We start from the raw sequence: 139,930 nt of genomic DNA, 5'->3' as shown, positions 1-139,930 counted from the left end.
ATGTGCTATCGGGAGCCGCCATGGCTCTTGTGATTAAAAGAAGAAGAAAGAAAACAAAGCTAATCAAGGAAATCTGGAATTCGAGCCCACAGTGTACAAACACCTGCCCACGCCTCTGGGCTCCGCAGGGGAACGAGACAGGAGGCCAAGGTGTGGTTCTGTGAGTCCGCCCAACTCCTTTTTCCTAAACCAATGAAACCACGGGAGCCAGTTAACACTGAGCAAACGGAGGTTGGCCTTCAGATCCGTGCAGAGAGGGAGAGCTAAAACCAGAGGTGAATGTTTAACATGCCACAGGCGGAGACTCGGCTGTTTGTGTGACCTTCAAGCAGCCGGACGTCCTGCGAGGCACTGATGTCGTAAACTGAGAGGGGCAAGGAGTCGTAATTACAGGAGCTACCATTCTCACATGCTCCCTCTATGCACGGTGACTTTCTGTCGGTTATCTTAGTCATTAAACAGCTGGGCAGGCGATGCTGTCCCTGTCCTGCCACCGGGGCGTCCCCAGCTGCCGTGGGCTTCAGCAGTGTCCTCGGGGTCCCAGGCTCCGTCACAGACCTGCTCTGCTCTTTAGTGATGGGGACTCTCCTCCGGTCTGCATCTGAGTTCAAGCAGGAAGAAGCAAGCTTCCCCTCACCTTGTCTCGGCTGGGACGAGTCACCCACACGTCATTGAGGGTTCTTGGGGGTTGCAGACCAGGGAGTCCACTCCACCTGGTTCAACAGCAAGGAGTTGTTAGGAGGTGCAGAGGGTTCATGGGTCATCGGGAGGGCCAGGCAGACTCTCGTGGTCTCAGAAAGTCACCTGAGACTTGGGCCTTCAAGGGAGCTGCCGCCTCTTCCACAATCAGGAAGTTGCTGTGTAAGAGGTCACCTCCCCCAACCATAACCTGGGGTGCCACCGTCATTAGCTGCACATCCTGGCACAGCTGCCACCACCAGGGAGCAAGCCAGTCGGAAAGCCATCCCCACCGTGGTAGCTCCCAGACCAGGCCGATTCTGCAGCGACCCAGGCTTGCGGTGGGGAGGCCTGGGCTCTCCTCTGCTCTCCACTGGATGCGGCTCCCAAACAAAGCCCGTGGTCCTCTCTGCAGGTGACCCAGGTCCGAATCACAGGGACCTGATCAGTAAGATGTAAATCATGCCCAGAGCCCCGGCTGTAGTGGCAGCTGAGGACTCTACAAGTCGAGAACTTCAGCTTCCTGAGCTCCATCGCAGAGGCAGGTGGGAGCGAAAGGTGCTGGAACACAGGTGGAGCGAGCCACACCACTGATGAGCGTTGCGGTGCTGTCAGGGAAGCTGCTTGGCTCCGCCCTCAGGCCTCCTGTGCATACACATCATAGCACTGATCCCCCATCCGCCTTTCAGTTAAGTGTTGTGCTCTCTCCACCTCACAATAAGGAAACTGCAGCTCAGAAAATCTGACTAATGTTCAGGAAGGGGGCTGTGCAAATAATCAAGATTTCAGCTGAAGTCCTGTCCCACGGTTCTCGTCTGGTAGGGTTTCTGTCTGCTTTGCCGAGGCCAGGCAACAGAGTCTCCTGGTGGCCAGTCCCCTTGCCCTGACTGTGATTCGCTGGCTTCCAAAGAGCAGCATAGGCCTGTCCCCTCACCAGACCTCTGCTCCAGCAATTGTCTTAATTCACAAGGCCCTCAGGCTGAATCCGGCCCTCCACCTTGTTTTATCTGGCCTGGCACCTTGTTTCTACCAGGTAGCAGCTCCTTAAGGTGTTGCCTTAAGGAGTAGTTACATTTATGCCGTCCTAAAGTTACATTCGGCCCTTTGAAGGCAACCTCAAGGCTGATGTAGCCCCCAGTGAAAATGCGTTTGACACCCCTGCCTTAATTGCTTGAGGTGTTTGACCCCGAGAACCACCTGGGAAGCCAGGTGACTGTCTGGGCATGCTCCTTAGCCAGTGTCACTCAGCGAGGCAGTTTTCCCTGGAGGCAACAGCTCCAGTCTGGGCCGTCATCCTCTGAGGCCCAAATCAAACTGCCTCTCTCTGAAGACCCCTCCAGTCTCCCAGCCACCTGTGGCCCTACCTTCTGGGCAACTCCCACACACACTCACCCCTTTCAAACGTACCCCCCAACCGCCCTTCGGTGCTGTGACAGCCTGAAGACACAGCAGTGGCAGAGATGTACTGTCCCTGAAAGCTCCTGGCACAGTTGGGGGGGGGGTTCACTGGACGAAGAGTAAAGAGTGATTTCCCAGCCAGGTGCTCTCCTCGTTCAAATACTGGAAACCCTGCCTCGGCTCACCGCAAACCAGTGGCTCTAGTGTCTGATTGCTTTTAGCCAGCGAGACCTCCCCCACCGCCACCACCCACCTGGCTTCTCCCGCTGTCGTGGGCCCTCATTCCTTCATGTGCATTCAGCATGTTTTACCTACGTGCTTGCTTTGTGACTTTTAGCATTGAAACAAGTGAATTAAAACAAAGAGAGCGAGTGAGAGACCAGGACAACAGCTTTGGAGCGACGGCGAGTTCGTTTTCTCTTTGCAACAACCACGGCAGGACGACGTTCACACTGTTCAGGCACGTGCGGTCAGCAATGATTCGCCAGGCCAGAGCCAGCGGAAGGGATCCGGAAAGCAAAGGCGTGCGGAAGCCCCCACCCCCACCCCCGACCCACGCTCCCACCCAAACCGCTCCGTGTGCGGCTGCAGGCGGCCGCAGCCCTCCTGGTCAGCGCGCAGCCGCGGCCTCCTGGGTCCCTGCGGACACTCCCCACCTTAGCACCCGAGCAGGGCGGCCGGGCAGGGTCTCCCCGCCCAGGGGCTGATAAGGCAGGTAGGGCGGGCGGGCGGGCGAGCGGCAGCCTCCCGGTCGCCACGCAAACAGCCACCGCAAAGCCCAGCAATTGCGCGGCGGGGCCCTACAGCGCTGCGCCGCCCGCCGCGGGGAGGACGCGCCGGCCGGCAGCAGGGGGAGCAGCGCGCCCCCGGGTCAGCTGGGGCACGTTAGTGCCGCCGCCGTTCCCGTCCGAACAGCGCGCCGGGCCGGACGGACGGGGCTGGGCGGCGCCAGGGTTCCTGCTGCGCGGCAGGAAGGGGCGGGACGGCCCGGGAGCCCCGGGCTGCGCCACGTCGCGGGGTATGGCGCGTCTTGGACGCGGTGCACGCGCCCGGGTGGCCTTGCCCACGGACCCCTCGGAGGCTTCCGGGCCTCTGAGTGGCTCTCGACTGAGCTGCTCCGTTTTCCGTGCGTGAAGCCGAGAACGAAGGGACCCAGCCGCTCGCCCCTGCAAGGAGAGGCGCCTGTAGGCTGACGTTACGTAACCCGCACCTCCGCGGCCGCTGCTCTTGTGCCAGAAATCCGGCCGCGTGGCCCCGTCGGTTCCCCGCCCGCCGCATGCTAATAACGGCTCCATTAAAGGCGCGCGCGTCGTCTCTCTCTCCCTCGCCGTGATCGCGAACAAGGCCAGGGACTCGCAGGACAGCCGCTGACTCTGTGTCTTCGCTCTGTTTTTATCTACTGGTTTTATTGTCCTGCTTATTTATACACAGCTCGTTAGAAGGCAGGCGGGTAAGAAGAAGCTAAGCTTGGATCATCATCATTTGAATTGGCTAGTTAACTTTTTAAAAAATGGGTCCTTCTATTCAAAAGTGAAAAAAAACCCACACATGATAAATACTTTAGTAAAAGGCAAGAGGATGTTTCAGTAAAAATCAATAGTCCTTGCAAAGTCCTGCGTGTGTTTTCTTGCTTAATAGCTACGGCTTTGAACAGTGGATTGGCAGTGAGTGTGTGTGTGTGTGTGTGTGCACCGAGAAAGGGAGCGTTTCAAAAGGATTGTGCATCGTGATATCTGTACGAACTTGTCTTTAAAAACCACCCAAAATATCAGACCTCATTTGTTTACATTCTTTTAATGAAAAGAGTGGTCTTTGGAAAGTTTTTCACTTTTATTTTTAGACCAAATAATTCAATATATTTGGAAAATTTTAAATTTATTTAACAGAAATTAGGCATTTTCTGAAAAAAAGTTTCAGTAATTCATGGAAGAGTGCTTTCAACAGCTGGCTTGGATTTCCCAAATTTCTTTCCCACATCAATATTTTTACTGCTTAAAACTGGTCAACCATTGGCTTTTAAAACTCAGGGCCAGTAGAGAGAGCAGACGGACCCTGGCTGTGTGGCCAAGGGGACAGCTAAGCCGGGCTGGGGTTTGAGCCCCAGGGGAGAGGGGATGTGGCACTGGTGGGCACCGGGAGCCTCCGACGCACTGAGGCTGAGAGACACCAGGAGCAGCTGTGTGCAACCAGGCCAAGCTCAGGCGGTCTCGGTCCACTGAGCAGTTTCAGGCACGACACTGGAAACTGTGTACGATTCTGAAATCTCTGAGCCTCTAGATCCCCAAATGTGTTGCAAAACCAGAGCTGCTATGGAGAATCAGTCCTGGAATTATTTCAGTGCTGCAGCTGAGGAAATCTCCATAGTAACGAACACCAGCAACTAGCAGCATGGACACGAAGACAGCCTTGACTCCCAAACAAATCCACACAGATTCCCGCTCAGTCTAGAGGTTCACCCAACATTCGGGTGATGCTCCTGCTTGGCCCCAAAGGGGGTGCTTCAGGCCAAAGGAGCTCGGTTTGTAAGAGGGTGTGACTGGGAGGGTGGCGTGTGGCCCATTGGCCCCAAACAGACTTGAAACATCAGGAATAGTGATGTTTTGCTCAGCGTGCAAAAGAGAAACCTGAAGCTGCTGGAGACCCTTCGGTCTCTAGGAGGGGGGACCTCGTCTGAGAATGAGGCCGCCATGGAGGAAAGAGGGGCCAGGAGGTGGGCAGACATTCCTAGCAACCTGGGTCAGGTCACACCTGATATCCTTTCTCAATTGTTTTTTAAAGATTTTATTTATTTTAAGAGAGAGAGGAAGGGAGTGAGACAGAGAGGGTGAAAGAATAATATGTGGTTGCCTCTTACACACCACACCCCCTACTGGGCACCTGGCCCGCAACCCAGGCATGTGCCCTAACTGGGAATCGAACCAGCGACCCTTTGGTTCACAGGGTGTTGCTCAATCCACTGAGCCACACCAGCCAGGGCCTTTCTTGATTTTTTAAAATATGTGAACCAAGTGTTGTTTGTTTTACTCAAGAGAGCCTGAATTAGATTTCTGTAACAAGCAGTTGAAAGAGCATCACTATACTGATATTTGATCAAGTACGGGTTTTTCCATTCATTCAGTAAACACCTGTGGAACCCCTGCTGCGTGCCAGGCGCCATGCTGGAAGCTGAGGACGTCAGGCCAGTTACAGACCCCTCCAGGGGTTACACCCCGGGGAACAGTACCACGTGACGGCCACTATGACGACGGTTCGTGGAGATGCTAAGGCTGCCCCTCACGCTGCCTGACAGTGGAGGGTGTGTGATAAACTTCATGGGGGAGGTAGTAGCTGAGCAGCGGAGTATTTCCTGAGTGGGAAAAAGAGAAGGAAAATTACCTACGTAGTTAGCCGAGGGTGGCCAGAGTTTGGAAAATCCGAACGTGGATGGAGGTTGGCGGACTGTGGCTCTGGAGGGAGGAGTCAGGCCCCCCGGGAGCCGGCACCCGCTCACCTGCCCGGACGTGCCTTTTCCTCAGTAGGCCAGCTGTTGTGTGCTTTGAGACCTGCCTCCCCGGTCCCCTCCCCACACCCAGGCAGGGACACAGTAAAGGGCAGGGGTGAAAGTGGGGTGTCCACAGTCCATGCTCAACAAACCCACTGGCAGAAATTCATGGTGACACTGAAGGAGAGAAACGTCCAGCAGAGTGGTCACCAGCGCTGTCTGCCCCGGCTGGACCCTCCCTGAGGCTTCCTGCCTCTGGCCTCCAGTTCTGGCCTTGGGATCCCTGATGTCCAGGATACGGGGTGACCTTGTGGTCCAGCCAGGGACATTGACTATTGGGAATTTGCTCACAGATCCCTTTAGAGACTTCCAGCCCCACTCCCACCGGTAAATCAATGTCATTGGCCCCTTCCTACCCCCTTGCTTTGTCCATGCGTGCCCCTGGATGGTGTCAGCACCTGCAAGAATGGGGGTCTGGGATCGCAGACCAAGTCTCGTCCCTCCCTTCCCTTCAAGGCCAAAGGCACTGACAGCAGCACTCCCAGTTCTGGATGGCAGGGTCACTGGGACGTGCAGTCCTAGAAACCTCCAGTGGAATTGGGGACAGCTGATCATCTAAAATTGTCTTGTAATTAATCCACTGTCCACTGTGCCTTACTAAGTGGGGCAGCCGCCACCACGTTCCGAAATTGTGTAACACTGTGAAGCCTCTCGTTGGGGAGCATTCTGGTCCACGCATTTCTCAAAGCCTTTCCCTTATCACAAAGCGAACCATGAAGAAATCCTGTAAAAAATCTTGTGCCAACTTCGAAATACGCACAGAACACAAGGAAGCACCTTATTCCGTCTTCCAGACGGACTTCATCCCTCCCCTATGTTGCTATAGCCATAGGTATGTCCAGCAGGGCCTCTCTCAGTCCGTCTTCCTCGTTTGCCCCGGAGCCGTTGGGGGGCAGGGTTCAGGTCGTGTTCACCTTTGCTCCTTCTGCTCAGCCTTGGCCCGTGGCCCGTGCTGAGCCCCGCTGCCTGCTGCCTTTGCCTCCCTCTGCTGCAGTCCCCAGTCCTCAGCTGCGGGCCAGCCCGCCCTTGGTTCTGGAAGCAGAATCGGGTCTTTCAGAAGGCCCGCCCTGTAGGCTCATTGTCAGGCTGCATGCCCAGGGCCAGCAAGGTGCCGGCCAGCCAGTAAACGCCCAGCGAGCGTTTGTTGAGTGACTGAATGAACGATGTTATGATCGCTGTGAGAATCAGTGTCTCGCCTTCTGTTCTGATTTTCTTGGCTGAGCATATTTTTAATCCCCTGCACTGCGGCCTGTCTGTCTGCTGGACGGGCATTCTTAGCTTTGACCCCTGGGCTTCTCGTTGCCTTGCCACCTCCTGGGCTCACCTTGCACCCTCAGTGCTGCCTGTCTGCCTGGTCTCTTTCCTCCCGTCACTGTCCTCGTGCACCTGTGCTTAACTCCCCAGACTGACCCTCCCACGCCCCTCCCCCACCCTCCCTGCCGGGCCCAGTCCCTAGTTCTGGACTCTCCCGGTCAGAGGTTTCAGCCCAAGTTCCCTGCCACACCCGCTGGGCTCTGTAAACGCAGACGAACTGAATTGTGGTGAATTGTTGGGTCTCTCATCAGCCATTGGCTGACTCGGGGGAAATGTAATAATTTTTGCAAAATGGCTATCGGGTACCCTGTTTCATAACGTGGATCTTGTTACAATCACGCCGTGAAAGGAGACTGCTCACCTAGGACATGCCAGGCGCTGTGGGCGTTTGCTCCAAGGTGGATGCCGGCCTTGCCCTTTCACCCACGGTGCCTTCTTCCCACCTCATCTCGGTCGCTCAGCCGTGCTGAGAGAGCCCTACAGTACATTAGGTGACAATGTCAGTTCGTGACATTTGCTCCAGGAGAGGAGCCGAGAATCGAGATCATGGCAATGAAGTGCTGTGTGACTGTCTTTTTGTGGTCTGCCGACCCAGTGAAAATAGCCTCTGACCCTTGCCTTCCCCAGAGGCCAGGAAAATGTGAATGGACCAATAAACAGGTTAATGAGATGGGGGGCATGTTTGTCTGGTTAGAAATTAAGGTTTGCCATTAACTAACAGTCCTGCTGGCCTTCACGCTATGTTAACAGGTCGCCCTCGGCTAGGTCCCTAGAGTTCCAGGAAGTCAGATGCGGAGGCGGGGGAGGGATTGTGTGGGTTTGGGGGGCTGACGGGCTCAGCATCAGTGACTGGGTGTTTGGGGACGAGCACAGGGAAATCACCCACACCCTCCCCCAGACCGGAGGCTCCAGGTCTCCTCCCCACAGCCCCCTCCCCCTCTTGCTGGCGGACCAGCCTTGCTGCTGGCAGTCATCAAGAGGAGTTTCGTGTGTCAGGTGAGGTTGGGGGGTTCGGGGGGTTGGCTGCTGCCCATTGGGGGGCACCCCGAAAAGAGCGTGACTGCTCCCGGGCGCCCACCTTGGCGAGAGCTGCAGCAGTGACACGTGACAGTGGCTGTCCGGGGCCCTTTCCTGCGAGTGGCACCTTTCTAACAGAGGTGACAGTGCTGCACGCTCTCTTCCAGGTACGTCCCCATGAACTGGCTGACACGGGAACTGCGAGCACGCTGGCCCTGCCGGGACAGGAATGGCTCCAGCCTCCAGGTGCAGGCTCCACCTGCTGCTCAGCACCCTGGGCATCCTTGCACTTGACCGCTGGGCACGGGGCCCTCGGAGCAGCACGCTGATCTTCACCACGGAGAACGGTGTTCGGAAGTGCAGCTGCCCCACAGGCATCCGGGGCTGTGACTGCAGCCTGGCCAGCAACAGCAGCCGTGTGACCGTCTGATTCACCAACTCCTCCGCCCTGGGCCTGCTGCTGAACTTCACACTGGTCCGGGACCTGAAGCTGTCTCTATGCAGCACAAACACGCTCCCCACGGGCTGCCTGGCCATCTGTGGTCTGAAGAGGCTTCAGGTCAATACGGGGCCCAAGCACCCCGCGCCGGAGCAGAGCTTGCTCACCACGGCGAGCCCCGGGGGAAGCCCACGGCCCACCGGGGCACGTACATCGCAGTCTTGGACATGGCCCTTTTCAACAGGGTGTCATCCCTGTGGTCGTACAGCACCGAGAGCGTGGCCAGCATCCCTGATGATGTCCCTACTTTTCTGACTTTCAAACCTTCCCCATTCTAAGTGACGAAAGCTACGTTGTCACGTTCATTTTGTCACTGTGGCCGACCACCAGGAGCTGTGGCCCATGGGGGATGATTTGAAGACAGGACCTGGGAATAAGGTCACAGGTGCCCCTGCCCATAGCGTCCTCTCCCTAAAGCCCATCCTAGCAGAGCCACACAGGCAAGTGACCAACCAGCCTGCCCTGCCCCTTCCCTGCCCAACTGTGGCAGTTGTTTTGAAAAACAAAATAAAAGGAAACCAAAACCCAGCTTGGCTCTGTCCAGATACACGTCCCGAGGGCCAGCTAGAGGCCAGTCCTTTGCTTCCCCTGGGGGCTGTGGAGCCACATGAGACAGAAACAGAGTGCGCGGTGCACGCCAGGGGCTCGGTGGAGCCTGGCACGGGGCGGGGGTGGCCCCAGGAAAGGTGTCTCCCTTCAGAACACTGCCTTCATTGTGCTCTGCTGCGTTGTGTGACAGGCCTGGAACTGTTCCTAAGCAGAGAATGACAGATTTCAGAGGCTTTGGGACTGGGAGCTCCACAAAACCATGAGGTTCTCTTAGACTCGCGTTTTCCAAATACCTGGCTAAGAGCAGATGCACTGAGAAAAGGGAGTTTTGTGAGCATATTTGGCGGGGGGTGGGGTAGGGTGGGAACTTAGGACAACATGAGGGCACCAGAATTCGGGGAGGGGGACGGAGTGAAAACTGGGGACACAGGCCTCCAGATTTTCCTGGACCCCGGGAACGTTCTCCTCTTCCAGCCCTTCTCTTCCATTTCCTTCCGTTTCTTCGCCTCCTCCTGCCGTTGACCCCGTGGTCACCTCCCGTTTCTCTGCTCGCTTTCCCCACCACTCTCTGCCTCCCTCTCCCCCACCCCAGAACCGGACTTTAGATGAGCACCATTGGAGCCACGTTTAACCACCCCGGGGGGGCGAGCCTGGGAGTCCCGGCGTCACGGATGACGTCACCGCTGTGGCCGACGTGCTCGTCCGACCCACAGATAATGGAAAGGATCTGAGGGGCCCAGTCTGCTCGGAAGTTCACCCGTGGGAAGGAAGATGCACCCTATGGCAGGCAGGGCTAGCGCAAAGTGGTCTTAGGTGAGTGGGTACAAGGGACCGAGGCAACGTTTAAAAACTTCTATTTCTGATTTTAGAGAGAGAGGGAGGGAGGGAGGAAGGGCGAGAAATATTGATGTGAGAGAGAAACACCAATCTGGTGCCTCTCGCACACACCCTGACCGGGGGACCGAACCTGCAACCCAGGCGTGTGACCTGACCGGGGATCGAACCAGCGACCTTTTGGTTCACAGGATGATGCCCAACCCACTGAGCCACACCGGCTTGGGGCCACGGCAACCTTTTAAAAGAAATGTTTTCCTCACAGGGAGAGGCCTGACTTACTATTAGAATACAAAGAATCCATGGCAATGGTGGTAGAAAGATCTAGACTCAGAGTACAGGGAAATTAAACGGTATTGCATTCAGGCACCATAATGAGAAGAAATTGTTTCATGAGGAAATGGGAGGGTGTCTTGGGGTCAATGCCTTTCGGTCACATCCACCGTGGTGTAACCGAAAGACGCTGAGATGCATACATCCGCCTCATCGGCGGGGGGCTGGCCTTCCAGGCTAATCAGCACGAGTCCATAACGTCAGTGTTTAAATTAGGCCACAGCGAAGACCAAAGTGTGACTTTTAATAGAAAAACGTAATGACCTCATTACCGACATTATTCTGAGAGGGAGGATTAAAGTCACGGAAAAAGACAAGGAAGGAAAGAGCAAAGGGAGGCGAGAAGGACGTAACTTAAGATTAATGATCAATCTACTTACTGTCATTAGTTACTGACAGTGTGAAACATTGGATTTTTAATGGGTTTTTACTAAGAAAGTATAAAATCAAATGATGTTAGAAGTTCGGAACACCTGAAGGTGCATATCTTCCATTTGGTGGCTTTTAATAGTTTCAAAGTCCTTTCACATGGGGTTTAAGTGATTGTTGTGAGAAGTAATTGGGGGTCAGTGGGACTGAAATCACTAGAAAAGGTGAGTTAATGTGGTTAGAAATCAAGCTTGGGGCCACCGGCTCTCTGGGCTAAAAATGCGGTTCAGGTTGCCCTGACAGAGGATGAATGAGCAGCGAGAAAATCCACAACACACACATGGGGGAAGGGGTGGCGTTTGGTGCTCAGCCGCGGGCCTGGAGGACACCGGGGGGGGGGGGGGGGGGGGGCGTGGGGGTGGCGGCAAACTGAACAGGCCACAGGAGCACAGCTCCGAGGGAGAGCACCACGGGGACAGATCCCATCCTGTGAGAGAATTAGGAATTCCAGGTTGTTCCCTGGAATCTCACAATTCGTAAATGTGGGTGCACTATTCTGCCTTTTTGTTTGTTTCTTGCTTTCAATGATACTTTGTAGGCCAAACCAACTGTGTCAGATGTCCCCATGAAGCCTGGGGCTAGCTGTTTTTCACCTCTGATTAGTGGTGTGTTGGTAAAAGTTTAACCAGCAGCTCTCCAAAGAAAAAAGGCACACACATATTTATATAAATTTTACTGATATAAAGGATGTCTAGCACACCATTTGCAAATGATGACAAAACATATAATACTCTTCATTATACACTGTACATACACAGTTAATTCTCAAGAGTGCTTCAGCTGATTTTTGCCAAACTCTTGTACCCACAGCCAGGTGAGACTGACGAGCTTGTGCAGTTCCGAAACAAATGCTCGCTGGCATTTTCGTTTACGTGAGGAGTCAGAGGAAATCAAACAGCAAAGGCGCATGTGGGAACGCCACCTGCTAGTGATGTAAGCAACTTCGTTGCCAAATCGAGTACTAGCCTTCCTTGTCTTGCTCCTCCCAAGCCCCTGGCCCTTCGCCCAGCCTTGCAAGCTGTAGGTTCTGCAACAGAACGGAACCATAGAGAAATGACTGCAATGACTGTCTCCAGTTCACCCACGATGCATCCTACCTGGATGCACTGAAGCTAATTCTGGACGCATGGAAACACTTGCATCCCACACCGTAACTGCCTTCGGGCTGTTCTCGCAGGTGCCCCGGCCCAGGTGGCTGCCCACGAGTCAGAGTCAGACTAGCTCTGCGTGGCTAGCCTGCTCTTCCCGGGCACCCAGCTGGCCTGCCGGGAGGGTTTCCCTGCACTTGCTCGCAGCTCCTGCTGCCAGGCCAGCCCGCTGGGGAGCCCCCTTCCAGGTGTGGCCAGCACTTTGTGAACTGTGTGTGAACTAGACTTGAATTTTTCTTCCCTGACCCATTGGTCATGGGGAATTTTTCAAGGGGCCGTAGGTGTGGTTAAAGGGGCAGGTAGAGGAAGAGTGACAGCAAGAGGAAGGAGTGACAAAGCAGAGAGAGCCGGTGCTCCCCGGACTTGGACTTGCGAGCGCCCAGTCCCATCTGTTCTGCTCCTACTCACTCACCGAGGGCTGCTTTGCATGCCCAGCTTGATGTCTTAGTAGAGCAAATACCTTCAGTTCGTTTGGCAGCCGAGGTCACACAGGCACTTGGGGTCTGTCCCACGGTTAGAAATTCAGTCTCTTTCAGGGCTTGGCACGAGCCAGGGGCAATTTCTCAAAAGGAAACTACTTATTTGCCACTTGGTTGAATTCAGTCTTCTACTTAATTGAACTCACCTTCAGAGGGCTACCTGATCCCTATGGTCACAGACCTAAGATCATTGTTCCAAGAGTCTTGAAAGCTCCAGGAACACCTGTGACTGACACCGAACACCCAACAGTGAAGAGAGTGCCCAAGGTGAAACAATGGGGCACTTGGACACACAGGGACCATTTAGAAGAGATCCCGAAAGGGCTGACAAGGTCAGGAGGAGGGAGTGACGTGAGCCTAGGTGTTTGGGGGGCAGCGGTGCTCTGGTACAGAACCGACTCTCCAGGAAAAAGAGATCTGATTGAAGGTGTTTGCCCATTTCCATGGTGTCAATACTCCTACCATGGCCAACTGCGAGTTACAATGTGGCATCACTGAACTTGAAGTTGAAAAGAAGTGTGTCATGAGCTCCAAGAAGCCCAAGGGAGCCACTTTCCGCATACCAAGAAGGGGACAGTGTTTCAGGTTGGGTCGTAGTCAAAGAAGAGGAATGTAGAAGTGTCCTCTGGGTTTGCAAGGGGTAAGTCATGGTGACCTTGATAAGACGGGGGTCGATAATGTGGCTGGGACAGAAGTGAGGCTTCAGGAAGGAATGGGAGACGGGGCGGCTGGCCGTGAGTGCGGACAAATGTGCGGAGAAGTTCCGCTGTGAGGGAGACAAAGGCCCGGGGGCTGGAGACAGACGGCAACAGCAGCACCCGAGTGCATCACCCCAAAGTAGGTGCATGCCAAGGCGAGCACTGCAGTGGAGAGTGGGCAGAGCAGGAGACGGGAGGGCCAAGAGCTCGAGGAGAACATGCAGCACAAGCCGGTGGATGCACCGCTCATAGGCAGGCTGCTGTTTTCACTCCATGAATGGAGGCAAGGAGGAGTGCGGATGCAGACAGGCTGGTAGATGTGCTTCCCTCTGAGAGTTAATTACGGAGTTACCGGCTGGACAGAGCAGGAACGGTTTTGAGAAGAGGTGAGTGTGGAGGGCAGGACCAATACAATGGCGTTGGTCCGGTCAAGACAGCATACAGTATATAAAATAAAATGGAGTCACTCGTGCCAACTAAAACGGCTGCCAGTCGGCCGTGACACTTTGGTTCCAGAGGGAGACTCCCTAAGTCAGATCAGACAGGTCTGCAAGGAGACGTATCTGCCCATGTGTCAGCAGCCGCGTCTGCAGAGCGGGCCCAGCCACAGATGGGCTCCCGAGCAAAGTCCCCACTTGCCAGCAGGGGAGCCAAGACATCTATCAGGAGACCCAGAAGGGTGGAGTACCCCGCTTCCCAGGTGTAACTGAGGCAGGCTCCAGACCACTGCGGAGACAGCTGAGTTCCACATGCCAGCGGGCTGCCCCACACCTCGCTGGTCTCCCTTGACATCGGCCGCTGGGGGCTCTGCCCTGCTGGACGGAGGACTCCATCTGCCCTGCTGTCTGCCTGGATCTGGAGATCCTTTCTTATAAGACGCTGATGACTCCCTTGCCCCCCGTGCTGTCTCCCAGACCTGCAGACCGAGACTCTGGGACTCGGGTTCACTATCCCCCACGGATTGCTGTGTGTGTGTGAGTGTATTATGTTTTCCCAGGTTGTCAGAGTGTGAGTAGGATTGTAAGTGTGTTGACACTCTACTCTGAGTGAGCCTGCATGCAGTGACAGCTGAGCGAATAGTGTAGCTACTGTGTGACTCTTGGTGCTGGGCTGCTCCACAGGCAGCTTGCTGAGCAAGTGCCTGGCTGAGTGACAGGAAAGACTGTGTCACAAACACACACTTGTGACAGTGACATAATAATCTCATGGTATGGGAGAGAAAACTTACCAAGGAAACTTTAAAAATATGGGGTAGATAAACTTGTTGAAACTTACTAACGGAGACATTCTGGAGCTCTTCATTGGAATCGTCTTGAAGGAAAATGTTTTGCCTCAATCCCAGAAATCTTTACACATTTACTAATGATAAAGGTATTTAAATGGCCACTGGCAGATAGGAAAAAATGGATCAAATTGAAATGTCTATCATTTTCACGTCTATACCTGTGGTTCTTAAGAGGTAGCATCCAATTGATTTCTTCATAATATTAACTGCAGTTTTTGTTTATTCACTTGTCTGTTTGGTCTCCAGAACTGACCGCAGACTTAGGAGAAAGAACCCATCTTGTTGGCGATTGTTTTTCTGCTGCCTAGAACATACCAGATGCTCAATTAATTTTGTTGAGTGAGTGGATTACAGAATTGCCTAGTCTAAATAGCAGGCATATTTCAAAACCACTGAATAAGCTCAATATTTCCATGCAAGGAAATAAAACATTGTTTACTTTATTATTGCACTCTAAGTTTGGATGAACAGTAAATTCCCTTTCCTTTTGTTGAAAAAACTGTCATTTCAGAAAATGAAGGAATGATCATTACAGGGGAACTGCCAGTACATTCCTAAACGTTAGCTGGCTCTCCACCGGGGATACTAATGTAACAAAAAAATTAACTTTGGGAAACCTGTATCTCTTAAATCTGGATTCCACTAATAACAACAGTTTGATAGAAAAGATAATGTTACTGCATTAGCTACAGTGGCTCATTTCAATGGAGTTTCAAAGTATTTAGAAAGTTTCTGACATGTCTAATGAGACCATTCACACACTCCGGATGGAGGTATTCTCTCTCATTACTTGAAATGACTACATACTTGCAAAAAATAGACCTTTCCTCACTCCTACCCATTGCTTAAAAGGCAGTGAGCGTATCTGTATGGCTATATTTAAAAAGTAAAAGAAACAAAGAAAAGCTCCTCTCTCAACAAAAGCTGAAGAGTTACTAAATAGTGAACTTTAAAAAAACAATCGTATAATTTATACAGATAATTAACATTATACAAAATTAAAATAACTCTTGATTATTCTGAGAATTCTTTGGTGCTAGTGTTCTTTGGTTCTAACGTAAACAAACTTGAAGTCCTTTGAGCAATAAAGCAGCACCACCAACAAAAACGAAGCAGAAATGGACCCTAAGGGACCTGGCGGTGCCCTCACAGGTGAGGGGCACAGCAGCCCTGCCTGAAGAAGACTTGAGAGCAAGAACGGGGGAGGCAGGAGGGGCCCACACACTATCACTTTCTCTGTCCTCTCTGCTCCGCTCTTCTCTCCTGCTACGATTTTCTCAGCTCCGAAGCTGGCATGGTAATTCATGGCTTTCCTTCTGCTTTCGCGTCCATTGCAATTCCAGCCACCCGCAGGGACTCATTGTCTCTGTCCCCAGGGGAAACTCTGGGGAGACTGAGATTAGCCCATCTTGGGTCAGCTGCCCTCGCTCTGCCCAGTGCTCTGCCCAGTCTGCGCAAGCGGAGAGGCTCCCAGCCTCCTCCTCACTCCAGGGGGCAGTTCCCTGAGGCGGAGGGGAGGGGATCAGTTACCATGTGAAAAACGAATCTACCCGTGATTTATAACACATGTATTGTGATCAACACATGTATTGAACTGTAGAAAAATGTTGATTTGTATCAACATAGGATAAAGCATCTATCACTAATTGAACAAACACACTGTTCAGCATCCTTCGGTGAACAAGCATTTACTGCCTATGTGGGCCAGGCCCCACTGGAAGTACAGGGAAAACTGCAGTGAATGAAAATGGAGTCTATTCTCCGTGAAGCTCAAATTTTACCTGAAGTTAATTAGAACCGCCTCCGGCAAGGCAAGGTTTAAAATTTTTGACTAAATTTACTGTTTTTTTCTCAGAATGGAATTGCATTATAGTTTTAGAAAGAAAAGAAAAATTCTTAGATCAGGGATTCCTAGATTATCAGATTCCGCCTGCCAAACCTAAATTTTAGCTAAGAAATCGGCGAAGACTTAATAGCTCTCACTGCTCCTTAGTTTGCTGAGCAAGGGTGGAAAACAAACCCACACACCCTACCATCACTATTTTGTACAAGGAGAGAGGTTTTGGTGTCTTAACTACTCAGAGGACAGGACTGCTTCTTCGCTGAGCGCTCCACCGGGACACACTGTCCCTCCCTCCTCACATGGCGGCTGACTCGGCAGAAGTTCCCCGCCTTTCGCTGACCTGCATCAGGTGACCGCCTTTCCAGACTGCGGAGTCTAGCACCGAATCAGCAAACAGACAAAACTGATTTGTCTAATTTGTGTGAATTTACGGGCCAATTATTCCATGTAAATCCCCAATTTGATGAAAAAAACTAGTCAGAATTGTTGCTTAGAAAGGTGACTTTTAAAAACTAACCGAACTCATTGATTCAAACAAAATGGGTGGTGTGACAGTTCTGTGTGAGGGGTCCTTGTCTTACCAGACACTCCAACATTCAGTGGTGGTGACACGCTGTATTTGGGGACCAAATCAGTCCATTTAGTACTTACAGCGCAGAGCATTTTATAAAACAATTAAATTCTGCTAATACACTGCTGACAGGCAACTGAAGCAGCTATTCAGTCTCAGGAGTTTAATTTCCACACGGTCTGTAACCTCCAGAAGGACCTCTGGCTCGCCTGGGCAGCAAGGTAACTTCTAAGTGTTTAACTTTACCCTTTAATTATTGAATAGGTGGACAGTCAAAGTTATAGATACACTTACTGTCTTTTCTTATCTTGGCTCACTTTAAAATGCAAGCGCTCTCCCCTCTAGCCATATTTCCCGAGGAAGGTCTTTTTGAAGTTTTAGGTCAGGAGGTTACCGTAGTCCACTCTGCGCTGTACCATTGTCACCTCTGCTGCAATCATGTCACTGCTCATTTGTCTCTTGGCTCAGGTGTCTGGAGGCTGACCAGGCACAATCTGAATCTTGTGTGATGGGACCTGGAGTTCAATTTCACTGATGAGACACTGTTGGAGTCAGAACTTAGATCAATGCTGAACAGCCGGAACCTAAGAACTTAAGAGAAATCGGAATAGAATGGAAGCCAGTTGTCACTAACTTTCCCTATGAACTGGAAGGGAATGTTAGAGGGTGCTTGTAGCCTCGAGCAGCAATTTTCTACCTTTTTCATCTCATGGCACACATAAACTAATCACGAAAATTCTGTGGCACACCAAAATGTGTATGTGTTTTTCTCTCTCTCTCCTTTTTTTTTTTTTTTTTTTGCCATTCTGACCAAATAACAGGCATCATTTTGATTCACTCACACCAGAGAGCTACTGTTGTGTTGGCTGTGGTCATTGTATTTGACAGTCTGAGGGAAGAACGGTCAGTGCCCCCGACTAAAGAGTCAGATAGTGCACTTTAAAAAAATTCTAGCCGTGGCTGGTGTGGCTCAGTGGATTGAGCGCTGGCCTGCGAACCAACCAACAGGTCACCAGTTCCGTTCCCCGCCGGGGCACCTGCCTGGGTTGTGGGCCAGGTGCCCGGCTGGAGGCCTGTGAGAGGCAACCGATTGATGTTTCTCTCTCTCCCTCTTTTTCTCTCTCCCTTCCCATCTCTCTAAAAAATATACAAATAAATAAAACCTTAAAAAATAAATAATTCTCGTGGCACACCTACTGAAAATCGCTGGCCCACTTCACCTTGCCAATTTCCAAAAGTGAGTCCTGGTGGGCAGATCTCAAATCCAATCAGAGGAAACCAGCAACAAGAGGCAGATGTATGTAACGTAGAAGTTCTCAGTGGGCTTCAGATTGTCCACTTCAACCTGGAGCTTAAATCTGAAGTGAAATTTTGACAGGATGGCAGAGGCAAACAGGCACTCTCATATTTGCTGGCAGCAGTACAAACTGGTACAGCTTCTATAAATAGTAATTGACACCCACTTGGATCTAGCAATTCCAATTCTAGTTCACCCTACAGATGGAACCATTTTTTGAAGCTTTTATTGCAGCGACGATTATAATACCAAGACTGGAAATAAGCTATCAATCGTTACGGGACAGGTTACATAAATTATGGTGCGTTCCCACAATGGATCACTCAGTAGCTGGTAAGAGACACAACGCTGTTTTTCAGACAAAACGTGCACTGTGTATACACTATGTAAAAAAGGCAACTCATAAAAATGTACACACCTGCTTTTAGGTGCGTGGAGTATCTGTGGAGGATCATGAGAAACTCTTAACACTCTTAACATTGCAACGAACCGCAGGGCTTCTGGAGCCGCGTGGGCTTTTTTCATCATATGGCTGCCCTCTGCGAAGGAAGAGGCCCCAAGTTTGGTGACAAAACAGGGAAGCCTGTGAGGTCAACCTCAAGGGCCGGTCCCTGCTCTGGCCTTGCCAGTTAGGACCGTCACCTCTGTGAGTCCACGCAAGTCCGAAAGGTGACATAACCACCCCCACCTCAAGTCGATTTCCTTTCCGTTTGTTTCTGAAAGTGGCCCGTTCAGGAGCTGCTGGCAAACCTGACGTTCTTTCGACCAGTAACACAATTTGCTTTTGTTGTAGCAGAAAGAAGGGTTCCACACTATCAGGCCAGGGTGCATCTATCACAAATGAAATTCAGTGGTTGTGAACGCGCTCTGTCGCTATAGTTAGTGATGACACATTAGTTACCTATGATCACCATTTCACAGCCGCTGCACAGTCCCCGGCACATCCCACCACGTGCCCTCGCCACGCCGGGCTCCCCCTGCCGCTCCCCCCACCCCCGGGCCCGCCCCTTCCTCCCGCAGCCCCAACGCTCAACCGGAGGTCTCCTCGCGGGACTGCTCAGCAGAAGAGAGGAGGACGCACTGCAGCACCGTAGCCGGAGCTCACTCTTTCCTCCTGTCTCTATGATCCTCTTTGTGACCCATCAAATAGCACCTCCCAGAGTTCTGTGCCGATAGTCCTCCAAACCGACAGAGGACAGTGCAGGACGCCGACGTTCTCGCGAGAGGCGCGGAGTTCGCGCAAGTAGTGGGAGCGCGAGCGCATGCGCGCCGGGAGGTGCGCGGTACCGCAAGGGAAGACAGCTCCGGGCTGGGGCTTGGGAGCGAGCGCGCGCGCGCGCGTGCGCTGTCGCGAGCTCGGCAGTGCCGGGGCCGCCGTGGGGGAGCGACGGGGAGACCGCCGTGCAGGCCGCAGGAATGTTCCGAAAGGCCCGGCGAGTGAACGTGCGCAAGCGGAATGACTCGGAGGAGGAGGAGCGAGAGCGCGATGAAGAGCAGGAGCCGCCGCCGTTGCTGCCGCCTCCGGGCACTGGCGAAGAGCCGGGCCCCGGCGGCGGCGGCGGCGGCGGAGGGGACAGGGCCCCCGGGGGGGAGGGGCTGCTGGGCCCGGGGCCACCGCCGCCGTCTGCGCTGACCCTGGGCCCCGGGGCCGAGGCGGGGGGCTGCTTCCCGGGCGGCGCTGAGCCGGGCAACGGGCTGAAGCCGCGCAAGAAGCCGCGGGAGAACAAAGAGCTGCCCCGGGCCAGCCTGCTGAGCTTCCAGGACGAGGAAGAAGGTAACTGCCATGCGAGGGGTCCCGCACCCCGGCATCCCCGCCCAGCCCACCCCTCCCCCGGGGCTCCAGCCCCGGGATGGAGCCTCTTCCCGCCAGCCCTTTGCACGTCCTCCCCGCCTCTGGCCTTGTGCTCCGGCCGGGGACGCGTTCCCGCGCCGCCGCTAGCCTTGCTCTCTCCAACGCCTCCTCCTCCCCGGTCGCCTGTGCGTTTTCCACTCCAAGGGCCCGAGCTCGATCAGCGGAGCGCTTCCGGGGGAAATCCGGTGCCCCCGGCCTGCCTCTTCCCTGGCGGTGTGTTTCAGGGACAACTTGAGTGCGGTCCCTTGGCTGGTCGGTGCTCGTTCCCCGAGCGCTCTGCGGCCACCACGCCTCTGGGGTGCTCCGTCCCGGCATCCTGACTCGGAGGCTGGGGCTGCAAACAGCTGGAGTTCTGGGTCTGGGGACAGAAACCCGGAGTAGACGCTCTGGTTCCAAGTGACCTTGGACCAGACCCTTGGAATCGCCGAGCCTTGATTTCCCCAAGGCTGCAGTGCGTTTAGATGTCTGATCATAAGGGAGCCTTAAATATTTATACTTTGTGTTTACATAGCCCTTTAAGGCAATGTTGTAAGAAGTTAAGATTTTTGGAAATCTCACTTGCATCTTGATGTGAGATGCTTTCCTGTTTTCCAGTAAGGCAGGCCGTTTCTCTTTGGCCTTTGTGTTATTTCTTATTTTGTTTAAGAGGAGGACAGATTTTTGGTTTTGCAGGCACTATTTGGGAGTGTTTGTGTCTGACTTTAAAATGTTCAAATCAGAGGTGATGGGCATGTCATCAGAACTTTTGAGAAGTGTTTTGTTCTTGGCGTAGTCTTGAAAGAACCGAATGTCATTTGGCCATGCACTTGGAGTTACTCAGACTTGACAGCCCTGCTAAGCAGCACCTTTTGATTTTGGATATTTTGTTTCAGATACTGTAGTGGTTTGGTGATTAAGTGCTTTCTCAGTGATTTTTTTTTTCCCCTCCTGGAATGGGTGGTCTGAGGAACACAATAGGACATTGGAAAATTTTGTGCAGTCTGCTGTTTTATGCCTTTTTAAAAGTCTCAATTTCATGTTATTCTAGATTAGTTGATGAAGCTGACTTCAGTTTTTAAGAGCCTATGGCTTTTGAAATAACTTCAAATTATATAATCACTTGGGGTGTACAAGTACATATTGAAAGAATTTGAAAATCACGTAAGATCATGCAAAAGCTAGAAGGGAAGAGTGTGTCTGGAAATGGTTGCTACAGTCTTCATTTAATTTCTCTTTAAGAAAATGAAGAAGTTTTCAAAGTGAAGAAATCAAGTTATAGCAAAAAGATAGTGAAATTACTTAAGAAAGAATATAAAGAAGATCTTGAAAAGTCGAAAATTAAGACAGAACTCAACTCATCAGCCGACAGTAAGTACCAAACTAAGAATATTCTTTTGGAATGTCAAACAAGGTTCTTTCTCATACTGATCGAATGGCTTTGCTATGCGCAGTAGGAACTTCCTCAGTCGCCCCTGTCGTGGCCACTGGGCTCTGCTATTTCTAACACAACTGCAATGTAACGCATTTTTTAAACAGACAAAATCGCAGCCCCTGGAATGTTTCTACTGCAGTGACTGATCCTCTCCCAAGACTGCTGTTGAGCAGAAGAAGGGTTCCCACTTGGTCCTGAGACACACATTTATTCCTCTTCGAGGGAGTACTGTGCAAATTTCTGTGTTTGTATTTTGTGGAGACAGGCTTTCTATTTCTTGGTGGCATTTCTGCCGTGGGTTTAATTCTCAGAGAACTTTTAGGAGTGCCCTGAGTATCCTGTGCCTGCCCTCCAGGGGCCCCCACTCCACAGCCCTCCCCACGTGAAGACTCTTCAGCGTGAGGCCCCGCCTGCCCTGCGCAAACATGTCTCATGTTCTCTCTCAGCCGTAGTTCAACATTTAAGCAGTTGTTTGTCTTTAGGAAACTGGATCTGTTGCAAGGGGTGGGGGGAGCGGGGCGGACATCAGAGGTTGAAATGACCAAAGCCCTTTTGCAAAAGAGCAAGTGCCCCTAACCGGCCAACACAGGTGATTCGTGCAAGGAGCCGTGGTTTAGGGTGAAAGGTACGCTGTTGACAGATTGTGACGGGCTTGAGTGCCCCATACGGGGTTTGGCGTTGCTGCGTTAGAGGTTTGCCAGGATGGGGACGTGACAAATGCCTTTGGAGCCTCCTCCTGGCACGAGCCTGCGGTGTGGGCTGGCACCAGTAGAGATGGGCGGCCTGGGGCCCGTGAGGCTCCAGGGTCAGCTTTGATCCAGGACTGGCGGATCCAGACATCTTTTCCTATCTCTCTGGGAAACTGGGGATGAGTTAAAAACGTTTGCTGTGGGTGTAGGAGAAGAAATGGGAAGAAAGGAGTCTTTGAGAAACATTCCAGCAGAAGACTTGGCAGGCTTGATGTTGCCTGAGCTATTGGATTTGAAAGAAATAGTCAAATTTGTGCTTTTGCGCCAGGGTGACTGAGAGGATAATTATGTATTTTGCACAGAAACAGGCAAGGCAGGTGGGAGGAGGAGTATTTTTAGGGGAACCACTTGTCTTGGAGTTGAGGAAACTGCTTCGTTTTCCCCAAATCTCTTTGAGAATCAACTGTACGATGAAATAATATAAGAAAGGTCAGGACAAGTGAGACCCGAGAAAAGTGGCTCATGCAGCTGTCGTGTGTGACATCTTCTGTCTCTCCACTGTCACGTATGGCTCACCCAGTGAGTCAGTTCATGGCCTCCCCGAGGGTGGACGCCGTTGTAGATCGTCCTTGTGTCCACAGTGCCCAAAGTCAGCTCGCCCTGCTGGGCCCCTCCTACCCCGCCCTCCTTAAGCAGGCAGAGGTGCCTTGCCTTCAAAACAGAGGTAGTATCAACTTGGAAGCCTCTTTTCATGATATTTTTAAGATAATGAGGTCACTTTTTTCCTTAAGATTTTATTTATTTATTTTTGGAGGGAGGGGGCGGGGGGAGAGAAAGAGAGGGAAACATTGATGAGATAGAGGAAGTCAGTTGCTTCTCATTCGTACCCTAGGGGACTGAACCCGCAACCCAGGCTTGTGCCCTGACTGGGAATTGAACCGGCGACCTTTCGCCTTGTGGGTCGACGCTCAGCCAGCTGAGCCACACCAGTCGGAACATGAGTTCACTTTCAAACCGTTTTCAGTGCAGCCAGTGGACAGCTGGAGATGAAGGTCTGGGTTCGGTGCTTATTGAGGCGATGAGAGGGTTTACTACAGAGATACGAGAGGCTGGAGGAGGAAAGACAGGATGGTTTCATGATGACGGTGGTCAGTTGTAGGGCTTAGTGCCAGAAAGGTCACAAAAAGGAAGGGCCGAGGAAGGCCTGCTGGCAGGGTTGCTGTAGTGGTTTTCTGGGAGGGCATCTGGCAGGGCGCCCTCTGGAGGAAGGGCTGCTGGGCTGCATCGCTCCACAGTCCTGTGTGAAGCAGCTGGTCGCTTGTTGGTAAAGTGGGTTGGAAGGGAGCACACGGTCCCTTTGCCAGGAGTGGGGCGCACAGGTTGGTGAGGAAGTGAAGGAGGAGGCAGCAGGACCCTCTGCTTCTCTGGGGAGTAGCAGAGGGCGTGGCAGACAATAGCAGTAGAGACTGGGGATCAGAATGCTGTGCCTGTTTGCAGACTGAGGAAGAGGGAGAGCCTGCGGGAGTGTGTGTGAGCACGTCTCCTGAAGCGGCATTGGCAGTGAGGGTGGGTGCTGGGGAGCTGTTACTTAGCTTCTTTTTATTAGGACATCTGAAGCGCAGTACCCGACCACTCCCAGCAATTCCGCTGTCCCCGCGCTGGGCCAGTTCATGCTCAGCCACACACAAGCACCTGTGAGCTCAATGAAACGGAGTTCTGGAAAACCTGCAGAGGGTGTTCTCTGCGAGTCTGGTCTGGGTGGCCTTTCCTAGTTCTGTTCTGTCTGTTGAGAGCCATTGATGTAGTGTAGGTTGAGAGCAGAAGGAAGTGGGTAGTTTTTGATTCTTAACCATATACAAGTACATCTAATAAAGTGAGTTTTAAAATCCCATAGCCTCAGAATGCACTTCAGAATGAAGTCTATGGCTAGTGAGGTAGGATGATAACTGGAAAAAATTAAAGAGCCTAAAATAGAATGATCTAACAGATCAAAATTTGGAAATTTGGAGCCCTGGCTGGTGTGGCTCAGTGGATTGAGTACTGCTGGCCTGCGGGCCGAAAGGTCGCTGGTTCGATTCCCAGGCAGGGCACATGCCTGGGTTGGGGGCGGGGGCAGTGGGGGTGTGCGAGAGGCAAGCAGTTGATGTTTCTCTCCCACAATCATGTTTCTCTCCCTCTCTTTCTCCCTTCCCCCTCTCTAAAAATAAATAAAATATTTAAAAACAAAAACAAAAAACTTGGAAACAGTGTCTAGCTGGAGAGGAATGGCTTAGTGAATTAAGGTACATTTACACAAAGGGATATGACATAGCTACTAAAATAACAATTTGACAAGTTAGATTCTAACTCTTCGCAGTGAAGTTAAGGGGGGGGGGGGGTGGAATATTATCCCCAGTACTTTTGTTTAGGGGAGAGAAGAATACAGAACGTTGGAAGCAATTTGGGGGAGGGGAACGTGCTAGAGAAATAAGAGAGGGCATCTTTCATATTTAGAATAAACGTTTGTTTTACTCCTTCATTATATCCTTGTGCCTGTTGTGTGCGCGGCCAGGTTCAAGTGCTTCAAGGTGGAAAACATTTTGATTTTCTTGATTTTTGCCTGGGACGGAGGGTGTGATAGGACTGTTTAGTTACAGTGAAGTAAACCGCATGGTGTAAAGTGAACAGCTACAGGCCTTCAGAACCCAGTGGCAGGAGAGCAGTCTTGAAACTGGCCTTAGGAACGGCCTGAGCATCAGAGGTGAAAATGGGAGAGTGCTCTCCTCTCTCCACATGGCAGAGTGTGGCCACTCCGCAGCTCCCTGGACCCACGTGGTTGGTCCCTGGGCTCCCTGGTCTCTGACTGGTCTCTGTCCCAGTTCTAGATCCCCAGGGAGAGAATCAGGTGGTCTCTGCTTCAGTCGCAAATTCGCTCTTACGCGTCTAGTCGAGGCAGTGGGGGCAGAGCTGTGCAGTGCACACGTCACTTTTGAGTCTTAGCCCTTCAGCCGATGGTGGAAAATGGTTGTGAACCATGATGATATCCTGACACCGTTCATCACAGAGATTTATCTGGTCCCTAAACTTCGTTCCTGATAAAAGCTTTCTGGAATGGGCTGAGAGTTTCATGAAATACCAACATCCAAAATGAAGTAATGCTTCAGAGAGGCACGAACTGTCACCTAGGGAGTCTGGAGGGAGAAACAGTTACTTTTGATAAATTAGTAACATTTTGACAAACCTAACCAGAGGTGGGATTGCGCAGGACTCAAATGCAGCCCTGTGTCCCCTGTATTACTTCCACCTCCCAGGTATGTCCCTTGTTGTGACACTTCCTTTTTATACGTTAGTGGTTTCAGATTTTTGCAAACAAAATAGTTTAAGCTTTAATGAATTGAGCTCATAATCAAATAAAAAGCCTCTCCTTAACTTATGGATTTTGTTTTAAAGTCATTTTAATTTTTTCAAAAATGCAGATGAGCCGCCTTTGGACAAAACAGGACATGCCAAGGACACGGGTCCAGAGGACGGGGCTGTCCTTGGGGAGCGTGGCGAAGATGAGATGGACGTGGAGAGCGAGAAGGAGGAGGGGAAGCCCAAGGCTGGCGGGGCCTTCGCAGATGCTCTGTCGTCTTTGAATGTCCTTCGTCCAGGTGCGGGCCTGCTGTGAGGGACGGAGTCAGCCCAGTGGTGTTCTGAGGACATCCTTGTTGGGAGCCAGGGAGTGTCCTTTTGGAAGGAGGGAAGGGAATTAGAAACTTCCAGTTTCTCCAGTCCTTGTCAGGCCGGCCCTGTGTTATCGAAGCAGGTGTGGCGCTTTGAGTTCCCGGGTAGACGGTGCCACAGTAGTCGGCTGTTTTTCTGTAGTTCAGATTAAGGTTTCTTTTAAAGCAAAACTAACTGTTGTTAGTTTTCTGTCCACGCCTTCTTCATTTTTCACGTTTCTCTACGAAATAGTTTGCAGATCCCTTCACTGGTTAATTAGCTTTTGAATAATTAATCACTTTGTAGCCAAATTTAAATCACAAAAGGGTATCATTTAACTCATAACATTGATAAAATTTAAAAATGCTTACTCTGGCCTGATAAAGTTGAGAAAAATTATGTGCGAAGACTGGCAGCGTTCTAAGTGGTACAGTCCTTAAGCTGTTTGGCAGTGATTTCAAATGTTCTTGACCCTCTGTAAATCAGTCTCGAAGTTCATCCCAGGGAAGCAGTGTTTTGTTCACATTCTGTGCACTGAGCAAAACTGGGAAACGACGTCTAGCCAGAGAGGAGTGGCTTAGTAGGTTAGGGTACATTTACCTGAAGGGATGTTACATAGTTGTGAAAATAACAGTTCGATGAGTAACAAGGCATTAATTTTTACTGTAGGTAAAAAGTCAAATAACTATGTAGTAGATAATGCTTTATGTGTCAAGCAGTTGTTAAGCCTTTAAAATTACATTTATGCAAAACAACAACATGAAGAAAAGCTTATGTTTTAACACGAAAAACTAGGTACAGGATCGTATGGTCAGTGTGCGTACAGGTGAGCTGAGAACTGTTTGCAAGAGAAATACACTGTACATCTAACACTTTTTGGGGTCACGAGGCATGGGCACCTTTTTAACTTTTATCTGTTTTCTAATTTAGTAATATGATTTGATTGCTTCTGTTTTACTTAAAGGTGAAGAAAATACAAGGAAAATAAAACTGCTTTTGCTGGATTCCCCCCCCCACACGCTCTCTCCCATATCACCATTATGGGTCCGTTTCAGTTTCCTTGTGACTTTCAGTTTCCCTTTAAACTGAGTTGGAGCGCAGTGGGTTGCAGGCCCAATTTGGGGAGGGTGCCAGCAGCTGACCCTGGAACATCGTCATGTGACAAGGGTGTCTCAGGGAGGTTACTTCACCCTGAGTATTTCCAGGAAAGTAGAGCCTGCACCCCTGCCGTGTCTCTAACCCTCACCCTTGGTCTCCAGGGGAAATCCCGGATGCAGCTTTCATACATGCTGCCAGGAAGAAGCGCCAGATGGCCCGGGAGTTGGGAGACTTCACTCCTCACGAAAGCGAGCCTGGTAAAGGCCGCCTTGTTCGGGAAGATGAGAATGATGCCAGCGATGACGAAGATGATGACGAGAAACGCCGGATCGTGTTTTCTGTGAAAGAAAAATCACAAAGACAAAAAATTGCCGAGGAAATAGGTAACTTGATTGAATAGGATAGTAAGCCTATTCATTACATTGCTATTAAAACCCATGATATAAAATTGACATTTTCTTAAAACTGTGTTTAATGTTAGAGGACGGTTCTTGCTTGGGTACGAGCAACTTGCTGGAGTTTTTTGAAAACTCGAGCATGATTAACTGACCACTTTCTTGGGGTGCCGGTGGAGGCCTAAGCCCCCTGCACGCGGAGGTTTGCATCGTTGGTGCGGCGCTCTCAGCAGGCGCTAGGTTGTGTTCCTCCCTTCGCTGACTTGGCGTCAAGCTCACGGAGATGAGGAAACCCTCCAAGGTTTTAGTGGTTACACTGGTGCTGCCTTTTGCTGCAGGGGACACTGTGTATCCTAAAGACAAGTGAAGTCAGGAGCGTGGAACGAGAGGCTGGGGCTCATGGTAGGCGGTATAGTGAGGTTGAGTCAGTCCTGGCAGTTCTGCCTAGTTTTTGTGACAGAGCAGGGGAGCATCTCCTCCCTCCCTGCTCTCCTGGTGGTCCTCACTTGTCTTGGCTGCTCGTGGCTGCAGGTATCGAGGGGAGCGACGACGATGCTCTAGTGACCGGAGAGCAAGACGAAGAGCTCAGCCGGTGGGAGCAGGAGCAGATAAGAAAAGGAATCAATATCCCACAGGTGAGAACTTCAAAAGTTACAAAGTACATTTGAAAATGTAAATATGAAACTGTTTGCCTGTTTTGTTGAAGCAAAAGTTGAAACGTATTGCATAGTGAATTGAATCTTTGTCGTTGGCTCAAGTCCCATAATTAAGAAAATTATATAAAGTTATGTATCCAATAAGCTTTTATTCTTTAATATATTTTATTGATTATGCTATTGCAGTTGTCCCACTTTTTTCTCCCCTTCGTTCTCCTCCGCCCTGCACCCCCCTCCCACCAGCATTCCCCTACCTTAGTTCTCCATGGACATTCCCCCATGTCCATGGGTCGTACAAATAAGATCTTTGGCTTTTCCATTTCCCATAGTGTCCTTACCCTCCCCCTGTCTATTCTGTACCTACCATTTATGCTGCTTATTCCCTGTACCTTCTCCTCCCTCCCCTCCCTTACCGATAACCTTCATGTGATCTCCATTTCTGCGATTCTGTTCCTGTTCCAGTTGTTTGCTTAGTTTTGGGGGGGTGTTTTAGGGTCGGTTGTTGATAGTTGTAAGTTTGTTATCATTTTACTGTTCATAATTTTGATTATCTTTTTCTTAGATGAGTCCCTTTAACATTTCATATAATAAGGGCTTGGTGATGATGAACTCCTTTAACTTGACCTTATCTGCTTCACGGCCCACCATTCGTCCGGTTTATCTGTGCGCGAATGTGGGGCCACGGGTTGCTACCCGCCGCTCTGCCTGCCCTGTTCTCCGCCACTCGGAGTCCGGCCCTCTCGGTTTATCTGCGCGAACATGGGGCCGCAGGGTCTGCTAGTGGTCAGACCGCCTGCCCGGTTGGTCCCACACTCCGCCAGTCTCAGTCCCGCCACAGCCACGCGAGTCCTCTCCACCCCGGTGCCCGTCTCCGCCCCTCCTACCGGTCTGGATGAATGTTTATTTTTTATTTCCTTGGTGTCGGACTTCCTTGCCGTTTGATTTTCTGTCAGTTCTGGTTGTGTGAGGAGGCGCAGTGTGTCTACCTGCGCCGCCATCTTGGTTCTCCGCCTGTAAGGTCTCTTGAGAAATCAGCCAATAGTCTAATGGGAACTCCTTTGTAGGTAACTGTCTCCTTTTCTCTTGCTGCTTTTAAGATTCTCTCCTCTTTAATCTTGGGTAATGGAATTATGATGTGCCTTGGTGTGTGCCTCCTTGTGTCCAACTTCTTTGGGACAGGTTTTTACAGTCCAGGGTTTTGAGGCTTTATCTCCTGGTGCTGGAACCCTGGGCTGTGCGGTCTGTCTCGCTCCCCAGTTGTTCCTCCCAGTTTATCCGCATGCGAGTGTGGGACCGCCTGGTCCGCCTAACCCTGTGTCCTCTCCGCCCTGGCTGCCCGTTCCCACCCCTCCTACCAGTCTGGATGAATGTTTCTTCTTTAACTCTTTGGTTGTCAGACTTCCTTACAGTTCAATTTTCGGCAGTTCTGATTATTTTTTGTTTTTAAATTTGTTTCCTTCTTTTGGTTGTGCGAGGAGCAAAGTATATCTATCTACCTACACTTCCATCTTGCCAGAAGTCTTCCAATAAGCTTTTAGAAGAAGCTGTATTATATTATGTTCTTTATAGTCAAGTGATGGAAGAATTTCTAGTTTCTTAGATCAGTGTATCTCAAAGTCGTTCCTTAACCAGCAGTATCAACTATCATCTGGGAGTTTGTGAGAAATGCACATTCTCACTGCCCTGGACTTAGAGAATGAGTCTGTAGGAGTAGGGCCCAGCTTGTTTCAGGAGCCCTCAGGGTGATTCTGAAGCTGCTAAAGTCTGAGAAACACTGTATCAGTAAAGGGTTTCTTCCCCCCCCCCCCCCCCATGGGTTATGTTCTTTAACTTTAGAAGTTACTTTGTAGCAGATGAATTTCTCTTCTTCTAAGTGAAAAATACCTTCCTAAATAGCTACAACATCTGTTTTATGGGCAGTAAGGGGAAATGGTGCATAAAATGTAACCCTTTTGTTACCAGTGTGTGTACAGTGGGGGAACCTGGGAGTGGGTGTGAGGAGTCTGCAATGCCTGATGCCCATTCCCACCCCTTCTCTGTTTATCCTGTGGCCATGTCTGGTAATTTGTCTTCCGTTGATGAAGTGGTGGCCTCGGGTTATTTTTAATGTCCCTTCCAACTTTTTTTTTTTCAAAGATTTTGTTTATTTTTGGAGAAGGGAGGGAGAGAGGGAGAGAAACATCAATGTGTGGTTGCCTCTCACACACCCCCTACTGGGAACCTGACCTGCAACCCAGGCATGTGCCCTGACTGGGAATTGAACTGGTGACCCTTTGGTTGTTGACACTCAGTCCCCTGAGCCACACCAGCCAGGGCCCAACTTAACTTCTTTTTCTGAAAATTATTGGAAATGAATACTATAATCCCATAAGAGAACAAGAACATTTCATTTAGCCCTACTTTTATTTGATTTTGAAGAATTGTAACTATTTCTTTTAATTGCATACTGTTTAGAAAATAGTTTAATTTTTGCTGTTAGGTTTTTTTTAACCTTAAAGGCATAATATTATTTTTGGTGTGGTTTCAGCTACCCACTTTCACACGTGTCCCATTTCTTCTCTAGGTTCAAGCAAGTCAGCCCACCGAAGTGAATATGTATTACCAGAACACCTACCCGGCAATGCCTTACGGCTCCTCCTACGGCATTCCTTATAGCTACACAGGCTATGGATCAGCTGATGGCAAATCTCAAAAAACAGATAGTACAGCCCCTTTCAAAACTCCCAGTAATGAGATGACTCCCGTTACTATTGATCTGGTAAAGAAACAGCTTAAAGACAGGTAGGGCAGATCAGCTTCTTAAAGACCTGTCCTCTCACTTTGTGCTCCTCAGGCATCATGTAGTCTGGGGTGGCAGACGCAGTTTATCGGCTGAGAAGATGCCCCGCCTGCCTCAGAGCTGAGCAGAGGATGGCTTCAGTCTCTGCTTGGCTCCCTCCTTGGATGACTTCTGCGGAAGCCTCACAAAGTCTTAAAAATGCCACTCCCTGACCTTGTGGAAGGCAGCTCTGAGTTGGCGCTTCTCGGACTCTGACAGAGTGTAGTCCCGCCGTGGGGGGAACGTGGTCTTGGTTAGCCCCCAGGTAGCTGCATGGGAAGTCTGTGAACTGCTCCCCCCCTTTTTTTTTTTTTTTGAGAGCAAAGCAGTCCAGGTGAAAAGATGCCACTCCAAGTGTGTCTATTCTAATAGTGGAGCTAAGTGCATTGTAATGTTGCAAGAGGCCTGAGTGCGCAGGCTCTGGGGGTAAGCGTGCTCCGTTTGCCCTTCTGTGCCCCCAGGTTGGACGCCGTGAAAGAGGCGCATAAAGCAAACCAGCAGCGGCGCGAGAAGCACCTGCAAAGCCGCGTGGGCTCCACCCGGGCGATTGAGAGACTGGAAGGGTCTTCGGGGGGTACTGCTGAACGGTATAAGTTTTTGCAAGAAATGCGAGGGTATGTCCAAGACTTGCTTGAGTGTTTCAGTGAAAAGGTAAGAATGCAAAGATACTACTCTCTTTGATAAGACAAAACTAGGGAGGTCTAGATGGCATTACGTAGGTGGTTTCTGTAGCTCTCAGGAAGTGCCCCCAGTCCGGCCTGCAGTGACGAGCAGTCCTGCTTCCTTCCCTTCAGTTCCGCAGCGGCGCTGCGCCTGGGGGCAGGCATGCCGCCTTTGTGGAAAGCGGGGCGCACTAGCCCAGCACGTTTGTATAGAGCACTGCTGAGTCCCGCCTTAACGGAGTGGCAGGCGCAGGGCTGCCCTGGGTCAGTAGACTGAGGGCTCCATCGGATGGAAGTTTGTGTCTTATGGTTCATGTCAAAACTTGCCTTTGAACCGTTCGTACAAGTAATTCCAAATGTGCATGAAGATGCACAGTTTTGTCAGTTTTTAGTCTCTTCCCCAGATGAAGTCGGTCGCATGGCCGCTGGTGGCCTTCACCTAAGCCAGTCTGCACTGCTTCCGCTCCAGAACCCGTCCACCACTTCTTTTAAGGACTCGTTTCCCCCGTGTTCTCTTTTTTTCAGTTTGATAGTCAGATTTTTAGTATGAAGTTTATTATTTTTAGTATGATCTATGCTATTAGCTGTATAGAGAAACCCCTTTTTTCTCAAATGACCTCTAAACTGATTCTTCTTCTTTAAGATAAGTGTTACTGTTTGATGAATTGGTTTATAAGCATTCATGTATTTTGCACCCTTATGTTTAAAAAAGTTAAAGTGGTGCTTTGCGTATCCTGTCTCTAAACGCGCAAAGTGGTGCAGGGTCGGAAGTCACGTCTGCCCTCACTCTGGCTCTGTGGGTTGGTGTGGAGTCTGTAAGCGCAGGAGTGTTCACACGAGTGCTGTAGCTTGTTGCTCTCTCTGTTGATTACTTCAATACCCTAAAGCCACGGGCTGGCAAGGAACCCTGCCAGACTGTGTCTTCCTCTTGGGCTTCCCTGGTTCTGGCCGGCCGTGGTCAGATCCGGGCTGGGGCAGCACTCACCGGGTCCTCTGTAGGGTTTGCCACGTTCTTATCTCTACTGCCTGCTTTCTGGAGAAGCAGCTGCCACTGAGCTATGACGTGTCGCTTGTGGCTGAGGGTCCACAGTGCAGGGGTGGGAGAGAAGCACAGGCCGGCCCGGTGCGGGTGGTGGAGGGTGGGGTTGCTGGCAGTTGTGTCTCTCCTGCTAGTACTGCCCTTGGACCTCAGCGGGCAAGGCGGGAGCTACCGTTTTGTGCCTAGAGAAAGGATCTTTGTCTTAAACCACACTTGTCAGGGACAGTTGTCCCTGGGAGCTGTCCCTAGGTATTTTGGCCTTTGCTTTGGAACTTACTTCGGTGAGCTGCTTACATGCTTCTAGTTGCACACTGAACTCTTACAAAATGATGACAGTGGTAGGGCCCACCAGCTTTGCAGTTCTCTGGCTAAAGAGACTTCCGGACATCCAGTTCCTGCAGCGTCTGACTTTGTGTCCACTTTGCCATCAGCTTTATCCGTAATCCGCGGCGCGCTGAGTCTCCGCACGGTCGCTCTGTCCCCGGGGAGTCTGCTGGGGGCTGCGCTGACCGCGTTTCAGTGACAGGCGATTGGCTTTGGAGCAGATCGTAACCCTTAGGTAATATACAGTGACTGCATTTTAATTAAAAGAGGTAGATAAATCCCTGTTTCCGATGAGCATTTTATTTCATTTTGGCATTGTCACATACATTTAATTTTAAGAGACTCCTGCCAAGCGAATAATGTCATAAATTGTCATCCGGGAAATAGGAACAATTAGATAGATTTGGATATTTATTCTAGTTCTACTATAAAAATACTGTTCCAGTGTAAGACCATAAAAAGATACACATTTCTTTGATTTTCATCTTTTATTACAAAACTCATTGGTTTTGAACTTCTATTTTTAATTAGTTGCAGGTCGTCACCCCTTTCCATTGTTCTGTTCCCCGTAGTCACCTTCTGTCTTGTGTTCATCTTGCATTTGGCTTTGAAATAATGAAAGTCAGTAACCTCAGTGTTGAGTTTGGAGAGGGTGAAGAAATTACTCGTGACGCATCCTCTTGAGATAAATCGGTATTGTTAAGAGACATGAGTGAGAGCTGAAAATGTGTTGTAGGGCTTTTAACCCCAGTAGAATTTTCTCTGGGCTTTGTCAGAGGCATTCCAATGACCTCAGCAGGAAAATCACATTACAAAAGTTGTAACTAAATCGAAAGAGTGAATTCCGCCAGTGCAGCTCAGGGAGAGGGGCGCTCACAGTCTCGGGGCAGGAGGAGCGCACCCGAGGTGCCCAGGGCTGCTTGTCTTGAGCCCTGCATTGTCCAGAGTGCAGGGTGCAGGGCAGTGGCCACCACGATGCCGCCGCAGTGACTGCGTAACGTGTGGGCTGTCGTAAATTTTAGAGGCAGTCGCTGGGCTCAGCTGGCGGGGATGATCAGGGCAGGCTTAGGGACACTGCTGCCCGCGGTGCGGCACTTTGGGAGTAAAGCAACTGCGCTACTTGGGCTTTCCGTGGGCGTCCGCTCCTCCCGCAGTGGAGCTGTGCGGCGTGCAGTCGCTTCTGTCGCGCGTCCCGTGGTGCCCACCTGCCTTTCGAGTGGCACTCGCAGTCTGCTCTGTTCGGGGAGCTGCTGCGGTGCTCACTGCCAGCGTCCCCCACTCTGAACAACGGGTTCTCCATCTGTACCAACCACCAGGAAACCAGGCTTTCCGGCTCCCTCACTGTGTGCGGTGGTCCTTCGTGTTCGTGGAAGTTCCCTAGCATTGGGTTATAGCACAAGGCTATAAACAGAGTGTTTCCTGCTCTTTTCTCTTTAAGTTAGGCCTCGTTCTGTAAGCTTTGGTTTTCCATGTGAGCCACGTGAAGAATTTTATTTTACTACAAAGTAGGGAAACACTTCATTTGGTGAGAAGAGCTTTCCAAGGTTGATTCCAGACAGGTTAGTGATAGCCAGAAACTACGCCTCGCCAGTGTGAGTGAAGGCAGTTTGCATCTGGAACGTGTGAGAAGGCTGCAGAGCAGTAAGGTGGACAGAGCGGCGGCAGAGCAGGGAAGTGTCCCGTGTGGGGCGGCCGGCAGCCCCGCTCTTGCCTGCGCACAGAGCCTCGCGTGTGCTGGGTGTCCCGGCGCTAGCGGTCTGCTGTGAGCCGCAGAACTGTGAGGCCGGTCACGCTGCTGGAAGGTGAAAGTGGGCTTGAAAGGACTGCCGAGTACTCTACTCGAAGAGAAAAGCAGTAGAACTCTGGACATTTCTTTACTGATACTGACCCGTTAAAGTTTCCTAACTAAACTTTTGCTCCAGTAACTAGGCGCCGGACATTACAGGTCCACATGTGGGTTAAAAGAGTGATGTTTCCTAAGCATCAGAAAGCGAGTTGCTGTTTGTGTTCCATTGGGGATTCACGATTATCCTGTCCTTAGAGGGTGCTTTTCAGAAACCTGGAAATAGTACGGAACCCTCAAATGAGTAAGCAGCTGAGGAGTGTGGTGTTACGGAGTGTGTTGTATTTTCACAGGTGCCACTGATTAATGAACTTGAATCAGCAATACATCAGCTGTACAAACAGCGAGCTTCCCGCCTTGTCCAAAGACGACAAGATGATATTAAAGATGAATCTTCGGAGTTTTCAAGCCATTCAAGTCAGTCCATCTTGAAGGTTTTTATTATTCATTAAACAACCTTGTTTACTTAGTGCAGCCTGATTGAAAAGTAGAGATCTCAGAGCATCTTGTGTTTTTAAATACAGGAATTCCCTCGCTCTTGTATTAAGTAGATCTAAAAATGGTAGCTTGGGCTGTGTTTAAGAAAGCAGAGCCCGAAGGGGCTCGGAAGCCTGTGCTAACGAGCCGCCAGCCCTCCTCCTCTGGACGTATGTTTATTCTCCAGCGTTAGAAAAGGCCTCGTAGTGTTTTACCGTAAAACCGCTGTCCGTCGGGCTCTGCCTGGTCTCTGCCCTCGTGTCCATCCTGTTGGTAACACGACACACACGCTGTGGGCAGTCACGCGGAGATTCCAAGTTTAGGGACCGGGGCAGGGGGCAGGGCAGTTTTCTTTTACACGACAGAGGAGTTTCGAGCTTCACCTTTTAGGTAAAAGCAAAATTGTTAGCAATTTGCAGTTTGTCTTACAAACGATACTAGGTTTTCTAGTAAGTCAGTTGATGCCTGCATTTCTTGAAATATTAGTGTAAAAATTTAGAAACTGAATTTATATTCCTTTCACTACGATGTGTGTTATGGAAAACCACAATTAATTGGAACCCTCTTAGTAAATAGGTGAGCTGAGATATTTTAACCGGATGTTTTAAGCTTCTTCATTCTGGTTTTCCCATTCCCTTCCATTCCGCGGGCGCTCTAACAGCGACCTGCCCGGCTCGGGGTGGTTGGGGCCGCTGTTGCCACCCTCTGCTGCCTGTGCCGGCAGTTCTCAAACGCACCTGTGCGGCAGAGTGACCCGCGACCGCCATTTCCAGTGTGGGTTCCTGCTCCTTTCCCCAAAGGGTCTTCCTAGGTCCTGGATGATGTCACATCACCTGCATCCTAAACAGCCACCTCAGGTCGCCCGAGTGCTAGGGCCTTGGTGTTAGGCTTTCTGGAAACAGTGCTTTGTCACCTAGGGCCCCTGAGAAGGCGCCCTCCTGTGTGCCTGGTAGGGCAGGACCGCGCAGAGCAGTTGGACTCCCAAGCCCTGCAGTGGCTCAGGCCTCTGTGCTGCCCCCAGAGTTTAGAGGGAGGGTTGCTGTGCTGGGCACCTAACCAGTGAGCACGCCCCTCCGGGCCCACGTCTGGCCCAGAAGCCGATTTCTGGGGCGGGTTGCAGGTGACCGTCACACCGACGAAGGGACGTAATTTCCTTTTCAGTCCAAGGGTTCGTGTGAGCTGTGCCTTTCATCCGATGCTTTCTCCTACTTCCAATCTATTCTTTGTAATTTGGAGCTGTTCACTTACCTGGAATTAGAAGTAAGAGTTGAATGGTGCTGTATGTTAATTAGGTTGAGAGTTGGAAAGAAATTGAAAAGTACAGAGAGAGTGAAAAATACTGCCCTAGAGTAAGTATTCGTTAACTGCCAAAGACTGGAGGGAAATTACGTGGGGCACTGAAGGACCGGTTCCATTTCTGATGTTCTCACAAAGGAGTAAGGAGCCAGGGGTTCACCTCTGCAGATCATCGTGAGCACCAACCCTGCTACTGCATGTAGTTCTCACAGAGAGGGGGGGCCGTCCACTCTCCTATCTCCCTCAACACGGACTTCTAAAAACCCACAAGCATGGCGACATTTTAAATATTTATTAGAGTAACGCATATTCTTTGAGGTACTTCTTTAATGAAGGATACCTCTTAAAGAGGCAGGCATTGCTTTTGTAGTTCGGGGCTTTTTAGCGAATTCATCATGGTGTGCCATGAACGCACATTGGAGGTAAAGCAGGGGCATCTTACGTACGAATCTTTCCTTGTGATTCGTGAACGCTGGAACACCTTCCTAATTTCTGAGCTGTTTCGGTACACGGATGGCAAACTGAGTAGGGAAGTCAGCTTTAAAAACAGCGGGGTCTGTGGTCGTTAGACGTGCAGGGCAGAGAGCTAACACTGGGGTTTCCCTGTTCCAGGGGGAAATGTGTATGAAAGCTTTTCTTTGTCTTACATGCATGTGTTCCCCTTGCTGCCCCGTGGGCGGTTTGCTCCCTGTTGCCGCCCACACGCAGCAGGCCCGCACACAACCGGCCTGTGCCACCGTGGGTTTCCTTATGCCTCGTTGCACCTGCAGTCGCAGACCCGGTGTATGGCACCGTGTCTTTGTGGTGTGGCCCCACCATGTGGAAATGAGGGGAGGCTTGTGGGTGGGCGGGTGGGTGGGCGGACATTCCCTCGCTCCTCCTACTACCGTAGGCAAGAGGTGAGCGGACTCTTTCCTGGAGAAAGAGAGTGGCTTCAGAGAGAAGACCCAGAGGCACAAACAGCCCTGGGGCCCCCAACAAAGAATTGACTGTCGCCCCAGAGATCTGACGGACAGGGCTCCGGGAGACGGCCCCTCTCTGTCCGCAGGCCATAGAGCCGCTAGGATGGACGCCCCAGGGACAGTGCAGGTGGCAGGTCAGACCAGTGGAGGGCGCTGTTGAGAAGGGATGTCCTCAGAACAGGAACTGCCTCTTGGAAACTGGAAATAGGGTGACCGAAATGTAAATTTAAATAGGCAGGTTGGAAGCTAAAGTTAAAAAAGAAAGATGGAAAATAGGTAAAAAAAGAAATAGGGAGTTGTGCTGTCAAAGAGTAGTGTTTGAGAAAGCGTAAGTTGGTCCTATTCAGATACAGTTTTCAGGCTGCACGTAGAGTCTGCCCTTGTTCCGAAAACCAATAGCAGAGATTAAGTTTCCACAGGGCACAAGCAGGATAGAAGCGTAACTCGTGCAGCTCCTGCAGCAAAGCTGTGTGCGCGTCGTGTCTAGGCTTTCCTGTCATTTCACGTCACTCAACACGTGATGCCTACGTGCCTCCTGGAAAGCAGTCTGTCGTCTTCCCTCTGTACGGGGAATGTGGCTTTTTAACGTACTCGGCCGCCATGACAGCACCAGCTTCTGTCCCTCAGACGTGAAAACGGGTTCTGCCGGTTGCATCTGTAGAGGCTCTGACTTACTCTTCTCCTCTGGGGGGGGGCCCAGGGTGACCCCGAAACCCGCTCCAAACTAGGAGGCGGTCAGGTTGCCGGCTGCGGCCGGGCCCTGCTGTGGGGGCAGCGAGCAGGCTGCCGTTGTGGCTTGTCCTGTGCAGACTCTTCGCCGAGACGGCAGGCGGGCTTTAACTGGGGCCGGTGCTGTCTTGCAGACAAAGCTCTGATGGCGCCAAACCTGGACTCCTTTGGGCGGGACCGGGCCCTGTGTCAGGAGCACGCGAAGCGCCGGATCGCGGAGCGAGAGGCCCGGAGGTGGGTCTGGGTGGGCCGGTGGGGCGGGCGGCTGAGCGGCAGGGGTGGCTGGGATCCGGTCAGGGAACTGGGTGTCTGTGCTGTAGGACTCGTCGGCGACAAGCCAGAGAGCAGACCGGTAAGATGGCGGATCACCTCGAAGGCCTTTCCAGCGACGACGAAGAAACGTCTACAGACATCACCAATTTCAATCTGGAGAAAGGTCAGGCCTGCATTCGGAGACAACGTTGTCGTTGTGTGGCTTCTGCTGGGGTGGGGGAGTTGGGGGGGCTTTTCCTGGAAACGGGGGCGGTGGGGCCCGTGGCCCATTTCCTTGTCGTGGAGACTTGCGCCCGTTGGCGCTCCCGAACCCCACGACGAGCTCTCACAAGGCGCACCGACCCCTGGCCACGGGGTGTCTTGGTGCGCGCATCGTAACAGACACTGCTCTTCAGAATCGTGGCGTTGTAAGAGGCCAGAAAGTCTGTCGGGTCCCAAGGGCAGCCGTCTGGCCTGCAAAGGCAGAGCTGGTGGGGACACGTGACCGGGGGAGACTCCTGATTCGGGGGCCCTGAGTAACATCAGCCGGGAGGAGTAGTTAGTGCTGGTATGTGCCGGGTGTTTCCAGAAGAATCCGTAAGTAGAAGTCCTCCATTTCCCACCATTGGCCATAATTATTTGAAATCATGTTGGCTGCAAGCCTTTTGGAACTCAGTTGGAGAATACTTTTCTTCCCCTTATATATAGTGAACATTGCTAAACATACAGAAAATTTGAAAGAATGACAGGGCGATCACCCACGTACCTGTCATCCAGATTCAGTTCTCAGCATCGTCTAGCCAGGGCGGCTTGAACTCTGTGCATGGATGTGCGTGTTTGCCGACCCTCGGGAGTCACGCACACACGTCACGGCAGTTGCCTCTGAAAACTTGCGTGTGTCTCCCAGAAGCAAGGATATCTTTCTGCCTAATCACGTCACCATTGTTACCCCTAAGAAAAGTAACCAAAAATTCCTTAAACTTTATTTAAAAATTAAATTTTTAGAAAAATTCATTGATTTTAGAAAGAGAGACGAAGGAAGAAAGGGACATCAATTTGTTGTTCCACTTGTTGATTCTTCAGTGGTTGCTACTTGTATGTGCCCTGACCAGGGATGGAACCCGTAACCTTGGTGCATCGGGACTGTGTTCTGACCACCTGGGCCAGTGGCCAGGGCCCAACTAAAATTCCTTCCATCACATCTGCACTCCGTGACCCTCCACGGCAGCTCCCCCAGAACACTTTGATCCCCTTTTTGTGGGTGGTTCTGTTCCCGGACCAGGGCCCACGCGAGGTCCTGCCCTGCGTTTGGTTGCTACACCTTCTTATCGAGAATTAACGTGTGTTCACGAGCACCCTGCACACACACGCCTGTTACTTGGGTGTTTGTTTAAGATGCTGGCTTTTCGAGGAGACCAGGCCACTTGTGCGGGATGTCCTACATTCCAGATTTGTCTGTTTCCTCACGCCGTTAGCTTGTCTTCCATTCACTGTATTCCTTGAAACTGGAATTTAGGTCTGGAACCTTGATTAGATTGAGGTTGACTTTTTTTTTTGGCAAGAATCCTTCATACAAGGTGCTGTTAATTCCTGCATAATAATGCGATAGATGTTAGCCCCACTATTAGTGATGTTAAGATTGATTTTGAGAAGATTGATTTTTGAGATGTTGCCCCCACTAGGTCACTCCATGGTAAAGATCGCCCTTCCCCAAGTCACCTGGGGCACCGAATCCCCTTTCACTCAGGGTGCCAATGGCCATCACTGATTCTTGCCTGTATCAGTCGCTGCAGTCAGCAGTGGACTAGGAAAGGAGAGACATGCTTGGTCACGGGTTATGATGCACATGTGGTATTGACCCAGTGAGTAGCGGGTGGAAGAGCCAGTGGCAGAGTTGGCACTTTCCATGTTATAGCTGACACGCCGTGGTAACTGACTTAATTGAATTGAACTGTTGGGAACAGGTGTTCTTTAACTAAACCCTGCAACAGAAAATGGTACATACTAGGACCAGAAGAAAGTGCTGGCTTTGGATTGAAACCTACACTTACCTGTTTATCCTCTTTTAAACTGTAATTAAGAGTTGTTACTTTGTTAATGAGTCTGTCTCTTCGATGCTCAAGCGACAAGAGAAACACTGAAAATACCGAGCTGTGTTTTTTCTCGTGCCTACTAAATCCTGGTTCTCTGGGGTTTTGTTGCTTTTAGATCGCATTTCGAAAGAGTCCAGCAAGGTTTTTGAAGATGTCCTGGAAAGTTTCTGCTCAATCGACTGTATTAAGTCACAGTTTGAAGCGTGGCGCTCAAAATACTACACATCCTACAGGGATGCTTACATCGGCCTGTGCTTGCCCAAGCTGTTCAACCCCCTCATAAGGCTGCAGCTTCTCACCTGGACTCCTCTCGAGGTAGGTGGCTTTTGTCAGTGCGAGAAAGCCATATAGCATGATGCCTGGGTCGTTTTAATCTCCAAGCTAGAACTGTGAGCTTAAGTGAAGTGTGTTTCAGGAGTATAGGGCACAGGGTTATAATGGACACCGATGGTAGCTGGCTACAACCTGGGGTCTTTGTTTTTACAGAGCTCAGGGGAGCTAGGTGTCGCTCTTCAATTTATATACAGTGCCCTGCTCAGTCACCAGAATTATTTATGGTGACGCTGGACTGTGACCATGAATGAACAGGAGGAACTTGGACCTTCGGCCCTAGAACTTGGGGTCATATGAAACGAGGGCCTGAATGCATAATACTAAGACGGGGGCAGTGGGAATCGGGAGGGAAGGACAAGCTGCTGGATTGGGAGGTGGGATCAGTCGGGTCTGTTGGCCTCAGGCGTAGGAGAGGAGACTAGGATTTGCCTGTGCGTGTAGTGGCTGTGTTCCAGAAGGGCTGTGGACAGTCCCTGTGGAAGCGGGGCGGGGGTGGGGGTGGCTGGGTTGAGTGAGTGGACTGAGCAGGGAGTGGCTGAGGGCGAAGCCCTGGAAGCGATGGAAGGAGACGTGTGCTCCCTGCCGCTCTGCCAGATCTCGTGTGCGTTCTGAGTGCGAGAGTCCTGGGCGCGGCAGGGGCTCGGCAAGGTCATCCGCTGCCGGGGTTTCCTCCCGCAGGAGGGCCCCCACTGCTCCATAGGGACTGGTGTATAAGCCCCACATCTCCTGGTCCTGTCCCCCAGCTCAGCGAATCCCTGCTCGGCTTGCAGCCTCCCCCTGCCCCACCCTCCTGGTGCCAGTCACCTCATTCCATTCCCTTCTTTCAGGGGGTCATAGTCCTGTTCTACCTGTGTTGTCTGAAACGGGGGTCCTGTGTTCTGTCCACTTCTGCCTTGTTTTGTGGCCAAAGGTCAGGCCCAACTCCCACTACTCTCCTAATGACTGGAAGCGGCGGTAGCCACTGTTGACCTGTGTTGGGGTGGCCTTTGTTGTGTTGCAGGCCAAGTGCAGGGACTTTGAGAGCATGCTGTGGTTCGAGTCCCTGCTCTTCTACGGCTGCGAAGAGCGGGAGCAGGAGCGGGGCGACGTGGACGTGGCCCTGCTGCCCACGGTTGTGGAGAAGGTGCTCCTTCCCAAGCTGACAGGTGGGTTCCGAGCCGAGCACTCGGGCACGTGGGCTCCTCGAGCCTGCTTTCGGGGGCCTTAACGGCAGCATGTTTTCCCACAGAAGTTACATTGTAAGTGGTAAATTTACCACCTGGCCCAGAGGTAGCTACCGGGTAGATACGTGTCTCTTTGCCCTGGCCTTAAAGACCGCCTTGGGGCAGGCCTGGGGTTGTCGGGTGTGGGAGACCCATAGCGACCGCTTGAAGCAAAACGTGGGTTTGAGGCCCTGTGCGCTTTTCTGGGGAGAACTTTATCGTTACTTTCATCCATTTCTCTCAAGATCAGAAATCATGGATACAGGAACCGATTTAAAGTAGTAAAAATAAGTTTTGAAGTTTAGTTAGAAATTCTTGGTGTTGGAACAGTATTTATTAGGATATTGAAACCTTTCCCCCCATTTTTATTTTTACTGATTAGTAGAAAATGGAGGAATCTGTCTCCTCTCCACATTTGCCTAATCCTCAGCATTCCCACCGTTAATTGGACAAAGGCTTGCACTCTGGAGGGAGGCGGGGAACGGCATTTATAAGTTGCAGACCACATGGCGTGCGAGTTGAGTCAGCTGCGGTCTCACTGTGTGGTCTCACTGTGTGGCCTCACTGTGTGGCCACACGTTCTGCCTTTTCCTCGCAGTGATAGCGGAAAGCATGTGGGACCCTTTTTCTACAACACAGACTTCAAGGATGGTTGGGATTACATTAAAATTAGTGGACGGATACCCTTCAGTGGTGAACGCAGAAAACAAAAATACACAGGTAATTCCGTTACTGCCTATGGAAGGTTTTCGCTCTCCTTGTCCCTTTGAAAGTGAGCAGTGGCTGAGAGAATGAGTGGTTATGTCTAAGTCAGCGGGAAACTCGACTCGTCTGCTTGGGCACCTGGCCCTTTGTGAAGCCTGAGACTGCAGAACGTAAGGTGGCGGCTTCCCGTTTCACAGTGAGCACGGAAGGTGCCTCTCGGGTTCTGCTCCTCCCTTTCGAACACTCCCTGTGCTCCCAGTTAGGCTAATTAAGCATCTCTATAAGAGTTGTGTTTTTTTAGGAAAAAGGAAAACGTAAAACTACTAGAATGGGTAATTATTGATGATTTAAGTGCTAAAACATTTAAATAGCATATAAAACCACTAAGCATTTTTTTATCACTAGTTTCCAAACGTCAAATTGCTGTTGTCCCTCATTGGACATTCTTAAGAGCTGTTCAGACACAGGAAAGTGCTCTTTATCATTGTTATGTTTTCAGTGATGTAATTTCGAGAAGAACCAAGTTATGTCTGATGTCAAACCTTTCCAGAGTAGATTGAGGGTGAGAGGTTTCTCTGTGGCTTCATTGCTTGGTGATTGCGTGGGGCGGGGTGGGGGGGGGGGGAGCCAGGGGAACTGTAGGTATCGAAGACCTCGGGGCTTTCGATGAGGGAAGTGAGAAACTTGATAAGAGCGGTGACTCAAAACTGAGCACTTAGTTCTGTGATTCGGAATACAGCCTATTATTATTAGTTGGGTTTTTTGTTTTTTTTTTTTTTAATTTTCAGTCTTTCACAGCCCTTATTAGAGTGTGTGGTCTGTTTTTCTCTGCAGTTGTACCTGAAAGCGCTCTTGCTGAGAATGAGAAGAACTTTAGACGATGATGTGTTCATGCCCTTATATCCCAAAAAGTAAGTGACTCCCGAGAACGATGCGGATGGTAACCGTCTCCATCATCTTCCTGAGGGGGCTGGCTTTCTGGAGAAACTGGGGGCCGCTTGAACCGTGAACTTCATTCACCTGTAGCTCAAACTGAAAGCCCAAAGGGACTAGCACGGCAGGAGGTGGCTTCCTCAAGCAGGACAAAGTGAATAATGCCCCTCGTTCTTCCTTGGTGGCTCGGAATCAATTTCCACTTTTTAAACTTACTGTCTGCTGGGTTACAGTTGTTTAAAAATGTTGAAGTTACTCAGCTCTTTCACTGCCCGTTTTACTTGTAGAAACGTCCTCTTCTAGGGAGCACATGGTGCTTCTCTGTAAAACATTTGAACATGGTGTGTTTCTCTTTCAGTGTCTTAGAAAATAAAAACTCTGGGCCTTACTTGTTTTTTCAACGGCAGTTTTGGTCTTCAGTTAAGGTATGTGTGCGTATGGAATCTAGAAGACCTCAGATTTGTCTGGCGTTAAATGTGATACTTGGAAAAGTACTTTGTATTTAACTCCACAGGCTTAGATATATGTATATATACAGTCTCCATTTTGCAAAATAATTTTCTCCCAAAGTTTATTCAGGTTTGACGTTTTCACAGGAGAAAAGGAATTCTGAGTTCCATAGTTAGGTCCAGGCCGGTCAGCAGAGTGCCTTGCTGACTGACACTTTATTGAAAACATAGGGCACCAGGCACTCTTCCGAGTCTTGGGGGATGCGGCCCTGAGTAAGGTGGCAGCAGGGCCTCTGCGGCATTTATAACCCGGCCAAGCTGACACATGGAACCAGTGACCTCAGGGGAGGGAGAAATTCAAGGCCATGGGGAGCAGTAGGCGAGGGGCACAGAGACCCTGACGGGTGAGCCTCTGAAGATCCCCTTTGTCCCTGAGGAGGTGGCACTGGAGAGACCAAGGGAAGGCAGGGCCACTGGGAATAAGCAGGACGAGATGGGAGCCACCAGGTCCTGGACGCTCACCATTTGTTTCTCCTTCCCAGCTACTAGGGAATTTTCTTCAGTGGAACGGCATCTTCTCGAATAAGACCCTGCAGGAGTTAGCCATAGATGGCTTGTTAAACAGATACATCCTCATGGCTTTCCAGAACTCGGAGTGTGGAGACGACAGCATCAAGAAAGCCCAAAATGTGAGTTACATGGTACATACATACTAGAGTTTTCAAGGCATGTAAGTTTTGTTGGTTTGAAGGGAACTTGGAGACTTCACGGAAACCCCTTTGCTTACTGGGCTTAGTGTTAGGTTGCCAGTCACTGTGACCCCCCAGGTGCCTCCAGCCCGCGAGGCCTTCTTTTCGTTCCATTGTTAGAGAGGGGACGGGAGAAAGAGAGGGAGAGAAACATCAGTGTGTGGTTGCCTCCTACGCGCCCCACACTGGGGACCTGGCCCACAACCCAGGCCTGTGCCCTGACTGGGCATTGAACCAGTGACCCTTTGGTTCACAGGCCAGCGCTCAGTCCACTGAGCCACACCGGCCAGGGCACCCACGGCCTTCTTTACATAGAGATTTGTCCTGCTGTATGTGTGTATTTCCATCCATACATCCATCTACCTGTGTCCGTATTTTTATAGCTATTAATAAAAGCTTTAAGAATAATTTTTAACAGTTGAATAAGTGCTTTTTTTTCAGTGTTACTAAAGAAATAGTTTTTTTTCTCATTTAAGAAATGATTAAAAAAATATTTTTCTTTTATTGATTCCAGACAGATAGGGAAGGGAGGGAGAAAGGGAGAGAAACATCGATTGGCTGCCTCCTGCACATGCCCCAACCGGGGATCGAACCCAAAACCCAGGAATGCGCCCTGACAGGGAATTGAACCCACGACCTCTCGGTTTGTGGGACAATGCCCAACCTACTGAGCCATGCCGGCTGGGAAAAGAAATTTTTTTTTTAATACCATTTTTTCTACTTTACATATGAGTTCCATAATTTGGTCTTTTTTTAAAAAGCATATTTTGAAACAATCACAAAATTAAAACAAATTTGCCAGTGCAGTGCAGTTTTCCCCAGACGGTGTCAGGGCCTCTCTGACAGGGCGCCCTCCGGCCCTCCCAGGCTGCCAGTCTGTTTCCTGTAAGCATGGTACTCCTCTCCCTGACTGCGACACGGCCCCCGGCCCCCAGAGGTGACTGACGCTCACGTGTCCCCGCAGCCTTGAGTCCCATCGTGACTGGCAGTAACAACACTGATAGCTGTGGCTGGTGGGCAGCAGGCTCCCGGTCATCTCTCGCACCTAATTGTCTCCTCAGTCTCTCATATCCGGAAGAGTTAGTTCTTCAGTCTTTTCTTGACCTTCATAACCTTGACATTTTTAAAGATGATAGACCAGTTATTTTGTAGAATGTCCCTCAGCGTAGGTGTGTCTGATAGTCTCATTAGATTCAGATTCTGCATCTTTGGCAGATTTCATCAGTGGCAGTCCCTTCACACTGACTTCTGTGACCTTGTGACATGTCCTCTCATTTCGGGGGAGCGCTGTCTTGCTTTCTGGCACACCCAGAAAGCTCCCCGGCCCTCACTCAGCCCCAGCCCTGGACTCAGTCATTGCTCCGAGCCCCTGGGTTCTCTGCACGCTGGACTGACGCCCTTTCGTGGGCTGCCCTCCCACGTCGGGGGCTGGCCTCCCTGCTCGTGGGTCTGTCCTGCCACGGTGCCCTGTCACCTGCTTAGGCTCTTGCCCTCACTGCCCCTTTGAGGTGAAGCTCCTCCCCAAGCTCTGGGCCCACCCCACTGCACGGCCAGCACAGTGCCTGGGACTGTGCGCTCACCCGGCAGTGGCAGTGGCGTGTAGCAGTTGAACGGCGCGTGTTCACCAGTCCAGCGCTGCTGATACAGGAAAATGGGTTCACTTAGGGCTTTCTGGAAGACTGAAGGATGAAGCAATTGGTCATTAATATTATGTCCCTCATATATTTATGGATTGGACAAATCAGTTGTCTTTTGCTTTGAGTACCTCTCTCGTGTTCAAGTAAAAATTCAGGTGTGTGAAGGAACACTGTATAGATAATGTAGGTTGAAAAGAATATCCCTTCAAAATAATTAGCATAAAGTCCAGTAGTGAGTGTTCTGGTTAAACGCAGGATACCCGTTATCTAGACTCAGCTTTCAGACACTTTCACTTACTCTGTTTCAACTCTTTATTTTGCACCTTCTCCACAGGTAATCAATTGTTTCCCCAAGCAGTGGTTCATGAATCTGAAAGGAGAAAGAACTATTTCTCAGTTAGAAAACTTCTGTCGATACCTTGTACACTTAGCAGATACAATTTATAGAAATAGCATCGGGTGCTCTGATGTGGAAAAAAGAAATGCAAGGTAATTATTTGTGATTACTTAATGAAAGGGTGTTCTAGCCCTTACTTAGTTGTTAGATTCAGTATCATGAAAATGTTAAGTAGAGACATGTTTATATTTTAGTTTAAACTCTACATTGACTTAGTATTGGTAAACATACCAAAAATACACATTATTTTCTCTTTTTGTGGTTTTACCTAATCTTGTTTGATAGGATATTTTTGAAGGCATTAAGAAACGACTGCTGGTAAGGACCAGGCCTGAGGGGAACGAGTGAGTCATAGTTTTCTGTCTCATTTGAAGAGTTGGGGGGATTTCAGGCTCTGAGGACGCCCTGGGCCTTGGTCTTTGGAGATTCTTTCGGATGTAAGCCCTGGAAGAGCCAGTCAGTGGGTCCCAGAGTGCTCTGAGCATCCTCCCGGGTGTGTGCTCTGCATGGGGGGTCCGTCTCCATGTCAGAGACCACAGGGCATCCCTCAGGGCTTTGGGGAGCAGCTTCTCCGTACCTTGATAAGGCTGCAAGGAAAGAGTGAATGAATGGCAATTTCTTTTTGTGGACATTGTTTTGGATGTTATGTTTGTTTGGGATAAATCTCTAGCATAAAAAGTAAATTAGTACAATTTGAAAGAATTTTCTTTTTGAACATTGCATTTCATATAGCCTTCCTAAAATAGTTTCATTTTCATTTAAATCACATCATTAATCTTACCCCTCTTCCATGTAAAGGGACCTTATTTTTTTAAAAGGAAATTTGTTACTTTTATGATAAAAAATTAAAAGCAAAGTAGGTAGTAAAAATTTTAGTGGTTAAATTCTTTGGCAGGAAACTTTGCTTTGTATTTTAATTTCATCTTTGGTATCGGTTGTTGACTTATTGTCACTAACATTTCTTCTCAAGGTGTTGTATTTTCTTAGATAAACTTTGTTTGCTTTTTAATAGTTTTCGTTTGGAATTAAATAACAAATGGCATTTACTTTCTACAGAGAAGAACTTAAGCACCTGCTGCGTGCAGTGCCCATAAAATAGGCCCACAGAGGTTGCAGGTGTGCAGGTTGTAACCTTTCCCTGAAAGGCAACCCCCTCAGTTCCCAGGGGAAGAGACAAGTAGTTGAGTTGCATTGTGTGCTATTTGTCCCCAGCCACTGGGACTCGGTGTTAAAGCCCTCCGTGCTTGCTCCCAGTGCGGTTCTGGGCCAGCTGCATCTGCACTGCCTGGGAGCTTTGCTGGAGGGAGACGCAGGTTCTCAGGCCCACCCCTCCCTCCTGAACCAGAACACGGAGCGGGGTGGGAGGTTCTGACCTCGGCCAAATTTGGAGGGTGGCCAAATTAATGAGGGGAGAACGTGTGTGTGTGTGTGTGTGTGTGTCCCCGCCCCGGAGCAGGAGGAAACAGGTTGGGCTGCACTGCAAAGCTCTGAAGAGTGGAAGTGACGCTGGGTCTCCAGGGTGGGCGGTGAAGGCCCACCCGTGGGATGTGAGTGCCAGACACAGTCTCGGAGCACCAGGGCTCTGGTTTGGGGAGCGCCGGGGCAGGGCCCTGGAGTGGTTTGGAAGGAGATTGCTTTTTTCCCGTTTCCAGGTCTTCGTGAAAATGGTGTATCTGAATGAAATTTTAGGGCGTTTTTGTTTTTGAAAATGGGTCCCCTGTCTCTGGGCTAGTCATGTCAACTGTTGTTTTATGTGGATAAATACATATATATATATTTCAAATATAACATAGCTTATCTCTGTTTTCCTTCTTTAAAAATGTATGCTTGGAAAAATTCGTTGCAAAACATTAAAAATGGTCATAAAGTTAGTAACAAATTTTTCCTTTAGGGCTTTTGTACAAATTAATGAGATTCTGCTGCATTTTTTTTCTCTTTTAGGGAAAACATAAAACAGATAGTAAAACTCCTTGCAAGCGTCCGAGCCCTGGATCACGCCATGTCTGTTGCAAGTGACCATAATGTGAAAGAATTTAAGTCTTTGATTGAAGGGAAATAGCGCTATGAGACTGAGAAGCCTACTTGCTTTAATACCATTCCTAATGTATAAATTTTGTATATATGTAAAGTTTCTTAAACTGTAAAATGGTTGTTGTTTTAATACAAAGAACATTAATATTCAATTCGGTCTCCTTAACTGCGATTGCTCCGGAATGAAAGGGGTTCAGAGTATTTCCAGGAAGGTGATGAATGTTTTCCTCACTGCCTGTCATACGTGGGTTACAGAAGTATTTTATATGCTTATTGAACTTAACCTCCCCGTCAGTTCTCTGTGAACAGTGTGTGCCGTCCAGGCGGTGTCATTATGCATCTCTCTGTGCCACCGTGGAGGCGCTCTCACACTGGAAACTTGTGGCGTTTTTCTACAGAGCAAGTCTCTTAACAGCAGCAAATTATTCCGTAGCAAACTGTCTTAGGGAAGTCGCTCCACTGTTGACCAAAGGGCTGGCAAGTGACCTGGCGTCCCCCCTCCCAGTCAGCAGTGGCTGTTGCTGTGCTGCCTTAACCCTGTGAGCGCGGGCTCATCTCTGGCGCACGGTGCGCCTCCGTCTCCCGGTCGGCGTCGCAGTCCACTGTGCGTCTCCCGTGGCCTCCACTGTGCGCAACACAGGTTTTTAAAAGCACGTGGAGGTTTCTGTTCTGGGAAATAACAGACCTACAGTGCAGCTGCAGGGGTTCGGCCTGACTGTCCCGTCTCACTATGATTTCACTCCCTGGCCAGCTTACAAGTGCATGCATTTGAAGTTGGTGGTTTGTACACTTGAACTCCCACGTGTGTGCGTCACATATGCAATAAAGAATATACCTTGCTGATCCGCCACACACCCAGGCAATTCAATATCCAAGGTCTTCTGTAATGTTTGTACCACGCTGTAAGTATTCAAAGAACTTGTTTTAAAGTTTATGCCTTCTGATCTGTGATTTTCAAAAGAGGAACTTTTTGGAAATTAAGGACTATTGTTTGATAATTATATGTAATTAAGCTTTAGCCAAGCATTAAATTAATTTTCCATTCAGGCCTTCGTTGTATTTGCTGGTGACTAATCTCAGTGACAGCATCTCAGACGAGTCCAGCGCAGTGAGCTTCAGCGTGTGTGGGGCCTCGGTCAGCGCGGCCGGCGTGTGGGACAGCACCGTGCAGTCTGTCCGTGGTAGGGACTCGGCTCGCACCTACATGTTCGCTCTGGGTGCGTGTTCTGTCGTGTGTCTGTGGCAGACTGAAAGTTAAAATGATGCTTATTTTCAACTTCAGCGGAATAAAACAGAAACCTGCATGTAGATGACACACACATCATTTCTGCCTTAACTTTGTGCTTCTAAACCCAGAGACTGACTCCTTGTCCTCTCTCTGTGTTAAGGGTTCTTGCAGGAAACTTGGGAACTTCTTACCCTGAAATGCACCAGGATCTCTCAGTGTCAGGCCTGGGTGTGGACATGACACCAGCACCTTGATGGGAAGTGACTTCGGTGTAGAACAAGGGGCGCCCATGTCCCAACCAGAAAGTTCCTGTTTCTCAAGCAGCCAGAGCATGTCCTTTCTTAGGAAGGGAATTGTCAAAAGATAAGTTCAGAGGGTGACAGTTTAACAAACCTGAGGTTCTGTCTTCAGTTTTTTTCTCTTGGAGCAGACTTCTGGGTTAACTTCAAAGTAGGTAAGGGAGGTTTTTGGAAAGGGAAGCTACCAAGACAACGTAAAGCACAGTCAGACTGGTTACTGCTGCAGTGTGAGGTGACGGCGTCCCACCCATGTCCCTGGTGAAGCCATGGCCTCCAGTGGCAAGCACCGGCAGCTCTTTCCAAGGGTCTGGCTCAGCCAGTGCACCCGGCTGGAGTGTCTGCCAGCTAAGGTCCTGGGGAGTGGCCCCCAGCCAAAGGCAGGCAGGAGTTAGGGGGGTAAATAGCTCAGTGTGCTTGTCAGGCCCTGGTAGCAGTCTGAGATGGTGTCAGGTGTACAAGAGGTTTATGGGGGCAAATCCTATTGGGGAAGAGGGGAGGGAGTGGGAGGGGGCTGGGCCAGCCTGAGGCACGGGGTAAATAAGGGGTGACCTGTGTGAGGTAGAGGGAAGGAATCCAAGATGGTCTCAGGCGTGGGTGCAGATTGAAGAGAGTTTCAGCGAGGCTGATGGAACCCTCCACCCAAAGGCCAGCTTCTGAGGGGTCCCAGGTCTCCAGAGCACCCCTGCCTCGGCATGCCCACCAGCCAGCCACTGCAGGAGCACAGCTCCCAGGGCGCGGGACTGGGTGCCACCGAGGGCTCTTGTAGGAGACCTGAGCGGCACAACCACATGTGACCACACCGCTTCCTGGTCTCAGGACAGGGACCCGCAGGTCATCTCCCAGCGGCTTCAGGACTTCAGTCGATGCGAGCAGCGTCCTGCAGGGACAACCTCGTCAACCCCAACACTGGCCGGGACTGCACGAGCTTGAAGCAGGCCCCTTCCTCACGAGAGTAGACCAATCTGTGGAATTCCCTAACTTTTTTAGAGCCAGGCTTTTTGAAGTATAACTTAACAGTAATGTTTTAAGTTATGTATAAGTTCAATGAGTTTTGACAAAGGCCTAATTTTGTTTTAAATGCTAATTTTCCTTGAAATGAAACCCTTCTAAAAATAGTCGTTGGAGAGCTGCAAAATACAGCATGGAAATGGACGTTGCTTATGGTAGTGGTTCTTTAACCTGGGGTTACCCAGGGGTCAAGGGAGTGTTGCCATCCACTGGTGGGGACAAAGACCACTGGGGTCTTGTTGCAGGTCATGAAGATGAGGAACATCAGAATTTCTTCATGGAATGAGAACAGTGAGGAAATGTCTGAACTGAGAGGCCTCAAGCATCAAAAGGCCATCGACTGGAGGTCGCCCTCCAGGACTAGAGCTGCCTATGGGGAGTGGGTGCACAGCTCCTGAGGGCGGCCTCAGCTGCCCGGCAAAAGCAGACAGGCTAGAAACGACCCTGTTGGTTAGCATTGCTGGGCACCATGTGGCCTGCTCAGACGCCTGGGCCCGGCAGTTCGTCCTGGACTTCCGCCCTGTCGGCCATAACTCCAGCACAGGCCCAGAGGGTCGTTCGTCCAGCACAGTGACACATGCTGTGGTCCAGTTACAAAGATCTGTAGGAAAATGCACCTCATATCCGGTACTTTAAGAGTCAAAGCACATGGTAAACCATGAAGGATTTGACAAACCCTGTAGAAGCCTTTGTAAGCTACTTGACAAGAACACTGACCACAAAAGCTTACAGAGACGCCCGCTGCTTAGGGACTGAGCACTGGCTTGAAGAGAGAACATCCCTTTCTGTATACTTCCTATCGGGCCCCTGCAGATCCAGACCTAACAGCTCTAGCCTGTGCAACCTGAAAAAAGCTGTTCGTGATAAAGGAATCAGACTGTTAGTCTCCAATTCACCGAACATTTTCTAGCATTTTACAATAGATGAGGAAATACAGGCTGTAAGGAAAAGGCGGACATGGCAACCATCTGTCAAAATCTAGTCCTGTGTAACGTGGCATAGTTTGTTTATGTCACTGGGTGGGATAGTCAATCATTTCTAAATTAGTAAATCCTAGCTGTAGTTTACTGGGGACATACTATTGGATTGGGCCATTTCTGACCTATAGAAATGGCAATCTCATGTTTCAACCTGATAGGATTTGCCTACAGGAGAGAGAAAGAATTTGGTTAAAAATCAACATGTGTAGGTCAGGGTGTTTGCTTTAAATTCGTTGAAGCTATTGGAGCTGCTGTCTGTTACACCCACCTGGGGCTGTTTCTAGACTCCGCCCATCTCTGGAGGCCCTTAGAGCTCACATAGAAGCCTGTGTGTGCCACTTGACCTCTACTGAAAATTTGTCCAGCAATTTTCAAGTGTAATGAACAAGGAAATATAAATAAGAAATAGACCTCCCCCCCAAAAAGTAACTATTTAAGTCAACAAAAGTGGCCCTTATGTTTTCAAGCCTTGGGCTTGTGCTTTTTTCACGAGAAAATGATCAATTCTGAAAGGATTTGGAAAAGCTGTGGCCTTCTGAAAAGTAGGAATGAGTCCTGCTTACCCTCTACCCCTTTCCATTTAATTGGAAGGAATAAGAAAATTCCATTCTCACCCACTCCCGTGTAGTTTTCTCTGTCCAATGGAAATGGATTCTTCTGGAAAGAAAAATAAGCAATAATGGACCTGAGGATTATCTTAAATCGAGTTTACTACTGAGGCTGCTGTCAGTAACCACTACCAAGAGCAAACAGTTTTTCTTGGGAGATAGGGCTGAGTGAGAGAAACGCCCTTCAGTTCTCCGAACAGAACCCACGAGTCTGCACATGTCCTGGAAGAGAAGAGGCCTCTTCTGATGAAGGACGGCCCCTTTCTTTAGTAGCCTGAAACCAGGGTGGATCCAGCTTCTCTAAAATGGACGAGGAACGGTTAATCAAGCCACATGACAGGGCCTGCAAGGGGAAATGATTTTGTGCACGATGCCAAATTTAAATTCTGCTTCTGCTGTTACCACTAAGGGGAAGAAGAAAAAGCAAAGGCAAGAGGAAACGGTTTCTCAGGGCGCTGGGTCCTTGAGGTTTTCGATTCCTGTTGAGTCTGCTGGTTTTGACTTCATTTCCATGCTTAGCGCTACTAACAGAGTGAGAAGTCCGTAGGACCGCGCTACAGCCAGGGAGGTGTTGAGAAATGAGGGCAAGATGAAGGGGCTGGTGCCTTCAGTCACTGGATTCCACAGCTGGCAGAAGCTGTGGCCATTAAGTGACAACGACAGCCGCCTGGTCCTCGGACGGATCCGGGGTTGGTGACTTCCCAGTCACCACCCTGGGTCCAGGTGAGCACGCTTTTCTAGAGCGCTCCCGAGAGCCCCAGGACACCCCAGAAGAAGAGGCGACCACAGGGCTGTTCCAAAGCAGGCCCGAATTTTTCTTCCGGCCGCAGGCCCGGACTCTCAGAATGACACCATGGACAGCTCTCCAGGCCCCGCCCCGCCCCTCGCCCGACTGGCTGCCGGGGGCGCCAGGGGTGGTCCTGACACCCCGCCCCCATCCCACGGATCCATACTCCGCCCGCCAAGCTCTTCCCCAGAGTCCCTCCCTTAGCTCTGAGGAGCCCACGTGCGGGGCCATGCAGGACTGTCCTCCGTCTCCCGCACCCCCCGCGGCGGGACCTGCCGCTGGGGCCTGGAGACAGGTCGCCCGCTGCCTACCGCGAGGCTGGCACTCCACCTGCGTCCAGCCCGCAGGGCGCTCCGAGGGGCGGGCCGTCCCTCGGACGCCCCGCCCCTTCCCCGCGAGGGGCGGGTCTTCCGCCCTGTGCCGCGGCGCAATGCGGAAGAGATGGGCCAGCTGGAGCGGAAGTGACGCTTACGGCGGCTTTGGCGGCGGCGGCTGCTGAAGGAGGAGGAGGAGCCGGAGGTAAAGGTGAGCGAGCCGGCGGGGGGCGGGCGCGGCCGCGGCCAGACCTACCAGCAGCCGAGTGCGCGGGTGGCCTCTTCCAGAGGTGGTGTCCGCGGTCGCAGCCCGCGGAGCGGTGAGGGCGCCGCGGGCCGCCTGGAGCGAGGGCGGGCGGGCTGAGGAGACCGCGGGGTGCGCTGCACCGCCGGGCGGGGGCTGTGGTGACAGCGGCTGTCAGCCGTCCGCGAGACTGGACCCTAGGCGGTCCGGGCGTTGTGGACGCCCTGGGCTGCTCCGGGCCTCCGTCCGTCCCCCTAGTGGGGAGCCGCCTTCCCAGGAGCCGGGGTCAGGTCCGCGTCCCGGGTCGTGACCCGGCTCAGGGCGGCGGAGGATCCTCGCCCTCCGCCCCACCCCCGGCCTTTGCCCGCGAGGACCGGCTTCGCTTCCCGAATGGGTTCCCTCTCCACGCAGCGGCGACCCCGAAGAGGGAAGCGGACAGACGCCTTCCCGCGAGACGCGCTCGGGGGTTGCGGGTGTAAACACGCCGCGCCCGGTCCGTGGAGCGACCGATAAAACCCCCTCTCGCTCGCCCGGGAGCCGGTAGCTCCTCCTCTCGCTCTCGGGGGAAACGAGGGGGCGACGAGCCTCCCGGAACCAGCCGTTCGGCCCGCGAGCGCGGCTCCCCGCCCCCTCCCAGGCGCGGGGAGGCCCCGGAGGCCGCGCAGCCGGGCGGCGGGGGCCCGGGGCCGCATCTGCTCTGCTCTGCTCGCTCCCACAGGGCCGCCCGCGCGCGCCGGGATGGCGTTCAGCAAGGGGTTCCGCGTCTACCACAAGCTGGACCCGCCGCCCTTCAGCCTGCTGGTGGAGACCCGGCACCGCGAGGAATGCCTGCTCTTCGAGTCCGGGGCCGTGGCCGTGCTCTGTAAGTGCCCGCCCGCCGGGGGCCGCGCCCTTCCCTTCCTTCCGTCGGGCCTGGTTTTGCCGGGGGCGGCGGCGCGGGTCGTGGTGGCCGGTGTTTGCTGCAATGCGGGGATTGTGCCGTTGCTTCTAGAAGAGTAGCCTTCAGGGAAGTATTGCCGCCGACTGTGTGGCGTCTCGCAGACCCGCCGAGGGGCTCGCTCCCGCTTTCTCCCGCCGCGCCCAGAACTCTGTAGGTCAGTGGCAGTAACGAACTAGGGGCCTGTTTAGTCCTTTTTAACCATCGGAGAGTCTTCTGCTGAGGACCTGGCGTTTTCGTTCGGAGAATGGTAAACCGTCGGTGAAACCTCCCGTGCGACCCGCGGTGGGCTTCGTGGCATCGAAAACATTTTGGGTCGTCCCCGTTTTCAAGAGAAGCCCGCTGCACCTCACACGCCCGAGTAGTAGGTTAGTAATGGGTTGGGTGGTTTTGTGGGAGATGCAAGAAATTAAAAGTAAGGTTAGTTGCAAGGTTAAGCTTCTTTCGTAAAGTAAGATTTTGTCAGGTGAGTCCCACTTGGGGTATTGGAGACGAGGTTGTGTTTTCAGTGGGAACCGCGTTCTCCAGCGCGGGTCTGCTGCCGGGCGCACAGAGCAGGGCGACTGTGCCCGAGAAATGGGCGTTGGCAGCGCGGGGTTGCTGGCCGGGGACCGGACGGACTCCCATTACGCTTACATGAGCCAAAACACACGTTCTGTCCTTAATTCGCGTGGCTTACTTTTTCCATATGACAAGTGTAATAATTCTTATCCCGATGGATGCGTAATTTTAAATATGCAGGGGAAAGGGTTGATTTAGCACGTGAAATATTTTTAAGCTGCTTGTGTTTTTGGTGATACTGCCCGATTTTCTCACTTGTCAGAATTCCAAATGTTTCCTTAACTGTGGTTACCGGCCGTGCCGGGAAGCCAGATGTTCATCTGCGAAGTGGGCGTTACCTGTAGTTCTGGGGGCTTTGGTCTGCGTGCTCCACGGTCGTGACAGTAATAGCACTTCCAAACCTCAGCAGCCTTCTTTTGTGCCGGAAAACGGGGTTTTTTTTTAAATCCCTAAGCCATCCATTTTGGCACTAACATACCTTTTAAGGAAAAAATACTTTCTCAACTGTTCATTAATTCTGCTTATTTCATTAGATTTACACTATGTAAGTCTTTTGGGAGAGAAAAACATTTGAATATTGCTTCTCTCTGTAAAGCTAGCATAAAAAGATGTGTAATCTCTTGGGTGTGCTACTAGCTTTCCTGTTAGAAACTTTACAGCAATACTTAAAATATTAACGTTTAAGAGCTAACAGACCTTTTCATAAGGCACTTGAGTTATAAAATTAATTTGGCATTCCCTCTGGAGTCATGCCGTGGTGTGTGCTGTGCTGTGGAGGGCTCGCTCTCCAAGCCTTCCCGATTTTAAAGCGCCTGCTGTGCCTGGGCTGTGCCTGGAGGAGGGGAGCTGCCCTCCTTGTCCCCGGCGGCCCCGCCCCCGGAATTTCCCAGCATCCACCAGAAGAGTCTCCCGACACATTTTTGGTACTAAACAAGAAGTATCACCCCATTTCCCAGGAAGATTAAGTGCAGATCTCCACTGCCGATCAGGCTGTCTGTAATTTGGCCCTGCCCTCTTGGCTAGTGTTGACCCCTCTAAGGGAACTCTGCCGTTTCCTCAGTGCTTCCCTAAAGCACCGTGCTGTTCCAGCCTTCATCATGCTGTTCCGTGCGATGCCCCCTTGCTCCAGGACTGCAGGAATGCCCCTCTCTGCCTTTCCAGGGCACGCCTGTTCCTTAAGGAACACCTGCCCTGCCCCGCCCACTCTTAGATCTTCCTTCTTTCATTTTTGTAGAACTGCGTCTGTATCCCAAGCCTAACATTCTTTACATGCTGGTCTTGTTGGTCCTACATGCTTGTGTGCAGGTGTTTTTCTTGAAAGTCGATGGTGAGAGTGACCCTACCAGGCCTCGGGCTCTAGCTGCCCAGCTTTAAAAAGTCAAAATTTAAAAAATTAGTCATCTTGGGCAGTACCTATTGTTGAGGATTGGCAGTCACTGAATTATTTTGGCTTATGCCAGAAGTGCCGTAAGATACCCAACATGAAATCTTACCTTTTGTATTATTAGCACATATCAAAAAATGGGGTGTAAGGGAAAAACACAACGAAAACACCCTGCGATCATGGATCCTCTTAGGACTAAGTACCCACTCACGCAGCCTCAGGACCCTGTCTTTGGGCTGATAGGATTCTGCACTTAAATCAGTCGTGACGCTGTGACTTAATCCTTACAATCACCTGGAGAGGTTTTTTGTTTGTTTGTTTGTTTTGTTTTGTTTACAAATACCGGGGCTGGGCTTCAGCCCCTCAGAGATTCCGATATAATGAGGTTTGGATGATAATTTCTGAGCAAAGTTTATATAGGCCTTTCTGTGGTAGATGATGGGGTAATGTTAGCTTGCAGATTTTATTGAAAATAACCACATTTCCAGAACTATAATGCTATTAGTGTTATTACGGGGCCAGTAGTAAGTTTTCCTGAACGCACAGCCTGAACCAGGTGCTGGCGCTCCCGCAGTCCTTTCGTGTGGTGCTGCCACGTGCTGGGACTGCTTGCAGGTGTCCGTCCGTCTGGACGCAGGCTCCTGGAGGAAAGGCCGTGTTGGGTCCTGTTTGATCTCTGGTGCCATTACGGTGTTTTACTCACACTTGTGGGAGAAGTGGTTATGGAGTAAGTTCACAGGGGGAAAGACTAACCTACACTAGACAACAGAGTTGACAAAAGTGCACGGTCTTATATCTGATTGGTTGCCTCCCGCACATCCCCGGCCGAGGAACCTGGGTTGCAACCCGGGCACCTACCCTGCCTGGGATTCGAACCTGCACCTGTTGGTTCACAGGCCAGCGCTCAAGCCACTGAGCCAACCAGCTAGGGCTGCACTGTCCTGTATTTGAAAGTAGATATCTTTTTCTATAAAATTTATTTTCTGTCTTTTAAAGAATTACTGTTTGAGCTGCTGATATAAAAGACATGTTGTTTGGACTTGTTTATGAAAATACTAATGGAAATGACTATAACCACATCATGAAGGTCTTTCTGAAATGCCAATTAAAAATGATGAATGTTATTTATGTCTTGTATAAATACTATTAACAATTTGTTCAAAAATTACTTTTCTTTAAGTAGAAAGTAATTTTGTTATTGATTTCCTTTATTGCATTTAGTTATTTAAAAACCCTTCTGTTTTCACACTGTGCCCTTTGTTAGTGTTACTTGTTTAAAACACTAATGAGTCCATGTGGACTGCAAACTCGATGCCTCTGCAGTGGGGTCAGCGCAGCAGCGGGTTGTCTGCGGCTGTGCGCTGGGTCTGGGCCTCACGGCAGGTCAGTGAGTCACACGTGGCCCAGAGAACGCCCACTGGCTCTCTGGGGGGCTCTGTTTTCTTATTCCGTGTATAGTTGTAGACACAAAAAGGCCAGGTAGCCAGTCAGACACAGATATGCACTAAATTCACAAGCTGCCTCACTTTTCAACCCATTTCCTGCTTTTTAATTATTAAATAATGACTAATTAAAGAGAAAGGCAACACATGGGAAATGGAAAGATGATTTGGGCACCTATTTAAAAGAGAAGGACACAGGGCGTGTAAGTTCCTCTTAAACCTGGAGCTTTTGCTCCCTGGGGTATCACATAATACGTACGGATCACTTGCCTTTCCCTGGCAGGTGGTAGGATTCTTTTCAGGCTTTCCAAGGACTGTGAGTTGAGTCAAATCCACACCCAAATTGTGCCCTTTAAGGCCATATCCCTTAACTCTAGCCCTGGGTTTACTCTCTGTTGTCCACCTGAGTTTGCCCAATTTTTTCTTTTATCCTGGAAATATGAGCTGAAAACTATAAGACAAGATTCTGGAGATCTTTGTCACAGAATCGTAAGTATCCCGCCTTTTCTATGAAACTGTCTTCTGTAACAGAGAAATAATAGTGAAATACTAGTGCCATTTGCTGGCAGCCTTCCCTGCCAGTCACAACCTTAAGCTAGGTTCCTAAACTTCCTGGCCGCACAGCATCTCTGGGGTCTCCCGAAGTTTCTCACAGCAGCCCTAGGCTGCAGCTCTGTGTGTTCCATAGGTCCAAACAAGAGACATTTCTGTCCTAGCAACTTCAGTAGCTGTTTGAGAACTATGATGCAAATGCAGTAAGTTGAACATAATCTGTTTCCTTTGTAAATAACCACAATTATTTACTAATGGAATATGTGTGCCTGTTGAGCATTGGACAGCTTTTCAATCTTGGAATCCGATTGGACAGTGCCACCCTTATTTCCTGTTCCACGTCAATTTATCCCGGAGCCACTGCAAATCCAGCCTCAGAAAGACATTATGTCCCCAAGGGCTATACGGCACTCTGATGCGGAGACTTGGAACACATCCGGCCCCTAGTTGGGCAGTGTCCAACCCGTGTTGAGTGTCTCTGTGATTCCTCCCGTTTAAAATACCCCGCAGCTCTCCTGGGACTCTGTTGACGGGTCCTGGAGCGTCTCAGCGTGCAGTGCAGGAGACGTAGAACTAGGCCTGCTTTATTCCATTTAGTTCTGTGCTCACAGGTGTGGCAGCTGGGGCTTGGAGAGATGAAGCAATGGCTCCAGTGGCACAGTCTTGCCGTGTGATTTTCTCCGCTGTAATTGCTGTTGGTGCTGCTGTGAGGGTGGCGGTTGTTTGGGGGGTGTGGGGCCTTGATGAACAGAAAGGGGTGCCCGTGGAGGACTGCAGCTAAGAGTGGAATTGATAGCATGTCCTAACGAGGGAGCTCTTAAACTCGCTGTGTTTTTGCTGCGGCTACGAGTGTAGTAGAGGGAGCCACGGTCTGATTGAGGGTGGGCCGAGTTAAACGTCAGCTTCTAGGATTTTGGCTGACAAGTGTCGTAGGCGGTGGTGACGGCGTGCGTGGCTGGTCCTTTTTCAATTGCCGAGTGCTGCCCATCTTGCTGACTGCCTTTAGATGGGTTGCAGTGTCCTGTCTCTTTTTAGCCAAAACCTTCAAGTTGACAGAAGTGACTTTATATAGTTGCCTTTTTCTGCACAGAAATGATGAAATTAGACTTGCATATCACTTTATGTGAGGGTTACAAAAACTCATTTTCATTTTGTAAATAAATTTTGGAATGTTCATAATTAATAGACATATCTTAAATGTCAACTTAGATATCAACTCTCAGAAAGAACCTCCCTTGCTCACTCTGGTCTGGGTGGCAGCACTAGCCTCAGAAAGCAGGCCAACCAGGGGTTCCCCTGTGCTTTCGGGTTTACCACGGAACTCTGCTAGGAGGAAATAAAAGGTGACGGTGAAATTTCTCCCACTGAACAGTGAAACTCCACTCTGAGACTTTTTGTTACATGATTTAAGACCTATCAGATCAGATGTTCTGAATTGTCCTATAAAATATTTTTTTAAAAAATACAGCCCAGGACCATAACAGGATGTTCGCTTCTGACCATGATGGTGTAACTGAATTTACCTTTCCTCCTTAAAAGACAACAAACAAAATATAGGAAAGTGTTCAGACACAGAACAGTAGGCGACCTGGGGATGAGTCCAAATGAAGCCTGGCAGTCTCCCAGAGTTGAGGAGACAGAAGGGACCGTGGGGGAGCTCAGACAGCTGGAATTCCCAAGGCACCAGAGAGGGGACAGCTGCACAGAGAGCTGCAGAGGTGTGTTGTAGCGGGTTTTACAGGAGACTTCAGCCACATGCTGATCAGTCCACTGTGCGAGGAAGCTACCGGAGGCAGGGAGAGAACCACTAAAAAAGGAGCCAGCAGAAAAATTCCTGGAGCTTACAAAGAGCAGGAAGTAGTTTGTGTTCTAACCACTCAGGATGGATCAGTCTTGCAATACTGGGGAATTGGGTTGAATTCTCAGAAGGGTATAAGTGCTTCAGTAATGAGACAGAGTAGCCCTCGACGGGATGCCGCCCTGGTCCTGCCTGACGTTTTAGAGCAAGACCCAAAGGATCAGACTGTTTCCAAATAACTTCATCCCACAACAAAGTGTAAGAATATAAGAATACTAAAAATATATGTACACACGAGGCCTGTCAAGAATTGTCCAGCCACGTAACATGAAAAACAGAGACATTTATTGAAGAAGATACAAGATAGAAGAACCATTGTACACAGAACAATGGCGCTTCAGCCCCTCCAAAGTAGGCACCTTGAACCTCACACAGTCGCCATCACCTGCCCTGTTGTATTTTCCTGAATCTCATCGACAGTCTGAAGTGTCTTCCTTTTCAAAAATGATTTTAGTTCTGGGAAAAGCCAGAAGTCTCAGGGCGCCAAATCTGGGCTATAGCGTGGCTGAATCACCTGGGTGATTTCATGTTTCACTGTGACATTGTGCAACACAAGCGCAGAGCTCACCGTGGAGTCATTTCACAGCTCCGGGACCAGGCCGATGTCGGAGAGTGAGCTGCGCCACTGGAGAGCATTAACTCTTCCTGGTCCGCCGGGCACTCTTTAATTACTCCTTCAGTTCAGCTGAAAGAATGCATGTGCCCTTTAAACTCCTGGATGCTTTCGAGATAACAGAGTCAGAGAAAAGAGGAACTAGAAGACAAAACAGTTCTTACTAAGTTATTGGCTTAAACATTAAGTGTTTTTATGTATTTTATACTTATTAAAATAGCCTCTTCAATTTTACAATCATCTTCATAATATAACTTTTAACATACAAAGCATATTTACTTACATAAACTAGCTCTTAGCAGTGATTATTTATTGCGGGTTGTGTTTCATTCTTTTCGCTGGCAGACCATAGGATGCTGCAGTCTGCTGCATACCTTACTGAAGAGCATTCAGGCACAGCCTGTCACTGTCCTGTGGCCCACAAGTGAAGTACAGGCAGGACGCATCTCACAGCTACGTCAGTGCTGGGATGGCCGTGCGTTAGTGCTCATTAGCGGCCTGTCCTTGGTCGGCACCGGTCATGCCTGTGGCCTATTGTGGAACGATTTCACCATTTTCTTGGAGAATGGGGTAGAAAGTCTGGTTATCAGATTGGTGGCAGCTTCTGCAGAGTTGTGTGGGATTGATACAGAGCTGGGTAGAACAGCTATTTATTTTGGATGGCACAGTCGAGACCCAGGTGTCGTTCAAACTGAGATACGGGGTTAGAACCCGTGAAATGCACAACTTGATTTACTACTCCGTGAACATACCCACGCTCCTACCACCAGGTCGAGACACAGAGCATTACTGCTAGCTGTCCAGAAGCTTTTCTCTGCTCCTTCTCAGCTGTCTCCACTGTGAGCCAAGATAATCACTCTTCTGACTGCTTGCTTCAGAGATTAGTTTTATCCAGTTTTGAACTTGGCAGAAGTGGAGTCATTCAGTCTGTGTTCTGCTGTGTCCGCTGCTTTCACTCAGTGTCTGCACGGAGGCTGCCCAAGGTGCAGCAAGTGGCAGTAGCTAACCCATTGTCATTGCTACATAGTGTTCCCTCGCAGGGCTGGACCAGGGTCTGCTCTGCTGACATTTGCTTTCTTTCCCGTGTTTCCTACCATGAGCGACACTAGCAGGAACGTACGTGGACACGTCTGCCAGTGCCCATGTGTACACATTCCTGTTGGATGTATTTGTAAGTCTGTTGCCTGGAACTTTTTTACCTCTGTTTTTCATTTGTCTTACTTCCTGTTAATTGTTCAGGTTTCAGCTCACAGGTCACTTTTGCAGAAAATTTTTAAAGATTTTGTTTATTTTTAGACAGAGGGGAAGGGAGGGAGAAAGAGAGGGAGAGAAACATCAGTGTGTGGTTGCCTCTCGTGCGCCCCCTACTGGGGACCTGGCCAGCATCCCAGGCATATGCCCTGACTGAGAATTGAACTGGTAACCCTTTGGGTCGCAAGCCAGCACTCAATCCACTGAGCCACACCAGCCAGGGCAAGAAATTTTAAATTAGGTTGTTGCAGTCTATGGGAACGCCATCATAGTTCCTACCGCAATTTCTAATATTGCATTTGTATGATTATAGAATGCCTGTCTTCCTGACAGAAGGTATTGGGGCACTGACTTTTTATTATTGGGTCCAGGTACATAGTAGGCATTCAGCAAATACTTGTTACAAGAATGAGTGAAAGGTTATTTTTGTTTTGACTTGTCACCAAGATTGAAATGTGTAGTTTAAGCAGGACATTAATTTGGATAGCTTAATTTCCTTCAGCTGGAATTTTAATTGCTTAATTATACAAAGAAAACCTTTTCCTTGTAAAATAATTGTTCCCTTTGTTTATGATGAAATGGAAAACGGCTTTCCTGCTGGCTAGTTCTGCGATCCTGGGTGAATCACCCACCCTCCAGCCTTTCCTTCCGAGGATGAGCGGCTCCCACTGCAGGAGGCTCTCTGGGTGCGCACCGAGGGCTGCTGGCATGCAAACCCGCTGACCACAAACTGCGCGCGTGCAGCCACAGGCAAATTGTGAGTCTAGGAAGATCGTGCTTGGCTGTGAGCTGTTTCCACATTCTCATTAACTTTCTCTTCCGCTTCAGCTGAAGGAGGACAGCCTGTTCCCCATCTGGAGGGTCTGAGCCACAGCCGAATGTGGACGTCGATTAGCATTAATTCACTGCATAGCTTATCGTTTAGTTCGAATTGTAATTCATCAGAAGTTCGAGAAGTTTACATTTAAATTTCATACTCAAAATAGCATTTAAGTTAAAAACAAATGGCTTTTAAATTATCTGATGGCCTTAAGTAGGCAGTTCATTTTGTTCCCTTCTGTTCCCCTGGGGTGCGCTGTGCAGGTGTGGCCACCACGTGTCAGTTACTGTGTGTTTCCTGAGCCTCCACGTTGGAGACAGATCATGAAAATCAGGGAGCAGTGTGATTCTGTTTCTCCTGGATTTCTGTAGTCTGGCCTTAGGCTTCCCTACTTGCCTTAAGTGCTCATGTGAGAAGGGCGGTGTAATGCAACAGTGCTGAGTCACGCCGGGTATGGCATGTGACGGAGAGCTAGAACAGTAGCCACTACAGCGCACACAGCGTCTACCCCTGCGGTAGACGCCTGTCAGTATAAAATGTTCAGCCTCCATCGAGAGCAACTGATGTGCTTATCCTCTTCAGTGTTTTCTGTTGTCTGTAAGTAGATTATCTCTGTAGCCTCTGTTTCATTACTGCCCTATAGCTGAAATAGGAAACAGGGGCTAGGCCTGCCTTCAGTCATGAATTAGCCAGTTAAAGTAACTTGGAAAGCATGTGCCAAGCTAAACTGATGAATGAGTTAAGTTACCAGAAGTAAGCTGTAGGATATCCCTACCTCGTAGCTTTAGGTAGGTATAAATATTTCTTAATCTCTGCTGTGATGAGCAGAGGAGGTTATTTTTTTCCAAGGGTAGTTTCAGCATAGTAGATATTAAAGCTAAGTTGTTTAGGATGAATTTAAGGAAAGCATTTACGACAGAGTACAGCAATATTGCTCCTTTCTGAGTGTCCATTCTGGAGTTGCTGAGTCTTCTCCATTCCCAGTTTATTAGATCTGCAGGCTGGGTGACCCAGTGATAATCTGGAGCAGGGCAGGCCATGGGACCCTGCAGGCCTAAGGCTCTGCCCGCGTGCTGCCGCTCCCTTTCAGTTGTGGATGTCCAAACGCTTGTTGCGCTTTTGTTTGGAATTTCACTCTGCGACCCTGCTCATATTCATGCGGAGTAGACAGAGGGCCTGCGGATGGCCTGCTCTAGTGATGCGAGGACATGGTTAAAAACACAGCTGTGTGTGTAGGTTTGGTGTGTGAGACAGCCCTGCGTTCTCAGGAACAGCGTGTTCACATTACAGGGGAGACTAAGGAAAGATTAAGGCCTGAGTGAAAGATGGTGTTGAACGTGACATTGGAAGAAGACTGTTTCCTCTAAAAATAAGCTGTGGAGGGACGCAGGTGCTGTTGGTCCCTGAGGCGTCACTTCTGAAGCAGGGCTGTGCCTTCCTTGGCAGACATGTCTAACGGGAGCGAAGGTCCGGGCCTCCTTCGCTGAGTGGCTGATGGTCCTGATCGGCTCAGCATCACTCCTGAGACCAAGTCTTCGTGTAGGTTCCTGCTTAAGTGTCCTTAGAAGTCAGTAACGAGTAAAAGAAAGGTTGCTTTTTCCTGGCATCTCATCTATTTGACAACAGCAGTATGAACAGGCGGGAAAAGTACAGCCGTCCTTCTAGAAAGCAGTCTGTTTGCCTCACTGGAAGCCAGCAGACACCTTGAAAGATAGCACTGGCAGGACCGTGCCTGAGCATCCTGTCACCACATCCCAAGCCCCTGTTTCTGCTCATCCTTTCACTGCATCCCCCTGAGCTCGCCACACCCCCTTCCGTGCAGTCAGAAATCACGTACAGGGCCTGCCCCTGCCCTACACCCCCGCCCTGCAGGTGTCACTGTGAAGGTTGCTCAGTTCTAGCAACGAGCGCATTCAGACTGCCATGCCGGGGCCCACTGCTTCTCTTCTTTGTGTACTATTTTAAAACAAACAGAACGTCTTTGCTGCACCTCTCCATTTGTTTCTGTCTGCTAGATGAGTACTGAGCAGCCACACTGGGGAGCGTCTCTATGTGAGGCTGGTGCTGAGATGCAAAGGAATGAGACGTAGTTGCTAGGGCTGTGAGTATACCAGGCCTGCAGTGCAAATGGAGAGGGCAGAGAGAGGGACTTCCAGCCGGAGTGACCGGGGACTGCAGGGAGGAAGTGGCTTCTGAGTTGAGCATTGAAGGACGGGTAGGTTTTGGAAAGACAGATGACAGCTATTCTAGAGGGAAAGAACACGGCACAAAGTTGCTGCGGGAAGGAGTGTGGGGTGGCCTGACTGAACTCACAAATGCTGCATTTTATCTGAAGGTTGCTAGGTGAACTCAGTGACCTCTCTACTCCTACTCCCTCACATGTCGAGTGGAAATGTAGTCACCTTGCTCATGGTTGCTGTGAAAATTGAGCCCTGCATGAGAAAGACCCAACCCCGTGTCGGTGGCTGTCATCATCACCCCAGAAAGAGTGCGCAGGTGCCTCAGCCGAGACATTGGTGATCACCGAGAAAGTGGCACACTGCTGTGAGGGGAGAGCTCCCGGCAGGGAGAATGGCATCGTTTGTGTGCGTGGTCTGGCTCTCTTCCCTTTGCTTGAGCACACTGGGTGTAAGAGCATGCGCTTTACGTTGTGTGCTTGCCATGTGCACCCTCCTGCTCCTGAGCCTCAGAAGGTGACGCAGGTGTAGATAACCAGGCAGCATGGCGCTTGCTGGCATGTTTATGTCTGGGGACAGTCTGAAAGACAGGTCTTCGGGGCTGAGAGGCATGACCTAGTCACGTTTGGAGCGCAATTAACGCAAAAGTAGTTATTCATTATGAGAAGAAGGAACATATTTTGTTGCATGGTAAATTAAGTACAGAGTAACTTTTTTTGTTTTCAAAGGGAAGGTGTTAATTTAATATTAAAGACAAATTTTCTTTTTAACTCTAGTGCTAGCTGCTGGTGTTTGAGCCCAGATGTTGGTTGCTGCTGAAACTGACACAGCCAGTAATGTCTAGAGGACTGCATTAGGGATGGTATCTGCAGACACATTGTACATAACCCGTCAAACTCCAGAACGACACTTGCTCTGGGAGGCATGTTTCCTATTATCAGAGATGCAACAAGTCTCCTAACATTTTAGGGGTGGACAATCCTTTATAAAATATAATTAAAATTTATGTTGTGGTGTTTTATATTCTTGTGGCTTGTCATTGAACCTTAGAAGTAATTGTTCTATAAACATATGGTGTCATAATAATAATAATGATGATAATAATAATAATAATGGAACTCTAGGAATGCAGAATGAACTATAAATCCCCATAACTAATGGCCTGGTGAAATATTCCCCGTCCCCTAATCTCATACAGTGTGGCTTCATGAAGGTAAAGGCCTACAGTCAGCGATGAACAGACTAGGGAACTGTGGAAGTATCAGCTAACACAGTGACTAATTGAATCACTGAGTCTCAGCCTGTGCTACCAACTAGCAGAGCACAACTCATTGGGATGCAGGAGTGAGATGGCTGGGCAGGGGGTTTAAAGGTGGATGGTCCGAAGGAGGTGAAGCAGGCAGGGAATGAGGTGACCTGCAGACTGAGCAGAGCTTGGGGACAAAGAAAACGCTCTCCAGCTCGGAGGACTGAGGAATGGCAGGCAGAGCAGTAGGCCGAGAAGAGGTGCCCCTGGGGGCAATCAAGGTGGGCAGGAAGTGGGCAAACCGCAAGGGAGTGCTGTGTGCTCGTGTCCTGTGAACCGCAGCCAGGCACGCTCCTCTTCTGCATGTAGGGGAGTGAGGACGGGGAGGAGGGGCGAGGGGCCCAGGAGGTGAGGGTGTTTGGGGTGGAATGGGCAATGGGGCCAGTGGAGAAGGAACGGACTTGGATGGGGAAGGGCAGAGCAAGCAAGAGGACTGTACCTTTGTGGGTTTGTAGACTCTAGAAGGTATCATTTGTAATTGTCTGTTGAGATACTAGCTGTGGTTTATATTTCTTTGGTTCTTTGTCAAATTTTTAGTAAGTGTATTTGCTAAGAACTAGGAAGATTTTTCCTTTAGAGTTTCAGAATTTGTGTTTTTTATTTCTTAATAGAACAACCGCAATAGGGTACCCTGGGGAAACTACCCTGTGGACTATGTTTATTAGCAAGATGACATTAATCTCGCTGAGGAAGAAATAGGTCAGGCCTTCCTGCTCCTGTGCTGACCTGTGTAGTCATTAGCTTCTACTGTTTAAACATCCGGTCGGCCTTCTGTGTGCCAAGCCCTAGCCTAAGAGTTGGGGGCAGAAGAGCGACTGGGACGGGGTCTCTGCCTTCCAGGGGCAGGCTGGCTGATGGGGGAAGGACAGGTGACAAGATGTAGAAATGTTCCGCTAAGGTGAAGAGGGAGCTCTGTGAAAGAACTGCCTGGGGAAGTAAAGGAGGCCTTCTAGAAGAAACCTTCTGCCTGTGCTTTTATCAGGTGCATAGAGCTGTGCCAAGGGGCAAGGGTGGGCAGAGCCTCACAGGCAGAAGGCTAGGTTGCTGTGCAGGGTGTGGAGATGTAAAAGCGAGTGCTCGGGCAACAGTGAGTGTTGTGTGACTGCAGCCCAGGATACAAGGATGGGGAGGGAGGCGGCGGTGATGGAAAATGAAACGGAAAGAATACGTTGAGGCCAGATTCTGAAAGATTCCTGGTTAAGGAGTGGGTGTTAGTCTATGAGGGATATCACAGCAGTGCGGGCCTGGTAGTAAGAACAGTTGAACAGATCAATGGGAGGGAAAAGCAACTTCAAAAACAACCCCCAACACATGAATGTTATTAAAGGTAATAGTACTTCATACCAGTGGGAGAGGCTGGATTGGTAGACAGTGGTGGAACATTGGCTAACTCTGGGCAATTAAGTTACTGGTTTGAGAAAATATGCATTACATTGGTTAATAATGTCAGATTTAGATTTAGAAATTTTTGATTGAAACTCTGGCTTTATAGCTAAATGACACCTGACTTTCAGGTCATATTTCTTACCCTAAGACTTTTTTTGTAGCTTCTGCAGAAAAAGAGGCCATCAAGGGTACGTACTCCAAAGTGCTGGATGCGTACGGACTCCTGGGTGTCCTGCGGTTAAATCTCGGTGAGTTTATTACGCAACATTATTTACTTGTTTTTATTTCTGTTTTGTAATTCTAAGGATTTGGAAGAGACTATAAATAGTGTCACCCTCCATGTGTGAGCTGCAATTGTGGTGACGTCTCTTAAGCCCCGAGTAAGCTAATCTCGGGACAGTGTGCATCGACCCAAAAGGCGGCAACGCAGTCCAGCTCTTGCGGTCATGAGTCCCCAAGGCCGTGGCCCGTGGAGCACTCTGAGCTCGGTGTAGCGCCCACAGGCAGAGCAGGGCACCCTCCTGGTCCTTTGCCTTAGTGAGTTTGGGCAATGACAGCTCGGGGAACCACGTGATTTTCCTGGTTTGTAGTGGGAAGGACGTCTGGTTCATATTCAGAAGGGTGCAGTTTGAGTCTGTCTCTCCCACCTACCGTCACCGTGGGTGGCAAAGAGACCTCTGGATTACCAGCTGGATTGCTGGAGCAGTGGGACCGGAGTGTGGTCCAAGGACTGGCGCTGTCCGGTGAATGGCTCCCTACCAGCCTGTGATGAGGGAGGAGCCCACGCTGCCATGCCAGCCAGCACACGGCTTCTGTGGCCGATAAAGTCGTGCATGGGAAAGGTTGGCGAAACCAAACGGTGACTGTGGTGAGGTGGTGGTTTTCTGCTCTGGGACAGGCACCTTTTCTCGTTGTGCGCCCTAACAGCCCAGGGGCCCTGCTCTGTGGAGCACTGGTCCATGAAATGGGATTTGCCAGTTGCTGGCCTAATGCTGTCGTAGGCGGTCCTCCTGGCCCTGGGACACTCCCTGTGCTCCATGGTACGGGAGCGCCTCTTGGTTGTGTCACCACCTGTGTCGTGGGGCCATGCCTCGGGGCCACACCTGCCAATGGCCAAGCTGGTGCTCACACACACCACTGCCGCCTGCCGCCTCGTGCCGATCTCACAGGCTCTGGTCGAAAGTCTCTGTGGAAGTTTTTGTAACCGAAGTTGCTTTATAAATTGTTACCAGGGACTCTTTGCCCATGTATCAGCAGCAGCTCACATTTTATAGTGGTTTTCAACTAGACTGGGGACCAAGGACTGCCACATTCGTGGTCTTGGCTGAACTTCCCAATGGTCAAGGAGGCGAGGCAGGGAAGGCAGCACCTGGTTTTGTTTGATAATTTTGTATGTCCTCAGATTAAGTAGAGGAACAGTTTCAAAAATATGAGATCATTCTGTTAATGTTTAAATGCTTCGTTACTCTAAATGCATTTGAACAAGGGTTTCTTCTACATTTGCCAAAATCTAGTTGTGAACATAAGCACGTCCGTGGTAAGTTTAAAGTAACCACGACATCAGATTTAAAAAGCTGGAGACAAGAGAAGACAGCTAGAAGAAACTTTGAATAGCTTGAGAAATATTGGAATGTTTCATCCACTTAAATAAATCTTTGACTTTTGCAGGTGATACCATGTTGCATTATCTGGTCCTAGTCACTGGGTGTATGTCTGTTGGGAAAATTCAAGAGTCTGAAGTTTTCCGAGTGACTTCCACTGAATTTTTATCACTCCGAATTGACTCTTCCGATGAGGATCGCATTTCAGAAGTGCGGAAAGTTTTGAATTCAGGAAACTTTTATTTCGCGTGGTCTGCGTCTGGAGCCAGTTTAGATCTGAGTCTCAGTGCGCACCGCAGCATGCAAGAGCACGCGACTGACAACAGGTTTTTCTGGTGAGTCTGAGCGGCGGTCTTCCCTCGGCGTCTCGGTGCGGTGAATTGGGACACGGTGTGTTCAGGGGTTATTTCCAGAGAGAGAGGCGTGTCACGGTCCAGACACCAACGCTCTTTCCTGCCCCCGCCCTCAGCGGAGCGGAGCAGGCATCTGCCGGTCACTTTATGGAGTCATGTGGCATGAAACCCATTTGCTCTGCTTGACCTCAACTGACCTTCCATCTCAGAAATATACTTAAAATCTTTATTTTAAAATTAGCAATGCGGTAGTTGTATCAGAATCGTGTTACTGATACTCCTTATAATTGTGAGATCTTGTCTCTGACGATATTACCCTTCTGAGCCAACTTTCCCTGATTGTGTTTAACTTTAGTTGTAAGTCGATGATCTTGATTCAGCAGACTGCAGGGGTGCTGTGTGGGGTGCAGGTGAGCACGGGCAGAAACCAGACCTAGTTGGTAGCACTGCACGTTGGCCCTTATTACGCACGATGGGCCATGTTGTCAGTGTGCACGTGGGGCAGGCAGGGCGTACGCAGCTGTGGTGAGACCGGCCTCTCCAGGGCCCACAGCCGGCACCAGTGCCATTGTCTTCCCCCCAGCAGCATGCACGAACCCTTCTCCTTCTGTCTCTGTGCTATAAGGCCAATGTCCGGGACTGCTCTGGGCCTCCCTCAGCTGTTCCAACTGGAGGGCTTCCCTCCTGCACGGCTGTCCCCTGCATTTCCACCGCTGCCTGTTGGGCCCTCAGGGAACACATTCAGGTTGGACCCTTTTGCCTGGGTGTCAGAGGCTCAAAGTCAGCCACCACCTGGGAGAGAAACTAATGTCAGAGAAGCAGCTGGGTCCCCTTGCCCACGGGGAAGCTTCTTGACACAGAGCAGTGCTGTAGGGGGCGAAGGAGGGCAGAATGGAGGTAGACACTCGGAGCCCACCCAGCCAAGGAGGAGGGGGAGGGGCCCCGGAGGGGACAGAGTCCTGGTGCTCACATCAGCCCCGAGTTTCTCTGACCCACTAGATGTTGAAGCCCCCGAAGAGGGGAGAAAGGAGTCACAGCTGGGCTCGGGGCGGCTGTCCTTACTCCCCACTCATCCTTCCCCAGCCTCCTCAGATGGAGAGAACAGACTTTTTTATCCTCACCCAAGGTCACGCTTATTGATGTTAGAGAGAGGGGAAGGGAGAGAAACAATCGGTTGCCTCTTGTAGGCGCCTGGATCAGGAACCGAACCCGCAACCTAGTCACGTGCCCTGACAGGGGACGAACCCAAGACGTTCTGCTTTGTGGAACGACACCCAACCCACTGGGCCACACAGGCCAGACCTGAGAGAGAAAACTTTTCCTTCCACGACTGCAAGTCCACACAGGCGCAGGCGCGTTGATCAGCAGTCAGCACGTTCGTTACCTTTGACCAGTAGGAATAATTCGCTCACCTTTTCACTCAGTGAAGGGTAACTTAGATCAGAGAGTGAGGGGCTCACCCCCAGGAGACAGGGTGAACAAAGGGAAGCTTAAACACCGGAGGTGAGTTTGCTCATTTTGCACTTCTTACCATTTTGCTAAGGATCAGCATTCTCGAGCCTCACTTGCGTAGAAGAATGAAAGCTTTGAGAATTCATGTTCATCACACATACCCTTGCAGCTCAGTGGCAATATTCTCCAGGATGCAGCCACGTCAGCTTCGTAGCCAGAGAGTGGCATCTCCCTGTCACAGAAGCCAGGTCGTTTTACTCCACTGGAGAGCAGAAGCTGCTGCTTTCTCATTTGTTTCCAAATTTAAATAGAATTAAAACAGCGACACATTCACAGCAAAGAGAACTGAAAACTGACAGCGGAGGGAGAGACTCCACCCGAGCGAATGTGTCGGACCCCACAGTCTGTCCCAGTGGGCACAGCAGGTCTCCTCTTCCTCTGCTGTGACACGGGCCTCCCTGGGCTGTCTGGATACACAGTCACACTCACCCTGAGCTTTGCCTTGGCCAGTGTAGGTGACGGTAAAGTAGGAACTTCGCATCATACTTTTAAAATAAGTAATGGCGTCAGAGGTGCAGTTATTCTAGTCGAGGATTCCGCACTAATTCACACCCAGGGCGCACTCACGAGGCGGTGAGGAGGGCGGTGCAGCGGGTCCGCCAGAGCTGCACACGGCCAGCACCTGCGTCGTTGCCCTGTTGTTGCCCTGCAGCCCAAGCCCCAAGGAGGGGGGCCGGGCCCTGGGGCTCTAGCGGTTCTGCTGGGTGTTATTGATAGCAATGACCCTGAGCTCCAGGAGGCGCCCTTGCTTTTCTGTGTACCCTGAAGACAGTGAGATAGTGCGGAGCACTCAGGAAAGACTTCCACGTAATACAGTAGGAGGGTTTTAAGCCACAGAGCCAAGCTTCGATAGCAGGGAAAAGCCACTTTTGTGAGTGAGGCCCCTTGTTACCTGATGATGCCAGAGAGGAAGTTTCCCTGCGCAGTAGTCTGCTTTCCTCAGTGGGTTTGCAATTTCCACAGGCTCCTTGGAGACACCCCCGAAGAGGGGTGAGCAGGCCGAGAAGGTGGCCAGCTTGGCAGGGCTCCAGCCCCTGGGCCTGCTTCCACCACAGGAACTCTGCTCTTGTCTGTTTCCTGCGCTTTGCCTCGGCATGTCTGCGTGAATGAAACTTCCTGCTCTGAACAAGTTTGGAAACCAGGCCCTATATTTTCCCTAGAATACTGGAAAATAGGCATGCCTTAAAACAGTAGGCACACCCTGGCCAGTGTGGCTCAGTTGCCTGGAGCGTCGTCCTATAACCAATGGGTTGTAGGCTCGATTCCCGGTGGGGGCACAAACCTAGGTTGCAGGTGTCATCCCTGGTCTGGGTGTGCACGACCCCAGGTCTGGGCACATACGGGAGGCGACCAATTGATGTTTCTCTCCCTCTCTCCCTGAAAGCAATGGGAAAAAATGTGAGGATAAAAAAACCCAAAAAATGATAGTCACTAGCCTGCCTGGCTGTTTAAATTTAAATGAATTAATATAGAGCCTTATTTTAAAAAATAGAGCCTCATAAAAGGCAGGCCTTGAAAGTAGAGCTTTGTGAAGTGGGGTGGGGATATGTGTGTGAAACCCTTTTTGGAAAAGTTAGGTCATAAATACACTGTCTAAAAAGACGAGAGAAACGGGGCACGGATACTGACCACACGAAAGATGGGCTGCTCTACCGTGGCCCGTCGGTCCCGTGCGGGGATCTCGGCTCACAGCCTGATCTCCCAATGCCTGCCGCAGCGCGTGTCAATGAGGTGACTTAACGTCGGTGCCTTTTAATGTAATGGCACGAACCTAGTGTTCTGGCAGTACCGTTTTAATGCATGACGCTGTCTGGGACTCAGTGAGATAACGCAGCTCTTTCTGTCGCTGGTAGGAATCAGTCTTTGCACTTGCACCTCAAGCACTACGGTGTGAGCTGTGAGGACTGGCTGCTGCGTCTCATGTGCGGGGGAGTGGAGATCAGGACCATCTACGCTGCCCACAAGCAGGCCAAGGCCTGCCTCATCTCCAGGCTGAGCTGTGAGCGGGCCGGGACCAGGTTCAATGTCCGCGGGACGAACGATGATGGTCACGTCGCCAACTTTGTAGAAACAGAGCAGGTACGTGGTGTTTTATGTTGCTGAACTCACGCAGGGGATGCAAGGCACAGAAAGTAATAGAATAACATGTTTTTAATTGATTCAGAGCTTATTTTTGACATGCGTGTTGTCATTTTCTGGTTATTCCCAGCTAGATATTGGTGTTCAGAAAGGCTGCCATAAAACAAACTTATTAGGTCTGGCTCTTCCAATAAGAAGTGAGATTTTCACTCATCAGCATGGCATGTCCGTGCCCATGTTTCGATGTTGAGTTAAAAATCCTTATTTATAGAGTAGACAACTTAAGAAAAGTTGTTTTCTGTGAAATTAAGTCAATCCTAACTCTTACGTGTAGGTACATGTACCATTTCAAAATAAAAGTTGTGATGTTTTTGGCTATGAAACTATATAACTGTAAATGTAATCTATGCCTCCTGCCCAACTCCAATTTTCAAATTAATTTTAAAAATATAAAAAGCTTAATAAAAAATTATGTGAAAATGGGAAGGTATGTGTATAAAATTTTGAAATTTAAAAGGAATTATTTTTTTTAGAGTTGTGATTCTTATGCGTATTTTTTAAATGTTTTCCTGGTTAATACAGGGTGAGGCAAAAGTAGGTTTATAGTTGTGAAGTGCAAAACAGAGTTTATTCTTGTATTATTATTTATTAATTATTATATTATTTTCCACATAGGTTTCCATGTAAACCTACCTTTGCCCCACCTTGTACATATAGAAGAGTTATCACGATTGAGAAAATCAAACTTACTCAGTAGCCCGTTCTGGATGCTGTGCTAGGGCAATGAGTGTACAAGTGCCGGGCCGTAGGGTGCAGTGGAGCATGGCAGGCGTGGCCGGTCTGTCTGCCGACGTGGCGGCAGCAGCCTGGCAGAGGAAGTGCCCTGCTCCCCGTCTCTCCCTGCAGGTCGTGTACTTAGATGACTCTGTCTCCTCCTTCATTCAAATCCGGGGGTCGGTCCCGTTGTTCTGGGAGCAGCCAGGGTTGCAGGTAGGTGTCTGACATTGTCTTTGTTTTCCTCCCGAAAATTGCCACTTTTTCTAGGTTTTCAGGATTGTTGTTAGTTCACTGAATAGTTCTGTTATTCAATGTAGTAGTATTAGCTAGATTCATAAATGAGGAGCTAAGTATAGAATTCTTAGAGTTTATCATAGATATTTTTCCTTCAGTGTTCTTTCAAATATCTATAGAAATTCAGCTGCTGTGTTTAATATTAAAATTTTGATGTTTTCATAGTACATTGCTTTTCAGAGTGCTTCCATATTTGCTCTCTCTCGGTACCTAAGAACTTTGTTTCTGTAGGTAGAAAAAGTTCTGTAGGTAGAACTTTGTTTCTGTAGTAGTTACAGCAAAGCTTCTGAAATCAGGCTTCTCAATTTGGATTTTTACTCTACTACCACTGCTGTGTGGTCTCGGGCAAGTGATTTAACTTTTTGGGGTCTCAGCTTTCTTACCTGTAAAGGGAATAATAGTGGTGGTACCTACTTCTTCGGGTTGCTGCAGGGATGAGGTGGAAAGTACTTGGACTAGGGCCTGGCGCACAGGCTCAGCGTGTGTAGAAGTTCGCTGCTGTGGTTGTCAGCGGTGGAGCTGCTGAAGTTTTACTCGCAGTGTGCAGTGGTCTGTCATCTTCAGTGTGTTCTCTGGCTTGCTTTCTGATTTTTTTAAACTTTCCTTTGTTGATGTGTAAGTATAAATGTTTAAGTATAAGTTTTTTTTAACTTTATGAATTTTTTAAACTTTTCTTTGTTGATATTTAAGTATAAATGTTTAAGTATAAGATTTTTTTTTATATCCTCACCTGAGAACACTTTTTCATTGCTTTTAGAGAGAGAGGAAGGGAGAAAGAGAGAGAGAGAGAAACATCAGTGTGAGAGAGAAACATTGGTTGCCGTCTAATATGCACCCCGACAGGGTATCAAACCCACAACCTGTGTGTGTGTGCCCTGACCAGGAATCGAACCCGTGACCTTTTGTTCTGTGGGACTCCGCTCCAACTCATTGAGCCACACTAGCCAGGGCGTAAGATTTTTAATGTAACATCATAATACTGGATTGCCCATAATAGTGTGATTTTGCATTTTATTTTTATTAAAAAAACCTTTGGTCCCTAAAGTGTAAGTCACGCTCATTTTAGGCATCTGGTATATACTGTCCAGTAACCTCTGTGCCTCAGTCTGTAGCACTGGGAAAATGTGCGGGCAGAAGCCTTGCTGGGTCTCTCTTCCACTCCAGGGTGGTTGTCGGGGGGAAATGCAGACCACTCGCACCCTTTCCATGATGCAGTTTGCCCCAGACAGGCTGAGGGGGCCAGAGTGAACACCTGTGCCACCGTGCCAGCGTTCTGGAGTCCTGTCGGGACTGCTCTGCCTCGGTGGGTTTGTCTTGGCATGTAGCGGTAACTTCAGTAGCTGTGTCTCTCCCCGGTCTCTCTGGGAAAGACTCCTATCCCCACACTTTTGTGATCAGAGGAGGGTGTTCGGGATGTGTGCCTTAAGAATCCTGCAGCCCCGCTTTGATGCAAGGTGCATGCTGTTGCCTTAGTGGCAGGCTGGTGTGCAAGAGCCTGGCAACCTGCTTGCAGGCCTCCGTCACACTGCTTTCCGGGCTGTGCAGCACGCAGGTCAGAACTGCAGTGTTGGCTGGTGCTTCAGCAGGGTTGGGTCCTGGGTGGTTACACCGAGGGACCCTCCGTGGCTGGGGTTTCCCTCCTCCTTCCTTCCATGCTCTGGCCTGCCCGCCACACAGACAGAGTCTGGCTGCCTCCTGTTGTGTGACTAGGGGCTGAAAACGACAGAGTTTTTAATCATGTCTGTTTGATAGAGTAATTTCTGAGACATGAAGACAGCACAGCAGTTCTGCTGAGTGGTCACTGAGCTGGCCTGTGGCCGAGGATCGGGTCAGGATCGGGCCAGGGGTTCTCAGTTATTCAGCTCAGGAGTTTTGAAAGTCAGCCTTTCTTTGAGCAGGAGTGGGTTAGTTTCATGAGTACCTTTTCTCTTTCTCCCACCACTCTACAAAAGTAGGTAAGACAGGGATGAAAATTCATAATTGATTTTAAAACCTGAAAGGCAGATATTAATTTTTAAAAATGAAAATACCCAAGTTCAAAAATTAATTTTCTCCCAGAAGACAGACAAGGACTTCTGACTGAGAGTGGCTGTAAATGGTGACTCGGCGTCCTGTGTGTTCTTGGACTGGAACTGGACGTTTCAGGGGAGTCTTCAGGTCAGGATCGCTGGGGGCTGCCCCGTCAGCAGCCCCGCGCAGGAGCCCCCGGGGCGGCCACTTGCCTTGCCTCTCCTCCGTCAGAGTCCTCTGCGGTTTTTAATGAAAAGGTGATAAAGGGATCCTCTTACATAATTTTTTTTTTAAGAGAGGGAGAGAAACATGATGTGGGAGAGAAACAGCAATCAGTTGCCTCTCGCACGCCCCCTACTGGGGACCTGGCCTGCAACCCAGGCATGTATGTGCCCTGACTGGGAATCAAACCAGCAACTTTTGGTCCACAGCTAGTGCTCCATCCACGGAGCTCATCTTACATGATTTTAAAATGCTGATTTATGGCCTCAACTTCCCATCAACTGAAATAGAATCTCTTAGAATGACGCTAGGAATTTGCATTTTGACCACCTTCCCTTCTAGTCAAATTGAGAACTTCCATCATACAGGCTCCTGCTCCAATGGCCAGGAAGCAGCTGGTCCTGAGCAAGCACAGGCAGCCGGGGGACGCCTGGCCCCGCCTCTCCCAGGCCTTCTCCTGTTCTTTCTTCCTCTCTGAGCCCCCAGTGAAGGCTGCCCTAGTGTCTGCTTGCCTTGAAGACTCTCCCGGGTTTTCTTCTCCTGGCTTTCCGCAGTTCTCTTCCATTTCCTTTTCTCCCCACTTTTGATTCGCTGGGCAGCAGTTGTGTTCTCACATGGCTTCTTCTGCCATCCCACCCCATGCCTCACTCTTCTCCAGCAGGAGCCCTCTGCTCCCTGAGTTCAGGTCTGCTATCCTTCGGGAGCCCCCTCCTGTCGTGTTGAGTGGGCTCCAGTCACCACCCACGCTGAGCCAGTCTTTAAATCATGGAGTCCCTCCAGTGTGCACTCTTCTGCACAAGGTGTGTGGCCTTGTGCTGCGAGAAGCTCAAAAACTAGCGTTGCTCCAGGAAAGGCTGGCAGCCCAACTGGGTGGTCCGGCCTTTCACGGAGAAGGCAAATGCCAACAGGCGTTAGTGTGAGGTGCGGTGAGATTCCTCGTGGGAGTAGCAGCTCACTCATTTCACTTACGACTTGCTTTCTCTGAAGCTGTGTAGTGTTTACAATGTATAGTGTTGCTCTGACGTAGTGTATCATGACATATTACAGCTTGTGTTCATCTTCAGAGATGGTAAATCATGCGCTCTTTGCCTAGTGTAGTGTCGCTCACCGAATCTTCGGTCAGATTTCAGAGACGTGTGCGCGTGAACCAGCGATGGTGGAAAATGATGTCTCACAGCACCCAGTGAAGTGGTTTCCTAAAACTATCGTCGATGCACCTTTTTTTTTAATTGGGTGAATTTATGGTTATTTAAAGCCTTACAGCTTTCTGGAGTGCTACTTTTATCACAATGGACGAAACAATTTTTATTGCAGAATTAGTTTCTTTAATGCTGAGTAATGAAACGCAGTCAAGCCCAACCAGTATTTCGCTGTAAGAGAGATATAATGAGTTGTGTGTCAGGGTGGGCAGAGGGGTGGGAACACCCACAGCCATTACCTGAAGAACAGGGAACCCGTATTTTGTCACCCCCTGACAGGTGGGAGGACTGTGCAAGATAAATATTAATAAACAAAATGCTAAATCTTGCACTTTTATCGAACTATAGGCAATTGCCTAAGATCACAACAAAGAAAAAGTACTGATTTCTGCTGATTGTGCTGAACGCTTAATGTCCCAGGGCCCGCCCCTGTCAAAGTTGGAAATGTTGCACGGACTGTTAGGCCGTGTAAATGACACTGAGTGTAGATGGGACGTGAGTCTAGTCAGTTTCTAGTTAAACGCACTGAAGAGAGAAGCTGCCGTTTTATCGGGACAGAGTCATCAGATTGTCCCGCGTACCTCACTGAAGGGAGAATGCGGAATGGGTGGCGGTACGGTTATCGGAGCTGGGATTGGATGAGCAGATTAGGGCCAGGTTTCTGGTTCTATTTGTGCAGCTGCACCAAGGGTTTGGCTGCTCTCCTCCCATGCCCCCTCGGAAGTCACTTTGTTCACAGGTTAGCAAGAGTAAATTCTGGGGACCCAGAGTCTCAGAGGAAAATGTTTAAAAGTGGAGTGCAGGGAATAATCTGGGCTCACTTCTCTATTTCCTTTTGGCGTCTGTTACAGCTTTCTCAGTTCTGCCTCCTCTCTGCCACTCTAACTATAAACAGGAACAAAACACAATGGCTAGGTACTTTCCATCTTGTTTCATTGTCTTAACCCAAATTTCTGATTCTGCAAAATATGCTGCTGTTCTAGTTTGTGTGACTATGAGACTGACTTTGGAAAGTCTCTCTTCCCAGGAATGACATTTTTAATTCATTGGATCTTTGGGTCGGGGAGAAGAGAATAGAGTGTGCAGCATAACAGAGAAAAACACGCAGACATTGCACTTGTGGACAGCTCGGGAGAGGAGGGACTTAGGAGTCCATTTTGGAATTAGTGATGTGGACCTAAGAGGACAAGTTACTTCACTTGGCTGTATTTGGTTTTTATTTCCCAAATGGCAATACTGTCTGTTGACTGACACAGGATATAGTTTGAGTTTAAAACAAGGTAATGTATATGAAAGCACTCTTAAGAATATCTTCACAAATAAAATTCTCTTGTAGTTTACAAGTATTTCATAATGGTCTAAGTTCTAGCTCTTTTTTTTTATGAGGTTGCATTTTAAAAAGCAAAAGGGAGGAGAAACTTCTGGAACTTGTTTGTTAAGAGACTGTCACGAACGACGATTATCTGACTCACTACTGCACGTTCAGCTCAGCCAACGGGTTGTTGCGGGTCGTAAACAGTGATTTCTCTTCTCCTCCCTGTGGGCTTTTGGTGTGACCACACACGCTCTTCTTGTGCTAGGTGGGATCTCATCGCGTCCGAATGTCAAGGGGATTTGAGGCCAATGCACCTGCTTTTGACAGGTAAGACAGAAACACGGTGCCCTAAGTGTTGCCATTGCCAAGCAGCGAGGCTAGTTGGGATTGTATCTGCCCATTCATTTCACCTCTTTCGGCTCTAAGTGGCGTTTCCGAGTCCTGGTCTGACTGGAACGCAGGGACTTCTAGCGGCAGCAGCCCTCAGTCTCAGTCTCAGCCTCACGCTCCTCCCCGGGTGGCGTGCAGCTCAGCAGCTGAGTGCTGGAAACTGACCCGTCCAACACGGGATGTGCCCTAAGGGTGAAATACGGGTTCGGCGGAAGTGAGGCCTACTTGAGTGTGGTTGGTGGGGTAATAACATAGGTGTAGTAATGTATAGTTTTAATTTGAACATTGCACCTAAATGTCACATGGTGTGCTTGAGTGTGATACTGTTACGTTACAGAATGACAGGCTTATGACTTTGTAATAAAGGAGGGGCATTATTGGTGCTGAACGCTGGATACATTGGCTTTTAAACATTAGTGCAAAAGAAAATGGAAGTTAATATTGCTTTATTAATATTCTTTCTATGTTGATTACTTGTTTAAGTGATATTTCAGCTGTACTGGGTTAAATGCTCACAGGGATGTGATGTCCTCACATGTGAGCTGTGGCCCTCGGCCCTCAGCCCTGGCTGCCTGCCCAGCTGGGTGGCTGGTGTTCTGTGCCCCCAGAGAGGAGAGGGAGTTGGCAGACTCCACAGCTCCAGCACAGTGGGGGCTCAGCGTTGATAGGCAGAGAGGACCTTGCATTCACTGAACTTTTATCAATTCAGAGTTTCCATACCATGCAGAATGAAATTTTACTCAATTTTGCCAGTTCTCTGAGTTTAAAGTACTACCATGTAGGTTCTGATCAATAGTGGATTCCTGCTTATTGAAAAACAAGTTTAGTTTATCAATTGATATTTGCTTATTTTCTTTCTTTCTTTAATAGGCATTTTAGAACACTTAAGAATTTGTATGGTAAACAAATAATAATAAATTTGCTTGGATCTAAGGAAGGTGAACACATGCTAAGTAAGGCCTTCCAGGTAAGAATGGTGTTTAAAACATAATATAATAGAATAATCAAATTCTTCCAGGAGGTAAATTACTTCCTAGAAAACGGTTGGGTACTTATTGGATCCATTAACTCTTTGGGGCTATTAGGAAACAGTGTAGGGTAATGTTGCTGAACTTGGGATTGATTCTAAAAGCTTTCAAGGTGATAACACTATTTTCTAAAATGAGCTCATTTATGTTGTGGAGAACAAGAAGACTGCCCCCTCTCCCCCGCCCCCCCCCCCCAAAAATGTTCTCTGTCACCGGTAGGGAGATTGCAGGCAGCATCCTCCTTCATGTGCTCACTGCCTTGCCTGCTGCCTGGAAACCGGTCACGGGTTCAAACCTGTGACAGGGCACGAGTGCACCGGGCTTGAACCCGTGATGGGGCGCAAGGGCACCGGGGCACAAGAGGGAGCACCTTGTAGTGACGAGAGACAGGTTTGAGAGTTTCAAGCAAAAATACCCCAAACAGAGGCCTGGCTTCTCAAGAGAAAATATTCTTCAGAAGCAATTACTAAGTCAATAATTGATATAAATTATAATGTTGCATAGAATTTTGTTTACAAAATGGTTAGAAAACGTTTTCTTAAATTGGGTCTAATGAACTTCATAATTAATTATTTGGCTATTTTGTTGTAACCTTGTGAAATAAATATTTGTAACGCATACATTATACTTTAGAGAGTGACTTTTTTATGGTAAACTTCTAAAACATTTGTATGTATTGAACTAAGATATAAAAAATGAATTTTTTATCTTTTATAGGCTTTGTCTTAAAAATAAGTTACTTTATTTTGAGACCCTGTGATAGATATAGACAGTTATTAAATTTGGATTGTAACAGATGAAATGTTAGTGGTTGTAAACACTTTTCATCTTCTAAGCCAGATGAGAATGTTACTGGGGTTCTCTGGCCATCCCCCACCAAACCTCTCAGGGAGAGAGCTGGCAGTTTTAGGGACAGTGTGCCCTGAGGTATGGTGAGGACTGTCCATCTTGCGGCCAGTGTTGACTAACGCGCTGAGAGGTCACCGAGGCCTGGGCCCCTGCTGAGGCCGTGGTCTAGAATGTCAGGGGCCGTGTAAACCGGGGCATGGGGCTGTGTCAGTTGGCGTCCTGACGAGCGTTTGCCCTTTGACTTCCAGGGGCATCTGAAAGCGTCTGAACACGCCGCTGACGTCCAGATGGTGAATTTCGACTATCACCAAATGGTGAAAGGAGGAAAGGCAGAAAAATTGCATAGTGTTCTCAAACCTCAAGTCCAGAAGTTTCTGGATCACGGATTCTTTTACTTCGATGGAAGCCAAGTCCAGAGGTTTGGCTGCTCTGTTTCTCATTTCTTTACCTTGGAGCTTTGCTACCATCTGAAAGCCGTGCTTACCATGGAACTCTAAAATTTCCTTTTTTAAAGTCAAAATTTATGGTTAAAGTATCTTTACTGACTATACTCAAGCTTAGGCTTTTTCCTGTCTAGAATTAAACGAGTCACAGTGACCGCTCACATTACTGAGTGTTTACTGTGGGCCCAGCAGTGTCCTCAGTTTCTCTGTGTGTTAGTGACCGCTCCTGTGGGGCCAGGCTATATTCTCCCTCAGCTGCGCCCCCCAGGACAGGCAGGTGGGGCTGTGCGGCCTGCCCCAGGTCGGTGACTGGGAAGTGCTGGAGCTGGTTCTTCCCGCAGCAGTCGTCCAGGAGGCTGCCCCACCCACCTGTGCTGTAACGCTAAGGTTCTTCTACTTCCTGACCCTGTGAGGGCGGCTAAGTGTGAATAGAAGTGAAAGACGCTGCTTATTGTCTGCTTTCACGTAATTTAAATCTTCAGTTTTTGCATATGAAGTAGAGGAGAAAAGTAAGTATTGAAAGTTTGAAATTAAGAATATAGGTGGAGGTAAACTTTAGCAAACAAAGCTCAAATTTTTTGTTTTTTCAACGTATGATGTCTAGTATCAGTGCTATAGAAACTTTCTAGGACAGTCAATAGAGGTAACAGGTTTTAGGGCTTTAAAATTCATTCCTTAAACATTTGGTATCTTTTATGTGCAAAGAACTGTGGTGTTTTGAGTCTGAATGTGTGTTTAGCTCCCAACTGCTGGCCTAATTTTAAAAAGTGGGCGTGCGTGCATATGTACGTAATCAAGAATACGTTACAAAATGTTAGCAGTTGTTGGGGCTGATGCGTGTGTGGGCATTCACTGTGAAATTCTTTCATCTTTTCTTGTGTGTTTGAGAACTGTCATAATAAAATGGGGGGGGGCAGAAGGTGGATGCCAGCTTTCCATCTCCTTAGTTTTCCCCCGCGTGTCCCCTGCGTTGTGTTCATGTCGGAATAGCTGTCTGACCCGGCGAACCTGTTGCAGGGGCCAGAGTGGCACCGTGCGCACCAACTGCTTGGACTGCCTGGACAGGACCAACAGCGTGCAGGCGTTCCTGGGCCTGGAGGTAACACGGGGCTGTGTCCGCGCCTTTCCGTGGTCCTTACAACTGGGCACAGGGTAGAGTCAGGTCTCATTGAAGGCATTCTTCTCTTCCAGTCTTTTTTTCTTTTTGACAAAATCCTTGTCATTTAAATGTCTCCTCTACTTGTTCTAATTATCTCCTGTGTAGATATTTCCCTCTATTATTTCTTAACTTTCCCTTAAAAAACCCCTGCTGTTTATACTACTCCAGTAATTGCCTCTTTTGCTTGTCTTTTAGAAGCAGTGGCGGGGGGAGTTGGCCAAAAAGTTTGTTTGGCTTCCCCCATAAGCTGGCTGTAGTAGCACTTAGTCGTGTTTAACTTCATTTGAAACAATTCTGTTAGGTTGTGTTCTGACAGCTGTCACATCAGCATGCATTTAAAAATACTTATCAAAATTGGTGAATTTTTGTGTAGTCATTTAATATTGAAGATGGGAGAAAATAGGCAACATTTTCAGCATACTATGCTTTCTTATTTCAAGAAAGGTAAAAATGCAACCGAAACTCAAAACAAGACTTGTGCAGTGTGTGGAGAAGGTGCTGTGACTGATCAAACGTGTCAGAAGTGGTCGCAAAGTTTCGTGCTGGAGGTCTCTCGCTGGATGATGCTGCAGGGTTGGGTAGACAGGTTGAAGTTGATAGTGATCAAATCGAGACGTTAATTGAGGATGATCAACATTATACCACGTGGGAGATAGCTTACATACTCAAAATATCCAAAATAATAGTTATTGGTGAAAGTGAAAAATGTGTCTTTTATTTTACAGAAAAAACTAAACGGATGTTTTGGCCAACCCAACAGCATGCTCTTCTTTCCTCTAGTTAATAATGGTCTTACATCCGACCAGAATGCTGATTAATTAGTTACTCTGCAGCTGCGGCTTTTCTCTCTCCAAAATGAAGCTGCAATGTGTAGAATTCTCTACTACAGAAATGTCTATTTCAAGTAACTAAATATATTTTATTGTTTTGCCTTTATTGAAATATGCCATTGAGATTTATTATTATAATTTATTTACAAAATATGACAGAGAAAAGAAACGTGAAAGCAGGCACTTTGGCCTTTTGTTGTTGTTTTTTTTAAGATTTTATTTATTCATTTTTTGAGAGGGGAAGGGAGGAGAAAGAGAGAGAAAGAAACATCCATGTGTGGTTGCCTCTCACATGCCCCCAACTGGGGACCTGGCCCGCAACCCAGGCATGTGCCCTGACTGGGAATTGAACTGGCGACCCTTTAGTTCGCAGGCCAGCACTCAATCCACTGAGCCATACCAGCCAGGGCTGGCCATTTGGATAGAGTTTATTATGTGGCTCGGGTTTGTTTCCAGTTCCCTTTTCAATTGGTTGAATACATTTACTTAGATTCTGAGAGTAAGCTTACTGAAATACTTGAAAGTCTTCACTGAAAGTATAACAAATAGGTTTTAGTTTTCAGAATCTGACTTAGCTGGTTATCCACTGTTGGGAGTTAGGTGTGAGAATACTCCCTTGTATAGAAATTGGTTAAGTGGTTACCAAATTTACTGGTTATGGTAGGCAAAACCAAACTGGTAGTGCCGACCAGTCTTGCCCAATTTCTTGGAGACAGAGATGCGTCTGCACGATGAAGGGGTCCTAGGGCTTACTTTGTTTACTCTCTGTGCTGGCAGGTGGCAGTCCCCAGGCGGCGGAGCCCAGTTTAGGGTTTCTATGTGACCTTAGTTTCTGACCCCTCAAGAATGATGGGTAATCCCCATACTTACAGATACGGTAAAAACACACCCGAATAGGAAGAAGTTCAGTGAAATTCAAGGCATGCAATGTGACTGGATTCCCAATAAGAGAATAGGCTGATGAAGGGTTGTGCATTGCTTTGGCTCTGCCCAATCTCGAGGCTAAAATTCATTCTGAGTCAAGAGCAGTTACTTTTCTAAACACTTGTCTGGTGGTCTGTGGTGGAGGGATTGCGGGGACTCAGCTGGCCGTGCCCAACGTATTTCTCTTTTACACACGTCACCAGTGGTGGTTTTTATTTGATGACAATTCAAGAGCAGCTCCGTTTTCCCTATAACCTCTTGACCTCATCACCCAAACTGAGAGAGCCAAATCCAAAAGTTACAGAAGCTTAGCTATTCTACACATACACACGTATATTTAGATAAACTAGGTAAATATTTTTCTTCTGCTCTACTGCATGCTGTTGAATAATTAGTTCTTTTAGGTCAGTAAGGTAATGGAGTATGATGTGTAGGGATATATATATATATTTTTTTAAAGAGAGGGAGAAAAACACCAATGTGTGGCTGCCTCTCAAATGCCCCCACTGGGGACCTGGCCCACAACCCAGGCATGTGCCCCAACTAGGAACCAAACTGGCAACCCTTTGGTTCACAGGCCAGTGCTCAATCCACTGAGCCACACCAGCCAGGGCTATAGGGATATTTTAATAAGATTAATTTTATTGTATAACCAGAAAGATGTTCTTATTACTACATGGGAATATCAAGTTGCTTGTAAGTCTCACTGATGTGGTCTTCACTTTAAAAATAGAAATGGTGGGAAACAACGCAGTTAGCCTAGTGAACTGTTATGTCAGTCCTGTAAGTACAGACTGTTGGTTTCCTTCTGGGAGTCCTTGAAAAGTCGCATCACGCAGGGACAGCAGTGCAGTGGTTGCAGGGTGGGCGGGGTGGAGGGGGAAGAGAGGATAGGGGTTCAAATGGTAATGGGAAAAGATACAACAAAAGTGCAAAAGGGTCGCATCACAATGACAGTGTTAACATAGTTGTGACAGTTTCTCTTTTGTTGTTTTAGATGCTGTCGAAACAGTTGGAAGCTCTCGGCTTAGCTGAGAAGCCTCAGTTGGTGACTCGCTTTCAAGAAGTGTTCCGGTCTATGTGGTCTGTGAACGGAGACTCGATCAGTAAGATCTATGCTGGCACTGGAGCTCTGGAAGGGAAGGCCAAGGTGAGTGCCGATCCGTCGGACAGAAACATCCTTTCTGCTTGCCTAGTGAAGCTGGGAGGGGGTCTTTTTTTCCTTTAATTATAGGACGTCTGTCTGACCACACTCTGATTCCTCTTTCACTCCCCCTCCTGCCATGGCGTGCATACCTGAACAGAAGGCGGGCGTTCCCTGGGTCGGGGGAGTGGGGTGTGGCGTCGTCGGGCATTCCGTGATGACCCACTAGGCCTGGGTACGCATTGCTTACACTTTCTCATGGCTTTTCCCTTGTATGTTTGTTTTCCTTTTTGCCTTGTTTATTTGATTATAAATATGGCTGTTTAAAACCATAGTCTTTCTGATAAAGGGTCCTATCCTCTTTGGCTGGGTCCCAGCACTTAACACAGTGCCTGCCGTGTAATAGACCGGTGGCAATGCTGGACGGACGGCACGTCAGCGGGCAGCTCGTGCGGGCGCAGCAGTGTCAGCGCTTCGGGGTTCAGTGTTTGCTCTTTTCCTGACCTCGCCTTGACAAGGAGGCTCTCAGAACGTGAGATGTGGTCTTAGTTAAACTCTCGGCCTCATTACTACCTTTTCATTGCTGCTGTTAGCCGAAGAGTGTCTTCCACACTAGTATTTGGCCCCTTGTTGAGGGACTTTGGAAGCGTACTTGAGATACTTTTTTATTTTATGTGCAGAATTGACTTTTTAAGGCTCCCAGCCTCAGTTACCTCTCCAGCCCTCAGATTACTTTAGAATAGAGACAAGGACACGTGCACTTCATAACCCTCATCCAGCCTCTTCAGTGTGACAAGGGAGACGCCTTGAAGATCACTCATCATCTCTAGGTCCCCCTTTACTTCCCAGGCCTGCCTCCTCTCCTGGGCTTCGTTCGATGCTGTGTCCAGCAATACTGGCCTTACTCCCCAAAGTTCCTTCTCTTTGATTTCTAGAAATCATGTGTATGAATATCTGTAGTATTTTCTCTCAAGTGATCCCTATTTTTAAAAACCTGAATTGTTAAACTTTCACTTATTCCTTTTACATAAAGAACAGTTTTTGCTATTATAACCTGGTTCTCTACAACTATTGCTTAAAATCTCCTTTTATGTTTTCTTACCTTTTTGTCTCTGCAGCCACTAAGACACTATAGAGGTTACCTATGTGCGAGTTGTCTTTTCTCTCTAACCTGATAGCTATGAACTTGTATATGTGAATATCCTAGTCCGTATTGAACTAAAGTCTAACATCTGGACTCTTCTTTCTTTTCCTTTCTCTGGGCTCCTTTTGATTCATTGCCCGATACTGTGAATGGTGAGTGTCTTTTCAAACAATGCCTTTGCTTACGGAATCATGTGGAAGAGAGTAGCATTTTAAGCCTCAAAACTGTTATCTCTTTAAGGAATAAAAAGTATGTGCTGAAAACTATTTTCCTAAAAGGTAAAAGTTGGGTTTTTTTTAAACAACTATCAAAATCTATAAGATCAAAATAAATCCTTATGGTAACTAATGTGCCTGAGTAAAATATATGTTCATTAAAAGTATGTAAACTCTGTTACTATAGGAATTAGCATAAGTTTATTGTTTTTATTATTTATATGTACATAGGCAATAAAATGACCTAAAATATAGACTGTAGTTTAAATGTAAACTATATTTATGTAATATTATATAACATGTAATATTACATAATATTACATGTAATATATATTTATGAACTCTAATTATAAATTTCTTTTTAGACTAGACCTTCATTCTTATGTTCAGTTACAGCTGTGACTAGTGAAGTTATTTGGGAACAACTTCAGTTTTATTTTCTATTATTAAAGTCCTTTGCAGTTTCTCTAAGAGCGTGGGAGTGCAGTGTGGCCTCCTCGCTCTCCCCTGCTTCCCTCCCCCTCCCGCCCCGAGGGGGCAGGGAGTGATGTCCTTGTTTCACGTACAGTCAGTTTACTTTCCTCAGAGCCCGAGCTCCGCACGGCCTGGGTGGACACAGGGGTGGCACCGAGCTTTCTCCTCCGTGAGGAGTGGTCACCCAGCCAAGGAGAGGCACAGTGACACCTGGGCCCATTTTACTGTGATGATTTGATACTCAGAATAGAATGATTAGGTCCTTTATTACAGTGAAATGATGTAAAACTTAAAGTTTCAAAATAGCTCCCAAGGAAAAAGAACAGTACTTAGAATGAAAGTCCGTGCTCCTTTTTCCCCAACAGGCTGGAAAGTTAAAAGATGGTGCTCGTTCTGTTACTAGAACGATTCAAAATAACTTCTTTGACAGCTCCAAGCAAGAGGCCATTGATGTTTTGCTCCTGGGAAATACTCTAAATAGTGATTTAGCTGACAAAGCTCGAGCACTTTTAACTACTGGAAGTTTGCGTGGTATGCGTACTTTTATTTTACTTTATGTTATTTGTATATTTCTTCTAAGAGCCCAAGAAGTAAATGTAAATTTATTGGCATAAGTAACTTTTAGGTTGAGTTGATTAAAGTAGATTTGGAAAGGTACTGAATTCTATCAATATGATTTTTAAAAATTGCATTCTCCAAAGGAAGTTTATCTCTTACAGACTGTTTATATCATCTGTGGTGTTAGTAAGCTGTGAACTGAGGGATCGATGGAGGGTTAAGTATTACTAACTTCAGATGAGGCAGGGTTTCGTAGATATTCAGCCAGTAGGGCATTCAGTAGCTTAATTATGTATGTAGTAAACAAATGCTTAATTGCAAAAACCAATGCCTATATTGGTTGTTTTGCTAATCATCACCCCCAAAGTTTCTATAACTTGTTCTTACTTTTTCATTGCTATTGCTTGAATAAATATTGTCATTTTAATAATTTAAAATATTGCTTATTATTGGACACTACTATTCCCAATTTTAACATCAAACACAATTATGTGAGTTTCAGGGTAGCTTTTGTCTTCTGTGTCTTTTATTAAAATCAAAAGAATTTGCACTCATGTCAGTGAAAATATATTAAGTAGAATCGTGGGAAAACTCAACATTCATGGTAAAACTTAATAAATTAGACTTCCTTTCTCCATTATTTTTTTCTATTTTAACCTTTCAGCACTCTGAACATTTTTATTTCTTCAGTTATCTCCAAACCAAACCTCTGAGTTTTCCCTGTTCAAGAAGGAGAAATTATTCCTCCTCAGTCCTGTGCTCTCCGGTAGCTACTTGGTCAAATGGGTGCTCAAGGATCTCTCAGAACATCTCACTGGCCTGTAGGCAGCCAGTCCAGTCAACTCCTGGGGGTCTGTGAGCCGGCGGGGCGAGGCCTCCTGAAGCTCCGGGAACAAAACCGGCCTTGCAGGGGGTGCTGTCAGCCTCAGCCTCCCGCCTCCCTGCCCCGACCTGCCTTTGTCAGCTCCGTGCACCTGCCCCTCCCCTGACAGAGAGGCAGTACTCAGAGCCATTCAGAGTAAGCAACTGAAGGAAAGAAGAGGAAAAGCGAGGACCTAAAACTTCCCAAACTTGACCGTCAGTTTCGTAGTTTGCTGCCTCTTTTCCCAACATAAAATATGCCTTAAAAAAAGTACAGCCAGTTCTGCCATAACCCTTACTCTCAGAGTGGGAGTTGTTCCTGCGAGGGTGGTGTGTCAGGGAGTGTGTCAGGTGGTGTGCCCAGTGTTGGGCACAGTGCCACTTCTGCATCAGTTCCTGCATGGTTCCGCGGGCAGTGACACCGGTAGACACAGACAGCTGCCGTACAGAACGGAGGTGAGTGGGAGTGCATGGCACATGCGCACACACCTGAGACGCCCCTGCCATCTGGGGCGCCGCTCCCAGTGCCTCGCCACTGCAGCCCTCCCGGGCCAATGCTGCAGGCACCCTTGGGGAGCATTCACACACCTCCCACCAGTTACCACGCGTAAAACCGGGCTGGTGTCTTTAGTGAGTTCCAGTGTTTTTTGGTGTGTCACTGCCGAATTGGCTGTTTTGCCCTAACCCATTTTTCCCATGAGCCCTGGGGCTGTGGGACGTGGCAGCGCCGTCACAGCACGGTGATGTTTTTGGCACGCACGGGGTTTGTTATAACTGCACTGATGGTGCTTGGCCATTGGTGAGTCCCAGGAAGAATTCTGAAAGGCGCGCATCAGGGCAGTGTCTTCTGTGGGTCCAGTGTCCTTCGGCCTCTTAGGTTCTGTGCTGGTCTCCTTCACATGCATGTGCACGTGGGCACGCACTCACACCCATGCCCAGGAGCAGCCTGAGAAGCAGGCCCAGGACCTGACGACACTGAGTCACCGCAGGGTTTTCGCAGAGGCAGAAGGCTTGCATCCGCTATTGCCACTTAGCTTTGACTTTTGGTGTCCTATCGCCATCAGAAAAAAATGAAGTCATCAAATGGACTGCAAAGAGAGAAATGAAGCCATCTTAGAATGCTTGTCATAACTCTGGCTTTTAACTGTCACTTGCTGTTTTACTAATGACTCTTTGTTTTCTTCTTCATGCATCCATAGTTTCTGAGCAGACATTACAGTCAGGTACAGTACAGAAAATCAGTCTGTGTAAAAGCAACGTTTTCTTTATTTTTCTAAGGTTGATATTGTGAACAAATAAAGCCATATAAATGTCAACTTTCTCTTATTTTCCCCTCAGATCCTAACAGCACAAATGGATACCTTGTTTCAACCTGAGAAAAAAATTTTAGGTTCGAGAAAACTGCTTAGAAGGAAATATGCAAAGCTCTTTGTCATCCTGTAGCAAATGTTTAATCCCAATTAAATAGAGCTCACCTAGTTGTAATTTCACTTTTACAATTTATTGGACAATCCTGAGTTGTTGGATATGCAGGTGGGAAAACCTGGGCATGACTGCTGTGGGGTGACTGCAGAGCCCCCGCAGCGGCTCCCACACACGACGCTTGAAAGGCCGTGCCCACCTCATTTCCTCACCACATCAGGGTTGCTAACAAAGTTCGAGGAGTTAAGGCCGTAAGACTGAAAGGTGATTCTTTTCTTGCCTTTCCTGTTCACAGGAACGTCATGCCTTTATTTTCTGAACAAAGTTTGTGATCTTGTCTTGAAACATGAATTTGTGGCAAAGGGAACAAAAGCTAAACTCTTGCCAGAAATTTAGTGGGAAAAGACATCTTTGTTTCCCTTCACTTCAGATTTGTTTTGCTTAGTTGTTGCTCTGAATGTTTCGAGAAACTGGTTAATTTTGGGAGGAGGAGGGAGAAAGACAACACTTCCTATGCCTTTGAGTTGTGCAGTGGACCTGTGCTCTGAAATGACAGCGTGGTGCTGGACACCGACCTCGGTTTGAACGGGGGCTCGTTTCCTTCTGCACATTAAGGCTCCGACCAGTTGAGGGAAAGAATAGGACTTTAAAACTCTCTCTTCCATGTGTACACCGACTTTGTTAGTGCGCACCATTCAGTACTTGTCTTGCTGATTAGTTCAAGCTGTTGATTCTAGAACTTGTGTTTGGATTTAGAAAGGCCTGCAGAAGCTGTTTGCTTAGTAGTGACAGTGATAGTGACTTCAGTGACAAAGACCAGTGGTGGTGTAGGAACAGCCCACTCCCAGTTGCCAAGTGAGCGGCCGGAGCAGAGCACCTGCCCTCACTGCCCTGGTGGCCCCGCACGGGAAGTCCCCTGCGCAGTGAGGGGCGAGGCCTCTGCCTGTCCGGCCTGGATCACAGAAGGCAGTGACAGGGCAGCCCCTTTCTGTCCCCACCCTCTCCCCACACTGCTGTGCCCCGCTGTCACAAAGTAAATAGTAGAATAAAATAACACCGTGTGGTGAGAGTGGGAATCACTTTGACTCTCTTTTCCTTCAACCAGGCACCTGCCAGTTAAGTGCACAGTCTCAGTTTTTAGGTGAAGGCTCTCTCACGGTTCTATGCACTGCAAGTGCCGAGAATCTGACTTGACCCAATGAAGCGTGGTTCAGAAGGAAGAATCGGTGGCAGTCAGAAAACATGCAGTAAATGAGACTGAGGACTTAAAGTGTATCGAAGATTCACTCATCTAACAGTTATTTGTTGGGCACTTATGGTGTGCCAGGCACTCCTAGCCACTGAGGTAGCACAGTGAACAAAGACCGACACTTCTGCCCCAACAGAGCCTTCAATCTTGCGAAGGGAGGCGGGTAGTCACGGGAGAAGAAATAAGTAAAATACACACTTTGTAACGGGTGATGAATCCTGTGGAGAAAAATAAAGCAAGGAGGAGATCTGGGAGGTCGGGGACAGAATGCAGGCTTTGATGAGGTGCTCAGGGAAAGCGTCCCTGGAGAGGAAAGGCCTGCAGGCTGCGAGAGGGGAGCACTGCAGCACCCCCCCCCACCACCCCTGAACAGCCAGTGCAAAGACCCCTGCGGGTAGCAGGCCTGGAGTCCTTTTGAAACTAGGGGAGTCCCATGGCAGGGCAGGGAGTGCACAGGGAATGGGAAGCAGGGGAGTGCAGAAAGGCAAGACAACCTGTTCAGGGCGTCCTAGCCTGTAGTTAAGGAACCTGCTTTTCCTCTGAGTGAGGTGGGAAGCGAGCCCCAGGGCCTTCATTCTGCAGCATCTCATTAGCATCTGTAATTTGTGTTTTTGTCAGGGATCTGTAATTCATCCAGTCACCTGTCCTGCGCTAGAGTCTTAAATGTTTTCTTTTGGGGAGAAATAAAATTTGTATTTTTACCAGCCTTTGAATGAAAGTTACATGAAAGTCGATTGCTATATTTCTAAAACTGTACTGTCTCTAATTTTGTTAGAAAACTGCATTATAAAACAATGTAGCACTTCACTGAAACAACTGTTTGTTCTGCATGTTTCATGTTGCTACAATAATTTCATAATAGCTTTTCTTACTTTGGTTTTTGTATTCATGTGGTTGATATTTTTAAAACTGTGTTCAGTTAATTGCATCATACTGGGCTCCGTGTCCGAGGCTGACCCCCTTTTGGGCCTCTGCACGTAGTTTACAATTGTTTGCACTCCCCGTGATCACTGTGCTTTCCAGACTTCATTTCTCAGTTGAGACAATCAATTTTAACAATTGTTGTAATGCAGTTAAAATCCTATTATGTTTTGTTTTGATCAGCCTCGTCTAAAGTACTGAAGAACATGTGTGAGAATTTCTACAAGTACTCTAAACCCAGGAAAATCCGAGTGTGTGTGGGGACCTGGAATGTGAACGGTGGGAAGCAGTTCCGCAGTATCGCGTTTCGGAACCAGACGCTCACCGACTGGCTCCTCGATGCGCCCAAGTTGGCTGGCATCCAGGAGTTTCAAGGTTGGCTTTTTATAATACCGATTTAATTAGTAAATCCCGACTGGCTTATTAGGATCTAGAAACAATGTGGCACTTCCCAACGTGCATTACTTTATAAAAGAAGCTTGGCCTTCAGGCCAACATTCTTATAGATCAAATCTATTGAAAGCTTACATCCTTTTTATTCTTATATTTTTGTTTTCTACTTCACAAAAAAACCCAGAATGGTAAAATAAAATACCTTTTCCTTTGATATTTGATTTCTCAGGAAATAGGATCCCTACATAAATAAATGTCTTTAAAGGAAACCACAGGTTTTTACCTTTTTTAGTCATCTTTCATCATCACATCTTAAACCCTGGGGTTATCCCCAAACTTTTATTAAAATGCCCCTTTTCACATTTGACCTTGAACCTAACTTGCAGTAGTAGTAATAATTGTAATAGTAATGAAATAACAGCTAACACTGCAATTCTTAGTACTTCACACCTGTTCATTTAACCCTCTAGCAGATCTGCTACGCAGGCACCATTAGTGCCTCCCGTTTCACAGGTGAGGGAGGGGACCCGCCCACGCACATGCAGCTGGCGGCGGCCCAGCTGGACCGAGCTGGACAGAGCTGGACCGAGCTCTGGCAGCTTGGTTCCGGAGCCTCTGTGCCGCACGGCATTTTGTGTGGGACCTTGGGCCAGTGCCTTCTCCTCTAGAGCCTGCCTTTCCTGTCTGTAAATAAAAGTGTTTGTGTGACAATTAAATGCAATGACGTACGTATGGGCCTTGCACATAATAGCAGTCGATAAATATTTTTATTTTTTGTTTCTCAGTATTAGCTCGTAGTATTTATAGGCTCTTCCCAGCCACTATTTATGCTCACTTCTGAACTAGTACTTGGGCCATTTGTCTCGAGCAGTCCCTTTTCTTCTTCAGTTCTGGTCAGCCCCGAGAGAGCTGCTGGCTAGACCCGAGGGCTGTGTCCCAGCTGTGGCACTTCTCCTGGCTCTCCAGGTGCTTTCGCCCAGGAAACAGCAAACAGGGCCAAGCCTGTGGGTCCCGCATGCGACTGTGAAACCCCTCCCAGCAGTCCTCTCTCATCCGAGCTGGTGTCTGACCCCCTCTTTGGCCTGTGTCTTTTCTGAACGTCCCCTGTCCCTCCCCAGCGCAGACTCGCGTTGGCCCTGTAGAAGTGGCTCATTTCTGGTTGCCTGTGATACGGGCTTTAGCAAGAATCTTTCAGAATGATTTCTGAAAGGACTTAGGGGTCTTCTAGAACAGCAGTCTTAAAGAAGCAAACTTAGGACCCCTGAATAGAAAGCCAATTTAAAGTAATTTTGTTCCACTCATGAGTTTTTGCCTTCAACTTCAACTTGGACAAACTTAAAACAAAAAATGGATTTTTATGAGAGCTGGTGCTGGTCTCAGTTGTGTTGCATGGGCCGGAGGGAAGGGTGCCATTTGACCGAGGCTGCATTTTAAAAGTCTCTCTTGGATGCCTAATTGTAGATAAAAGAAGTAAGCCAACTGATATATTTGCGATTGGCTTTGAAGAAATGGTCGAGCTGAATGCTGGGAACATCGTGAACGCAAGGTGAGCCAGCGAGGTGGTGCTCAGAGGCCCTCTAGCGGAGGGGTGTGGGGGCTGCGCTGAGTGGTTCCTGGGAGGAGAGAGCGGGGTGACAGACTGAAAGGGCCTTTGTGAGCTGTGGGAGAGCAGTTCCCGGACTCGGGTGTCAGGGTCTTCTCTACTCTCTTAAAACTATTGAAAATATCAAAGAACTTTGGCGTATATGGCTTCTGTCTCTTGATATTTATCACATTAGAAATTAAAAGTGAAAAATTAAAACATTTAATTCATTATAAAATAATAATAAACCCATTATGTGTTAACATAAAGAACACATTTTTTCCTAAACAAACTGTACTGAGAAGGAGGGCCTTGTTCGTAGTTTTCCAGGCCTCTCGAACATCCAGCCGAAGGTAGCTGGCTTCTCACCTTTGCTCTCGTCAGGCAGTTGTAATAGTGTTTTGGCTGTAGCATATGCAGAGAATTGTATAAATATGTATTTGGAAATGGAATTATTTTAATAGGCTTTTCAGACTGTCTCTTCTCCGAGACCACAGCAGAACTCCAGGAGTGGGGTGGCTTCCTAAGCCCACTTGCAGTGTGGACTCTACACGCACAGCAGGAAACTGTTTGTGCAAACACTACTTTTTAGTAGTGTTTCATTCGCTCCATTGAAACATCACCTATTGCCCGTCTGGAAACCATCAGTCGCCGCCGAGTTGTGTCGGTCTTCCCGGCGGGGACGCGTCTCATTACACGGCACCAAAGCAGCGACTGGTTGCTGTCGTCGCACATCTTACCAGCAAGCTCTTCTAAGTATTTGGAAGCTGTCACAATCATAGCATATGCGAGCTTTCCCAAATTCTCATTTTTGCTTAAAAACTCAAATTTTCTACCATTGGAAGTAAATACTGTCACGTGTTTCCCTTGGAAAGATAGGGTTGGTCAAAAAAGTGTTTGCTGAATAACCTAAGTCTGAATACTAATTCTGTCTGTGATTAGTTCTTTCAAGTAAACATTGTTTTCCGTGAAAAAAGTGGCAGTTCATCTCTTAACTCAAACTATCAAGTGCTTTTCCAAGAAACAAGCGTCACGCTTGAGGGTACAGCGGAGGGCTTTGTGGGGTTCCCATTCATCACACAGTGTTAGAGAGAGGTGACTGGGGGTTGGGCTGTGACAAAGTCGCCATCTGCTGCTCCTTCGGGGCTGTCCCTGGATGAGGTGGCGCGATTCAGGGGTGGGTGAGTGGCAGGGAGGACTGTGGTGAGCCCCAGGCCAGTCTGGCGCCGCCTCCTCGTCGCTTTCGCACTGTGAAGCAGCTTCAGTGCGCGTGGCAAGACGGGCAGATGCCGTCTTAGCAGGGTTATGGAGACGGCTTTGAGCTCCTGGGCTTCGGGGACCCCCGGGTGCTCCCAGAGCATGCGTGGAGAGCTGCTGGTGTGAAGCCTTATGACAAACTCCAGTGACGAGCGGAACCCACAGCCTACGTGCTTCCCGCTTACCAAGTTGAGCAGCTGCTCTCCTTTCATGACGCTTTTAAAGATTTTCACAATAAAATTATGAGCTGAAATAGTATGGTATCCATCTAGCAAATGCCATTTTCTCTCTCAGCCACAGTGAATAGCAGCAGCTCGTACCAGGAAGTAGAAAAGAAATGCAACTTCGTTTGGCTGTTTGAGAAACACGCTGATCGCACAGGGAATGCACGAGTATGCCCTGCAGCCCCTGGGCTCTGAGTCCGCACTTGAGCGCTGTCTCTTCCTCTGCGTGGAAAGGGCTGCGTACCCTTTAAACGCACACAGAAAGTCAGCTCGGGATAAAAGAAAGCGGAGACTGACGCCTTAGGGCATCCTTTTAGGTCCCTACTACCAAATTGCTTAATTGTTTTCTAAACACAGTTTAATCAAACTGTTCTTTAGTAAAGTGATTTTTCATTCATTTAACCCAGGGGTCTCCAACTCCCAGGCCGCAGACCAGTACCAGTCCATGGCCGTTAGGAACTAGGCCATGGAAAAATTGTCTTCCATGAAACTGATCCCCGGTACCAAAAAGGGTGGGGACTGCTGATTTAACCAATATCTATTGAGTACCTACTCAAGTTGCTAAAGATACATCAGTAAGTAAAACCGACAAAAATCCCTCCCTCCGTGGACCTTCTGTTCTCATGGGAAGAGACAGACAATAACTGCAGTAAGTGAGCTCTGTGGCATGCCAGGGGACAGGAAGTGCCATCTGTGGAAAGCAGACATGTAGAGGGGAAGGTCAGGCCTGTGGAGGTGGGGGGTGTGGTTCTGAGTGGGATGAGGGGAGGGCTCATTGATGGGACGGCTTGAGGAGGGAGTGGACGAAGGCAATGGAAGCCACCATTCTCTGGGACTGGTGGGTCTCTACGAGCCCCTGTCTTCTGGATTTGTGTTTGGGAGGGGTGGGTACAGCATAGAGTTAGGTAGATTTGATAGGTGGAAGTGAGTCCATCCATGGGATTCACCACTTCTGTGACCTGGAACAAGGAGAAAAACCTTTTTTCCTTTCTTCTCTATTGGAGGTTCTTGGACACAAACTTGCCACTCTGAAAATTTACAAAGACTTAAGCATTTATCCTGCCTTCTTTTTGTGAAGTGTGTTTTGGGTAATTGTAAAGTTAAAAGTTCTTATTACAAATACCCGTGAAATGCTGAAATTACAAAGTCAGCATCTTGCAGCCCCTATGAAATAATGATCTGGGCAGCGGCCATCAGCAGACGCGGAAGCCTGAGGAGAGAGGAGGGCTATGGGGGACTCTCTGTTATGGGGAGCTGAGACCGCCACCACCCAAGCAGCCCATCGGGTGACGGCACAGAGATTACATACTTCCTGCTGTGAGGCAGGGTGGCTGTCCCACCCATGAGGTTATTTTTGCCAAAACAAATAAATAAAATGCATGTTTCCTGAGCTCCGACGTTAACCAGTTTAAAACCAGTGTGAGATGTAGAGGGACAAGGTCAGGGTTCCCCAGGACACATCAGCCAGCCCCAGGCTGGGGGGTATTTCACAGACCGGTGACCCAGCTTCTCAAAATTAAATAGGGGTGAGGAGGGTTGGAAGACAAAGGTGAAGAGAGAGTCAAGAAACAAAATAAGCAAAAGCAACATGTGGGCTTTGTTTGGACCCTGTTTGAAAGGAACCAACTGTAAGGAAAGCCAGGGGGAAATCAGGGAAATTAAATATGAGCTGAGCGTTTGCTCACACGAAGGTGTTGTTAGCGATGTGGGTGTGACAGCGGCGTTGTGGCTGTGTGAAAACGACACGTCCTCCTGCACTAGAGATGCGTCCTGATGTCCTTACAGGTCAGGTGGCTTGTGTCTCAGATCTGGCTGAAAATATTCCAGGTGTACCCCCACCCCAAAGAAGAGGGGAGGGACAGAGGCGAGAAGCCTGGCAAATGTCGATCGTTATCGAAGCTGGGGAGTAGGTGGTGATGGTCTCTTCTGTGTGTATTTAAATTTCTCTATAATAAGTTTTTCAAAGTATAAGTTATAGTCCAGAAAAATAGGAAAAGGGCAGAAATGTATCTAGAAGCATGCACTTCTCTGTTATCCGAATGAACACTTAAGGAAAAAGTAGGGTGTACAAGCTTGAGATTACTCACATGGTGAGTACTCGTTTAAAAATAAGTAAGCTTAAATTTCTTTGCAAAGGAATAGTAGGTTAGTTTCTGAAATGTGTGTTCTTCTGGCTAAATTTTGGGTTTTCCTTTTTAAAGGAAACAAGAAACCAACCTGCATAAAGATTTCACTATTGGTGTAGATTCCATGGCTGTCCCAGCCTTATTAAATTTGAGTGTGTAACTGTACCGTTGACAGCTGTCCTATAAAACAGGCTGTCTTGTCACTGTCTTTCCAATGCGCTCGGGCAGCACGACGAACCAGAAGCTCTGGGCCGTGGAGCTGCAGAAGACCGTCTCCAGAGACAACAAGTACGTGCTGCTGGCCTCGGAGCAGCTGGTGGGCGTCTGCCTGTTCGTGTTCGTCCGGCCGCAGCATGCGCCCTTCATCAGGTCAGTGTCTGCGCAGCCAGGCAGCCTCCTGCTGCCACGCACCGGTGACGGCCCGAGGGTTTGCTGCTTCGGAGATGCTCTTATCTGTGGTCCTTGTGTTTCAGTGTATTTTTGACTGAAGAGTCACTAACAGACATTGTGAAAATAGTACAGTTTCACAACTTGCCCACCAATTGCCATGTTACGCGTAGTTCTAGAATCATGTAATGTACGTTCCTAATGTCTCACACGTACACAGGAACCTACTGAAATCTCAGACGTTTGTGTTAAAGGGATGTGGCAGTCGACACTGTGAAGACAGGCATGGGAGGCGCGACTGGAAACAAGGGCGCGGTGGCCATCCGCATGCTGTTCCACACGACCAGCCTGTGCTTCGTCTGCAGCCACTTTGCTGCAGGGCAGTCCCAGGTCAAGGAGAGGAATGAGGACTTTGCAGAAATAGTCCGGAAATTGAGTTTTCCTATGGTGAGCTCCTGCTGCATGCTCTTTGGGCTGAAGATTTGAAAGTGACTTAATGTTCCCCACATTCGCTATCAGTGTTTGAAGATTTAAAGTAGTTCGTGGAAACATCAACAGCATTCACCTAAATAGATATTTTTACTCTATGGTTAAATAAATAGAGCATGGGCAGGGGAGGAAAGCATATCTGAGGCCAAGAAATAGTTGCAAACATTTCAGTTTGGAACTGAAACCCCGCGTCCTTGCTTCTAGGGCAGGATGCTGTTTTCCCATGATTACGTGTTTTGGTGTGGTGACTTCAACTACCGGATCGATCTCCCGAACGAGGAAGTCAAAGAGCTGATCCGGCAGCAGGACTGGGACTCCCTCACCGCGGGGGACCAGCTCACCAACCAGAAAAATGCCGGGCAGGTAGGCGATCGCTGAGGGGGTGTTTGCATTGAGAATGGGGGTCTTGGCTATGCAACACGTTTTTTAAAATCACAGTGTTGCTTTTGCCCTGGTTGGTGTGGCTCAGTGGCCTGAGAGCCAGCCTGGGAACCAAAGGGTCACTGGTTCGATTCCCAGTCAGGGCACATGCCTGGGTTGTGGGCCAGGTCCCCTGTGGCGGGGCACGTGAGAGGCAACCACATACTGTTGTTTCTCTCTCACTCTTTCTCTCTCCCTTCCTATCTATAAATGAATGAATAAATGAATAAATAAATAAATAAATAAAATCTTTTTAAAAAATCATGGTGTTGCTTTTTTTCGATCTCTTGGGGTCTCTTCATGCTTAATAAATATGTATCTATAGTTTAACAGGTATAGAATTACTATGCCTTTCCAAAAACAGAGAAAGGAAATGAAACCCACATTAATTCCCAGGAGGGAGAATATATTATGTCCTCACAAGATTAACTTTCTAGTAGAAGAATAAACTTTTTCCCAGTAATAGTGACTTTAGAGTCTTTGTCTTCACGTCTACTGACTTCTGACCTGAAGATCCCGTGTGATACGCTTTATTTTTTCTTCTCATTCGTCACACCATCTGCCTTTTTGAAACTTATTTCTTAAAACATATGACCACAAAATTTTGGAAGAATCCATTTAAATTTTTCAGAGTAGAGGTGATTGTGGCTGCTTGATACAGGGGCTTTAGGGTCCCAACCTCGCACTCTAATCATGGGTGCTCGCAGCCCCTGTCGGCCCAGGTCCTCGTGGGAGAGCGAGGCGTCAGCCTCAGTGGTCTCCAGAGCCCCTCTGGGGGGTCTCTCCCAGCGCCAAGCGCCAAAGCTGGTGTTCTTGTACTTTGTTTGATCAAAGGTCCAACGGGTGGTGTGGGGAGGGGCGTGGGGAGGGCCACGTTTCCGGTCGTCATTCCTCAGACTCTGCCCCACCGGTCGGAAGCATTTATCAGATGCACACGCACTCGGTGGGAGAGCCTCCCGCATGTGGTAGACGTTGAGGGAATGGCTGCCGGGATGAAAACAGAACTTGTTGCTTTGCAGGTACCTTACGCAAACAACATCCTTTGTGTATGTTTATTTTAGATTTTTAGAGGATTTTTAGAAGGAAAAGTAACCTTTGCTCCAACGTATAAATACGACCTGTTTTCTGAAGACTACGACACCAGCGAGAAGTGCCGCACGCCTGCATGGACAGACCGTGTCCTGTGGAGGAGAAGGAAGTGGCCTTTCGACAGATCAGGTCGGGGAAGGACCTCCTCGTTTCAGTGGGCCAGTGCGAGTGCAGGGGGACAGGGGGGTGGTATGGATACCAGGTGGGGAGGATTTCCTATTTATTCCTGTTTACAGTTATAATTCTGTTGTGCTTATTGTGTTTAATTAAGTTTATTGGGGTGACAGTGGTTAATAAGATCACATAGAATAGATCGCACTGGCCAGTGGCTTAGTTGGTTGGAGCGTCATCCCATGCACCAGAAGGTTGCGGGTTCCATCCTGGGTCGGGTGCATGCAGGAGGCAGCCCATCCATGTTTCTCTCACATCAATGTTTCTGTCTTGCTGTCTGCCTTCCTGTCTCTCTAAGGTCACTAACAAGCAAAACAAAGACAGACTCATAGGTAGAGAGCAGGCTACAGCGTGTGGGGGTTGAGGGGCGGAGGGATGGACACGGACAGCAGTGTGGTGACTGCAGGGAGGGGAGAGGAGTGGGTGGAGGCTGAAGAGGATATAAGGGGAATAAATGGTAATGCAAAAATACAATAAAAACGAACTATTAAAAAATACTTAAAACATGATAAAATCCATAAAAAACGTATCTCAGGTTAGGATTTTTTTAAAAGACCATATAGGTTTCAAGTGCACGATTCTATGAGCCATCATCTGTTATTGCGCTGTGTGTCCGCCGCCCCAAGTCAAGTCTTCCTTCACCATGTATTTGCCCCCCTTTACCCTTTATAATTTTTTAACAAAGGTTATCTAGGATAGAATAAATAAAATTTAAATATAAAGCAGATTTTAAAAAATATTCTCCAACTTGCTTTTTTTTTTTAAAGATTTTCTTTATTTTTAGACAGAGGTGAAGGGAGGAGAAAGAGGAGAGAAATATCAATGTGTGGTTGCCTCTTGCACAACCCCTACTGGGAACCTGGCCTGCAGCCCAGGCATGTGCCCTGACTGGGAATTGAACCAGTGACCCTTTGGTTCGCAGGCCAGTGCTCAATCCACTGAGACACTCTAGCCAGGGCCCACTTGCTTTTAATTATTTAACTTTTCAGTCTATTTTCTTTCAATGATACTATTTCACATAAAGAGAAATAAGGAAACATTTCTTGAAATTTTCAACTGAGTACTAGTTAAGGTTTTAACATGAATCAAGTGGTGTGCAAATATTAGGAGCTGCTGCTTCTCTGTTGAATTATTTACCAGATGCGATTTGGCCACAGGCCTTTAAGTAGTCTCAGAAGTAAAGCCTCCTTAATTTTTATTTAGTAAAGCATAAAACAACAACTTCACCATGAAAAGCTAATGTAAAGGCAGGCAGACCTCCTGCCTGTTAACACGCGCACGTGGCAGTCCGGCCTCAGACAGACGCAGAGCTGAGGAGGCCGGCTCTGTGCTCCCATGCCCTGCCCTCTCATGCGGCTCCTCGTGTGTTCTCTGATCTCCACTGCAGCGGAAGATTTGGATCTTCTCAACGCCAGCTTTCAGGATGGCAGCAAAATCCTTTACACGTGGACTCCTGGCACTTTGCTGCACTACGGGAGAGCTGAGCTGAAGACCTCCGACCACAGGTTTCGAGTCTTGGTATTCCTCCTGGGGCTTGAAAGTTCTTTCCAAACGCGTCTTCGCGGAAGCACTCTAACGTGCCTCCCCTCCTTTGCGCCCTAAGGCCGGTGGTCGCGCTGATAGACATAGACATATTCGAGGTGGAAGCCGAGGAGAGGCAGAGCATTTACAAAGAAGTCGTCGCAGCCCAGGGCCCGCCGGACGGCACCGTGCTGGTCTCGGTGAGCAGCTCTGCGCCGGAACTCAGTTTTTTCGACGACACTCTGATTGACGAGCTGCTGCAGCAGTTTACAAATTTTGGTGAAGTAATTCTCATAAGGTGAGTAAAATGTTTATTATTCAAAAGCAGCTCCTGATTCATAAATCATACTTTATATATTAGAAATTACCTTATGTAGTGTTTGAGTAGTGTATGAAGATTTTTATTTCCAAACTATGGGAAAAACATACTATAGAAATGTTATTCAAAGAGCTCGTAGGTTTAAAACTGAATTCTCTACTTAGAGAATTTAAAGGTGAGTAGCAGGACTTCATGTGGACAACTGGTGATCAGAATGTGCACGTGTAGATGTGCTCTCTCAAGATCGCTGTGTAACGTAACAAGCAAGCCATGGCAGATGGACTATGCAATTACTACGTTATTATTTAAAGGAAAGTAAGAGTGAAGTGGAGTGATTTTCGCCCCTCCTCAGTTTAAGAAAGGCTGTGTTTTGAGTACTTTTAACTCATAAGCCAACTAACCTCACTAGCCGATGAACACTCCGGAACCATCCATTTCAGCTTGGTTTCCACCAGTGCCTTAACCGTCTGCCTTCTGCAGAACCCAGTGCCTCTTCCGTTGTCCAGAAAAGCATTCTCTTCCAAGAGGACAGCAGTTTTGGGAGATGGGATAGCATGTGTGCGCTCCACAGGGAGGAGACGCCACCAGGCCCCTCTCTGGTCTGTGCGTCTGCTGGTCTAGGTTTGCTCTGCAGGCGTTTGGTTCAGTGCTGGAAGAGCAGTAGCAAAGTGGGAGGCTCGAATCCTGGCTAACCTGGTTGGGAAGATGGGCGTGTGTGTGGTGTGGCCTTGCCTGGACCCACACACACCTGTTCCCAGGGCTGGGGGCCTCTTGCAGAGTAAGGGACAGGCCTGAGAAACCCGGAGCCTTTCAGACTGTGAATGAGCAAATGCAAAGGAAATTGTATTTAGACTTCCCTCAAATCTTTTGACAAAGATCTTACCCTAAAGCTTTACAATGAAACAAAAAGTTTCTAAAAATCTTAAGGCTTTAGGAAATACACAGTGAAATCTCCCAGTTGACAGATGATTGTAGGCTTTGCCAAGTAGAGAAATGCCAGCCACCAGGGGCATCATGCGGCCTGTGTGCGTGGGCAGCAAAGTACAGAGAAGTGTCCTTATGAGCAGATGGAACATATTGCACGGAGCTGGAAGAATCCGGAGTGTACAAGGGGAGGGGAGTCCAGTGCGGGAAAAGGACTCCTCTGTCCCTAAAGACCGTGACATTGACTTGGAGCCAGGAGCTACCCCCTCAGTGCTTGTCATCCTTAGAAAAAGTATTGGTAACCAAACAAGGCATCAGCCCAATGTAAAGCCATGGGGTGCCCCCCACCGGGGATGTGCTGGGTGTTGCTCCTGCAGGCAGCCGAGTTGGAGAAGAAAAAGCGGACGGTGAAAGTACACCGGGAGAGGACTCCGGTCACTGTAAGACTAAACCGTCACCTTTTGGTGTGGAATAGGACAACCACCAAGGGGTGACCAAAGTGGAAACTCCCTGCCTGTAAAGGAGAAGCTCCCTGGAGATGTCAGTGGGATGAAGTTAGATGCACGGAGGTGCTTATCCTGATGCGGGGAGGCGAGGGCTCTCGAAGCATCTACCCTAATGAGTGACAAGGGGAAGCACGTATAGCTTCTAAAGGGATCTACAGAGAGCCATGGATACACCAGAACTGATGATGGACCAAGAAGTCAGCCCCGCCCTGTGACCACAGATGCTCTGGGACCACCGCAGAGGACACAGAGTACCGGGCAGGGTGGGGGGGGGGGTGGCTGTGCAGCCTCCCAGTCCGAGAGAGAACCCTCCACTGTCCGCAGGCCGGAAAAAGCCCCCTTCAGAGTGTTTAGGTGGGGATGATGTCTGTTTGCCTCTGCCATGACAGCGTCCTGCAGCTTCCTCGCTTGGCGCCAGAGAAATCGGCGTGTTTGAGTGGTTGCAGAAGTCGGGCCCAGGCCTGTGGTTTACACCAACGCATGAAGCGTTGGTGCCGCTTTTGTTTTTGGCCTTTCCTCTTAATCTGCACAGCTCATGCTTCCGAAGCCCAGGTTGAGAGTCAGTGTGTGCAGGTGTGTGTGTGTGTGTACACCTATACTTGTGTTTCTCTCTGTTATGTGAAAAGTCTGCAGATCTCTGCCCATGATGCACGCAGTTGGGAGTGTTTCGACCGATGAGGTGGTTTCTGCAGACAAGACTAATGATGTTGTTTTAGTCTTCCGTGTGGCGACATCATTGCACGTCAGTGACCGTCGTCGTCAGAATTTATCCTGATGTCCTTGCTGTTTTCTGCACTTGGGATTTCTTCTTTCAAGACTGCAGACCCAGAGTCACAGCAAAGGCCACTGCAGTCCCAAGACAGGACACAGACCCTGACCCAGGGCTCCTGAGGGGCCCTGGACCGGTGGGCTCGAATGAGCCCCCCGTGTTCTTTCTTGGTCAGAGGAAGTGGCTTCAGGGGCGTAGCTGCGACAGCAGAAGTGCACAGCGCTGGGCAGGGGGTTCGGAGACCTGGGTCTCAGTCCTGTAGCTCATTTGCCTTGTAAGGTCACTTTGAACAAGCCATTTAAGCTCTGGCCTTTTTTGCCCCTTGTCAGTGACATGGAGGGCTGGACGTGCAGGGATCATAAACGGAGACCCACCCTCAGGCCCCTGTCTGCTGGGTTAGGATGGCACTTATTGGAAGGACATCCAGTTGGAAGCTTCGGGGAAAGGCGCCCTCTCCAGGCCACTCCCTGCTTTGCTGTTCTCTCAAGCGTTTTTCTTCTGGCCTCCAAGGGCCCGTCACTGGGCTGCAGAAGTCTAAGGTGTAAACTATGTTCCGTGACTGTTTGTGTTTCTCTTTCTTGAAGGTTTGTAGAAGATAAAATGTGGGTTACGTTTTTGGAGGGAAGCTCTGCCTTGGGTGTCCTAAGCCTGAATGGTAAAGAGGTGGGTAGCATTTGTTGACTAAATTCTCCTGTAGTGAACGGTGTCTGAGGGTCATGTTTTTATAAACAGCAGCCAGACTATCTAAATGTAATTCCAGAGCCGGGGGGAAGACCTTGTGGAGAACTGGAATATTCATTATTTAGACTAGGCTGCTGACTAACTCAGGAGTATTTTGGCCCCTCCCTAGAGATACTAACCATTGATATAGGTTAAGAAGAAAACATGTTTACCACCTAATTTGATTTTAATTACTTTTATATAAAAAAATTTAAATTCATGACTGGGATAGATATTCTAGCTCATCTATATAGTAGATGAGTTTTATCAAATGTAGAAAATGCTTTTTTTTACAAAAACACAAGGAAGGAAGGTACTCATTATTCCTAGGAATGCGTTTTTGGCTTGGATAGAGGTGCCCAGGGACCTTTTTCAAGCATAGGTAGAATAACTCCCATAGAGAACGTGGTCCAGGATATTGTAATGACTGTGTCCAGTGGGTGCTGGACGTGCCCAGGGGCCGCTTTGTAAGGTGCGAGTGTGTCTGGTCACTGTGTGATGCGCCCGGGACCCCTGGAATATAGTGTTGAACGGCAGCTGTGATTGAAAAATTACAAATTAAAACGAATAATCCCCATAGATAATAAATCCATTCCATTGAAGCATTTTAGAAATCATTGATTAGTGGAGATATTCCTGACCTGTGATTTGAAATGTCATTGGTGGGGGACATTTATGTCAGTGGCCTAGGATCGTTATACTTCTGTAAAGTGCTGTGTCTCGATTTTTTCTGAGTGCTTCTGGACAAACCCTAAATGTCTAAGCACATGGTCCCTCGACAGGGTGGGCGAGAACCCAGCCTGGTATCTCCAGTGCAGCCAGCTCCGCGAGGGCTTCCCTGCGCTTCCTTGCGGTCACTTTACCTCCACTTCCTTGGAGAAAAGAATTTCCACACATATTTTGCTTTTGAAATAGGTTTTGTAGTATCTTGTTTGTTTTTCTCGAATGTAATCATAATATACTCATGCAACAGTAATTCGAGAAGTACAGAACAGTGTAAGGAAGGAAATAATAAGGACCACTTGTGAACCTACCATTACGAAATGATCTTTCTCAGCCTTCATGTGTACACTACATATTTCTGTTAGAACAAGTAGCATCACATATACACGTACTAACACAGATGAAACGCATGCACACACACCCCCCCCAAACACGCATGGGCTCATGTTGTGCGTGCTGTTTCTCACGGCCTCCTTTATTCGAGACTGTATCATGGACATCTTTCTAGATGAACAAATATGCCACTGTTAATGCAGCTTTAGTTTTGTTCTGTGGATAAATACCCAACTCCTACTAATAGATTGTTTCCAACTTTTTTTTTTTTAAGATTTTATTTATTTATTTTAGACAGGAGAAGGAAGGGAGAAAGAGAAGGAGAAACACATCAATGTGTGGTTGCCTCCTGCACGCCCCCTACTGGGGGCCTGACCTGGCCCGCAGCCTAGGCCTGTGCCCTGACTGGGAATTGAACCAGTGACCCTTTGGTTCCCAGGCCGGTGCTCAATCCACTGAGCCACACCAGCCAGGGCAGCATGTTTCCAACTTGTAATTATGAGAGCCAGCATGCTAGGGAAGCCGCGTGTGCACTGGGAGCTTGGTGCCTATCCCGTCGTTCCTCGGGATGGCATCCTTGGTGCAGACGTGCAGTGTCAGAGGGCACAGCAAGTGTTGGTGCCCATTGTTGGATTGCTCTGCAGAAAGGAGGTATCTAGTTGCCTTATGCCTCGGACCACCCACGACCCAACATCCTTCTCAGTCCTATTTGACTTGGATACAGTCTGAAAACCCAGAGGGAGTGCGTCACTTCCATGTGAAGAGTGCGCGTGCTGGTTTCTCTTTTTAATTTCTGGGCCTGCGCCTCTCTGATGAGCTGCTGGTGTCTTCAGCCGTTCTTCCGCGGGGCGCATGCTTGGAAGCCCACTTGACGGGACAGGTGCTCCCCCTTCCCTCGTGCACTGCAGAGACTCCTCCCAACGGCCATGTGCCTGTTATGTCGCCACCGTGTGGGAATGACTGGTTCTTAAATGTCACTCCAGCTTTGGTCTCCGAAAAGGCCTTCCCTCATCCCTAGACGACAGTTCAGAGCAGCTCCTCAGTAGGCAGTGCTGGCCAGCTGTGATTCCCTTTCTGGGTTTCTCTTTTGTCTCTCCCCGGTAACCTAATTTTCCTTTGTTTTACATTATTTTTACTGTATTTTCTCCATTGCCATTTATCCCTGGTACCCTCTCCCACCTCTACCCACCCCACCCCCACAGTCCCCACAACTGTTGGTGCACCCACAGTTCTTTCTTTTTTCCCCTTTTTCTCGATCGCTCCCCCCCTCCCCCACTGAGCTGTCAGTCTGCTAATTCTCCTTGTTTTGTTTTTTCTGTTTGTTTTTAGCTCTGTCCCTCGCCCTCACGTCTACAGCACTGTCATACTCGTAGAAAGTGTCTGCAGCTGGCTCCCTTAAAGGGCTGTCACAGTTCTGTAAAGTTACGTTTGTGGGAAGTATATAGAGTGTACTCTGTCCTTTTGAAGCAGCTACGTTGAATTGAGTCTAGCTAAATGAAGCCCGTATAACCAAGGCAGTCACTTTATTCCCAGACAGTTAATTTTCACACCAATGTGTCTTCATTTTCTGTCTCTTTTACTCAACTAGTTACTGGGCCGGACTGTAAGCATTACTTTAAAAAGCCCTGACTGGATCAAAACCCTGGAAGAAGAAATGAGTTTAGAGAAAACCAGCGTCCCGTTGCCGTCGTCCACCAGCTCCACCCTGCTGGGAGAGGACGCGGAGGTCGCGGCCGACTTCGACATGGAAGGTGTGCTTGCCGAGCCCGCTCTCTTGTCCCCTTCCCCTCGGTCCCCAGGGTTCCCTGGTCTTTCTGCCTGTTATACACGTAGCAACATTAGATTTTGTTTTGCATTGTACCTAGACTTCAGATGTATTAGCCACTCTGCCGTTTGAAGGTTAAGATCCTTCCCAATGTTAGTTTATATTGGTAGGTGAAGTGAGAACAGGGCGCAACTGTCCTTTGAATTAAATAGCACGGAAGGAGGCGGCTAGTGACATTCACAGAAGCCACTCAGCGGAGCGAGGGAGCCAGATGGTGGTGAACTGAGGTGTGGATGGAGGTGTGGAAGCAGGGCAAGTCTGTCGACAATTCTTTAAAGAAGTTTGGCTCAGAAGGAGGTGGGGCACAGAGCCCATTTGTTCCACCCACAGGAGTGGGAGTGCCAGCTGCGAGGTCAGACCACAGCCCAGTGCAGGCTGCGGCAGGGGTGCCACCTTAAGACTGGTCTTTCCTCTGGGAGGGGTGTGGACCAGCGCGTCTGCAGGAATGGGGCAGCCCAAGTCTCCGAGGGGTCGGGAGGTTTGAGAGACCACTCCTGGGCAGGAGTGGCCCAGTGCTCTTGGGGCCCGGCTGCAGCTGGGAACCACAGGTGGCATAGGACTGCCGTCAGTGGGTCACGTGGTTTCTCTAGCAGAGCCTCCCCACAGCCCACCTGCAGTTGGGAGAGCTGAGACGGTGGCCTTGACTCAAGAGTGACACAGGGTGACGGGAGAGGAGCACAGCACAGGCGTGGTGGAGGGACAGGGCCAGGGCTCTGAGGACAGGTGCGGAGAGGCAGACTGGGCCACGGCCAGTGTTCGAGAGTCGCAGGGGAAGTCACCAGGAGAGAGAGCCCCAGAGACTGAAACCAGGAGGTGGTGGCCTTTCTCAACTCAGAGGGAGTGCAGGGCGGGGCAGGGTTGGAGGTAAGGCTATGATCTGGCAGTTCCGGTTGTTGGGGAGTGGTGCCTGTGGCTCCGGTGTCACCCAGTAAGATGCCACTTACTGTCTTGCTCTCTGGTTCATCCTCGGTGAGTGGGTTCGGTTTGGAGCAAGGACGGAGGTTGGAGAATACGCCAGCATGGGGAGGTGGAGGGTGTTAAGTGAGCTCCTGACGGCACAGCCCCAAAGAAATAGGCCTTTTTCTTTGTCCCTGAAGATTCGTGCTTGGAATTCAAATTAGGTCCCAAGGGGACAGGCACCCTGGCCCCACCTTCCAGCCCCGAGGTCCAAGGTCCGGAGAGGTGAGGAGACCTCAGGGAGAACCAGCGCTCAGTTAGAGCAGAGACTCGAGCAGAGACGGGCTGTGGTGGGCAGGGTCAGGGCCCAGGGAGGGGTAGCACGGAGGCTTCGAGGCTTCGGGAGGGTGTGAGCCCGGTGGGTGGAGAGGGGGGGCAGTGCCCCAGAGTGACAGGAAGCAGCCGGGTGCCCAGTGGAGTGCAGAGCGCCCTGTGTCCCCTGTGCGGGCTGTCACTGCGGCCTCCTGCTGCCCTGGGACTGGAGAGTGTCTTCAGTCACGTTTCTTGCGGGAGCCTGGGCTCTGACTCGAGGTCTCTGCACATGCATTTTTCTATGCTGCCTGCTCAACCTGGGCGTGTTTTCAGAGCACTCGTATGAACGCCTGTGTTTTGTGTTTAACCCCTTCAAACTGGATTGGTGGGAGACCCTCTGAGAAAGTTTAAAAGGGCGGTAACCCGTGTCACCTTGCGTCTCCTCAGGTGATGTCGATGACTACAGTGCGGAAGTGGAGGAGCTTCTTCCCCAGCACCTCCAGCCATCCTCCGGGCCCGGCCTCGGCACGTCCCCCAGCTCTTCGCCCCGCACCAGCCCCTGCCAGTCGCCTACAATAGCAGAGGGCCCTGTTCCCTCCCTTCCCATACGGCCAAGCCGGGCGCCGTCCAGAGCTCCCGGACAGCCAGCTCCACAGGGTGTGTACGGTGTTTACGGCTGTGTGTGTGCCTTCCCTGTGTGTGACACCCGGCGGTCAGGCCTCCGGTGCCTTCGGACGCCTGTGCAGGGCCGTCTCTGGCTAACTTCCGTTCCCGTGTGCCAGAGTGGGCTGTGGGCTCATGCGTGTGGAACAGGGAGCTTTGCAGGTGGTGAGCCCTCCGTGGAAATGAACTCACCCCACTTCCCTGCCTTGGCCTCTCCCTTCATGCTATCCTGAGGGGTCGGGCGTCCCTTCTCATTACTGATGGTTTTCTGCTGCTACACTCAGGAGCCGCGCCTTTCGGGCTCCGCTATGCACCTGTGCATTGCCTCTGTTATCGTAGAGCACGAGGAGTGACAGAACAAATTTTTTAATTGAAATTGTAAGTCATTACTCCCCCCACATTGGAAGATTTGTCTTTAGAAGCTGTTTCTATCACATGAATAAGTCACTATTCTGTTCCAACCAACATCTTCAGAAATATCTTCTATTTCATAAATGTCTCAAGTTCTCCCATACTACTCTTAGAGGGTGGCTTCGTTACATAAACTCAAGATAAGCTGAGGTATAGAGATTAACTAAACAGATAGAGACCCCTTCCTCTTTTTCTCTCTGCGGGTCTCATCACAGGGCCACTCAGTGAGTCACCTTCGGCCCCTGAGGCCCAGGGAGCAAGTCTATACCCAGCCAGCACTGTTGTGTGCAGAGACAAAGGGTCACATATTGGCAGAACTGCTTATGTCATTGACACGAAAACTGCGTGTCATTTTGCTACAGTACAAATCGAGAAAATTAGCAGAACAGAGACTTAACCACACATACGTAGAAAGCACCATCCCTCTGCGCTCTCACCCACGTGGAAGCTGATCTTCTCACCCCAAGTACTTTTCTAGGTTCTCCAGTTGACACGCAGCCGCAGCAGAAAGATGCTCCGCAGGTCTTGGAGCCCAAGCGGCCGCCTCCGCCCCGCCCCACGGCGCCACCTGCACGGCCAGCGCCCCCGCAGAGACCACCTCCGCCTTCAGGTAGGTAACAGGTGTTCTGTCCACCTCCTCTCCCAAGAACCCTCCTCCACGTGGCGACAAGTGCTTGGCATGCTCTGCATCTCTAGCTTCTAGATTTTACTGTCTTTCTATGGTTGCTACTTCTCAGCTTTTCTCTGCAGAACGTGGTAGGCGCAGCTGCAGGTAAAGAATGTTTCCCGCTGCCTTTCCGTGATCTCTTTCCAGAGCTGCCTCCTTACAAGGGTGCTGCAAATGCTATATTGCTTCTGCTGACTGGTGTCTTCGTCCTGACTTCTGTTAACTGTGTACTGAGGCCTAAAGAACACACATGTACTTGTTTACTATAAAGTTTTACACATTTGTTTAAACCGTCTTCAGATAAATGTGTTGTTACTTCAATTATTAGAAGCATGCAGTAGTAGCTTCACTCGTAGATTCAATAGTAGCTTTTTTGTAATAATACCAGGATACTCCTACAGAGTTCCCACGCGGTATCTGACATCTGTGATGACTGCTGTGGTAACTCTTTGGCATTCTGATTCTTTCTTGTCGTTTCCTCTCTGCTGCGAATGCTCTTACGGACCCTCAGGGGCTAGGAGCCCCGCACCCGCTAGGAAAGAATTTGGAGGTAACCGTTTATGTTTGTTGTAACTCGCGCATCCTGGTCCATTGATGTTGTGGAGTCCGGTCCCTGTAACTCAAAGACATTTTAGGCTTATTTGATAAAAATCAAAGTGAATGGCATTTATATTTTTAGTAGCTCCAACCTTCCATTCTGTTCCTGCTAAGTAAAAGCCTAGAGTTTGGTCTTATTAGCGAATGGAACTAGCAAAGACTCCCATTTCCCTGGCAGACACAGCTGGCTCACCATCCAGACCTGGTATACTTCCCTTGGTAAATGGAGTCAGCTTGGTTGCAAAGACTTAATTCCCCACAAGCATATTGATTTTGGAAGGGACTCTGGCACAGTGACTGTCCCAAGTACTCACTGGGTGGTGCTCTGTGCCCAGCAGTGCCTCGGTCCCGGAGCACTGCACCTGCGGTGGAGACAGGCTGTCCCCGGTGCTGCTCACAGTGGCGGTAGTGGTCGGAATGGCGTCAGGCTGGCCGCAGAGCCCCATTTTCCTAAATACAGGAGCAGGTTTGTTGTTGTAATGCGGGTATCTCCACGAGCAAACGGATCACTTGTTTGAAGGGTAGTTTGTTTCTGTGGAAGCGCAGAAAGCGCAGCAGAGGCGTGTGTTTGATGGCTGCGCCCTCTCCACGCCGCAGCTCCTGCAGCTCTCTGCTGGGCGGGCTTGCCCAGCCTTGCGGGAACCTCGCTTTCTCCTGTTTCAGACCCTGCTTTTGTTTCTGGGTTCTCGGTACTTCTCTTTCTCTTGTCCTTTCAGTAGGAGAACAACTAGTAGAAAATAAATTTTTTAATGAATTTGTGAAAAGTTACATCACATTAGTAACTCTGTGACTTACTTAGAAATATGATTTAATTTTTTAAAATTGCCTGTCTTTATAATTCCTTTCTAGTCAGTATTTGAGGCATGTTTGTTCTTTTACCCTGTGAACCAGTAACTCCTTTAAGACAGTAAGCTTTGAGAAACTCATTATAGTGCTTTTTGAGTCTTTAAAAAGAATGCAGCAAAACTAACTTCTGAGAGACTAATACAGTCTCATAGAAATTTAAAATGAAATTCAGACTATTATTTTCCTTTTCGGCTGTCAAGTGTCGGAGCTCTTACTGGAGATGTAGCTCTGAACAGAAGGAGTACCCAGCCCCCGAAGGCCAGGCTGTCCTCAGTCGGTTTTTACATGCCCCCCCCCACGCTGTCCTCCCCATTGTGGAGGGGCGGGGCCACCTCTTCCTGCCCCTCTCTTTGAGGAGAGTGGGGGGCGGCTAAAGTCCCGTTGGCTCATACTGATACATTTGAAGAAACTTAAAGTAGAGTAAACTCACTTTCCGGCAAAAGTGAGTTTCATGTGGAAATTGTCGTGGTGCCTGCCTGGCACCACCTGCTGCAGGCCCCGAACACTGTGGGCTTCTGTTCTCTCTCCAAAAGGTGCTGGAGCCCCTCCCAGCCCCAGGGCCGCTAGGCGGGAGATGGAAGGTAACAGCCTTGTGCGTGGTCGCCCTGGTGTTTAAAGGCCTACTGACCCTTTTCTTGGTCCAGCCGTACCCTGCCCTCCCTCCTGTGTGCACCCGTAACCTTGTCTTCTCCCCTTTTCATCCTGCGTTGTGGGTGTCCATTCAGTCTCCCTGCAAGTCTTGTGTTGTTTTATGCTGTTTTGCATGTATTTCATATATACTTAGGATGTGAGATGACTGTACTATGTTATTTTAAGAAAAATACATTAAAGATCCTTTTCAGAATCAAATATTTAGAAATGTACTGTACTAACTCTGAAGCTCTAATAATTATAAATAAGCCCTATTAACTCAGATCCAAGAATATTTATTTGTGAATGATTTCAGAGACCATAAATACCTTTGTATGTGATAATGCTGGATAAGTTTGCTTCAAGGACCATTAAGACTAGGAGCCACGCACTAAGACGACAGTCGTTAGAGGCTGATGTGTATTCCACGTTGGCAACCGCACTTGAGTTTCCTTTCAAAAAGAGTGAATCTGAGAAGCTGCATTTACCAGTCCCCCGCTCCTCCATTACACCCTTTGCCCACCTTTGTAAGGCCTGCGACCCGCACGTTAACACTGTCTTCCTTCAGTAAGTGTTTAGCGATCAGCCACGCCTGTCTTCTGCCTCGGCCCTGGGACTTGGTGACGAAAGCCCCAAAGAGCTCATCCCAGGGTCCCTTCATCCCCCTTGGCAGGCACAGCGGAAGCCCCAGAGCCTTGTGATCAGGAGCCTCTGTGTGACGTGGTAAACGCCACCGCGTGCTCAGGGGCAGCGGGCCACGTCTGTGACATCCCCGTGAGCTGACCATTTGTTTTCAAGGCGCACAGGGGAGAGGTCTTGTTGGGAAAGTCAGCTTAAAAATGACCTGTGAGAGACGCATCAGGCTGAGGGCTAGCTGGTCTCCCACAAACGTCCAGGTGTCCAGAGTTTTCTGTCTTTGGGGATGTTTCACCCAGGACTGAGCCTCCCCTGACTGTCACCCAAAGCAAAGTCCTTTGCTCCTACCTCAGGCTCCATTTGTGCTGCTGATGAGACAGAAGAGCCACCCGGTGTTGTACAATGTTGCTGTGTTGTTCACTTGTGACTAATTATTTTTCTTTCCTGCTTCAAAGCACCCAAAAGCCCGGGAACGACACGGAAAGATAATATAGGTAAAAGCACTTAAACTGAGCTCCTCCCCTTAGCACTGACCTGTGACTAGCGGACACTCGGGGTGGGAGCACACGGCCTCTCGTGTAAAAACCCTGACTGACTGGTGTGGTCTCTGCTCCAGGACACAGCCAGCCTTCGCCCTCCGCAGCACTCGCAGGCCCGGCGCCTGCTGGACTCGGCGCCGCCAGACCGGTAGGCAGCCCCAGCCCGGGAGCGGCAGGCCTGGGGTCCGGGGCCCAGCTCACTGCCAGTCAAATGTGTTACCCTGGAGAAAGCAAGGGACTGTCAGGGCCTCTACGTCTGTGAGGGGAGATGGACTCGGGCAGCTTTTTATCCTGTTTTCTGAGTAGCTAATGAGGACATGAAGTCCTCCTTCAATAAGAAGGATTTTAAAATGAGGTTTCTAGAGGAAGATGTATGAGATTGTGGTTCCTGAAACTGGTCTCACGGCGTCGGAGGTTGGGGTGCAGAGGGGCTCAGGGTTCCTGCATGTTCACCCTGTTCATGCTCACACACGCGGTAGCCAGTACTCCCCCGGGTGGAAATGGTCTCAAGGGTGTCAGTCACATAGAAAAAAGGCAGAGGGGACCGGGGATCAGTCATCAGTGACTCAGGCTACTCTGGTGGCCCTGCGACCACCAGAGGCCTCTGCTGAAGGGTGGGAGCCGGGCCCGGTTACCATCGAAGAAATGAGCAGACTGCACCCCCTGAAACTACTGCTGAAGTCTAGTAAGTCATTCTCCTGAAATTTCCGAGGGAGAAACGTTTGTCTTCTCTCTCATTGCTGTATTTAACACCCACTGAAAGGGCCTTCTCCACGCGCAGCCTCACACTAGTGCTGTGGAGTATCCCTAAAGCTACCTAGTCCCCACTCCCGTTTTCGGAAGGACGGGAATTGCTCCTCACTGGCTCCATCTCGCTTCCCATGGTGCTTTTCTAGACGGCATCACTCTTGGAGCAGGGAAGGGGAGGCAGGGTCTGTGCGACAGCACTCGTCATGTGTGCGTGCCGTGAGGGGTGTCGGGGCTTCAGAGCCTTTGACACACGTGTGAAAGCAGACAGTATGGTTTTCTCCAGGGCGGCTTCCAGGGTCTGCAGTTCACCGGGTTGGGTTAGTCATTCGAGAGTCCTTGCTCCTGTGCTGAAAAACAAAGTCCACGTGTGGGTTTTGTGACCCTCTTAGCTACTCAGTGTCCACGCCTCTCTGGGTTTCTGCATCTGCTGCAAACGTGGCCGCCCAGCCCAAGGTGGCAGGCACGGCCCTGCGGCCCGTCACGCCTGCGTTTGGGCCCTGGCCTTTGCCCTGGCTTTGTGGCCTGGACAAGTTGTACCCATGCCTGCGTCGCACTGCAGATAGAGATGATAAAATAGCAGCGGCCTCTGAGGGATGGTTTGGAGATGAGATGCCTGCACAGCAGCCTAACTGACATGGTGCCTGGCACACAGTACCCAGTGCAAAGTGAAGAGGAAGGTTCTAGAGCTTATGGGTGGCTATAAGTAGAAAGCAATTAGCATAACGAGATGGGAAAATACCAGAGGGGGTGGAATGAGATGCAGGAGTGAATACTGTCACAAGCTCTTACCTACTGGAAGTAAGTGGCTGTCTGAGATGGCATGCTTCCTTCCCATGCAGACAATCCCGCCCCGAGCCGGAGTGATCAGCGCCCCGCAGAGCCACGCCCGGGCAGCTGCCGGGAAGCCGTCTCCGGAGAGCCAGAGCAGACCCTCGGAGGGCCTGAGAGGTAGACTCCACACGGGAAGTGCTGGCGCTAGACCCCAAGCCTCCTGGAAGCTCTCTAAAGAGGTGTTCAAACATGGTTTCCCAGAAAAACCTAATATCTGAAAATGACTTTTCAGGTCCAGCTCTTCCTGAACCACTGAGGCCCCAGGCTGCCCCGCCTGCGCAGCCCTCTCTGCCTGCACCTGTTTCAAAGATGCAGGAGCCCCTCGTCCCCACGGCTGCACCTCTGCCGCAGGCTGCGCCCCAGCCCGGCTTGGAGACCCCACCACAGCCGCCGCCCCGGAGCAGGTCCTCCCACGGCTTGCCCTCAGACGCCCCGCCCCAGCCGCAGGTGAGTCCTTTGGCAGGGTCTTCGAACGCACTCACCTTATCCTAAGCTTTCATAAGACAGAAACGGATATTTGACTTAATTTTCTCTTTATGTTTTCTTTTTGGTAGTAAGAGCATCACAAGATATGACTTCAGCAGATGAGCGTCATTTGACATGTCAGACTAGTCACATGACAAACCCATGTTTGAGGGTTTAGCTTTCTTTTTCAACCTGTTGCTTAGATCAGGGATTCTCAGAGAGCCCACGCGAGGGTTCTTCTGGGACCCCCTGAGCGGCCTGTTAACTCCGGAAGTCTTTGTTTGGGTCGTGAGTGCATTAGGGTGAACGGCAGTGGTTGGTTTTTCCTCTTGCTTTTGCTCACACCGAATGACTGGGTTTGGGCTTTCCCTTCCTGGAGAGAGAGGCAGTCCGACCACTCCTGACCATCGGCCGGGCGGTCCCTTTCCCACAGGCAGAGTAACCCTCCCTCCGGATGGGAGCTGCTCCGGGCTCCCCAGGGGTCTCAGACTGCCTCTCACTGTTGGATCCATGCGGGGCTCGGGTGTGTGGCCACAGGCTCAGTCAGCGCAGTGTGGACCATGGACCACCCGGACGCTGCCACCGTCTGGCGTTGCACAGAAACCACGCCAATGCGGGGTCAGTGTGGGGGTGGGGGAGCGCAGGGTCACAGGGACCGCTGTCCTGCCGGAGCGCGCTCACGTGGGAAGGCTCCTGACGTGGGGACGCAGGGCTGTTTCTGCACGGACGTGGCCGTGCGAGCTAAACTGTCTTAGCTTTTGTTACATCCTTTACAGCAAAGTTATCAAAATACGCTTCTTATTTCATAAGGACATTTTTTGTCATCTAGCCTTACGTTTTATTTTATCCTAAAGTTTTCACGTGAAACTACCATCAAGGCCAAAGAAGAGTACAAAGTTTTAAAAGTCTGCCTTTAAACTGTGGGAGGATCTAAAATGCAGAAATATGACATGTTGGCGATGCCCCAGTCAGTGCTGGTTTTACAGGGATCAGAGCGGGTCTAGCCAGCTGGCAGAAACTGAGGTTATGCTTCTGCATAGTGGGAAGATGTTGAATATGACTCGACACAGTGTGAATGTTGTTAGCAGTTAGCATTTACTCAGACTATTGGGCTCATTTGTAAAAGCTGAGGAAGGCTATATAATCAGGAAAAAATAATATGTTCTCTTAAGCTAATTAATACCAAAAAGTATTCTACGTTTTTCAGAAAATTGAGGATCCTAAAGATACGTAATTGTCTGCTCTTCTTTTCTCTGTGAGACTTTTAGTGAATCGTGAATGTGTTTCCTCATTTTCTTATAAGGTGTATTCTCGTATTTCGTAAATGTAATTAGAGGGCAAAAAACTCTCCACTAGCCGTCTCTATCAAACAATGATAGAGCTTTCTATCATTGTTTCAGGGCAGAGAGGGAGCATCCACTTCAGCAGTAAAAGGGGGCCTCGGCCCCTAAAACCCCGTCACGGGGCCAGCTCTCTGAGACCAATGTGGACATAGATGCAGACAGACGCAGGTCCCAGAGTAGCTCGAGTTCATTCTGATGTCTGATGTCCAGGAGAGGCCGCAGGCAGCCTCTCCTGTTGGGACCAGTTCACCTGTGGTGCAAGTGGCTCCGCCACCCTGCAATGTGTCACAGCCCCTCCCCACTGCCGCTGGTGAGGACCGGGCCTTCTCTGAAAACTCCAGGAAGGGCCCCTGCCAGGTGAGGCTGCAGGGCAGTAGAAAGTCACCTTGTGACCCAGAGCCACAAGAGGACGAGTGTTGCAGTGGCTGCCGCACGCCATTTTCCTGGGTCCTTTCCGTCGTTTTGATTTCTGAACTTCAGTGGGACTGGTTTGGTGGCCTGGTGGCGGGCAGCAGAGGCTGTGTGTGTGGCCTGGTGGGTCGTGTTCTCGAATCTTGTAGTCCATCCAGACTAGCAAAGACGTCTGCTTTGAATTCTCAGTATTCTTTCTGCCTCAGCCTTTGGTACCAAATTCCTCTGAGCATTATACATGGACACACTTTGCTTTTTGGGGGGTGAGGGTCTTGTCACGTGCACACCGAAGGCTGCAAAGAGGTTACAGTTTCTTCCCGGGAGGGCGTGGCGCTGGCGAGCTGGAGGGAAGGTGCTGGTCTTCCTTTCCGTTCCTTCTGAATTTTGAGCCATGAGAATCATGACTACTCAAAAAAGTAATAATAAACATTTAAAATTTTATCAATCTTCTGTGGTGGCAGTAAGTTTAAAAGGGTAAGATTTTAAAGTATGACATGTTTGATATTTTGGCAATAACATGAAATAGTCTTAGAATTGAACATTTAGTAATTTTTACATATCTTTTTTATTTCTGCCCAAAAATCTATATGGTATTTGAAACAAAAAAAAACATACATGACCCAGCTTTCCTTTTTTACTATTTAAATGTTTTCAACTCTATAAAAAAGGCTCTTTCAATTCCAATGATCATATATCATGTTTTGCATCCTTTATAAACCGTAAACATGCCTCCCTTGTCTGTCTGACATGGTCAGACGCTCAGTCATCTGTCCGCTAAGAACCGGAAGTCAGGGCTCAAACAGGAGGTAGAGTAACAGCACGACAGCCACGCTGCTGATGTGAGAGCTGACAGGGAATGATGTCAGCATCCTGCATCCCGGTGGTGCCGCCTGTGCGTCTGCGCATGGCCCGCTCCCATTCTTGTGGGCGCCGTGCGGACACGCGGGGCCCCGAGGGCCTCAGGAGAGCGTTGACTGACACCCGGGAGTCCGTGTTCAGTGGGCAGGGAAGTCTCATAATTCGTGATTTAGAATGGTATCTCTCTTAAGTCGTCAAAATGAGTTTTGGCATTTTAAGGTAAGGTGAGCATTAGATACTGGGGAAGACGTGCTCAAAACTGGTTCTTGAAAATACTGCTTCATTATAGAGAGATTACGATATCATTTTGTTGTTTAAAACAACAGAAGTAGGATCCAGTTTTATACCATGTTGTACCTGCCAACTGATCTGTTAGGAGGTGAGTTAATGACGTAGCATCCTTCAGAAAACTCGGAGGAACGTAGAGCAAGCGGTAACAAAGTGGACACTGACCGTTCTGTTAAACCAAACGCTGACTTCCACTGTTGGCAAAGTGATGGCGTTCTGTGGGTCTCTGGTGACGACGAGCCCATGGGCTCTGTCGAGGCTGCGCCCTCCTCCTCTCGGCTTCAAGAAGAGATTTGTCTTTTCACCATTTGGGGCTGCAAGGCCAAGATTAGGGTGCCGGGGGTGGGCTCTGGTGACTGCTCCCTGCACCCCCACCCCCACCCCCACCCGCCCGCTTGCCGGTGGGGCCTCTGCTGTGTGCTCACGGGGCCTGTCCTTGGTGCTGGCAGAGACAGCAAGCCCTCTGGGGTGGCTTCTCCCAGGGCAGGAGGCCCCTCGTAAGGGCCCCAACTGTGTGACCCCATTCAGCCCCAACCCCTCCTGAAGGCTCTGCCTTGGAATGCCCCCCCTACACGGGTTAGGGCTTCAACGTGGGAATTGCGGGGGGGACACTAACCCTTCATCCATACCAGGCTGCTTCATGTGTCCTAGGGCCTCGAACACCTGTTTAAGGTGTTCAAAGATGCCTGTTGTCTTTGGAATAACAGAACTTAGAAGCTGTTGGTCAGTAATCAACCTCAGACAAAATTAAACTTTGAGCCCCTATTCAGCAACACACTCGCTATCCAGACTGACAGAAGAAACTGGAATTGTTGCTTGAACTGGGGCTGGGATCTGCAGACCTCACTGCTCTCGGATTGTGTGTGGACCGGATTGTGTGTGGACCGGGACTGGGAGTGGGCGGGGCCGTGGTGTCAGGGTTGCTGGCTGGTCTTGGGCTGTCTTCTAACGCTGTCCTTTGATGTCTGTGTCCCTCTCTCCAAGCAGGAGCAGCCGCCAGGTCACAGGTACTGGACTGTCTCTCAGTCTTCGCTGTGCTTCTCGTCTGTCTCAGCACGTGGGATGTATGAGTCTCTTGCATCATACATCTCAGGCCCCACCCATTTTCCAGACCACCTGTCCGCGTTAATAAATCCCGTTATCATGCCATAAACCTGCCTCTTTTTCTTAGTATTCTGAATTTTTAGGAACCATTTTAGTTGTCCTTGCTAATGCTTTACCATATTTTGCTTTGTTTTACTTTTTCATGAAAATTAACAAAACTAAGAGTTGTAACTTCAGTAAGGTAAGCTTTTACATGTATGAAAGTCTGTTTCGCAAAACTGATTCTTGGCATAATTAAATTTTTTCTTAGGTTTCTTTTAGAAAAATTTTCTTCAAACAATTTTAGTTGCATGATTCTTTTCTGGTAAGGAAAAATTGATGACTTAGAAAGATAATAGTTAATATTATAACAGGATTATTTAAAGGTTCTTCCAACGTCTTTCTGTGTAAAAGTCCCACTGTTGTTAATGTGCCCCCAAACCCTTCCTAGGTTGCACATTAGTCCCAGTACGGTGACTGGCCGGGTGGCCGTCACAGTTCCCAGTCTGATTGGGCAAAATGATCATGCTCCTACCAAATTATCTCTAACTTACTTTGAAAACACAATTTTTTATTATGTGAAAAGAAAGATATTTAAATATCTAGCATTTATTTGGCAAGGGCCTACCTACCGTTGTAAGCTGTGCAGAACACGACGTTCTCCTTTCCTGGAGCATCTGTGTTGTGGCGTACTCTCTCTGCCGGAGGAGGGGGGGTGTGTGCTTCCAAACGCCCGCGGCGCTTCTGCCACGCTGTGTCAGCCCTAAGTTGTCCAGACCCCAGCGGCTCTCCACGGCAGCGGTGCCTGCACGATGTCTCTGATGCATTTGTCTCGGAAGAGGGTTTCCGTTCATAGGTCCTTTAATCACTCAAAATAAGTTTAGAGTCCCGGACGTGTGTACTCTTTAATTTTGAACAAATTTATTGTCGTTCAGTTTGTTTGAAGAACAATATACTTCTTTATTCAGCTGGAATGTATGTTACAGGACAATTAAATAAACACTCATCTACTCGAAAGTGACGCACCTGGATGTCCTCACCCCGTGTCCTCCTGCAGACGTACAGCCTCCGCCCCGGGCCGCTGCTCACGGGGACCCGCTGCATTTTGTCGGGGCTACTGCTCTTCTTTCCCGTATAGTTCACACATTTAGCTATTTTGCTTTGACAACTAAATTCATTTGAGGTAGTGTTCCATTTTCTCACATTGCAAGTCTTGAGCTAAAATTCTCCCTCTTCTGTTCTTCTCAACCCAGAGGTATGTTTTTTTTATTTTTAAATTTGGCAGTAATAGTTAAGTCACCCACCTAGTTTTCATAATTAAAGTGCAGCGCCTGTGAGCTAATTGGCTCCCACAGCCAGGATCACAGTTGGTGTCCCATGAGAAAGGGTGGCGGCGCTTGGTCCTGGGACCGTGCTCCCCTCCAGCTAGCATCCCTGTGACCAAGGCGCAGCGGCCGTTGTCTGAGGCTGCAGAGTGACTCGGTCACTGACCCTCCCGGCCGTGGTCCACAGGCAGCACCAGCCGGCACTGGGCACCACCCTGGGCTCAGCTGCATTTGGTTTTGGAATGAATACACCAAATAGAAAATGGGATGTTTTAAATAATGGGTTTTAAATAATCATTGAATCTGGCTACTAATAAGCACATCTAGATGTTTTGGAACATTTTTACATGATGAGGCAGGTCAATTAAGAAACATCGTCACATTATCCACAGACTTTATTCTACAAAGGAGAACTTACTTTAAAAGGCAAAGAATGCTTTGAACATTAATTTTTCCAAGTAGAAAAGGAAAAGATGCATCGTCTTCAGCTTACAGATGTAGTAATAAAATTAATTTTCATCCATAAAGTTGGATTTCCATAGTAACTAACTTTAAATGACAATGTACTTGAAAGAATAACGAAACCAGCACAGAGGGGTGTTGGACCTTTATATAGATGTAGCGTAACTTCCGAGTACGGGTTTCTCCAGCGGGCCAACACCTGCAGAACCCAGCGTGCGCAGAGGCACCCGCTGCTTCTGGACAAGCCCGTTTCACCAGGGCAGCACTTGCACGGACCGAATAAGCTCTCCTTACTAAATGGATTTACCTGGTAGGGAGTTCTTCCGGCATAAGGTTTTAGTTGATTTCTCTTACTTAGTCCACTAGAGCAACAAGATCCCCTTTATTTTCTAAATTTGTATGCTTGCCCCTCAAGTCAAGAATAACTGAAACAGAAAGCAAGCCTAGGGAGTACTAAAAGTATAAGAAGTATATTACTTTAAAAGTATTTTTTCAATTATTCAGTGCTCTCTTTGTTTTCCAGGTAAAAACCAATGGCGTCTCCACAGTCAGACCGGACACGGTGTTGAAGAGTGACCCGTTTGAAGACCTGTCCTTGAATCTGCTCGCTGTCTCAAAGGCTCAGTCCTCCTCCCACATGTCACCTGTTCTCACCCCAGGCGCCCAGGGCTGGCCTCCGTTGCCTCCTGCAACACAAAGTAGCTCCAGTGCTTGGAGTGCTGTAAGCTGCATGCCGACGCTGCCTCCCATTCCAGCGCGGAGTCAGCCCCAGGGAAGCACGCGATGCTCTCCAAACCCATTTCCCGCGAGCTTGGCCAGCACCAACCCTTTCACTGACAGGACTGCTGCTCCCGGGAACCCGTTCAGGGCCAAGTCTCAACAATCGGATGCAGCTCCGTGGGTCTCCAAGGAAGAGCCTGCCGCCAGCGGTCCCTTCCCTCCTCTGAAGCCTCTGTCTTCACCCGATGGCTTCGAGGGTGGTTCTGATCGGCAGGGCCAGTCTACAGGAAAAATGAGCCACCCAAAAGGGTGGGTGACCTTTGAGGAAGAAGAGGACTTTGCTGTGAAAGGGAAGTCAAGGTCGCCTTGCCTGGACCTCCTGGGCAGTCAGCCAGGCTCCTTCTCCGGCTCCAGTGGGACCTTTGATGGTGACTGGAATAAAGGCACAAATGTTTCTTCCTGTGTGGGGCCCTCACGGAGGCCACCTCCACCTCCCATCTCTGTGCCCCCAGCGGGCCCCACCCCTCTTGGGGCTCCTCCCACAGCTTGGGCACCGCAGGCAGCACCCACGCTGGACTTCACAGAAAGATGAGGCTCTCGTGGAAAGCGGCCGTCCCGGCCTTGGCGGGGGAGAGCCAGCAGGCGGGCATTCGCCACTCTTGTGTGCAGTATGTCGTCAGGCGCACTGAGGTCGTCAGGAAACACCACTGTTGGACGTGTGCAGAGTCGGAATGTGTGTGTGGGGAGTGAGGAAACAGTCCTCTTTAGCAACTAGCGTTTCGGTGTGTTTGTTTGGATAACTAGGGGAGAGGAGTAGCCATAAGAAGTGTTCAAAACTACTTTAGAAAGTAGTCCTTATTCAGAAATTCTTTGCTAGTCTTCGTGAAAGAATCTCAAAAAGCGCAAACAGCTTCTCGCTGGCCTCACTGCCTGTGCTCCCGTCCTCGCTCACAGTTGGTGTCTCTAAGGATTTACCAAAGAGCTTGTCAGAGTGACACTGAAAGTTTCAGAGGCAGCGCTTTAAACAAAGTGTGCAGACACGCGCACACTCCCGCGTGTGCATGTGTACACTTACGCTTGTGAAACTCATCGTTTGAATTCTAGGAAATAACTCAGATTTTTACCTAAGGTTCTGGCAGAGTTTCTTCATGTCATTATCAAAGGGATGGGTGTGAATGAAATTTGGACATTTCTCTACTTTTCCTTCCAAATCTAGAATAATCCTCACTCCAGAACCAGAATTGTCTCCCCTTACGTGCGCTTGCTCGCTCGCACACACCCCCCCCCACACACACACCACATATCCTTGTCACTCTCCACTCCAGCAGCCCACGTGCTTCCCTCTGGGAGTAGCCGCTGTTCTGTAGGCGGACGCTCCTGCCCTTTCCGAAGAGCACGGTGACCTTTTGTCAGGGAGGCCACACTGCCAGGCTCAGTGAGACACATTAGCACCTAGTGTGCCCCCTCTGCCCTTGCAGGGGCGTGTCACCCATCCCTCCCACATGCTTCTGTCTGTGCTCCAGCTCCCACACCTCCTGAGCAGGCAAGGCAGCAGCCCTGGGCGCACTCTGCACGGGGGGTCTGCTCCCCTAAAGAGGCGGCAGAGCGCACCAGCGACGCTGCTCCAGGTTCTTCGAGGCCACCCTCCAGGTGCCTGTGGGTTCTGGCTGCTGCACTGCCAACAGACAGCTTGTCCTGCTTTTATCAGGGTTGTGAGGACACACACACAGGTTTTGCAGAAGGCCACGTTTCGATGTGGTTGGTCCTGACCCGAGAACTCCTGGAGCAGTTGCTGTTCGTTGTGAGTTTAAGCTGCAGCCATCTTTGGCCATTGAGACGTGCACTGATGCTCCTTTCCCGTAGCATTGTGTCTGCCCACCGGAGTTCCGCTGTCCACGTTTGACCTTCAAAGGGGCGCACTGGGGGGACAGCTGAAACCAGAGGTTCGTGGGTAAGGACATTGCCAGTGGAAAAAGCACAGTGAACTGCATTGCACTTAACCACATAAAGCAAGTGTGTTAGCAAAACATACTTTTCTAAGTGCTTAAATATTACCAAAATACTCTATTTATAGAAGTAGTCCTCTCTCTGTTAACAGCCAGGATTTGCTGTTAGAAATAACTCTCGTGAGTTTTATATTGTGCTTTTTGGGTTTCTAATCATTTCGGCATTGGTATACTTTAAACAGCAGTATTACTATAAGTGCTGTGCTTCAAAATGTGAACTAACTTGTTGGAACTGGCTTTAACATCTCTGTGATTAATGTGTCTGGTACTTGCTCTCCACGGGCGAAACAGTTCTTCCTGACCGTCACTAGTACAGTTGCGGTTCTGTGAGCGCGGTCTCCTCCTGAAGATGAACTGCTGTCTAAAAACATACACATCGGGCGGCGGCTCAGCCTTTACCAGGAAAACGGCGTCTGGCACGCTGCTGAGCACGCACAGAGTTATGAAGGGTAAAGGCACACTGCCAGTCACTAGCCATTGTCCTGTGTATTATTGAAATATTTACCAGTTCTGTTAAAAGCAGAGCAAAAAGTAGACACTAAGGATCTCTTTGTGAATCACTTGTTCTCTATAGTAGGTTGCTGTTTATATGTACGGATTGTATTGCTTACGTGGCACACATATTTATAACTACGTACTTTATAGAAGTGCATCTTAATGTCACGGTATGCACACACTGTACATACCCTGTGAAATGTGCTGTCATATGAAATAAATAGATCTGGCTTTACCGTATTGACTATTTCTCAAAAGGGAAGACTCTTTCTCAGCCATCTTCCTTGAACTTTACATATACAAGTTAGTAACATTTGGAGGTTAACTCAGTGTTGAATCAGGTATTTTAATTCAAGATCTTATTTTCATTCATTTTACTTCTCCATATAATAATACTCTAAAAGAAAAAAAACCCTAAAATTAGTAATCATTAAGAGGCCCTTACTCAAAATCTTGTTGGCTTGAAAACAACACACGAAGGATTGTTTTCTAACAGCAACAAAGAGACAAGGGTGGGGGGTGCAGAGGGAGAACAGGCACACAGATGACCAGACAAAAGAAGAGGCCGGTGGAACAGACACAAGGTGGGAGGCCAAAGCCAGTGGTATCTATGAGCACTGGCTTTTTTCCAGCCTCATGCAATTGCTATTCCAACAATAATCACCTCAATTCATAAATAGAGTTATGTTCATTAACCTCTGGTGGGGAGTTACAGATACAGAATAATAGGCTTTAATATTTAAAGTTTTAAGGTAATTTTAGATTTATGCGCAGTTTTAAGAAACAGCAGATACCATGTACCCTTTACCCAATTGCCCCTAGCGGTAACATTTTGCAAAACATACAGTGCCACAAGCAGGGTGTTAACATGGATGCAGAACATTTCCACCTGCGAGGTCCTCCCTCCCTCTTTTCCCACCACTGCCGTCCCATCCCCCTTTCCCTTGTCCTTAACTTCTGGTGACCACTGACCTATTCTGTTTCTATGATTTTGCAACTTCAACAATGTTACAGAAATGGAACCATATGGTATATAACCTTTTGGAGACGCCCCCCCCCCCTTTTTTAAGCATCATTCTCCAGATACTCATCCAGACTATGTGCATCTAGTTCGTTTCTTTTTCTTGCTAAGTAGTATTCCTGGTATGGGTGTACTACGGCTGGCTTAACTGTCACCCCGCCCCCTGCCCCATCGGCGGACAGCTGGGCCGTTCCCAGTTTCGAGGGAGACGTTAGCTGATATGAGCTGTAGTGCGCACGTTCTGGCCACCGAGTAGCCCTGCTGCGGCCTTCCTGTAGGGCCTGGACTGGCCTGGGGCACTCCCGGGCTTTAGGTCACCCCGCCCCACTCAGCCCCGGGAACCAACCCCAGGAATAAGAACAGCGTAGCTGGTGCCTGTAACATTCAAGTCAGTGCAGGGGCGATGGCCCTTCCAAGGAGATAACCGGGCGGATCCTTGGTGTCAAGGACTCTGCAAACGGCACCCACCCTTAAGGGGGTCCTTGACCATCCAGTCTAAAAAGCCAGCGCCCTGTTTTCTTTGCACCTCTATTTCAATTTACTTTGTCAATTTACTTTTACTATTTCAATTTTACTTTGTTCAATTTACTTTATTTTTGTGTTCTCTTTGTCACTTATGGGACATAAGCTGCATGACAGCAGTGACCCAGGATCTGCCCAGGTCACCGGCGCCTGAGACGATCGCTGTTCAAAGACTTTGTTGGCTGGTGGCCGACTGGACAGTTTGGGGAGGGGCGCTCGGCAGCAGCCGCGTGACTCCCGAGACTTGCGGTGCGGACTCGTCCCCTGGCCCAGCAGCGTAAAACCAGCGCGGCCCGACGCCAGGCCACCGCGACCTGAGCGGGCACCCGAAACGTCCACACCGGAAACAGCGGGGCGTTTCCGGAGGTAGGCGTCGTTGGAGGCAGAAAGTCTTCAGAGACCGAGGGGCGGGGCCGGCTCCCGTGCGCTCTCAGCGCCCCGCCCACTCCCGACCTGGCAGCCCGCACCCCGCCCGCCTGTCTTCCCCGTAGACTGTCGGGCCCTGGCTAGGGGACTGGGCGGTCCGCGCTGCCCGGCGGCGGATGGGTCTGTTGGGAGGGTTGTACGGACAACAGCCACTTCCGGGGGCGGGGCGGGGCGGGGTCGTTGTGGGGCAGCACCTGTTCCGGCGTCGATTGCCGGCTCTCCGCACTCGCAGCTTTCCCACCCCAGGATCTGGACCTTGAGTAGGTGGCCCCCAGACTCTGTTTTCTTTGTTGCTCCTGGCAACAGCCACTTCCGGGGGCGGGCGGGCGATCCCCGCCGGCAGGCGCGGGTCGGGCCAGCAGCCCCTTTGGACTGTGCGGGCCGTTGCGGTGCGGCGCCTGCTCCAAGAGTGGATTGCCGGCTCTCCGCGCTCGCAGCTTTCCCACCCCAGGATCTGGACCTTGAGTAGGTGGCCCCCAGACTCTGTTTTCTTTGTTGCTCCTGGCAACAGCCACTTCCGGGAGCGCGTGCCCTTACCCACCCCCCACACCGTAGGCCCGCGAGCCGTGGGTTCCGGCCTGGAGAGGCGGTTGGTCGGTGGGGCCCGCTGTGTCCTCGAACCACCGCGGGCCACGCACTCGGGCCTTCTCGCCGCTTCGGCCGGGCCTGTGGAGCCGCCATGGTTCTGCTGCACGTGAAGCGGGGCGACGAGAGCCAGTTCCTGCTGCAGGCGTCGGGGAGCACGGAGCTGGAGGAGCTCACGGTGCAGGTGACCCGGGTCTACAACGCGCGGCTCAAGGTGCAGCGCATCTGCTCAGGTGGGTCGGCGGCGCGGGAGTCTGCAGTCAGGCGGCAGGTCCGGGGCCGTCGGGGAAGGAGGAGGTTGCGCGGGGTCCGGACGACTGTCTCGGACGGGCTGGGGGCGAGGGTCCTCTTTATAAAAATGTGCAGCCGCCGGGCTTGAAACGGAACACGGAGGATCACCAGCGAGCCGGGGGCCGCGTGGAGGCGCGCCATGTGTCTTGGAGCCAGGATTGGGGCTCTGGGAGGACGCACTGGAGCAGACGGGTAGAGAGGGAAGAGCCCCACTAGGGACCCCAGAGACCTGGCCAGGAGCAGGTGTGAGGCTGGGGGCGGGCTCTGGGCGCTTGAAAAAGGTGAATTCAGGGTTTTGAGACCCCCTAAAGTGGAGTAGTTTCTGGTGTGAACTATCTGTCCTCCAGGGTGAGAAGCCAGGGCAAGCCCTACGTGTCCATCCCCTTCTCAAGAAGGGTCTGTCCCTTCCGTGCAGCATGGAGTCACCCACCCCCTCCCACACACACACTCAGGCAGCACTGCCTGAGGCAGTCCCAACAGGTGTCCACCAGCCACAGTGGCCACCCAGCCCTGGACATGCCGCTAGTGCAAAGCAGGAATGGCGTTTAATTTTTTATTTCATTTTAATTACATCTAAATAGTCAAGCACACCTAGTAGCTACCTCCTTAGATGGCACAGAGCTTGACGTGATGCTACTCCAGGTGTGGTCCAGGATGCTGAGTGTTTGCGTAACTAGAGCACGTGATTTCGGCCATGGAGAACTCTGCAAGGGTCCTCCTGGTTTCTGCCTTTATGAGCATACATGGAGTTTATTTGTAAAGTGTCCCGATTCCAAAACAAGCTCAGTGGTCAATGTTACTTTAAAATGAAAGCATTTGAGGGATGAGGGAGGAAAGGGACTCAGCTTATATTTATAAAATTATCCATTGAAAATGGGGTGCTGAATGTCAAGTCATGTTAGTGTACTTGGAACCCCCACATTTATTCTATAGCCCCCATTGTCCACTGGGACTCAGGCCCCAGGGCTGTGCTGGAGAAAACCGGAGTGAGGGAGGCCGCTGCTGGGCCCCAGGGGCTCAGAGTCTGGTGGGGCAGTGAGTACCCCTTTCAGGGCCCCGCTTGTTCTCCAGTATTGTGCCCACAGGCTGCGCGCTGTCTTCCCTGGGTTACTGGAAACCCTGGTCCCTGCGACCCTTTCCAGTGAGGAGGACAGGGAGGGAGGGAGGGAGAGAGAGGGAGGGAGGGAGGGAGGGAGGGAAACTTTGTAAGGTTGAAAAGTGGACGAGTTCAGGGTGGACACATATGACGTAGGAAAATACAGAGCTGTCCTTTGAGTGGTGAACGCAACCTTGGAAAACCAAGGCCTTGCCCTGTCTCTGCCTCTTCTGAGGGATGTGAGCTGATGTAGGCCCTCCCCACTGGCTGGAATGACATAGAATTATTTATGAAGTATTAGTCTGAAGTTTTGTCTAAAGTAGTAGCTGTCTGACCTGAGCCTGCCTCAGATGCCTCAGCCGTAAGGTAGGGAGGATGTGCATGCGGGCGGCCCTGCCGGCCTCACAGGGTTGGCTGGACTGAGCTAATCTCTGGGGCCACCCTTGGGAAGCCATGCAGCGCTCGGGGAGGTGCCTGCAGACTGTCGATGAGTTTTAATCGACCTCTGAGCACCAGGAGGCACAGCACAGTGCGAGCGGGAGAGCGCAGGATCTGCAGCCCAGCACCCGTGGCCGTGGGTGAGCTCCTCAGGTGTCCGTGCTTCCGTCGGCCTGGGGCGGACGAGGTCCAGGAGCGGTCTGGCACACATGGGTGGGGGGAGCTGAGAGTTTGGTAAATGCGACCCTGACCGGTGAGGAGCGCACTTCCCAACTGGGCACAAGGCAATGACTGGCGCATGCTGCCTGTCTCTTACTTTTAAGAAATGGAAGAATTAGCGGAACACGGCGTATTTCTCCCTCCTAACATGCAAGGGCTGACGGATGACCAGATCGAAGAGCTGAAGTTGAGGGACGAGTGGGGCGAAAAGTGCGTGCCCAGTGGCGGAGCCGTGTTCAAGAAGGACGACATCGGACGCAGGAATGGGCACGGTAATCAGCGTCCCGCCTGGGGACCTGGGGACCCGTCTGTAGGTTAAAAACTGACCTCAGTTCTTCTGGACAGAGTTAGGGTGCTGCGCCCAGCGGCTCCTCACGGTGAAACGCCCATCCAGCGCGAAGTAGGGTGATGGGGAGTCTGTCTCCTCGCTCCTGTGGCAGCCAGCTTTAAATATTTCAGCTGAGCCACATGAAATCACCATTTCTGTGGGCCACAGTGCGGGAAGTTGGCAGCGTCGTGTGGTGTGACCTGATCGTTTGGGGGTAATCCCTGAAGGTGCACTGAAGGCTGTGTTGTGTTGGGGTGCGCAGGGACAGGGGCTCAGAGGTTCCGTGTGACAGGAGGGAGTGAATGTCGACCCAGGGCCTCCCTGGGAGCAGAGGACGTGCCCCGCTTTGATGCAAAGCCCCTCGGCGCACGTGGGCGCTGGGACACGACCTGCCCGTTAGTGTCTCATTGGTCCGTGACTCTGAAGGGGACAGGGCAGCACCTCGCAAAAGGGATGGCTGTCCCTTCTGACCTGCATAGAAAGCTCCATTTCAGGGACTCATGGATCATTCAGCAAACACCTAAGGACCTACTCTGTGCCCCCAAAACACTGTCAGGAGCAACAGAGACGCAGCAGCCTCCCTGCGAGGTCCTGGCCCGCGTCTGTATGAGCGTTTCTGGTAGTGAGCTGACTTCGGGCCTGGGGCGTGGCCGGCTGCGTTCCTGTCTCATTCTCAGTTTGGAGAGAGCCTGTGTTTTAGAAGGAATTGCACCAATGAAGAAAAAGTCTTATAAGTTAGGGTTTTACATTTCTAGTAGTTCTAGTGTCTGACTAATACTGCTCTTAAGAACATTAGGTTTGCACTCACCCGATCTCCCTTAGATTTGGTCCCTTCCACACTTTGAAGTTATGATTTTTTCCTCGCTGGGGGAAGGGCACCCCGGGCCCTGGGGCCAGCCCCCCACTGCCTGTTCTGAGTTGAGTTGCACCAGAGCGAGGCCGCTCCGTTCGTGTAAGCATTGTCGGTGGCTTTCCTGCCATCACGATGCTGAGCCGCTGCAAGGGGGCCAGTGTCACCTGCCCCACCCGGAACAGTCAGCCCCTGCCCCTTCTCAGGAGATTCGTGCCCCTCCCCTACCCTTGCCACTTGCAGGAAGCACCCGCCAGGCCTCTGCTCTCGCGGGAGCCTTTTACCCAGGCTCCTCGCGTCCCCACCGAATTCCGCACTTGGTCTCACTTCACGTGGCCCCGACTCAGACGGCAGGGCTTGGGGTATTCGAGGAGAGTTGTAAAGATGTCGCGCTCTCTCCCTCTTCCCTTTTTTATTTTTATAGCTCCAAATGAAAAAATGAAGCAAGTTTTAAAGAAGACTGTAGAAGAAGCCAAAGCAATAGTATCTAAGGTCAGCTTTTTAAACTAAAGCATGTGCCTTGGAGACCCGAACACCAGTGACGGCGTCCTGGGCTGCCTGCCAACCGGCCTCTCCTTTTCTTGTTTCTGTGCCGCCTCCCAGCGGCGAGCAAGTAGGCCTGCTGGGGTGGGCCCCGGCTTTCCCTTCCGTCATTGTGCCGTTGGTCCCGGATCCGCTCAGTCTGGCAGGCCGGACGGAAGGCGTTGCAGGCTGGTGGAGGTGGCCCCCGTGGTCCCGATGGGAACTGAGCACTTGCGATTCCCTTTCCTGGGCGTTGCGGGCCTTTCTGAAGAACTTAAGCAAGTGAAAGGGCCTGCGGCAGACTGCAGGCGCTGGGGTGCGGGGGCTCGGTCCAGGCTGTGATGGGTGGGCTGCTCTGTGGGTAACTGTGCCTGTCCACCTCAGAAACACGTGGAGGCTGGCGTCTGCGTCACCATGGAGATGGTGAAGGACGCCCTGGACCAGCTCCGCGGGGCGACGATGATTGTGTACCCCATGGGCTTGCCGCCCTACGACCCCATCCGGATGGAGTTTGAGAATAAAGAGGACTTGTCAGGGACGCAGGTTCGTGGCATTCTGTCAGGTGGGCTGCCGTCCCCCAGAGAGGAGAAGCCCCTCACATTGGACCCCCTTCCTCTTCTGGGGGTAGGTTTTGCTTTGGACACCGCTCTCCATCTCCCTGTGCTGAGCTTCAGAGCGGAGATCTGAGCTGGGGGGGCGGGGACGGGGGACCCAGAGAGCAGGCACCCACACAGGCCAGAGAGAAGGGTTGGGGGCTGCCTGTCAGCAGGAGCGGAAACACTGCCATTTGGGGGCCACTGGAAAGCCGGGGACCCGGTTCATGTCTGTTTCTACCCAGAGGGACTGATGCCCTTGCATGAACCTTGCGTTCCGGCCTCACTTCTTGCTCGTGCTGTCAGCCGCCGCCTGGGCCCTGCTCCTTTGCCCCGCCCCCGTCCTGTTGCACCCTCTCCGCTCCATCTGCACTAGACCAGGGGCTCCCAGTGTCTCCCTAGTGGCGCCCTCACCTGCACCTCACTGGGACCTCCTGCCGTGGGTGGGGGCTGGTGGGACCGCACCTGTGTCCTGGGACCTGAAGGCCGGTTCTCCTGGCGTCTGCAGGCGGCACTCAGTGTCATCGAGGAGTCGGAAGCGCAGCTGTGGTGGGCGGCCAAGGAGTTACGGAGGACGAAGAGGCTTTCGGACTATGTGGGCAGAAACGAAAAAACCAAAATTATTGTCAAGATCCAGCAAGTAAGTGCTTCACCGTGCCACGTGAACTTCGTTCCCCTTCACACTGGTAAACATTTCAGGAAATCTGAGAGATTTAAACTCCTTCTTCAAATACTTCAATCCTATTGGTCTGGACTCAACAGTAAAACCTGCCTCTCTGTACCAACCTGGACTGGAAGAAAACAGGACCAATGACAATATGGGGAGTTTGTTTTAATGGGGGGGGGGGTGCCATGTTAATTTTAAAAAATAGGGCAACATGTGAATATGAATGTGTCTCACAATGAAAACTCCAGCCCATGGTGCCAAGTTCAAGTTCCCCGAGGCTGCTAGTCAGGGGGGTCAGCGGTTGTGGGGTCTGACACGAGCCGAGTCTGCGAGGCTGCCTGGGTTGTGTGCTCTCCTGAATTGTCCTCTCTCATGTGAGGAGAAGGGTCCCCATGGTGACCTTGTCCCTTCCCCGCTGGACCTGCAGTGCCTCTGGTTTCTGGCCACCAGGAGGCCAGAGCAGGGGCTGCTGAGGACCAGGGCTCCCGGGTGACCCGCTCGGACGGTCGGAAGTGGACGACCTGTGTGTCCACAGCAGTTGGCAGAGGGCAGTGTTATGACACGGTCACTGTCACTTGTGGGGCTGTCCCAGGAAGAATGCCCGCTCCACAGAGTGCCCTCCCCATCTTTGCAGAGGGGACAGGGAGCTCCGGCCCGGGAGCCTGTTATCAGCAGCGAGGAGCAGAAGCAGCTGATGCTGTACTACCACAGGCGGCAGGAGGAGCTCAAGGTACCGGGGCCACGCGGCTCTCCGCGAAGCTGACGCCCGGCATTCCCCCCACGCCTCACTCTGGGGTCTGGGGCAGTCCTATGGGGCCGGGGGGGCTTTCTAGGGCATCAGAGCCTGGAAGGGTCCTGGTTCTGGGGGGCGGGGGGGTCACAGGCTCATTCTTCAGTCCCTTTATGTTGCACAGCAGTTCCCCGAAATGCCTTCCTGAGTAAAACGTGTCCTTCCAGAGACTGGAGGAAGATGACGACGATGCCTGTTTGAATTCTCCGTGGGCCGACAGCACCGCGCTGAAGAGACACTTCCACGGCGTGAAGGACATAAAGTGGAGGCCGAGGTGAAAGCGCAGCTTCCAAGGACGCCGGCTCGCCTCTCTGGGCAGAATAGCAATAGTAGCAGTAACCAGAGCAAGAGGGATGCTCACAGCCCTCTGTGAAAGATGTTGAAGTTCCCAGTTTCCCTGGCATTTCTTTGAGTTTGAACTTTTACAATAAAAGTTACAAAGGTTGTAGAACTTAAAAGGTACTTCTTCAAAAAAATCCACCTAGTTTTTATTTCAGGACAATTTGTATTGGAAGTCCCTCTTTGACAAAATCCTGAGGGTGTTCTTACTTTCAAACGTGTTTTCCTTCCTGCTTTCTGTCCCCTGTTCTCCCACAGCTGCTGAGCTGGAGGAAACCGAAAGTGTTTCCTCTCTGTCGCCAAGCACCTGGCGTGAAACCACCAGTGGCCACTGGAGGCCGCCCGCCCGCCCCTCCAGTGTCTCCCCTGGGCCTCCCCTGGGCCTCTCCTGGGCTGGCATTCCAGCTGCAGGGCTGAAGCTCACCTGCTGGCTGGTGCCTGGCTGGCCCTGTCCTCCCAGGGCAAAGGCTCCACCTGTGTGCAAGTCTTCCCTGGGCCTGGTCAAGTTCGCAGGGGGCTTCTGAGCTTCCCTGGAAGCACGGGCACACCCTTGGGGCACAGCCTGCACGCTCAGGGCCAAAATCCCACCGAGGCTGGTGACCGTCAGCCAGGGGCCTGCTTTTCTGGGCCACCTTTGCATTTAAATACCCAGCTGCCCTTCCCACACCCAAACACCCAGCAGCTCCAGTCCATCCCTGACTGTCTGCAGCCAGCAGTGGCTTGACGTGGGCCATGGTCCTGGTCGGGGAAAACAGCACACCTTCCCTGAGAGGTGAAGTGACAGGACTGTCCCCGTGCTGGCCTTCCCGTGCTCCCCAAGCCTTCCCAACAGTCACAGACATGCCACTGTGGGGGCTGTGTGGGTGCGTTTTCACCTGCTGACCGGCGGCCTTTCCCTGGGGGGCAGAGGCAGGACCACCACTGGGACCCCACCAGAGCCGAATGAGGGAGAAGCTGGTGCAGTCAGACCGTTGGGGAGAACAAAGCCTAGGACGGTCGGTTTGCTCAAGGAGAAGCACCTCAGTACCCCTGCTTGCCCAGTCTGTCCTTCGCTCTGTGGGAGCTTCTGCCGGCACCTAACGTGGCCCCCACCCACACCTCATGCTAGTACACCGAGCGACGTCACAGAGCTCGCACCTGTCGAGCCCACCGGAGCGTACCCACAGTTGCGTGGGCAGCTGCTGGCGACCGGAGCAACTGGGGCCAGCAGAGCTGGACTGGGGCCCACGGCGGCTGTGGTCCACCAGCGCCTGTGAGGGGCGGGGACACCGAGCCCACCCTTGAGCTGCCTTAACTAGTGGACACTTGGCTCAACCCTGGGAGCCAGTGCCCCAAGCGATGAAAGAGTCTGGGGGCGTGTCCTGGCCAGAGGGGAAGGCCGCCAGCACATGCAGGCCGCGGGTGGGTTCGGGGGGGTGTGGACGGACCATTGCCCGCCTTTCGTTACTTGGCACAGATTCCGTCCTGCACCCACAGACCAAACGCAGCAGCCTCAGCGTGTCACCATTGCAGGAAGGAGGCCGCATGAGCCAGCGCTATGCTGAGGTGCCGACTGCAGAGCCCCAACCCACCTCCTCTCGTCCCCCGATCCCACAGCAGCAGCCACAGGGCTGCCACCAGTCACTGCCGCCCTGACTCTGTCCTGAGTGTGCCTGGCACATCCACCCAGGTCCTGCCCACGGTTCCTGGTTGTTCCTCGGTGCCACCAGAGAGGCCACTGTGCCCTGGGTCCGCCGGGCCAGGCCAGGCCCACGGGAGCACAGGTGGCCCGAGCCCTCGCTCTGCCCCTCCCTCAGTCAGCGTTGTGGAACAAGACAAGGGCCTGAGTGGTGGCGTGACCATGGTGTGGTCACGTCCACGGCCCCTCCCCCCGCCCCACCCCAGGCAGAGCAGGCAGACACAACAGCGTGTTATGCGGGGACCTCCTCTCAGCCTCGCTGCTCAGCAGACTCGGAACAACTGTGGCTCACTTGTTCTGTGAGCAAAGCACACAGCGCACTCAGCACACCCACTACCAGGTTTCTGTGTCACCACTAGTCACCTTTGTGAAATAACAGAGACACCAGGGCGCCGGTGTGCCAATCGCAACCCACAAACTGAGCTGCGCTGGGTTTAACTCTGAGACCTGCGCTCTGCTCAGCTCACCTGCCCTCAGCTCACCTGTGCTCAGCTCACCTGCTCTCAGCTCAGCTCACCTGCCCTCAGCTCACCTGCCCTCAGCTCACCTGCGCTCAGCTCACCTGCTCTCAGCTCAGCTCACCTGCCCTCAGCTCACCTGCCCTCAGCTCACCTGCGCTCAGCTCACCTGCTCTCAGCTCAGCTCACCTGCCTTCAGCTCACCTGCCCTCAGCTCACCTGTGCTCAGCTCACCTGCTCTCAGCTCAGCTCACCTGCCCTCAGCTCACCTGCTCTCAGCTCAGCTCGCCTGTGCTCAGCTCATCAGAACAGATGTCCACCTTTTCACCCAGCTGTTTCCAGGCCCCGAAACACCTGGCATTTTGAGGTAATTTACATGGAACTGGTGAGTTTCTGGTGGCACAGCCCTTGACTTTCCCCCCGGAAGTAAACATGATTGAAGTCACTGAGATACACAATCTAGTAGCTTCCTGCTGAAGGGCCTCCAACACCGGTGAGCGCGCCTCGGAACAAATGTCACACGTTGACTACTGGCGAGCATGCTTCGATCTGCTGCTGTCCGACCCACACAGCATCTCTGTGGGAAGATGTGCCCTGCGCGGGGCCTCGGGCGAGCTGCCTGTCTGCCAGCACGGAGGGGACACTTCTGCCACAGAGACAGACGCACAGGGGCGCCCGGCACCTGCTGCTGCTCCCCATTCCCCGCAGAGCTGCCAGCCCATCCGGTCATGCTGGCCAGAGGTGGGGTGCGGTGACCGGTGACCGGCAGGCTCGCCTCTCAGTGTGGGTCAGGCTGTGGGTCAGAGCCCATATTTGGGGAGCTGAGAGATTCTAAGTTTAGAATCGCAAGAAAGGCTCCCAGCCCGTGAACCCAGATGCATTCTGGGCTGTGCTGGGGACGGGAAGTTTACCCAAAGCTGTGGGAAACGGAGCACTTCCTTGGATACAACACACCCGGTCACACATCAGTCACTGGGTTTTGTCATCATGAGAAAGTCTCAATAGCTGGACAGGAGCAAGATGGGGGTGACGGAGGGTGAGGGCGAGCAGGGGGCTGGGACAGGGCCTCTGGTTGGTCCCAGGCCCCAGTTCCCTCCCGCACCCTCGGAACCTCGCCTCGGGCCCTTCGAAGCCCCTCGGGGTCCTTGTGCAGGTCTTTTCGATGCCCCTACACTGCACCCAATGTCGGGACCCCTTAGAGACCTCGGGCACCAGAAAGCCACCCCATGTGCCCGCTGCCCCCACCCCATCTTCGTTTGGAGATCCGCCCGGCAGCACCCCAGCTGGCATGGCAGAGAGGACCCCACGGTGTCAGTCACCGGGAGAGAGGCTAACAACCCCGGTCAGGGGACTCTTCCCCCACACCGCCCCGCCAGTCCGCTCCCTCCAGGTGGCCATCCCCTGCTGCTCCCTAACTCACCGAGGGGACGGAAGCCCCATCTGAGAGTTGGTTCCCAGAGAGGGACTCACTGCCCACCCCGCGTCTGCCCCCCATTTCAGCGGACAAGCCATCCAGGCTCTGGCCAAGGCCACCTCGGGCCTTGTTCCTGGGATTCTGTCCCCTCCAAAGACCCAGTTCTGGGGGTTCTCCCTCCCGCGTCACTTTCCCACAGCATCGCCCCGTTAATCTGCAGACAGCCGGTGAGGACTGCCACCTCACGACGGGTTCTCTCTGTTCCTGTGGTGCGTCTGGCTGTCAGAGGCTGTCTTCCATTTTTGCTGCAACCGGATTTTAAAGTTAATAAGTCCTGTTTACAGAGTGCCCCAGTCAGGCAGTCGCGGGGGCTGGACGGGATGAGGAGCCCAGGGGACCCCCATTCACTGCGGTTGGGAATGCAGACTGGCCCCGCCACCGCGGAAACAGAGTGGAGGCTCCTCAGAAAAGGCAGACTGGAGCTGCCGTGCGGCCCGGCACTCCCTCCTGGGCGTCTGCCTGAAACCTAGGACACTTGTATTTGCAAAGATATATGAGGGGGAACCCCCAAACCCCAGAATTATCTTCTGCAGGGTAGGCCCCTTGTAGAACAGGCTTCCCCCACTAGGGGAGTGTTCTAGGAACCCATCTGCATCAGTGCACCAGCTGGCGTTGTTGTGAGAGGCTGCATTCGGCTTCAGTGAATTTTTTTTTTTAAGAAAAAACCCCACATTTGCCCATTTCATGATGGGGGATTGAGGAGTGCACCTGCGCACACTGCGCTGCGTGTTCAGCAGTTTTGGACCAAAAACGGCATGACCCCGTGCCCCACCCTCCCTGTTCACCTGATCTTGTCCACAGGTGAGGTGTTTTGTTTCCCCGAATGAAAAGAGCTCTCCAAGGGGAATGTTTGCCGAGGTGGACGAGGTAACACACCACCAGCAGGAGCACGGAAAGGCATCAATGTCGACACATTCAAACACCGCTCTGAGCCGTGGGGAAGCGTCTCGCTGGGCGCGCTTTTATAAACGAACCCCGTTCTCGAGTCCGCCCTCCTATGTGCCGTTGTGCTCCCTGCGTGGACAGGGAGCCGAGGCATGGACACAGCCAGTGGCCAAGGCGTGGACAGGGAGCTGAGGCGTGGACACAGCCAGTGGCCGAGGTGTGGACACAGCCGGTGGCCGAGGTGTGGACACAGCCCGTGGCCGAGGCATGGACAGGGAGCCGAGGCGTGGACACAGCCGGTGGCCGAGGCGTGGACAGGGAGCTGAGGCGTGGACACAGCCAGTGGCCGAGGTGTGGACACAGCCGGTGGCCGAGGTG

General features: G+C 50.1%; 4 protein-coding genes across 17 annotated transcripts; all 4 read left to right on the top strand.

Annotated features, from left to right (window-relative positions):
- Window positions 1-7,689: 7,689 nt before the first annotated feature.
- EPCIP (exosomal polycystin 1 interacting protein) lies at window positions 7,690-8,969 on the top strand. Its single transcript, XM_024565024.4, is given in 4 exon segments — window positions 7,690-7,927; window positions 8,116-8,550; window positions 8,553-8,690; window positions 8,693-8,969. Coding segments are annotated over 3 exon segments (624 nt in total). The 5' UTR covers window positions 7,690-7,927; window positions 8,116-8,177; the 3' UTR covers window positions 8,806-8,969.
- Window positions 8,970-19,212: 10,243 nt separating this feature from the next.
- On the top strand, window positions 19,213-49,675 carry PAXBP1 (PAX3 and PAX7 binding protein 1). The gene is made up of 18 exons (XM_053916757.2): window positions 19,213-19,687; window positions 20,984-21,112; window positions 25,321-25,497; window positions 26,809-27,030; window positions 27,574-27,677; window positions 30,262-30,479; window positions 30,978-31,167; window positions 34,678-34,801; window positions 37,983-38,082; window positions 38,169-38,284; window positions 40,309-40,508; window positions 41,527-41,671; window positions 42,327-42,448; window positions 43,268-43,344; window positions 43,725-43,791; window positions 44,358-44,504; window positions 46,536-46,690; window positions 48,540-49,675. Exons 1-18 carry the CDS (start codon window positions 19,330-19,332, stop codon window positions 48,655-48,657), a joined length of 2,769 nt encoding a protein of 922 aa, XP_053772732.1. The 5' UTR covers window positions 19,213-19,329; the 3' UTR covers window positions 48,658-49,675.
- A 4,310-nt stretch (window positions 49,676-53,985) lies between these two features.
- SYNJ1 (synaptojanin 1) lies at window positions 53,986-126,606 on the top strand. Of its 13 annotated transcripts, XM_053916750.1 has the most exons (33): window positions 53,986-54,064; window positions 54,816-54,959; window positions 68,546-68,632; window positions 70,053-70,320; window positions 73,704-73,929; window positions 74,836-74,919; window positions 80,012-80,073; window positions 81,007-81,103; window positions 82,262-82,431; window positions 83,474-83,555; window positions 86,367-86,519; window positions 88,712-88,877; window positions 90,965-90,988; window positions 93,541-93,732; window positions 95,212-95,296; window positions 99,168-99,308; window positions 99,581-99,773; window positions 100,020-100,178; window positions 101,297-101,453; window positions 102,883-103,000; window positions 103,099-103,314; window positions 106,119-106,197; window positions 108,899-109,061; window positions 110,792-111,001; window positions 111,897-112,028; window positions 112,597-112,635; window positions 114,062-114,109; window positions 115,250-115,288; window positions 115,411-115,481; window positions 116,923-117,031; window positions 117,147-117,361; window positions 121,267-121,286; window positions 123,673-123,793. In XM_053916750.1, exons 2-33 carry the CDS (start codon window positions 54,836-54,838, stop codon window positions 123,674-123,676), a joined length of 3,933 nt encoding a protein of 1,310 aa, XP_053772725.1. In that variant the 5' UTR covers window positions 53,986-54,064; window positions 54,816-54,835; the 3' UTR covers window positions 123,677-123,793. The 13 variants fall into 13 exon arrangements, with proteins under 13 accessions (XP_053772725.1, XP_053772699.1, XP_053772683.1 ...); XM_053916724.1 differs by lacking the exon at window positions 121,267-121,286 and having other exon boundaries at window positions 88,721-88,877; window positions 123,673-126,606; XM_053916708.1 differs by lacking the exon at window positions 121,267-121,286 and having other exon boundaries at window positions 123,673-126,606.
- A 1,898-nt stretch (window positions 126,607-128,504) lies between these two features.
- CFAP298 (cilia and flagella associated protein 298) lies at window positions 128,505-135,169 on the top strand. 2 transcript variants are annotated; one of them, XM_024561264.3, is made up of 8 exons: window positions 128,505-128,804; window positions 128,895-129,157; window positions 131,073-131,240; window positions 132,571-132,638; window positions 133,053-133,211; window positions 133,770-133,901; window positions 134,563-134,658; window positions 134,886-135,169. In XM_024561264.3, the coding sequence occupies exons 2-8, from the start codon at window positions 129,019-129,021 to the stop codon at window positions 134,994-134,996; spliced, it is 873 nt and encodes a 290-aa protein (XP_024417032.2). In that variant the 5' UTR covers window positions 128,505-128,804; window positions 128,895-129,018; the 3' UTR covers window positions 134,997-135,169. The 2 variants fall into 2 exon arrangements, with proteins under 2 accessions (XP_024417032.2, XP_053772673.1); XM_053916698.2 differs by having other exon boundaries at window positions 128,526-128,599.
- The last annotated feature ends 4,761 nt before the right edge of the window (window positions 135,170-139,930 follow it).

This window comes from Desmodus rotundus, chromosome 2, assembly GCF_022682495.2.
Source record: "Desmodus rotundus isolate HL8 chromosome 2, HLdesRot8A.1, whole genome shotgun sequence".
In the NCBI taxonomy this organism is placed as follows: domain Eukaryota; kingdom Metazoa; phylum Chordata; class Mammalia; order Chiroptera; family Phyllostomidae; genus Desmodus; species Desmodus rotundus.
The sequence above is the reverse complement of the archived record's forward strand: the minus strand, read 5'-3'. Positions and strand labels throughout refer to the sequence as shown.

Coding starts and splice junctions, on each gene's coding strand:
- PAXBP1 (XM_053916757.2), top strand. CDS start 19,330: ATGTTCCGAAAGGCCCGGCGAGTGAACGTGCGCAAGCGGAATGACTCG. Junction 27,031..27,573: donor AAAAATTGCCGAGGAAATAG/GTAACTTGATTG, acceptor TCGTGGCTGCAG/GTATCGAGGGGAGCGACGAC. Junction 41,672..42,326: donor GCTCCTTCCCAAGCTGACAG/GTGGGTTCCGAG, acceptor TTTTCCTCGCAG/TGATAGCGGAAAGCATGTGG.
- SYNJ1 (XM_053916708.1), top strand. CDS start 54,836: ATGGCGTTCAGCAAGGGGTTCCGCGTCTACCACAAGCTGGACCCGCCG. Junction 82,432..83,473: donor GATGGAAGCCAAGTCCAGAG/GTTTGGCTGCTC, acceptor AACCTGTTGCAG/GGGCCAGAGTGGCACCGTGC. Junction 106,198..108,898: donor TAAGCCTGAATGGTAAAGAG/GTGGGTAGCATT, acceptor TTACTCAACTAG/TTACTGGGCCGGACTGTAAG.
- CFAP298 (XM_024561264.3), top strand. CDS start 129,019: ATGGTTCTGCTGCACGTGAAGCGGGGCGACGAGAGCCAGTTCCTGCTG. Junction 131,241..132,570: donor CGGACGCAGGAATGGGCACG/GTAATCAGCGTC, acceptor TTATTTTTATAG/CTCCAAATGAAAAAATGAAG. Junction 132,639..133,052: donor CCAAAGCAATAGTATCTAAG/GTCAGCTTTTTA, acceptor TGTCCACCTCAG/AAACACGTGGAGGCTGGCGT.